The sequence below is a fragment of the Hibiscus syriacus genome, unplaced genomic scaffold, assembly GCF_006381635.1.
Source record: "Hibiscus syriacus cultivar Baekdansim isolate YM2019G1 unplaced genomic scaffold, ASM638163v2 tig00112614_pilon, whole genome shotgun sequence".
In the NCBI taxonomy this organism is placed as follows: domain Eukaryota; kingdom Viridiplantae; phylum Streptophyta; class Magnoliopsida; order Malvales; family Malvaceae; genus Hibiscus; species Hibiscus syriacus.
In genome coordinates, this window is record NW_024063369.1 from 361793 (window position 1) to 502049 (window position 140257).

Genomic DNA, 140257 nt, shown 5'->3' on the forward strand with positions numbered 1-140257 from the left:
GGTACTCGAATTGTTCTTGTTGATGCCCCCTTGGGCTGTCAAACCCTCAATCCTAGTCCACTACAGACTTTAGCGGATCGAGTTCAATTCGAGAGGACACATTTCTCTATGCCTGACACGGAGAATAAATTCTCACGAAGACATAGAGCATATGAACCCCGAAAGTTAGTTGCTAGGTCTAACACGGAGAATAATTTCTCACGAAGACGTCGCTTTCACTCCCACTTAAAAGGGACAAACTCAATTATAGAGCTTTATGTTATGCAAGTGTTGTGTGTGAGGAGAAATGTTCAAACCTCTAACAAACAAATAAAATAATTAATTCTTGAATAAAATAAATAATAAAATAATAAATAATAATATATAAAAATAAAATAATAAAAAATTTGAAATAAAAGAATTAAAAATTAATATATTAATTTTTAATTTCTAACTGATAGAGACAATTTACAATTGATTTTAAAGCTTAACTGGTTCCCAGTGGAGTCGCCAAGCTGTCGTAACCGGTTTTTGTCCGGGCACGAAATATTATACTTGGCGGTAAAAGTGATGTGAATAAATGGTTTTGAAAATAATTTGGGAGTCGCCATCGGCCTTTTGGGTCAGGTAGGTCGAATACCTAAAAATTATTTTTTTAAAAGAGTTCTAAGAAAACATCAGTTAAAAAATGAACTGATCTGCGTTTATAACCAAAAATTCATTCTTTTTAATAATAAAAAGGGATTCGTGGTCGGTTACGTTTAGGGAAGGATTAGCACCCCTACAACGCCCAAAATTGGTACTTTTTAATTATAAATTGTCTCTATTATTAGAAATTTAAAAATTCAAAAATATATTTAATTTATAATTATGTTATTTCAAATTTATTAATATAAGAAAATCTATTAATATATATATATAAGATATTTATTTATTTATAAATATCAGAAAAGGCTTCTAGGTGCTTTAAGACAACTCTTTTCTTAATATAAAATGAATAAATAAATATTAAAACATTTATTTAAAAATAGATATAATTTATAAAAGTAAGATATTTATTTATTTAAGAATATCAGAAAATGACTTCTAGGTGCTTTAAGACAGCCCATTTTCTTTGATATTAAAATAAATAAATATTATTATTTAAACAAATATATATATATATACATATATATATATATTTATAAGACTAAAATAATAAAATAATAATTAAAGTAATAATTAAAATATATTAAAAGTAATAATAAAAATATATACAAATAAATAATGAAATAAAATAATAAAATTAAAACTACAATATAAACACACTTAACGTTATATTAATAATAAAACCATATATAAGCAATCTTTGTAAATGAATAGAATAAATACTAAAAGAAATTTATATTTAATAAATAGTTATAATAAATTCAAATAGTATTAATGTCTATTATAATTAAAATGGAAAGTAAATTTAAAATACCAATTTTAAATAAATGCAAAGAAAATTAAAGCAAGGAAAAATAAAGTCAAAGATACAAACATCAATGTTATAAGTAATTAAGGAAAATGAAACATAAAAGTGAATTAATCTGTTATGAATATTTAATTGACAACAAATTTGGGAAAGTATTAAAATAAAAATAAATTAAAACAATTAAATCATATTCATAAATACATAAAATTCATATTCACGTTAAAAATTAGTGATTAATTTATAAAAGATCAAAATTATGAACATAATTAATAATATCATAAAATATAAATATCAATACTGTAATTTAGTCATAAAAATTAATTCGGGATCAAAAAAAATTTTAACACTACAGTGGCTAAATGTGTTATTTTTCCTAATATATATAAAAGCCTATTGGTGACTAAAGTATAAAGAAAATAAAATTAAGATACCGAATTAAAATGATCGTAAATTGATTTAAATGATCAAAATACGAAATTACAAAACTGGGAGTACTGTGGACGGGGTTTACTCCTGAGGGAAATTACGCCCACACCCCTCCCAAAACGACGTCGTTCGGGGAGGGGTTTAAATACCCATTAACCAATGTGAAAGGCTTAAAGCCTTTCATTTTTTTATTTTTCCGTTCTCTCTAAAAAGAGAGATATAAACTCTCTCTGTCTTCTCCGACGAGGGAAACCGGCTGGCCGCCGCCAACTACGCCGCCGGCCACCGCTTATGGTGGCCGGAACTATACAACATTATGTCACAAGGAAGCGCTAAACACCCCCAATACAGAATCCAACCTTACTTTCCCCTAAAAGGCTCCTAAACGGAGCAGATCTACAATAATACCTTTGTGTTTTGGTGGTTTCAGGCGATGTTTGCTCTCCTCCGTGGTAAGATTTTTTCCTTTTCTTCTGTTTTTTTTTTCTGGTTTTTTTGTTGTTGGTTGCTCTGTTTGTTGTGGTTTCCTTGTTCTTACTCGCCGTTATGTGGTGGTTCTCCTTTCTTCTGTTTTTTGCTGTAGTTGGTGGTTGTTGTTGGATCTCCTTTCTTTTTTCTTCTCTGCAGGAGATGGCCATTTATAGGCCTCGTCGGTGTCTTCTTCAAACCAGTTAAAGGAATGGCCCTCGGTGAGTCACCGAACTATGGTGGTGACTCACCATAGGGTAGCAACGTGGACAAGGCAGCTGGCTTTTGGAAGCTTCAGCGTGGCAGCAGGGCGTTGGATCACCTGGCAGTGCTGGAAGCTGCTGCAACTGATGCGTGGAGGGGCTGCTCGCTGGAAGCTGCTGGAAATGATGTGTGGAGGGGCTGCTGGATGGAGGGGGCTGCTCAGGTAAAAATTTAGTGTCTACAAGTAATAATTCCCATATGGAAGAGCCTATCTCTAGTTGGAAGACGATCAAGTAAAGCCATCCAAGAGATTAAACTAAATTTAGGGATGTGAGAGGGAACCAAATAATTTTTTGCCATGGAACTTGAGGTTTTTTTATCACGCAAAGCTTCCCAAATTTCAGAACTTTTTCCAGTTCCAGCAGTAATAATAGGATAAGCAGTAGCGCGAAGTTTGAAAATTCGCTTAAGTGACAAATTTTTTAATCCCAAGGCCACATTCAAATTTTAAGTGACAAATATGATGCCAACTTACCCTTGCACTGGATGCTGATTTATCAGTCCCTTTCCAGAAGAAGCGCGAACAGAGCTGTTTAACTTTGCTTAATACCGATTGAGGCAGAAAGATTTGCCTGCACCAGTAGTTAGTAACACTGAATAAAACAGTTTTAATGAGTTCAAGACGACCAACATAGCTCAAAGTTTTAGTAGTCTAGTGATTGAGCCTTGCTCTAATATTATCAACGAGGGAATAACAGTATTGAGCCTTGCTATAATATTATCAACGAGGGAAGAACAATCCTTATCAGAGATTTTCCTAGAGACCAACGGGATCCCTAAGTAGCGTACTGGCAAACTGCCAATTTTAAAACCCGTTACCGAATGAATTTCCTCAATAGATGAAGGATGTAAACCAGCAACATAAAAATCACATTTGGAAGCATTAAGCTTTAGGCCAGAGATCTCATAAAATAGATCTAACACACTCGTGACCCCAATGACATAATCAATTGAACCTTTGCAGAAAATTAAGAGGTCATCGGCAAATGAGAGGTGGGTGAGGCCTATTCGCTTGCATTTAGGATGGTATCCAAAGACACCCCTTTCAGTTTCTAGATTGAGGAGTCTAGATAGGACATTCATTTAAAGAATAAATAGTAAAGGAGATAGGGGGTCTCATTGCCTAATTCCTTTGGCTCCTTTGAAAACCCCAATTAAAGTCCCATTGAATGAAATGGAGTATTTGGCTGTAGAGAAGAAAATTTCAATCCAATTGATGAAGATAAGAGGCAGGCCAATATCTTTTAAGATGGCAGAGATGAAATCCCAATTAAGAGTGTCAAATGCTTTATAAAGATCAATCTTAAGGGAGCATCAAGGAGAAATATTTTTTCTATTGTAACCTCTAACCAATTATTGAGCAAGAAGAGTATTGTCCACAATGCTTCTTCCTTTAACAAAAGCCGTTTGGTTTAAGGAGACTAAATCAAGAATGAACTTTTGAAGTCTCCAAACCAGGATTTTGGAGATGGCCTTATAGAATACTGAACAACAAGATATTGGCATGAAATCCTTTACTCTACTTGGGTTAGGGATTTTAGGGACCAATGCTATGATGGTAGCATTAAAAGCTGGAAGGAGAGAAGAATCAATAAAGAAATATTGAACAACAGCGGTGACATCTTCACCTATAATTTGCCAAGCTTTTTTTGAAAAAGAAATGAGTGTACCCATCTGGCCCCGGAGATTTGTCATTACCTTGACAAAAGAAGGCAACCTTTATTTCTTCATTTCTAATTTCCTTAATAAGAGCAGAAGCATTCTCTTCAGTAATAGTGGATTGGAAAATGTCTTTCAATAAAGAAGGATCAATAGTTTTCACCTCATTGTTAATGGTGCCAATCAAGTTAGTGAAGTAGTTGATTACCTCAACTGACATGGAATCAAAAGATTCGAGTCTATTTCCATTGTCATCAACAAGAATTTGGATGGTATCCCTTTTGTGTTTAAGAGCAAGAGCATAATGGAATAGTTTTGAGCATTTTTCACCCTCTTTAAGCCATTGAATCTTTGATTTTTGCTTTAAAAACATAATTCCTGTTGATTCGAGAGATTTTAGATCATTTTGCAGATGAATTTCATTTTCAATAGAATCCTCACCCCTTAAAGTTCTAAGTTATTGATGCTCCAATTCCGATTTCTTTTGAAGAACCCTTAAGGTGATATCACTATAATTAGAATGATTAAGCTCTCTTAACTTGACTTTAAGCCGCTTAAGTTTAGAAAAAAACTTCTGCATAGGGTGTCCTTGAGTAGGAATGATCCAAGAGTGCTCAACAATTGTCAAAAAATTATGGTAAAGAGCCCAGAAATTGAAGAACTTGAAAGGTTTGGGCCTATTGGCTTGAACATCTTTAGAGAGCCAGACTAAAGATAAACAATGATCAGATATACATGGAGAGATAAGAACTTTTGAAGCTGCTCATCTATATAGGGTTAACTAAGACACGATCAACCTTTCTAGCAATAAAAGAGTTTTGTTGCTTGTTGCTCCAAGTGAAGATATGACCAAAATAAGGGTGATATAATAGATCAAGGTCAAAAATAATGTCTTGAAATTCTTTCATATCTGGAGAAAAAATAGGACCTAGAAAAGTAGAGTCAGAACTCTCATTAGGATGAAGGGTGACATTAAAGTCACCTCCAAGAATCCAGGAGGATTGGCCAGCAATGGAATTCAGGAGACGGAGCTGCTGCCAGAGAGATCTTCTCTGTACACCAACATTGTAACCGTAGACAGCAGTAATAGTAAGAGGGTAACCAAGATGAAAGCCTTTGATAGACACACATTGATCAGTGGTATGAATAACAGAAAAATCAAGTCCAGTTTTCCAAAGAAGCCAAATTCTGCCATTAACTGCGAAATCATAATTTATAGCAGCAAACCAGTTTTTAAATCTATTTTGAATAATATTTCCAGCCTTGTCAGTTTTAACTCTAGTTTCCAAAAGACAGAGAACTTCAACTTTATTATGTAAAGCTCTTTTGAGAATTTTTTCTTGTTTTAGAGGATTGTTTAATCCTCTAACGTTTCAAAAAACAACAATCATTGAGAAAGGTTGGCGGTGGCAACCTCATTGCCATCTTCAACATTGGGCTTAGCCTTCACAAGTTTTTATTTCTTCTTAGATTTTAATTCATTAACTAGGGTAGCGACACCTAGTGCATACTTACGGGGTTTACGGTTAGGTACTGCTGCTACAGAGATAGCATCATCGACCCCATTTAGAGCTTCAAATCTATTAGAAGAAGCAGCAAGGAGTGGATTTTGCTTTGGCTTACCCCTACCTTTCTTAGTAATTGCCCGAGAGTTATCACCCTTATCTATAGAATGAGAAGCATTTTGTTCATGATTAAGTGGTATCTCTAATGGTTCCTCCACAGAAAGGTTAGAGACCTTAACCAGATATTTGTTAGCTTATTCAGGGACTTCACTAATAAGGTTTTTGTCTTTAGAATCCAGAATAGAGGGAGGTTTCTTTTATTGAATGAGTTCAATACCCCCAACAGTAGGCTCAATCTCCATATTATGAGGTTGTTGATCTTTTTTTCTCCAAATTTGCGTTTTTACTGGAGCTTGATCTTTAGAATTCTTGCAGCCCTTATCAGTATGACCAAAGATACATCAGGATTTGCATTGAGGTGGAAACCATGGCACCTCGACAGCAATCGAGACAGATTTCCCTTCACTAAGGATCACTTCTATAAAATTAGGGATATCGTCAGTTGCCCCTATCTCTGTTCAAATTTTAGCATATTCAAGGTGCGTTTTAGCTGCTGTAATCGAGTCTATGGAAAGGGGGATTCTAATGGCACTCACAATGTAGCTTAATCCAGTACGATTAAAGAGTTCTAAGGGAATATTGAAGAGATGTACCCAACTAGGTAACCTAGACAGATCAAAGTTTAATTTACTCAAATTCGGTTCCCATTTCTTTAGAATTGTAGGCTTATTAAGGATGTGCCAAGGTCCGTTCTCTAATACCCAATTCCTATCAGATTCAGAGGAAAACGAGAAAACGTAAAGATTGTTACCAGCGTAGCTAACCTTTACTTGATTTCCCGCTAGAGCTTTCTTCCAAATACTCTCCACGATTCGTTGCATAGCCACAAATCTAGGAGTTGCACCAAGAAATTGACCCACGATCGAGTGGTTCCATTCAGAAATTCCATATTGAAGGACCTCTGGAGGAGGATGAACCACAGAAGAGCCATCACGAACAAAAGGAGGAAAGTAGTCCAAGCCTTGACCCACAGAGCACCCAAAAAGATCTATTCAGTTCATTGGGTCTTCGCTCAAAGAGATATTTGAATAGAGAAGGCAGAATATAATAACAGAATACCAGGAGAAGAAACGGAGGCGTTGAAACACAACGGAGATCCTCTGATCCGTTAGGCCGACTAACATGCACCGGAGGAATCTTATCGTGCGCCTCGAGAGTAAAAATTAAAATACATGTTATTCCGTTTAACTAAAAGGCTAAAATGGATTAAATTGAAATAATAATTTTCGGAGGACCTATAAATATGATTCTACCACTATGTCTATCATCAATTGATGGATTAATTAATTAACGTTTTTGTCAAGACATAAAAGAGTTAATATAGAGGCAAATCCAAATAATGTGAAAAGGTTGTATTTGACCGGCCGAGACTCACGAGTCAACTCTCAAGTCCAAGCTCAACTGGCATCAAATAAAATAATCATCAATTAATGCATCAAATAAAATAATCATCAATTAATGCATCAAATAAAATAATACCTCAAAGAGTTTATTAATCCGATCCGATTGGATCTTAAATATTAAGTAGCGAGTAGTTTTGCTACTTCCAGGCGACACTGGACAGTAGCAGTCAAGTGGCTAGCAGTGGTTGAGCCAATATTCATAGTTTCGTGGAGGTTGCGGAGAAGGGTCCTACGCGTCTTTTTCACTATTTCTAAGGCGAAACACCTTCCAGTGGCTCCATTGATTTGACCTTTTTGTCGTCTGTTTCGAGTGATGAAAGAAAGGGGGAATTGGGGACCGAGCAAACGCCACGGCACGTGGAAGCTTCTCAATCGGCGTGCATGTTTACTCGAATCGCTTTACCCGCCGACAACTTCTTTGACCGTTTGGATTTATACCTAGGGACTAGTATAAGTCAGATTGGATCAAATTTTTATTTTTCCTTATTTTATTTTTATTTTTTTTAATTTTTCATTAATCTTAATACATTAGATTTTTTTTTGTTACTCAAAACTAAATAATTAGCGACATTAAAATAAACAGTTATATAGATGTAAAATAACATCGTTTTATTAAAACTCGTTATCTCGACATGACGAGTTTTATGTATTGTAAAAAAATGTGGTCGATCTTAAAATAAAAGTGGATGTACTATTTTTCAATTTTTTTGGGCTGTCCTATTTTTCAAACACACCCTAATTGTAGATTGACAAATATCAGATTGTATATATTCCAAAGGCCCAACTTGCAATTTGCTTATGGTTAACTCTAAAGGCCCAAAATTCGGATGCCAATACTAACCCAAAAGGAACTCATCTATGGGTTTCAAAATTTTAAACCACCGTTTAATCTGAGAGACTAACGTTTGACGTTACCCAAATACCGAGAAAATAATAAATTTATCTTAAAAAAATTATTCATATATATCTATATAAAATTATTCTTCTGCTTATTTAATTCAATTTGACTACGGGTTTTATTATAATTTTACCATTCTAATTTTACTTTGGTGTATTTTACTACATTAATTCTAAAACTTTATATTGTTAAGGTATTATTATTGTTATTATTAGATTATTCTTACTACAACCCTTAATCAATATTTACTACAACTGTCGATTAGCTAAGTGGGGTGGCTTGAAAGTGCCCTGGAATCCGTCTGGGACATCATAGTTAGTTATAAAGTCAGTTGTCGAATTGGCTTTGCGACTGATCAGAAGAAAATTTACCATCCATACTCTAAGATAAAGGCTATCAACTGCACGTACTATAGTGTATGGACTTACGTGGGAAGTTGACATGAGAAGCTTATGAACATCTTTATTGTCAGTTTGAAAAATAATTATTATTATTCGACTTATAAAATTTAGTTTTTTTAATTTATATTATGTCAATAGTAGAAAATAATATTATATTTTTAAATTCATAAAATAATAGTTTTAGTTTTAAAGCTTATACGATTTTCGATTTTGATATATTTTAGAAAATTTATCTCTTTTTTCATTAAAATCAATTATATAAACAAACTATCTCTCTTTATTGATATTGTATTCACATTGGTATAGGTACTTATCCTCTAGAATATTCATTGGTAATATGCCACTATCATTTTTATGCATGTCAATGTGATTGAACCTTCTAGCATTTTCTAAGTATCAGACTAAGGCATATAGTATAAGTAAGCCCAAAACATTGCTCGTAATATATTGGGAAGCTATTTGTACACACGCCTCTACCCTTTCTGTAGTTAGTGACATTTTTCCTCACTAAATCTAGTTAAGGGTGTTGATTGTTCGATTTTAACTCAAATGTATCCGTTTTCACCTGATGATGTTATTGACATGCTGAATGATGATAATGGTTGAGACTAGGTGATGATGTTGGTTTAGCTATTGGGTGTTGGGTGTAATTTGCCTTGCTTGTAAGGTTTGTATATTTTCACACACACACACACAAAAGTGATTTGATGACCAAAAAAGAAATGCTGAAATAATTAAGTACCAAACGGGTAGTTTACCCTGAAAAGAAAAAAAGCGCTAAAAGTTCAAACTAAAATTTTTGGCGGGTTTATGTCCGCTCAATCGCATAAGTAAAGATGCACAATAAAAATGAAAAAGCTCTCATAATTTTCATTTTACTTTCTTCCTTAATTTCCCCCCGATGGATAACCAGTACAAGCCCCAAACGAGGAGAAGCTTGAAGAGGAAATTGGAGCAAGAATTTGAAGAAGATAAGTCAGATCGATGCAAGGCGGCCGTCGTCGAGTCCTGTCGTACTCATCAAGATATCCTCCGCGACGTCCGACTTCACGTCGATGTTCTTAACTACTGCACCTCCTTTTCAGAAGCTGATCGTGCTGGCGCCAAACATTCCGCTCAATTACTTTCTGAATTCGCAAAGAACGGTTCATTTTTAATCCTTTAGCTTTCATGTATTTAACGAAATAGATTCGGTGTTTATTCAGTGTTTGTTATTGTTTCATTGGCGGTTATAGAGGATCTGGTGGATTTGATCGTGGAGTGCGGCGCTGTCCCTGCACTGGTAAAGCATATTCAGTCGCCAACGCTGTTGACAGATTCCGATCAGAAACCATTGGACTATGAAGTAGAGAAAGCAAGTGCGTTCGCGCTTGGGCTTCTCGCGGTCAAGGTAATTGGGATGCCTTTCTTTTAATTGCTTTCAAGTTCAACCGATGCATTATTTTTGTCCACTACTTGAAATTTGTCTTCATTTTTTTCTTATGTTAAATAGCCAGAGCATCAACAACTCGTTGTTGACGCCGGGACACTGCCATATCTCGTGAACTTGTTAAAAATACGTCAGAATGATAGTGATTCTCGCGGAGTGAATGGTGTTTTAAGAAAAACTGCCGATGCTATAACAAATCTTGCTCATGAAAACTCCGCCATTAAAACCCGCATCAGGTTCGCTTGTTTGGATATTCTCCTATATAGTTTCCGTTAGTGTTAACTTTTCACACCCTAATAAACTGTTAATTTTCCCCCTATATCAATAGTAGAACTGAGGGTGGAATCCCACCACTTGTCGAGTTGCTCGAGTATCGTGAGGTGAAGGTGCAGAGGGCAGCTGCTGGGGCCTTAAGGACGCTAGCATTTAAGAACGATGAGAACAAAAAGGAGGTAAGTTTGTTTCTGCACTGTATGGTAGTACCATCTAGTTCTCGTTGTCGGTTTCAATATAGTTTATGAATTTGCAGATCGTTGAATGCAATGCTCTACCCTCCCTTGTATTAATGCTTTCCTCTGAGGATGTTACCATACATTATGAAGCGGTTAGTTTCTGCTAAGTTTTTAATTTTTTTGTCATCTTAATACACTCTTTGGAGAGTTGCTATGCACTTTATAAACTGACATGAGGAATGTTCAGGTTGGCGTGATTGGGAACCTTGTCCATTCTTCTCCAAACATAAAGAAAGAAGTTCTTCTTGCTGGAGCATTGCAGCCTGTGATCGGGTTACTTAGGTAGTGCTGAGTTCCACATTAGGTTTTTGACTTGTTCTTTGGGAAGATTTCAGTTTTAATCATATTGCATGTATGTCTGTCAACAGTTCTAGTTGTTTGGAGACCCAGAGGGAAGCGGCTTTACTCATAGGTCAATTTGCTGCTGCTGATTCAGATTGCAAGGTTGGCGAGATATTAATTCTAATTTGGCACACAAATTTTGTTAACTGCTCAAGCATATGAAATACTATAATATTGTTATGTGTTTATGTAAATATATCTTTCTGTTAAAAGTTATTGAAGATGGAATTCTACAGGTACACATTGTCCAAAGAGGCGCTGTTCCCCCTTTAATAGAAATGCTTACATCTTCAGATGTGCAACTCAAGGAAATGTCTGCATTTGCACTTGGACGGTTGGCCCAGGTTTGTATTTATTTTCAGTCTCTCAGGGTTTAAATTATCTGGATGGTATTTGAAACTAATGTAAGTCTCATGTCTGTGACAGGGCTTAAGGAAGTTAATCAGTTCATAAGTATTTATGCTGAAGTGCTTGTTTTAATTTCTTTCCTAGATGCTTAATGGTTTTTTGGGGTTGTACTTTATCAATTAATGTTTTTTTTTTTATTTTGCAGGACACACACAATCAAGCTGGAATTGTACAAGATGGTGGAATCACGCTACTACTAAATCTTCTTGACTCAAAAAGTGGACCATTGCAACATAATTCTGCATTTTCCCTATATGGCCTTGCTGATAATGAGGTGGAGGCATTGCTTCACTGTATTATTTTAAACTTGAACTGCAGTTTTTATACAGTGAGTCTAGAGGTGTTTACAACTATTCTATTCTTTAGGATAATGTTGTAGATCTTATCAGGACTGGAGTTGTTCAGAAACTCTTGGAAGGAGAGTTCATTTTTCAGGTATGCTTTAGGATTCTGCTTTTACCATGCTGCTGTTTCAAATTAATTTATTTAATTATTTTTGCTTACCCTAAGAATTTATAGTGAGAAGACTTGTGTATTTTCCTAGTTTGATATTCATTAGTATACCTTGTATTACTGCAGCCAACTAAAGATTGTGTAGCAAAGACAATGAAGAGATTGGAGGAAAAAATTCATGGACGAGTGAGTTTATTTTTTTGCTAGCTTTTGGCTCTTTTATATTTTGCATTTGCAGTTAGGTTAAGCCAATAGTTTTATAGTAGCAAAAAGTCTTGAGACTGTATAGACATTATATGTTGTGACATTGTTCTTTGATCCTTCCTGTTAACAGACATTGAATCATCTGTTGTACCTTATGCGGACTGCAGCCAAGGCTGTTCAAAATCAAGTCGCTCTGGCTCTTGCTCATCTTTGTTCTCCAAATGATCGGAAACCTATTTTTGTTGACAACAATGGTAAGACAGTTTTCTATTCCAATTGTTGTTAGCACTTCTATTCATTCACAATGATATCCTTTAGCTGTTTCTATTTTTGGGTTACATTTCCTAATTGCTGGTGCTCAACAATTCCCTCCAGGACTGGAGCTGCTTCTGGGCCTTCTTGAGTCTAAGAGTTTCAAGCAGCAACAAGCTGGTTCAGAGGCCATGTATAAGTTGGCAACAAAGGGTACTTCACTCTCATCTGTGGATGCTGCCCCACTATCACCAACCCCTCAGGTTTGTTCATGTCTCCTGATCTTCGGTGAGAAGATTATTGCATTTGATTGAAATCTTTTAGTAACATAGAAATTATGGATGTGCATGCATATTGTACCAGTTGCTTTTCCCTTGTTGGTGGCATGAACTAATCACTGGCAGTACGGGACTAGTTTTAGTTTTTAAATCAAGTTTTGAAGTCGATCTGGCTGAATTTGTAGTTAGCGACGATCAGTTCTTTATGCAATTGATATCTAGCAGTCTCTGTAATTTGTTGCCTTGGTGGTAACTGGTAAATAGCGATGCATTAAAATTTTTTCCCATTGTGTCAGACTAACAACTATTTCTTTTTCCCCCATCCCCCCCCTCTATAAATGCAGGTGTATTTGGGTGAGCAGTATGTAAATAATCCTACACTTTCTGATGTTACATTTTTGGTTGAAGGTATGGATTTTTTTTTGTTACCGGTGACTGCGTGCTCTTTATTAATCTCGGATCTTTTCTCTTATCAGTGATTGCGCTTGCTCTTTATTAATCTCTCTTTCATTTTAAGTTGAAAAGTTCTTCAGTCTTTCAATTTCCATATTCTTCTCTCAGGTAAAAGATTCTATGCTCACAGAATCTGTCTTCTTGCTTCTTCGGATGCATTTCGTGCCATGTTTGATGGTGGTTACCGGGTAAGATAATTCGAGGATATTTTTCCCATCATCATTTTTTTCCCTTTCTGCTACTTTGCCATCCCTTGGACACTATCTCGAAATTGCGGAGCACATTGCTATATAATATAATAAAATGCTTCAATAGAAGGATGATCGACATGAAAATTGTTTTGCAGGAGAGGGAAGCCAAAGATGTTGAGATTCCAAATATCAGATGGGATGTTTTTGTCCTAATGATGAGGTATATATTTGAATGCTCACTTGTAAATATATAATAAAATTGTGTTGGAAAGTCCTCACTTGTTTGTTGTTATGGTATTATGCTGCCAGGTATATATACACAGGATCAGTGACCGTTGAAATCGATCTTGCTCAAGAACTTCTTAGAGCTGCCGATCAGTATCTTCTTGATGATCTTAAGCGCCTTTGCGAATACACCATTGCTCAGGTGTGTATGTTTTACTGTGATATTTCTTCTACTGATCATATTACGGATTTACATGCTTATCTGTTCTAATTATCTGTTTTGTAAAGGATATTTCTGAGGAGAATGTTTCTCTGATGTATGAACTAGCCGAGGCCTTCAATGCTACCACACTACGTGAAGCTTGCCTACTCTTCATGTTAGAGCAATTTGAAAGAATAAGTGCCAAACCTTGGTATGTGATCCCCAAAACTGTACTTTGTCAAAAAATCAATGTTTCTAAGCCGTTTGATGCTGTGAACATGCAGGCGTAACCGTTTGATTCATCACATCATTCCAGATTTACGGGATTTCTTCATAAGTTCACTTGCAAAATGTCATGACCCTATGAGGGAGCACATGTGAACTTTTAACTGATACCTCGCTGTTGATTAGGTTACACCATTAATTTGTGAGGTCTTTTCTTGTGGATAAAACTAGTAGACTCGGTGTTATGTGTTTGTATAGATAGGAATTGGTAGAACAATGAAAACTCTTTGATCTAATTCTAATATGATGAAAGTTTTACAGCAAAAATTCCAGTCATTTACTTTTTTACGGTATCACATGTGTGGTAGTATAGAAAGTGGGCATTAAAAAGGTGTGTCCTCTCTGATTTTCACCACTTCAACTATATATCATCCTTCAACTCTTTCACTTTTCTTCGTCTTCAATCTCTTGTTCCTTATAGTTTTCTCTCTTACAAGACCTAACCTATTGTCTTTTCTTTGTTGATTCCAAGGTTTCTTTTTCATTATCCCAGAAAATTCCAAGAATAAAAAGGGTTCTCTTTTATTGATTTAAACTCCCCTGTTTTTTTGCCCTGATTTCTCCTTTTATTGTGGAGAAAACAATGTTCTCAAGTGCATATCAAGGTTTGCAATTGTGCCTAGAGGCAGGGGTCGTTGAATCACATTTTCTAAGGCTGAAACTGGCTCCATCTGCAATTATTCTTAAACCGACGGAACTCGAATCTACGTCCTGTGATGAAGAAAAAAGCATCGGCGTTACTGATGACGATGACAACAACAATGGCAGCGATTGTAAACCGATAGTTAATCGACATATTGATATTGGTGGTTGGAGATTTCTTCAATCCCTCGCCAGCCGCAAAGATTCTACGGAGCATAATGAAGTTTACGTGCACCCTCTTGCTAAGAGTTCTGCTTGTAATCTAAGTGAAAAAAGCCTTCACATGTGCACCGAAAGCTTAGGGAGCGAGACCGGAAGTGAAATCAGCGACTGCAGTGATGACATTCTGTTTCTTTCATCGGAAACTGTTGGCCGCCATACACCAAAACCGAGGGAAAATTTTGTGACGAGAAGGATGAGTTGTAGCGGTTCAACTACGGGTCGTGGCAGTAGCTTTCCACCTCCTTTGACGTCCATTAGCGGTTCCGGTTCAACTGTGTATTACAATCCATTGAATACTAGAAGAATGAGTCGTAGTAGCAGCACCTTTCCGCCTCCTTTGACGTCCATTAGCGGTTCAAATGGCGTCCGAGTCACGTCTCACCGTGAAGGCGGCCGCCTCGTACTCCAAGCCGTTAGTGCCCCTACTTGTAATACGTACATGCATGCAGAACGGAGTGAAGGAAGGCTTAGGCTTTGCCTTTTGAAACAAGGTACCCCTAGTACCCCAATTTTCGATGACCAGGACGGTGAAGAGGCGGACAACGGAGAAGAAGGTGAAGTAAATGAAGAACAAAGTGAGGGAAGACTTAGCCTTTTCCATTCGAAAGATACTACCGCTACTACCCCGATTTTCAATGATAAAAACGGCAAGGATGAAGAACAAGAACGAGATGAAGTAGCCAAAGAAGATAAAGTTGTTAATGAAGAAAATGGTACTGTGCAACATGAAGTTGAAGAAGAAAAGTGTCATTGGGCAGATGAGGGTATGGATGTAAAGACTGAGAATATTGGGGGTAAAATTTGGATGGGGAAGCTAGCGAGAGCTAGCAGTTGCAAAGAAAGACCTTGTAGGCACGAAGGATTCCTTACTTGGGAGCCATACTTTGTGGCAGCTTAGTGTGTGTATGTTTTTTAAAATAATTAATTTAAATTTAATATAATTTTATCAATCAATTTAAATTATAAATACATATTATCTTATAATCCTCCGAAATCATTAAAAAAATCATAATTATTACTATTATTTTTTCTTTTCTTTTCAAGACTGGATACTTCAATTGCACGATGAACTAATATTTTCCTTCAAGCAATTATACGGACCGACATTAATGGAGTACAACCACCAACAGTAGAGTTGGATGGTCCCAACCAAGCACGTTCAACCAAGGGGGTTGTCGAATTCAACGATATCATCGCTTTCAAGTTGTTGGACCATCATCACATGTCATTTAAGAAAACGAAACAGGAAGTTTCACATAGAGTGAAACATGCAATTGACCTGCATACGCATTAGCTTCCATGTGCTGCCTTCTCTCATTTTACTGTATCAGGTTCCAATCAGTTGAGAAGATGCTTATGATTCCTTGAGATTCCCTTCCTCTTATTAATGTCACGTGACATTTCACTTTTGAAAATATCCTCATAAATATATATATATATATATATATATATATATATATATATATATATATATATATATATATATATTACTGAAAATCCAATATGTGCTAAAAAATTAAAGATTATGGAGCGAATCAGTTATATATATTGAAAATATCATCACCCTGCAAAAAGTGAAAAGGCTGCCTTACACAATCTTGAGGGAGTGGCCGAGAGTTTTCTGTTGGCATATTTTTTCTTTCCCCCAATTGCTCTCTCGATTTTAAGGTTTCGTCTTAATCAATTTGGACCGACCCACTTTTAGTGGGTGAGTCTACCAACAAAGATTTTCTGCTTACACAAAGACCCGAACTCAAGATCTTGCTTAAGTAATATCAAACTACTTACTACTTGAACTAATCCATGTTGGTTCGATTGGCATCTTTAATATTAGGGTTTAAATTTTGATATTATCTTCAGCCACCACCATTTATATATATGAAACGTTGGAGAGTAATATGTTCCATAAAATGATAGGCACTTGAGGGACTTGAGCAACACTATTATTGAACGTTAGGAGTGTTTTTTTTGGGTTTTATGCCATATTATAATTATATATGTATTAGACTCTTTCATTAACCTAATAATAACAATAATCACGTTAGGCAAATCCCCAATATGGATAATGTCTTTGATTTTGTGGATTGAATTTGACGTGATTTCTCATCAGCACCGACGGGGAAAGGTTTCAGTTCCACGTTTAGCTTTTGGCTTTGGCCTTTTACCCTACGGACGACATACGAACAACCATGGCTGATAGCCCCCACTTGACAACGTACAAGAGAAAAATGGCATCTAATTAAGATAGGGTTGTCGTTGTCCCTGTGCGGATGACAAGGCAACAGGTATGCCTAAAAAAGTTGCACCACATGATAAAACGCTCCACAATATCACACATGGAGGAGGACCAATTGAATTTTTTTATTATTAATCTTTGATTATAAGATAACGTTTATTCAATAAATATCTTAATAATCATTTGACAATAAACACTTTCACAAATAATATATTTAAATCTAAAATCTATATAAATAACGATTATTTTTTTAATTATCAAGATCGTTTCATTTGTGAGCTATTGAAATCCTTAAATATTGTTAGAGTCCTCAATAGATAATATAGTACTATTATTTATTTCCATTGGTGGGCTAGGCCACGCCGTGCCAACGTCAAGACTTTGTGCATGTATATTACCCACTAGTTTTTGTGGTTTTGCGATCATTATCTCCAAAATTTTCCAACGTGTGCAACTTCTTTGCCGTCCACGTGTATTGGATTTTGAAACACGCATTGTTCCTACACAGATGAGAAAGGCCCATATGTTTTACCAATTCATTTCTTTCGAGACTAATTGGGTAAAGCCCATGTGTTAATCGAGGATTTTTGTACCACAATAAAAAATTATGAAGAATTGTTTCGTTATGAGTGTCTTTTTGTATAATTGGTTGCAAAGTTATTGTATCATCTTTAACTTCATTCTCAATAGGATTTTTTAATAACACTAACTATAATTTATTTTAAATTGTGTACCTCTGAACATGTATCATATTCGGGGAATCCAATATAGTGGCAGATGTAGAACCAATCCAATATAGTGGCAGATGTAGCTGGTTCTCAGGGTGGAAATGTGCCCACCCTAAAATCTAAATTTTCGTTGACTAGTTGCTCATTTTATTGATTGCGCCCACCATAAATTATTATTTGTGCTCATCCCATACAAATTTTTCGTATTGTCAGTATATTTGTGCTAGCTCTAAAAAATATTTCTGAATCTATCACTTATCTAATAGATGATTGACATATATTTTGTTACTAAAAGAATGTAATCATCTTAAATCTGAATCGAATTAGATGATTAGATAACAAATAAAGTTTTTAAACCAAATTTGGATTGATTAAATATCTGACCCAACTTAATCATATCCATATTAATATTTATTTGGGATAAGTATAAATGTAATATCTGTTCAAATTTGGGGTAAGTATAAAGGTAATATCTGTTAAAAGATATGACTAGGAATCAATTCATATTTTGTGGTGTTGGTCTTCTGTAGTATATTTAGGAATGGTTGTAAACCTTTCTTGTTCTTTTAGTTCTGGCAACCAGTGTCTAGGATCTATATAGACAATTGTTAACTTATCTTGAAAAAGGAAGAAAGAAAGAAGATGTGTATACTTTTTCTTGTCAAGGGAAAGATACTCCATTGAATCTTGCTTTTGGCCTAAGTTTCTTTTGTTTTATGAATTATTTTATTTTTGGTGCATTCTCATGTGCGTTCTCTTGAATTGATTGAAAACAAGTACTCTGTCATATTGTTCCATCATTAGTGAAGTTGCGGAAGGAGGGATTGGATGGTCACGAGAAGATTAAGAGTTGTACGTGTGTCTAGTTTTTCATCTCAAGCAGTGAGACGAGTCCTTGCTACATGTATAATTCTTGAAAATGTTACTTGGACGTTTACAAAGCATGTTGTTATTCTTTCATTGCAGATGGTGGATTTCACTTGGCTTTGCAATACTAGAAGCTACTATAGGTTCTAGCTATTCTCTTCCTTATTCAATTTATGCAGCCAGTTACAGGTAAGTTAGCAATATAAACACGAAAGCAACAATTTCTGATGCTTTTGTTTCTCACAAGAAATTGGCGGGATATGATGCATATTTAACCTTTTCCTGGAATAAAACTTACACATAATTTTCACATGTTCTCTATTCATTTTCCCCATCTATGCCTTATATTTGAGCTTTTATTTGTAAACTAAAGCCTTGTGGTTTTTGTAGGGTTAAGAATGTGATGGTGACTGCTTTACTTTTGGTTTGTGGAGCAATGACTATGACATGGATCTGTGAGTGACTGACCGAATAAATGTAAAGCTAGCGGTTAATTTCTCTAGAATCTATAATGAGGAAAACTCTGAGAATAGAGCTTTAAGCAACAAAGTTTATTCGATGTGCAAAGACCTTAGTAATTCAATGAAAATTGTACCTGTACACTAGTCCTTTAGTGGTTATTTGCTCAATTGCAACGACCTTGGTTTTCTGTAGATGTGGACATCAACTATTCTCGGTGTTCTGCATTTTTTCAGTGTGCGCTATTATTGGTTTCTTGCATCCACAGGCAGTGCCGTGAGTTGGTGGCCGTACATGTTTGTTGTATTAGGTGTTTTTACTGTTGTCACCATGTGGGCAGTTATTGTAACTGAGGGTTGCAGGAAAATAAAGCTGCAGTACTATGAGTTTAAACTAGCATCTGCTGCAAGGTAAAGTCAGCGCTAATTACCTAGACATTAGATGCATTCGGTGGATGGACATAGGCTTTGGTTTCAATTCTTCTTTGTGCAGCATAGATAGAACAGTTCATGGCTAATCTGAGCAGGGAGCAGTAACTAATTTTATGTGAATTAGGACTATTGTTGAACTCTGTTGACGAAAACGGGTAAAGAAAACAAAAGAACACGAGAATTTTACGAGGTTCGGCAATGTGCTTACGTCCTCGGTGCCTAGGCGGCGCTAGAAGTTTTATTCAATGATATTTTAGGTCTAGGTTACATCTCTATTTATAATAGAAAACCCTGGTACATAATTACAAAATCAACCCTGTACCGTACCGCGGGGCTGCGCCCCCACACCCCCAACCCACATAATTTGTAACCCCACAACGAGACTTTCTTTGTAAGGACAGTTGATGTTCGCTGCGTTCGCTTCGCTCACTCCGCTCCATCTCCTGTCCTCTTTACTGGTATATTTATGAGCCATACCTAACAAATCTCCACCTTGGCGAATATCTTGCCCCTTGGAAACTTCAATGTGGGTTGGGTTACCTTGCTTCTTTAACAACTCGAAACATTCAACAAGTCCAAGCAATGCTTGAACTTGTCTGTCGTAACTGGCTTGGTGAACATATCAGCGGCATTCTCATCAGTATGTACCTTCTGAAACAAAACCTCTCCAGATGCAACCAACTCTCTGATCTTGTGGAACCTTACATCAATATGTTTAGTTCTAGAACGATACACCTGATTCTTAGCCAATTGAATAGCACTTTGATTATCACAAAGCAACTGAACTCCACCTTGTTGAACACCCAACTCCTTCACTAAACCAGTAAGCCATAAAGCTTCTTTTGCAGCTTCAGCCGCTGCCATGTATTCAGCTTCAGTTGTAGATAGTGCCACGACAGATTGAACAGTAGACTTCCAGCAAATAGGCCCTCCACCAAGAGTAAACACATACCCTGTCGTAGATCTTCTATTATCCAAGTCACCTGCATAATCTGAATCCACATATCCTACAACCAAAGGATTATCCCGCTGACTCCCAAAAACAATTCCATGTCCCACAGTACCCTTTAAGTACCGAAAGATCCACTCGACTGCATCCCAATGTTGCTTACCAGGTTTAGACATGTACTTACAAACTTGACTAACAGCATGAGCTAAATCAGGACGAGTACATACCATCGCATACATCAAGCAGCCAACAGCATTAGAATACGGAACCTTTGCCATATTTTCAGCTTCCTTATCTGTCTTAGGGCACTGTTCTGATGAGAGCTTAAAGTGATTCGCCAATGGAGTGCTAACTGGTTTCGCGCTGCTCATCGCAAACCTTTCTAGCATTTTCTCAACATAACCCCGTTGAGATAGCCGCAGTTTCCTTGAGTCTCTGTCCCTGCAAATTTCCATTCCAAGAATTTTCTTTGCAGCACCTAAATCTTTCATATCAAATTCCTGACTCAATAAAGTTTTCAAACCGATAACATCATCCATGTTCTTCGCAACAATCAACATATCATCAACATACAGTAATAGACACAACAATCATACTCACATCGGTTGTAGCCAATCTTGATCATATAGGAGTCAAACCGTTTATACCACTTTCTCGGAGACTGTTTTAACCCGTACAAAGATTTCTTCAATCTGCAAACTAAATGCTCGTTTCCAGGTTGAGTGAAACCTTCAGGTTGCCACATGTAGATCTGCTCCTCTAAATCACCATGCAAAAAAGCAGTTTTAACATCCATCTGCTCTAAATGCAAATCCCAACTAGCCACCAATGCAAGTACTGCTCGGATTGAAGTGTGCCTGACCACAGGAGAAAAGATTTCATCATAATCAACTCCTTTCTACTGTGAAAAACCCTTCGCTACCAAACGAGCCTTGAATTTCTCCCCCTCTTTTTCTGTTACTGCTGGTTTCTTCTTATACACCCATTTGCAACCAATCGGCTTCTTACCCTCAGGAAGGGGAACTAACTCCCATGTGCGATTGTGATTCAAAGACTCCATCTCCTCAACCATGGCTGCCATCCACTTGTCGTTTTCCTGACTAGTAACGGCATCATGAAAAGTAACTGGATCATCACTGCTAACAGTAAGTGCAAAAGATACCAAGTCTTCAAAACCCAATCTGTTCGGAGGCTTTATATTCGTCCGTCTCACCCTGTCTCTGGCGAGACTATAATCCTGCAAATCATCCGTAGTGGAACCACCAGAAGTCGGTTGAGAAGTTTCTGGTTTCTCAACTGGAAACTGCTCGAAATCTACCACTGTCGTGTCTTGCTTCTGCTGCAACATAGACTGTTCATCAAAAACGACATCTCTACTAATCACAACTTTCTTCGCAACTGGATCCCATAACTTGAATCCTTTGACACCTTTCTTGTAACCCAGAAAAATGCACTCCTTCGATTTTGCATCAAGTTTGGATCTCTCATCAGCAGGTACATGTACATAAGCAGGACAACCAAAAATCCGTAAGTTATCAAAACTAACATCATGACCAGTCCATACCTCTTCTGCAACTTTCCCAGCCAGCGATGCCCTTGGCGATCTGTTGATAAGGTAACATGCCATGTTAACAGCCTCAGCCCAGAAGTGTTTGGGAAGCCCCCCATTCAACCGCAAACATCTGGCTCTTTCATTCAACGACCTGTTCATTCGTTCCGCAACACCATTCTGTTGTGGTGTCTTGCGCACTGTAAAATGCCTCTGAATCCCATGCTCCTTACAGAATTGTAGGAACTGTGAATCTGTGTACTCCGTACCATTGTCAGACCGCAAACACTTGATTTTTCGTCCTGTTTGGTTTTCTACCTCAGCTTTCCACAGCTTGAACTTCTCAAAAACTTCAGATTTCTGTTTCAAAAAATACACCAAAACTTTCCTTGAAAAATCATCAATAAAAGTAACATAGTACCTAGATCCACCCAAAGACGATGTCGTGGAAGGCCCCCATACATCAGAATGCACATAATCAAGAATCCCTTGAGTTGTGTGCTTCGCAGTCTTGAAACGGACTTTAGTCTATTTACCAAGAACACAATACTTGCAAAAATCGAGCTTACAGCTTTTGACACCATGCAACAAGTTTCTCTTGTGTAATTCTGCCATACCACGTTCACTAAGATGAGCAAGGCGCATATGCCACAATTTTGTCGTATCATCACAGGACTCAACAGAGTGAACTCCACCTGCAACGATACTCCCTAACAATCTGTAGATATTCCCTGCAGTCATCTTGCCTTTCATCACAGTCAATGCTCCTTTAACAATCCGAATGGTTTCCCTATCCTCGTCAGCCTTAGGGATAAAACCATTCTTGTGCAAAGTGCCCAAGGAAATCAAATTCTTCTTCAAGTCTGGGATATGTCGAACACCACTCAACGTCCGAACGGAGCCATCGTGCATCTTAATTCTGACATCACCAATACCAACAATATTGCAACATCGATCATCACCCAAATAAACCGAACCAGAATTAACCGGCCTGTATGTCGAAAACCATTCCCTATTTGGCGTGATGTGATAAGAACATCCAGAATCAAGAATCCAAGCATCCGTCAATTGTGTCGTTGAAATAGAAAGCATATCACCCTCACTGCAATCAGAAGTATCATCCTCGACCACGTTCACAGACTTGGATGAGCCATCACGCTTCTCATCAGTCTGCTTTTTCAACTTCGGATAGTCTCGCTTCATATGTCCCGCCTCCTTGCACTTGTAACAGTGAATCGTCTTCTTATCCCTGGATTTGGATCTGGAATTCCGCTTCCCGGACCCTGCCTTCTCTGGCTTCCGTCCACGATCTCGATTACCCTTGACATATAAGCTATCGGCTTGAGAGCTTTCCCCTGCATTCTGCTTCCGCTGGTTGTGAGCCAACAAGGCTGCAGTAATCTCCTCAACGTTGATAGTCTCTTTCCCATATGTAAGAGTAGTCACCATGTGTTCGTAAGAGGAAGGCAACGAACACAACAGAATCATCGCTCTGTCTTCATCCTCAATTTTCACATCAAGCCGAGCCAGATCAGAAACGATTTGATTGAAGACATTCACGTGTTGCGCCAAATCGTGATCGTCCTGCATCTTCAGCCCATACAGCCGCTGCTTCAGATACAGTTTTGTCGTTAAGGATTTGGACATAAACTGACTTTCCAACTTCCTCCAAATTTCGTCTGGAGACGATAGATGCATGACGTGATACATGACCTCGTCCGCCAAGCATAATCGTATGGTTCCTGCCGCTCGCTGCTGCAATTCTTCCCAATCTTCCTCATCCATCGACGCCGGCTTTGTAGGTCGCAAAGCCTTCAAGATCCCTTGCTGCGCCAATAGATCCTTCACCCTCGTTTGCCATAATCCGAAGTTACCCTGACCATCGAATTTCGCGACTTCGAATTTTGCTCCTGACATCTGATACCAATTGTTGACGAAAACGGGTAAAGAAAACAAAAGAACACGAGAATTTTACGAGGTTCGGCAATGTGCTTACGTCCTCGGTGCCTAGGCGGCGCTAGAAGTTTTATTCAATGATATTTTAGGTCTAGGTTACATCTCTATTTATAATAGAAAACCCTGGTACATAATTACAAAATCAACCCTGTACCGTACCGTGGGGGCTGCGCCCCCACACCCCCAACCCACATAATTTGTAACCCCACAACGAGACTTTCTTTGTAATGACAGTTGATGTTCACTGCGTTCGCTTCGCTCACTCCGCTCCATCTCCTGTCCTCTTTACTGGTATATTTATGAGCCATACCTAACAAACTCATTTAAGAATATTTGTAACTTCCAGTGTTTGTTTATTAACCTATAATAATGGTTATATGATCTTTCTCATTGTCATATTTTCTTTGTTGTGTTGGTCAGGGAAGATTCCCCGATCACTGAAGTAGAACCTTATATTCCTTTTAATATTAATCCATCAGGAATGCAGCCTCTTCTCACTGCCACTTATTTATTGGCTTTTCCAAGTATTGTTGCAAGGTAATTGTTCCCTGAAGTGATTAAAAAACTTATTTTGAATCATCTATTCTATTTGTATTTTGGGGGCAATACTCGTTTGATGCATTACATAGCTTGGGTTTGTTGTTTGTCTTATCTTGCGGGTTTACCTTAAAGCTATCTTTTATTGATTGCCCATAAATGATCTTAACACATTGCATTCTTGGCAGTATCCTTGGTTCACCATTTTGGGAGCATGTTAAGGAGATATTGAACCCTACAACATTTGTTGGCGCAGAGCCATGGGTTTACTATTCAATATATGTGTTTTTTGTTTTTATGTTTAATATATTTTGATATTGCAAGTACTTTTGAACCTCTGTGATTCTAAGTTTCTGATGATTACATGCTTATTGTGTGCTATTGCGATCTAAATTTCTTCTGTTCCAATGATTTATATCTTCTGGCTATTGCTTACTGGGTATTGGTAGGGGTGAGCGTTTGATCGATTCGAGTCGAGTTAAAAAATTTCGAGTTATTCGAGTTGATGAGTCCTATTTTACAACTCATATTTGATTTGAATTTTTTTCGAGTCGAGTTGAATCGATTTTTCGAGTTTCAATTTAAATTTAATTGTAAATATTTATAATATTATAAATATTATTTGATTCCAATTTAAGTGACTTTCTATAACCATATATACAATACAAATATATTTCTTCATATTTTTTTCATATGTGATATACATATATTATACAAAGCCAAGGACTCAAGCCAAACTTGAAAATAAATCGACTAGTTACTAAAAATTTCGAGTTATTCGAGTTGCATTTTACAACTCGATTTGAATTTGAAAATTTTCCGAGTCGAGTCTAGTTTATGAAATTGCAATTCGATCTCAATTCGAGTCGAGTTTTTTCGAGTCGAAAAATTTGGTTTTTCGAATCGAGTCGAGTTTTGCTCGCCCCTAGGTATTGGCGCCAATGGATAGTAGTGTGTGATTATTTTTTTGCTATTATGCTAGTTTTGATCTATTTTGTTTAAAAAAAATAAATAAAAATCTTAAAGATGGAATGCTGCACTTTCAATGAGAAATTTTGGGTACTCCGAGCTATGTACAGAAATGATTACCGCTAACGGGCATTAGGCTTTATGCGATCCGTTTTCCTATTTGTATACATTGGTCTATTCTCTCAAACCTAATAATCAATCCTTGAATTTGTTTATACGATGTGTTTGTTTGAAGAATTCTGCAATTCTGGCTCCTATTAGTTTATCCACTACTCATTGCTTCTTTCTGTTTGCTATTTGTGTGGAAACTCCTGTGCAGGCCAACATGCGGAGGGAAATTGCAGATTACCTGAATAAGATGGGTGCCAGGATACCAAATATAAAGCCAGGGAAGGCTACTATTGAATATCTCTCAAGGGTTCAGGCATCAACACGTTTTTGGGGTACGTATCTGTCTGAAAAAAAAAATTACATTCTGTACTTGGATTGTTGGAAGCTTATGCACTACTGCGTGTTGAACCTACTTCTGATTTCTTGTGGGATTATTGGCTGTATTTTGTCATCACATCTGCAGGAGGGCTACTTTTAAGTATTTTGGCAACTACATCAACCATACTTGATCATTACTTGAGACGTATCAATGAGGGATTTGCAATCGGATTTACCTCAATTTTAATAATTGTAAGTACAATTCTAATGGCTTGTTTGTCAGTGCACTGATGCTCAGTTTTTTTATAAACTGGCTTATAGGACTTGATCAGAAATCAACTCGAATGAGCAATTGGAGTAAATATCTATGGAACACTGCTATCTTTAGGTAGGATTATCACACGGTTCTGCATTTTCATGGAATGCGTTCCTCCATTTTGGTTTAGGTGGGTTCCATAATCGAGCTAAGAAGATCATACCAAGCATACAATGTCATGCCAAGTTTAAGCAAAGCACTGAGGCTGACCACTTTCAACAAGATAACATTAATAAACTTTGTCGTAATTACAAACACCACCCATTTGGAAATGGAATAATGATTTACATGTTCTTTCCTGATTGTTTCATGCAAGTTCCTCTACTACTACTTGATATTTCATACGTTTTTGTTAAATAACGATGAATATTATTGACATATTAAATGATACCAAATTAAAGGTGATTTGGTTGCAGCATTTGCGTTTTCAATGTTTAATGGAACATCAGCTAGACAGTTGGAGAGTGAGATTAATGGCTATCGACAAACAATTCGACCGTGTAAAAGCGACGCCGATTGCTGAGATATTTTGTGTGCTGGACAAGGCGGTGTACCTGCGCTTTGCGTCGTCGGCGTTTGTGACTGCGGCTAACCGGAAAACAAATATTCCGGTGACTTTGATTTCAAAGAGTTGTGTCCATGACTGTGTTATTCAATAAATACAAATAAAGACTTCTAAAATTATTCGAGTGTCTTCTTAAAAACCTTGGAAAGCTATAACTAATGCATGGCATCCATATGAACCAACCATTTCAACCTTTTGTCGCGGGTTAGATTTTACGACGAAATCAAGTTGAATCGAATTTAAATTCGTGTTAATAGAAAAGAAATACGATGTTCGGACCTAATCGTACAATAACATTGGAGTGGAGTGAGCAGACACACGCCTGAGAAAAAGTGTATAGAGAAGCTCATTCCACGAATCGGGCACTTCGGGCAAGCACCAATGGCTACAATCTTCACCGGGGGGTTCCGTTTCGTTCCCTCGCCCGAAATGATACAAAGATGTATGCCCATCTTGCCTTGTAAATGTCATGGGAGTCACATTCATCGTTTCAATCACCCGCGGATGCTTCTTCGACAGTACATGACTCAGTATCTCGACATGTTCTTCGGTTTAATCAGGATACGAACCGAAATCGGGCAATTTTATATGGTGACAATGTCCACCGTTGCTCCAGCTACCACCTCTGTCACATGAAACCAATTAATCGGTGGTGAGTTAGATCCTCTCATCATATGGTAAGTTCGATGCAGAATGATTCAAACCTGAAATGTTGAGGAGCATAGGTTCGGAAATAAACTTGGGTCTTGCTGGTATTTACTTGACCATGAATAAAGTCGAGTAAAGTTTCGATTGATTTCCGAAATGCGGCTGTGATGTCCATGTTTAAATTCATCTCCATTCCTTGTTGGAAATAGCAGCCGCTGCAACAACGATTCGAAAGATGAGGCCATGAGGGGGCATCCGTTGATGTTTGTGGTATAAACCAAGACCATGGGTGATGATTACCGGTTCGTGGTCTTGTCATGGCTCCACCAGTGACCAGTGTTGAAAACCAGCACGTCTGCATCAACCCATCGACGCCAAGTCCGGTCCATAAGGTCCAGTCTCAGAGTCATCTTAACGGCCTTTGGAGCTCCTCTTGGGGCACTTCCTTGAGCCACTAGAAATGGGGCTCTGTAATATTCAACCGTGAAGTTGTAATCCGCAAACCTGAAGACCAAGAAGCCTTTGTGCTTTGTGATGGGGCTTCCGTTAACCTCGTGCATTGAATCCTTGTTGGGAATTGCAGAGCTAAGCATGCAGAGCATGGACTCCCATTGGTTCCTCCCGATTGAGTCACCTACAAATGCAATGCGCCGGTTCCTTAGCTTTTCCAGCATCTTCGTTGCATTAAATCTGTACCCCAAACAAATAGAAAAACCAGACCTTAGAAGAAAGAAAGATCTAATTTTGATTTTAGTCCATCTATTGTACTAAAATTTTAGTCCATAAATAAACCAAAAAGAAGTTTAACTAATGGAGGACAGGAGGTCATGGAAACCACTATAGGCAACCGACATTATTATATTAACTACAATGAATCTTTTCTTTTGTCTCTTTTGACTGCTAAAAGAAAGCTAGTGCGATGAACATAAAAGGAAGATGAAAAAGACCTGGGCAAATTGCAAGCTTTGGGTTGCCAACGCCACTTAGTGTAGAAACTATCAGGTCTACCGTTCTTCGAACAACGGAAACCGTTGTCAATGAAAGGGCAATGCTCACTATGATAAGGTGGATAGTTATCGTCCCAACCCCATCTCCCATCATAAACATCACACTCGAGGCGTTGATCTACATCTGATGCCGGTGATGATGCAGCAGAGCTAAGTTTAAACCAAGGGAAGAAGAGAGCCTGGTGGTTTAAGTAAACGAAGCAGGCAATTAAGAGACAAGAAGCCAGAGTGAAGGGTTCAACAAGGTTGGATTTCTTGGAGAAATCTGAGTCTTGTTTAGTTGCGTTCTTTGTCATCCTTAAGAACGTTAAAAAGCAAAAGAAAAGAAAAAATCAAAGCTTCTGGAGAGAGATCTCAAGGTTTGGTTTTAGAGAAGAAAGTTAGATTGCAGGCTGAAGATGCCATGTGAGGATCGGAACTGATTAGCGGCAGTTTTTGGACCTCATGTTGGTACGGTCGTGGGTAGAAGAAAACGTTGGGGGAAAAGTGAAAAGGAACCCCGAACCGACACAGTAGTGCTTTGCTATTTTAAGGGTAGGGGAATTCCAAGATCTGCAATAACAAGATATGCTTTTCCAATTATGAAGATATATTTGAATATTTCATTTACGTCAACTTCATATTCGTGGGACAAACAAGCCTTCTTTGTTATCAACTAAATTGGGTCAGGTTTTTTTTTTAAAAAAAATTGAGTTCGGGTTGGATTTTATATTAAAATATTTGGATTTGGGTCGGAATCGTGTTTAGGATTAAAATAATCTTACCCGACTTAGATTTATAATGGACTAAAAATACGACTCATGTCCATCCCTATATAAATATATATATATATATATATATATATTCATATTTTTTTTCATATGTGATATACATATATCTTACAAATTTGAGATAATCAACTCAAACTTAAAAATTTATCCACTAATTATTAAAAATTTAGAGTTATTCGAGTTACTATTCAAGTTATTCAAATTATATTTTATAACTCGATCTAAACTTGAAAACTTTTTTGAGTCGAATTAAATTTACGAAATTACAATTGAAAATTAATTTAAGTTGAGTTTTCTCGAGTCTAGCAAAAAATCGATTTTTCAAATCAAATTAAATTTTTTTACCCCTGGTTGCAATAATTCGGCATTGCACTATACTACTTGACATCGATACACGCCTTTGGCAGGAACAGACCCAATTTGTAACAGTTCAATAAACTAAATGATCCGTTTGTAATTTTTTAAAATTCAATGGCCAAAATAATCGTTTAACAATGATTCACCTATCTATGGTGAACTTTACCCATAAAGTAACAATTGACCAATCAATGCTGAGAAAATACAAGCAAGCTTAACTAATATTCTCGTATATGGCTATTTGATAACTCAAATATATAATAACATCAATCATCTTTTAAGTACCAGGCTCAACATTCGACATTAACATGATCTTCATCTCACACTCACAGTCCAAGATTGCAAGATCGCTTCCTATTTTTTACCGCCTCTCGTTCTAAAAGCAACAGATGGGAAAAGAAATAGACTACATGCTCACCTACAGCATGCGATATCGGGAACCTCAGGATTCATGATTAAACAATCCAAACCCAGGCCATTAATCATACAAGACGGTAAAATCAATCCTAGAACAAAGCTGTCTACACATCAGACTGACACAAATATTTGGAAGCAAAGGAACAAAGTTAACGGCCTCGACCGCGTCCCCGTCCACGGCCACGACCACGACCACGTCCCAAAGGCTTCCCTGATTTTGAAAATGCATTAGGAAGACCAACAATACTCAAAGAAAGAAAGAATAAAAGCTTACACAAGAAGGAAACTTTCAGATAGGGGAAAATGGAGCCAGAAAGAAATAGCAATACCAGCTGTCGGCTTCTTGGGTTTCACCCTAGGTGTCTCTTCAACCAGCAATGTCTCAAGATTTAAGCTGTCAGGTAGAATATAGTAGCGAATGTTGTTACCCCTCACGCTAAGGTGATCTAAACTCACTGGGTTTTTCCCCTTCAGTGTAAGTTTCACTGTTTTCAGATGGGTGTTCATACTGACATCCACACCTAAAACAAGCACATCAAATCAAATATTCAGAAAACTTGCATGCTAAAATGTTATGTTCAACAAGGAAATCCCTATGGTATAACCAATTTTAAAATTCAATACTCATGGTAAAAGCAGATTCTATCCAAATTAGAAACATAATCATCGGTTTCATACGAACTCCCACAATTCAATAAGCCGAAGAAGAGAATATGACAAACTAAACAAATATAATCATGTTACAAGAAGCCATCCAATAAACAACATGAAAAGAAAGTGTGCATATAGTAATAGTCTCAGCACATACATCAAAGTATGCAAATGAGACAATTCCATCTTATACACATAACCAACTAATAACAAGACACCGTATGTGCGAATCAATCTGAATGCTAAATAATTTATCGAATATAAGCTGCCTCTCTAAAACGTTCGATAGACGTAAGCATACCAAGTCCAAAACCAGTTCAACTCACAAGGTGATAACAAGTGCTATCGTCCATGAACACCTAATCTATCACATATTTTAAAGTTTGTTATACCAAAACGAAAGGTGCAGATTTCACAATTGAGAAGGGAATTACATTATTACGGTGAGCATTACTCATTGTAAGAAGAAAAAAAATGGAAAACAGTCAACCCTAAAAATTTATGGTCGACAGAGAAAAATATTTAGCAAATAATCTTCCGAATTTACGACTTCGCTAAAACGAAGGATTAGGGTTTAGCTAAACCCTGACGAGGATTAGAAAAGTGGAAGGGAATCAAAAGGAACCTGTAATGGTGCCGTGAACAACGGTTCCATTCTTGAGCTCAATCGAAACCGTTTCATTGTTCAACTTCATCAAAAACCTGCTCAATTTGTTTATTTTGAAATCAGGTCCATTATATTAACCATCAAAAAATAAAATCTCCACATGAATTCGTACAAACAAAGAAAATGCAAAAAAAAAAGTATAAAAAATAGTGATAATCAACAAAATAACCTGACGAGCTTCATGTTAGGGGAGAGTTAGGGCTTGAGGCAAAGGCGAGAGAGGCTATGGAACTGTGCGAGTAAGCGGAATAATTTAAGGCTTGGGCCAGTACTGATATATTGAGTTTATTAAAACTAAAACGACGTCGAAGCAATAATAGCTGCCTTGGGCCAGACTTCTATTAGGTATGTGCCCAAAATTCTGCTGCAGACTTCTATTGTAGAATAAATTTTAGGTTGAAATTTGATTATGGTCCCTTTAACTTGCTTATGTTTGTGTTAGGTCTATGAATTTAATTTTCATATATTTTATTTTGTATAACCATCTAAATCCAATTTATCGATTAATTATTCCGATCAGGTATTGCATTGACCCATTACGGAGCCAACCCTCTTAATTCCTAACAATTCTTAAAGATTACAGTAATTTACCTACTAAATCAACTGGCTCTCTCGACTTTAAGATGATGTTTTATTAAGTCTCATAACTATTAAAAGTTATAAAATGATTATTTTATTATAGAATGTTGATTTGTTGAGCCCATTGACTATTAAAAGTTATAAAATGGTCATCTGACTATTTATTATGTTTTAAACTCGTTTTTTTTCATTAACAAATTAATTGTCGTTTGATCTGAACGTTAATATGATGACTGAGATATAATATTTGTTTGAGAATCTGAGATCGAATTTTATTATATCACAATCAACTTTTTTAAACGGAAAAGGACGAGTTTGAAACATAATAAATAGTCAGATGACCATTTTGTAACTTTTAAAAGTCGGGAGACTAAATAAAGAATCACCCTATAGTCGGGAACCATTTCTATACTTTACCCTTTAATCATCTACTTTTATAATATTGTTATTTAATCTAATAATTAATATTTTTCAAAATGAATACATAACCCATACACAATTAAGATAAACTTTTATTTGGAATTCAAGAAAAGTACTGCATCATACAAATATATACATACACCATGCTGCTGAATGCAGATTAATCTTTCATAGCTTATTACTCACAGATTGCAGACATCAATCAATTCTGAAAGGTAAAAAGAAGAAGTTTGAAAAGCAGTGTATGTAATGAACCAGGGCCATGGCCGTATAATCTAAGCATTAGACGTGAAGTTGAAGTTGGAGCAAGTAGTTCGCCTGCCCAAGAGTGTAGCACTGAAACCCAGCCTTGAAGTTGCCAAATCAAACTGCAGAAGAGTGTTCTCCAATTGGTGCCCTCCAATAACAATGGAAGTCCTTGGGTTCGATCCGCCATTAACAAATCCAAGGCACAACACATCCGTGCTGACCTCAACCATGGAGTTCGCACCAAAAATCCTCCAAAACACGTCCTGGTTCTGCAACACGAGATCGATTGATGGCACAGCTGGTCCTAAGCGCGTGCTTAAGATGTTGCTCGAGCTGAAGCACACTTCAAATGGCGCAATGCCGGGGACCCTCGTGATGTTCATGGCAGCGGCTTCGTTAATGAATACCTCGGTGGCGACTTTGAAGATCGAAGCCTCGAGGACGGTGTAGGGATCTACTGTGCTGATTTTTGTGCCCCCGACACCTTGATTGTCTATGGATAATAACGTTGTGTTCAACGAGACGGTTTTTTTCATTCACTTTGATGGACTTTACGCCGATGAAATATTCGGCGGAGGGTTCGCCCATGGGGAAAGCGGAGGCAGTGCTGATGGGGTTGATGAAAAGTGGTGTGAAAGTAAGCGATTGTGATGCATCGATTCCAGGGAGGAACACGTATGGACCATCTCCGAAGAAAATGACACCAGTTGCCAAGGTTGAAGACGACAGGCAAACGGCGAAATTCCTATGGAAACTAAAGGCGGCAACGAATTGTGAAGGGAGCCCAATTCTAGTCCTCCCCAGCCCAGCCATGCCGGCGACACCGTTAGCCAGATCTTGAAGCAAGAAAGTGGGTGCACAAGCGAAAAGGAACCTGGGTACACTGACCACCCTACCGGGATTCCTCCCATCGGTTGATTGAAGAGACACGACATCTTGGGCAACCTCACCGGAGGTAGCTGTGTGGGTCACCGAGTTATCAGGGGTGACGCCACATGTGTTGTTGTTGCATCCCGGCCTTGATGCCGAGAAGCAATCTCGGCAGCCATTGGCTCCGGCCAACGAGCATTGCGCTGAACGGCACCTGGCGGGACGGTACGTCGAAGAAACGTAATCCCGTTCGCAATCAACCCACATAAACCTGCCACCGAGATCGACAACGAGGTCGACGGGCTCAAGGGGTTTCCTTTGGTCAATGGTGGTGAGGTATGGAAGTGTAGAAGCATCTTTAGCGACGGGGATCACCAGTGCCTTGGGGCGGAAAGACTGCTGAGCTAAAGATGGAGAAGAAATGTAAAGTAACAGACAAGTGAAGAAGAAACACCGAAGGGAAGCCATGGGTGTGTACAAATCTCGATATGATGAAAGGGAGATGAGTGCTGAAAATCAACGTTGAAATCAAGCTATATTTATAGCTGAGCTGATTGCTGAAGACACGCTTCCCACCGCCTGAAGGTCAAAGCAAGCTGCTACAAGCAAATGCTAGCCAGCCAGGTGCGGTGGACGTGACGGCATAGATTAGAGAAATCTGGACTTTTGACCATATTATCTTAATCCATTTGCACTTGAACTATTAATCAACTTTAAATTTTGTATAATTTATATTTTTTTATTTATTAGATTTTATTATCATGATATTATTCATTACTATTTTTAATTAATTATTTGTAATTGATTTATTAATCAATTAATCTATATCGGTTTTTGTAGAGACTTGTTATAAAAATGATCTTCTTAACCCAAATTATTTTATATACAAACATAAGATTCGAACACTTAATTTTATTTAAATAATTTAATACCTCGTCCTACATACGATATTTCAAAGTGTTATGCTTTTTATTATATCAATAAGATATTATCTTGTAATAATTGATTATCATAGCTGACAAAATTGTTTTAAATAATTCAATTTTTTATTCCAAATAAATAAATTGTTTATCAATGTTATTTTTCTTTCATAATTCAATCTATTTCAGTATTAAATTCAATATTTTTATTAAAATTATATTGTTCATTCATTTTTAGTTTTTTTTATGATTCTTTTTAGTTATTAGTGATAGTTTTATTCTTGAATTTGTTAGAGAATTTAGTCCTTAAACTCTTTGTCTCTTTTAACTTTTAATTTTTTTATCCAATTTAATATTTTAAAGAAAAAAAGTAATAAATCTATTAAATTAATGTCGATTATTTTTTTATTAATTCCAACGAATTATTTTTCTTTCCACATGTAAGATGGAACAAAAGTTTTAGAAGGTTTATATTTAGGAACGATCATTATATTTTGTCACTCATTATTAGATTCAATTTGAATTTAAAAAATTATCTGATCTGAAAATTGAATTATTTTTAAGATATATATTTAAATTTGATTCAATTCAACACATAAATATATAATTCTTATTTTTATTTAATAAAATAAAGATATAATTAAAAGTATATATATAAAAAGAGAAATATCATTATAATTATCATTAAATATAGGAGAGATAATTGTATTACCGTACGAGGTCTAAGATCTTTTAGTCTCATCATAAACTCAAATATTTGATCTTATAAGATTTGATTAGGTCAAAATCCGTCTCGTCCGAATAACATTTATATCCCTAATTTTAGAAGATTTGCATTAATAATTTTAGATTTTAAGGAGGTTATGAGTACAAATTTGAATAAAAATCTCATAACTTGGTAGCAAGTAGCTATAGATGTATATATGTTCCGCATACGAAAGCTGGAAAAAGCAACCGAAAAAGATGAGCTAACGAGCGTCGGGTGCATCATAATCGCCATCGACCTTGGCATGAGTAGGTGACGCTGCATTTTTCGTCGACAACGACGGTATACTTATGATTAGGCCTCCAAAGGAAAGGCGGCAAATGAACCAGAATCTCTCACACACACACAGAATCAATCTGCTTCAGCCATTCACAACAGTAGCATTGTTCCGGTGTCTCGTGAACCCCATGCTTATGCTTGTGCCTGTGCCTGTGCCTGTGCGATCCACTACCCTCATCTCCATCTTCCGACGTCGGGGGAGGGGGAGGCGGCGGCGGCATCGGAAGTATAGGCACCATCGCACACGCGAAGTTCACCAGCTCGATTTGGGACCTGCAGAGTGGATGGCCGAAGGTTATTTGCTCGGGATTTAGGGTCAGATTATTTGACAGTGCGGCGAAGAAGATGGAGAAGAGAGAGAATATAGTAATCCCGAGCTTGGCTGCCATCGTGGAGAGCTTTTTATCTTCAATATTGGGTAATTTTTGGACCTAAAAAAGAGGGGATTTGATGCCTCAGCATTGGTGTCCATTTCAATTTATACTCCATGAACTTGTTGAATAAGAATATAGAAACAGGGGATGACCAAGAGAATGAGGTGATGGTTTGGAAGAGTTCGGGTTCTCAACGGGTTTATCTGTTCATTCATTTATAATGCATTCCTATCATATGAAGATTTTGTTAGGTGAAAATTGTGTTAATAACATACATGCATGCACTAAAATGAAATATTATTACTAGGGTAAGATACACAAATAGTTCCGAATTAGATATCATTATTTGTTGAATCTCCGACTATTAAAAGTTATAAAATGATATCCGACTATAGTGTGTTGCTTTATTGAGTCACCGACTATAAAAGTTTTGAAATGGTCACCCGAATATGTTCCAAACTTGTAATTTTCTATCAAAAATTGACGATTGCCAGAGCTGGATGTTTACTTGTTGACTAATATATGATAAAATATGATCCCATAATTATTTGAATTATATTTTATAGATCGACTATCCGTTTACATTATGTCGCCAAGCCAGTGTTTGAAAATAACGACGGTGCTAATAAACATCATAAAAATATTATTTTATCATATCTGAGTCATCAGGTTAACGTCAAGTTCAAACAACCTTTAATTTTTTAAAGAAAAATGACGAGTTTGGAACATATGAATAGTCATGTGACCATTTTATAACTTTTAATAATCAAAGACTCAACAAGATAATACCATATAATCGAAGGATTATTGTATAATTTTTAATAATTGAGATTCTCAATAAAGTAGTGTCTAGGTATCATTTATATACTTTACCCTTATTATTGCTATTAAAAGTCAACTTGGTAAATATCAAATTTTAATCTTTATCTTAATCAAATATATTATTTGTTTTAACTTTCTAGTGTTCTAATTTAAAAGAAAATACTCCAATATTAGTAAATTAAGGGAATCTCAAAATTTAGTTTTGATGAGATTTTATTTTTATTTTTATATGTATTGAAAATAAATAAATGATATTAAATATTTAATGATTAGGAAATCAAAATGAATAAAATTAAAAGATTTAGTGATAAAATTCAATTATTTTAAGTTATGTGACTAAATAGAAACATATTAAAAGTTGAGTGAGGAAAAAATAGGAGTTTACCCATAAAATAATTATAAAATACTAGTAGCCACTCTTCTTCTCCAAAACTCTCTCCTCGTCCTCTTATATTTTTCCGATCATTCTCCCCTTATTGTTTGAAAAGAGAGGTTATTTCTCTTCTTTTTTTCGTCGTTGATTTGTGCTTCTAACTTTCCTGGAAAAAAACTATTTTCTTTTTCCTTTCTTACGGTGAAATTCTGTCTTTTTTTTCCTCTGCAGCCAAACAGAGCATTGTTTCTCAAGTTGTCTTTCCTTCGTTTGATGTTTGGATTGCTTTCTAATTACTGTTGTTCTCTTTTCTAAATTAATAAATCTAATAAGGAAATTATTAATTTTAAACGAAAAATTGGTCTTGTATCTTTTTAATCTCCAACCATGGCACTAGGGTTTCTGTTTTTGGTTTATCTGATTCTATAATACTTGTATTTTATATTAATCCTATTTTCTTCCTTTGTTTTTCTCCATTATGCTGGAAGAAATTTGATCACTTGAAGGTCACTTCACATGTAAATTGTAAAACATGTTATTTTATTGTTTCTTCGATTCTGTTTGAAATAAACTATTGGTAGTTTTACATTTGCTTAACACGATTACAATTATGGTTCTCATCGTGCATACTTTATAAATATTGTGTAAATTTTGTTACTTTATCTGCAGGTAGCTTTCCAGAATGGGATTTCAAAAGGTTTATAAATGCTTGATGCAAATATTCCCGCAGGTACTTCTTTTAACTCATTTAACCCAATACTGTCATTGATTTATAAATGTGCGTGCGTGTGTGTATATATACACCTTGATGTGTGTGTGTGAAGCACAAAGTAGTAATTTGGAAAAAGAAATGTAGCAAATATGCAGTAAAAATATTTTTCTTACACCCTTCTGCACAGGTTGATTCGCGTATTCTAAAAGCTGTTGCTATTGAGAACTCTAAGGATGTGGATGCAGCTGCAGAGATTGTTATATCTGAGATTCTGCCTTACATGTCTAGAAAAACGGTGGCTGCTAGTTCTTCCTCACGGAAACCTAATCCTCGCCTGCCTCCAAGTAGAGGTATTCTTTTTCATGATTTGGTTCTCGAATTGTTTTATTCTAAATAATGCTCAGTACTGTGGATGCAGTGTTGTTGTAGAATTAGTTGTTTACCTGTATGTTCAGTACTGTGGATTAGAGGGTAACTGCCATTTTGTCCATTTCTGTCTAGTAGTAGTCTATTGGGACTTATTCATTCATTTCACCTTTTTACTGTCATATTTTTTTTTGGTTGAACTTGAAGCTTTTGATGAGGAAGAAGGCAATCAATTGAGGCAGCAAAAGGTATTGTTGGTGAACACAGCATGTTCTCCTACAGATCCATTGTCGGAATCAAATGAAGTTCTCGGAGCCATTGGTCTTGCAGGTGCCACTACCGGTGTGGGTTCTGTTGAGGCATCAAGTGCAGCGAGTACTTCAAAAATCCATGAGAACAACAATAATGAGCCTGCTGATGTTGAAACCGATGAATTGATTTTGTTGGGGACCACAGAAAAATGTGCTGAAATTGGGAAAGCTAAATCTATTGTCAGCCTGAGTGCTTTAGGGATTGATAATCTTCTGCCTTATGTGAATCTTGAAATTAAGGGGTCTGGGTCTAAAGACCAAACCGTAGCCATTGAAGATGGGATTGTGAGGACTCCTCATGCTTCACCAGACACAGCTGATAATTCCACCTCACTTCTGGAGAATACTGATAGCAGTGGCAGCTATAATGATATTTTAAATTTATATGGGCCTGTAGATCTGAATGCTGTTTCATGCAGAAACAGTTCATTCAATGGAATCTTGATAGGGGAAGAAAATGCCGAGGCTCTTCTTGTTCCATCATCTTCTCTAGAACAAATGGCAGAAGCCCTGGGAGCTGGCCTTCATTCTGAAATCAATGATCACTCTACTGGTTCTGAGAAACTAGGAGGAGGTTCTATAGAACTGAAATCCCAGCAGGATCCCATCAGTGATATGGGCAATATTGAGGATGATACCATCAATCCTGTTGTTAGTAGGTCTAGTCAAACATGCAGAATTGATCTACGTGAAGAGGTCATTGAAGATGCTAAAAATAGCGAGGTACTCTTTGCTCCAAACCTTTAACTCTCTTTTGTTAAATTTTGATGCTAAATGGGTATGAGAATGAATCCTCTGCCATGATAACTGTGTCAGTTGTGGCATGATGTACCTATTAGGTTTTGAATTCCGATGCTATTGCTTATATAAGAAGCTATTCATTATGAAAAGTTAGTTCATTTTTTCTTTTGTTTTATTTCGGGAGGGCATATCCTTAGCTTACCATATTTTGGCGTAGAAAAACTTGTTTCAGGCCATGCAGTCGATATTGGATTTGATGAGAGAAGTTGTACTTCAAGAGGAAGCTGCAGAACTAGCAAAAGAAGAATGTACCAAGGGTGGTTTAGATATTCTCGTCAAGGTGGAGGAACTTAGACAGATGCTGGCACATGTAAAGCATGCAAATGACATGGTCGTGCACTTGTTAACAGTCACATTTTTTTAATTACTGTTAAGAGTATAAGATTATGTAGCTCTATGATTCTTTATAGAGTATGAAAGCTCAGTTAATGTTATCTCTTTTTCAGCATGCTGGACAAGTATTTGGGGAGAAGGCAATTCTAGTCGCTGAAGGAAGGGAGCTTCAAAGTCGCTTGTTCAGCTTATCAGAGGAAAGAGATAAATCTCTTTCTATTCTCGATGAGGTATTGTAGGAACAAATTAAATCATCCGGTAGATATTTAGTAGAAATATTGCCTTGATATGATTTGCTTTGGTATGGTTCATTTGTTTGTTATCTGTATGCCATAAATTATCTTTATATTGATTGTTCAATATGTTTATCCATGCATGAGGCATTGGAGAAGTTGGACAAATTTTATGACATATATCATCTTGTGCAATGAACTAATGTTCGGTTGACTTTCTTGTCCTGTGATAAATCAACCATTTCTTGAAACAGATTCATCACAGAACAAGTTTCTTTAGAGATTTGTACCGTAGATCATCCTGGGGATTTATGGTGTATTTAACCAGGAACATGATATGGGCAAGACATTGAGCTAGTTATACTCATTCTTTTACCTGTATGCTTCTATCCGCAGATGCGTCAAACCCTTGAAGCTCGGGTAGCTGCTGCAAAGGAGTTGATGAAAGTAGCGGAGCAGGAGAAGCTGGAAAAAGAAGAATCAGCCCTTGGTGCTCTTGCCAAGCAAGAAGCTATTATGTCAAAAGTGGTTCAAGAGTCCAAGATTTTACAGCAGGAGGCAGAAGAAAATTCCAAGGTAGCTTTCATTTCTATGTAGTCTGTATTACCTCTTACTAGTCTTAAAAGTTTGAAATAGATTACTTATTCGAACTTACTATTTTCTATGTTACGCTCTACTGCAGTTACGAGAGTTTCTTATGGACCATGGTCAGATTGTTGACTCGTTACAGTAGGTTTTCTTGTCCGGTTATTTACTTTTATCAATCAGCATGAAACATTTTCCTCATACCATTCCTGATTTATGAGTTTGTTATAAAACTGTTGACTGGTGGAAGTTTTGAATTTGCAGTTAATTTGATCTGTTATTGGTAGTAACAAGAACGTAAATTTGCAGTGGGGCAGATATATGAATCACAGTATATATGATAGTGTTCGTCTGGTATTTAGGATCCATCGGCACCAAAAATATTCAATTCCTTGTGATAGACTGGGTCGATACATGAATCATATTTATTATTTTGTGGATATATTTCAAACTATCTTTGTGTTTTTAACATAACAGCTCCGATTTTCTGTTCATCCTTTCTTCAGGGGAGAAATATCTGTTATTTGTCAGGATGTGAGATTGCTTAAAGAGAAGTTTGATCAGTGTATCTCGTCGAGCAAATCCATATCCTCAAGCCGAATCGGCTGCATCCTGGCTTCCCCCAGTTCATCTCTGGAAAGCACGGCCGGATATCTTGGTACCGAGCAGGGAGAGACAGCTAAAACCCTAGAGAAGAGAAGCCTAACACCACCCGTCGATGTGCAATCACCGAAAAGTAGATCATCGGACGAATGGTTCAAAGCTGATGACAAGGACCTAATCGAATGGTACAAAGCTGATGACAAGGAGCTAATCGATGAAGAGTGGGAATTTTTCGATGATGCCGAATTCAATATAGCAGCACAGTGAAGCTATCTTAATCGTTGATGAAACATAATCAAGTCCCATCCCTCGGCTATAAATGGCTTTTACAAGTTCGCAGTTTGATGTTATAACAATGTGCATGCATGTAATATATATATATATATATATGATGATAATTTAAAAGATACCGGAACAAAAACGATATGTAATATATATATGATGATAATTGCAATGTGAACTATCACACCTCAATTTCGCTAATTAAATTAACGGTTTAGTTAATAATTTTATTTAAAAAGTAGTATGAAATCAGATTTAATTATTTTCACCGTGTTGGGGGCTGAATTTACCTCTAGAAAAAACCAAGAAACAAAAATATTTTACTTTAAATAATAATCTGCCATCCAATCATTCATGAATGGATATGATAGAAACAAGTACGGATGTTGTTTGATAATTTAATGTGAACTAACACAAATATCTGGGAATTTTATGCAGATTTCGGTATATAATAAATGTCAATTTGATGTAAAGCAAAAAGATTTTGTTGTTTCAATATCCCACGCATTATGTTGTGAAGCTGACTCGTGGCTTCCTCTCAATGACTTTCAACCCAATTCAAGTCATAAAGAAAAATATTTAGTTTTAATTTTGTTCGTATCTGATTTACAATTCTTATCATGTTTACTTATTTAAAATTTAGGATAAATTACACGTTTTAGTACTTAAATTATCAATTTTAATCAATATTAATACCTAAACTTCTGATTTTTTAAAATTATATTTAATATTTAGTTTTTGTTCATTCAAAATATCCGACATTAAAAATTTAACGGATGGACTCGTCGATCATCGCGTTTATAGTTGATGGTCATCACATATGTTGATCGATGAAGCCTAAAATTTTCAGTTCACACCTTTTTCAACCATCTGAACGTGATTTCGGCCTTCGTTCCACCGTCAAATGTCTCAATCTCCTCGAATCGATAATGGAGTATTCGGCTTCGGTCTTTGTAGTCAACTATCCGATAGACCTGAAACTAAACTATATTGATCGACTCATTATTCTCTCCCGGTCCACCGTTTAAATTGGTCGTCCGTTCACTAAAACTTTATCCCGTTAATTCGTATATTAAGTTTTTAACGATTAGTATTAAAATAAAATAAAAATTAAACGTTAAATATAATTTTAAAAAAATTAAAAATTAAAATATTAAAACAGATCAAAAGTTATAATTTAAATATTTCATACCATACACTTCGGACCCAAGTGCTCATACGTCAAAGATCCTCTTTTTCATAATGGCACTTGTTATCTCCATATGCTTCCACTTGTATGAGCATCACTCGTGCTTAGCTGAGTTAAATTTTTATTCCTTTAAAAAAATAAAGGCGCACTCGCCTCCCATCCAACACGTGGTTCCCTCAAGATATTTTGGAGCCCCGAAAAAGATATATCGTATTTCGCGATATCCGCGACGCGTAACGTCTGACGTTAGATTCTCCACCACGGCATTCCACGCAACGCCCTTTCAACACGCGTCTACCTTGCTCAATCGTCACCCACCACGTGTTGAGAGTACTCAGAGAAGTAATCATCCATTTGGAACACGACACGTGTACCTTCGTTTTACTGAGTTTTAGACCTCTGATATTTAGCCTTTTAGGCTCGTTTTAGTACCATCGCTGTCTGGTTATTCAGTGTTCTGTTCTGCGCTTCTTCAAGAAAATGAGTGCCACCCAAAGGCGCAGGCTTAATGATGAATCCGAGTTTGATGGCTCGGGGATACTGAACGAGCGAATTCTTCTACTCGTCTTCGAGTCTGTCAAATGGGACTTACAGGTCCTATGTTTAGTTTCTTCTGTGAACCAAAAGCTTCGAGCTATAGCCAAGAGGATTCTATGGCGAAAGCTCTGCGTGTATCGAGCACAGCGGATGGTTCCAGCATTGGCAAACGGTGCCCCCAATGGAAGAATTGGTGGCGGGTGGGATGCGCTCGCGAAGCTCATGTTTTTCTGCAGCGGCTGTGAGTCAACTCGTCATTTCAACGTGAGTCGGCCTACTCCGGGTCATTTCGCCCGATCTTCTCGGTTTTCCAAGACGTCGGGTCGGAGCTTCTTGGCGAAAAGGTGCCGGAGTGATCTGTTGTTCGTAAGTGATCCCTGCGAGCATCCGGTGGGGGGTAACGAAGACCATCTGGGGATATACCGAGGGGTATTTCGGGGATTCATGAGATCCAAGACCAGAGCTTGCTTAGTCAGACGGCAAGTAGCGTTCGAAGAGAGCGTGAGGTGTCCTTATTGCGGGACCCGAATCTGGAGCATGACGGCGGCTCGGCTCGTCCCGAAGAGCGCGGCTGGACGGCTCGGTTCCGGAGACGGACGGCTGGAGTATTTCGTTTGTGTAAACGGGCACTTGCACGGCGCTTGCTGGCTCATACCACTGTCGTCCGATGAAGAGGTCTGCGACGATGGAAGCGAAGAAGATCTGGACGGTGATTATGAGATCGACGGGGACGCGTGTAGCCATCAGACGGTGACAGACGGAAGCTCGAGCTCGTTAGGGGAAGATGTTTTAGGAGGTGGACCCATCGATTGATTGCTAGTTCTAGTTGCTAAACTTATAAGTAGAGAAATTTTTTGCGAGTATTTTAGGGGGGGGGGGGGGGGAGAGAGAGTAGCGGATCACATCGTCCATTGTTTCGTTGGTCTATATCATTTTCTCTTTCCTCTTATTTGATGTAAAATATGACGTGTCGATGATGGATTGGGTCCCATGATTGTGCATCTTCTTACTAAATAGAGACTGATTTTATTGGGATTGAAAATTGAGATTCATGTATTTATTGATCGATGGATATGGAGGTCTTTCTTATTGTATCATTTATGTGCCCAATCTAATAATAAAGGTCATCTATCTATCTAAATTTTTTTATTAGTACAAATGATAGTAGCAACTACATAGTTCTTAATAAGGTCTCTCGATCAGCCTGGAAAAGTTCCCTTACTGCATCAAGAGGGGAGTAGAATGAATGGAAGTGGAAAGGTAATGACCAAGCAGCTTTCGGCAATTCGTCGGCAAGCATGTTACAACCTCGGAGGTGAAGATCAAGACAGTATTCCAAGGACGTTCAATGATCTCACAGGTGCGCATCACCAATGGGGAGCTAAAACCAAATTCTGCCCCGGAGCAATTGCCGAAAGCGCCTGTTTGCTGTCCGATTCTACAACCAACTCTTGAATTCGCAAATCCTGGGCTAGACTCAGTCCCACAAAGATTCCCCATAACTCAGCATCCAAAGTTGAGCAAATACCAACGGGTTTGGAAAACCCAACCCAGCTACCAATTGAATCACGAAGGACTCCACCACACGTACTAAGTCCCGAATTCGATCGCCTGGAGCCATCAGTGTTTAGTTTGAGCCAACTCTGTTGTGGAGGTTGCTAATTCGGTGGTCGTTCTTGATTCCTTCTCGTCGACAGGTGGACGAGTCGGGCTCGGAGAAGCTCTTGGTGCATTCGTAAGCTTCTATGGAGCACATTCTCTGATTCCATAAACCCCGCATCGAAAATCAATCTATTCCTTCGAGTTCAGAGATTCCATAGAATCAAACCAAAGAGCAGGTCCCAATCTACTGGATTAATCGGAAACAGACACTGAGTCGAAAGATTACCTTCAACCCAATTTAGCAACTGATAAAATTCAGCTTGGTGATCAAGTTTAATTAATCTATTCCAAACATTCCTGGACTGGCTGACAAACAATCCCGGAAGATGTGCATGGCTGAATCAATTGCGGCGCCGCATTCCAAGCATCCCGCATCCGAAGACATATGCTGCCTCACACGTTCTTCGTTCGAAAGAAGGCTACCCCTGAACACAATCCAAGGGAAATTTTTAACCCGAGGGAAACTAGTATACCCAGCAATGGTCTTCCAAATCTATCTATTATCTAATTTATGTTTTAGTAATATAATAATTATTTTTTAAAATTATATTTAAATTTTATTTTAATTCTTTGTTATTAAAACATCAAGAGAAAAGTATACAAATGGTCCTTCGATTATGGGATATTATTTTATTTAGTCCCTCAACTATTAAAAGTTACAAAATGGTCATCATACTATTTATTATGTTTTAAACAAGTCATTTTCTGTAAAAAAAAAATCTGATGGTATTATGAGTTGAAATGTTAATCCGTTAACTTTGATATGATATAACTTAATTCCATAATCTGAAACGACTTCATATTCTGATAATCATGTTAACGTCCAGTTTAAACAATCGTCAATTTTTTAAAGAAAAATGCCAAGTTTGGAACATAATGAATAGTTACGTGATCATTTTATGATTTTTAATGGTTGAAGTACTTAACAAAGCAACATTATATAATCAAAGGACTGTTTTGTATCTTTTAATAGTTGAGGGACTTAATAAAATAATATCCTATAGTCGGGGATCGTTTATGTACTTTGTCCAAAAATTTGTGATTATATTCATATGTTTTTACAAGAACAAACTACTTGAAAAACACTAGATATGAGAAATCAATAATCATATTCAACATCAGCTCGTTTTATTTTTATGCAGCAAGCATTAACATTGTATCATCAAGAAACGAATGAAAAAGCATAGTTGCCGTTTGGTGGTTCCTTCTCAGAGAAACCATAATGATAAAGAGCGGCTGCTTTGTTTTTTGGTGTGATGGCGACCAATTTGAATAAACTGGTGGCTATCATTATCCATTTCTCAATGAAATATGATCACGGCGGTAGTGACGGTGGCTGTGCCGGTGCCGGCCGCAGCCTCACGTATTTTCCTAACCGCAGTCCTCCGAACTCGCTAAACATTCTCGGCGGTTCAACATTACTCTTCTTGTCGAACCGACGACCAAACCCGTGTTTATTCTTTCTCACGCCATGCTGCGGGTCCTTAACATCACCATAGGCATTTGTTTCATCAGTGAAACGACATTTTCGGTTGTTTTGCCGGTGGTTACGAGGAGAACGACGACCACGGTCGTCCGGCAACTGACTTTGAATGTCGGGATTCTTGTCATGGGAGTAAAGCTCTGCTTTTTTGCCAACCTTTTCTGATATTGTCTGAATGAGCACCGAGGGTTGCACCGTACCCCGAACGGACACCAGCCCATTTTTGGAATCTATGTCGATTTCGTACAAGTCTAGATCACAAAAATCAAACAACAACAACAACAGTAAGAAATGTTTTTGAAAAAAGTGTTGGTCATTTTAGGAAAAATACCATTGATTTTCTGCAACTTTTTCTTCACTTTCTCGGGTCATGTTGAACAACACTGGATATTCACTTTCAGAACACACGTCTGAAAAAAAAACATAAAAACATGAAAAAGAAACAATGGGTATTAAACACACACACACACATATATATATAAAGAGCAGATTAATACGGGGATATTCGGACCATCTGCCATTGGAACTTAGAGAGCCGAAGCAAAACAGAGAAAAATGAGAGTGGCTTGAAGTGTGTTGTAGCCGGCTATTTTTAAAGTAAAAATGGATGATTTTCACCCTTTTGGGTTAGAAAATATTGATTCTTCAGTCTTTCAAATGGAAAAATAATTATTGATTTCCATAAACAGTAGAAATTTAATGTGTTTAAAACGTACTTGAAGAAGATAACGCAACTGACATTCCATTCAAATCAAGGTTTGACTGTGTGTAAGTGCACAATTTCCGGAACTGAAATGGGTGATATTTGGTAAGAATTTTTGTTTTCTTTTGAAAATAACTAAAATATTTCATTCGTATGGACAAACGTCGTGCCAATGACCACTGAACAAATACAGTCGAAACTGATTATCGATGTATTCAACTAGTTATTTATGTACTTAGCGAGAGAGATGAAATCAATTGTTCGTAGAAACATGATAAAGAATTTGTGTTTATGTATGAAATTTAGTTAACATGCTAATCAATTTTTTGTTTCACCTCGATGAGAGTTTGTATATTTGGAACTCCGAATATCGCCGCGATGAATTATTATGAAAGGTGATTTTATGGTTGGGATAAAAACGAGTTGAAGAGCTACTTAACACATCTATGGCAGTCTTTGCAGAATGCTTATACTTGCCATGTTTTGGTCACAGACGCTTACCTGGATACAGAACTGCTTGGCTTTGGGATAGCTGAAAAGTGCACGAGACATGAAAAAATCCTGAAGCTTCTCGTGTCTGGATCAAATGAATTAGAGAAACGGGAACTTGATTTATCTTTTCTATCTGATTTGACGAGACTTCAACCAGAGATGTTTGGCATACATCAACAGCCTTATGATTCTTATCTAATTCATCTAAGTATCAAAATTGATTCCCGATGCCTCTACCGGACTTTTTTGGAGAAATGATGCACAATTCGAAAGTTGCCGTTAACCCAGATGGTCAAGTGGTGCTTACAGCTTGTGGGACTGAGATGAAAGACGTCCTTTCAATCGTTGCTGACTCAACTAAGTGGAGAAAGCAATCATCCCTGGTCCCGTACTTTGATCGGTATGGCAACTGACACCTAGTTCATTTATATTACATGAAATCCGAGTACAAACAAACAGGGCTTGAGATTAACTAAATGTGCTGCTCAGGTTTAATCTTGTTTTAATGTAAAACTATAAGTTGATTTCAATGTCTGAAAGGCATCTGGTGCTTGAAACATTAACTAAACAGGAAACGGATCATGAAAGCACGTGCTGATACTAACCTGTCTTCTCCACAGTTTGAAGTTGAGAGTATCGCACCTCTGAAAAGGTATGTGATTGATCATCTGTTTCAAGAATGTTTGATTTCGTCCTACCTATGTTCGACATAATATTTTTTTTCTATAAATTATAGTGGAAACTTTCTAGTTTAAATCATTGGAATTTATCTTGGTTGGAGAGATCTTGAAAGCTATGCATGCAATTGCTACGAGGCGATAATGACTAGCGAGTTACTATTCTTCATTTATATTAACTGCATTTCAGACCATTGCTATGGGATGAATACTGGAAATATGTATCAACAGAAATAGAAATTAAAACGGAGTGCTGAACAAAAATATGTACATAGGAATTAAAATGATAAACGGAATATGGGTCCTAAAAAGCGATTTGATCTTATACATTGTGGAAATGTAGAACTTTCTACAAAAACCACAGTGTTGGTACTTTCTATGAAAATCTTTTGTTCAGAATGTTTTTCTATTTCTCGTGTTCTCTTGCATCACCTCTTTTTCGACAGTCCTGAGAAAATCAAGCTGAAGCCATCACCAAAGAAGGGTGCAGGGAGAGAGATCTCTACAAGAACTATTTCCATGCATGTGAGTGCCTTATTTCCTTGATGGTTGATATAAGAGACGGCAAGGCAGAACGGCAGTTCTTTTCCTTAGGAAATCCGGCCCCGAACTTCCTCAGCTCTTGACCCAATTCTCTGCTAGCATTGCTGGGGCTGGTCTTGCTGTTCTTTTCACTATTATTTTTGAGGTTGCTTGTGGGAGGGTTCCATTTGGTACATCTAAACTATTTAGCACTGGCCTCGCCTTTGGATTAGTTTGGCTCTCGCGGGCAGTCGACCGACTGAGGGACACGGTCGTACATATCAGCAAGAATATTAGCAAGTTGGATCTGGTGGAAGAGGAGATGATTAAGAGAGTGGGGAGAAGCTTAAATCAAATCTATTTCAGAGCTGCGACCTTGATGGCTGTAGCAGTGCTGAGGTTTGTATGAACCTTCTTGAGCTGCAACATTGATCTTGGATGTGGATATCCAAAGAACAGAGGGGGTTGGAGGGACAATGGAACTTTGACTTATATGCTGCCCAATGGGGGTCTTATGATGACCTTGAGCACATATGTAGACCTGATCTCTGCAGCTTGTGTATGTACAACTATCATTATGCTGTAAATGGAGAGGTGAGAGCCAAGGAGTTTTACCGGTACTAATGCCTGCCTTGGGGGTAAAAAAGAACCATACCTTCTATGTTATGATGTTAATATAACTACCATTGTCTTTGTACTTGAAACTATGTATCCTTGATTGTAACTTGTATTTTGCATAGTTCGCCGGTAGAACCATCGAAATGCCTCCGAGTAAGTCCACCGTTGCGGTTACATCAGTAGTCCTCAGAAAAACATGGGGCCTCAAAAGTGGTCCGAGGGTTATAATATATCCACCATTCAGCTAGTGTGAGGGACATACACCACTGCCTCGAATCAGTCGTACGACTTCAAAGGTTCCAGGTTTTGCAATCGCCTATGCAGTTGGAAGAAATCAGATGCTTCAGCTCCACTAGTTTACCATCTACCTAAAGCTAATTGTTGATGTTTTTGGCTCTGTGAACCGCCTAGCCGCTCCCAGCAGGGCCAGGACATCAACAATTACAGTGGATGTAAAGAACTGAAGTGGATGTAAAGAAACTCAGAAGCTTTGTTACAAACATAAAACTTATGTCAATTAAATCCAAAACAACGAACAGGCAAGAATGGCTCAAAAAGGCTACCTACCACGAATCTCCTTTTCGACGATCTCCAACCGCAATGGTCCAACGGATAGTGTACGGCATCAACTTTATTCAGAAAACACACAAGAGAGGAAACACCAACCTGCAGAAAAAACACTTTTTTTTCTATGTAAATAAAGGCAAACATCCTCCGGTCGAACCTGAGCACAGCTACTAGTATTACATCCACCGGTTTGGCAACTCGAATCTGTACTTTAGTCTATTCCATGGACCCATCAAGAGTGGACACGACCAGAATACCAGTCAATCTGGACACCGACGATCATATTCTGCAGAACATGTTACAATCAAGCCATTACTTATAATAGTGCTAATGTTAACGTCAACGGCTTTAACATGATCAAGATGTCCATGGCAGTCTACATGTACATGGTGACGTTCAAGTGTCTCGTTTCGTACTCCACACGAGCCTGCAAAATCGAAAGTGCGATATCATTGCAGCAGGAACGAATTCTGAACAGCAAACAAAAAAAGTTACCAATCAGTGCAATTTCAGTTCCTCCTATGGCCTAAGCAGGGGGATTGTTAATTTCGTCATACGCAACAGCCGTATAAATAATTTATAGTACTTTATATATATCTTATAATATTCTCTTATGTAATTATCGTTTTCATACACATTTTAATGAATTTGAATCGAAGAATATAAATATAAACCATGTTTGAAATTAAAATAATGACACTTACAATCAATGGGTTGATTCAAATGGTAAGCAACTTGATATTGCTTAAGGTTTCAGGTTCGAGTTCTTGTGTATATAGAAAATTACCGCTGAAAGACTCATCTACCAAATCAGATGTGTAACTTGAGTCGGTCCAAAATAATTAAGACAAAATGACAAAAAATAATAATGACACTTGCAAAATGTTATTATAAATAATATATGTTCATGCAATGTTACCACAATCGTCTCTTTTTGTAATATTATATTATATTATATTTCAATAATTATTTGATAATGATTAAACATTATAATAATGCTATCATATCATTATTGTTATACGATTTCTCGTATTAAAAATATTTCAATATTTTCTTTATGCAAACTAAATTACTTTAGCGATTAATAAAATTATTGTTATTTTTTTAAATATTACGGGTTTAAGCATCAATAATTATAAAGATGATTGAACATTTATTATCAAATACTTTAAAATATTTAGAACATACATCACTTTCACTTTTGTCACCTTCTTGTCTCTATCATAATTATTATTAAAATCTTACAAAACTACTGTTTATTTATCAATTTAACAACAATGACGTAACAAGTTAATTGTATTATATAATTTTATATTTTAGTCTTGAATTATAACCAAAATATCAGCAGAATACCAATTGGATTGATTAAGCGATAAGCAGTTGATACCGCTTAAATAAGATTTCAGATTCGAATCCTTGTATATTTATAAAATCTCCGCTGAAAAACTCATCCGTCAAAATTAAATATGCGATGCAAGTAGATCTAGATTAACTAGAACAAAGCCTTGAAACCGAGACCATAACAAAAGTAATATCAGTAGAATGTTTTCAAAAAAATTTAATGGTAATTCAAAAAATAAAAAGAATATATAAAAATAATCTAAAAATCATGAACTACTAAGCTTTTCTTTTATTTTTTAACTTTTATATTATTATTATTATTATTAATATATTATATATATTTATAGCATCTTTTATTTTCAACCCTCATGTGACTGGTTTCCCGCAGAAACACCTTCCTCGGCACTGATACAAAGCTTAAACTCGTGTACTTGTAGGAAAACTTGTTCAAAGAAAAATGATTGATTATGACGTGCAAAATACCAAGTTTACATGGCATTGTACCATTGTTCAACATGACTATTATTTTCAATGACATTAAAAAGCTGTTCAATGGATTTTTTTGGGTGGAAATTGGAGCAAAACATTCTGACTGCTTACAAACCACCGGAAATTGAACAAAAAAAATTCAGTAACACCCCTTTCTCATATCACTGGCAATCATCCAAACTGGAATGGCAACTTCTTAGCTCACTACTTTGGATACCACACCAGCACCAACAGTTCTACCTCCTTCCCTCAAGGCAAATCTTTGTCCTGTTACGCATTCATGACAAGCACCATGTTAAGATGGGTCTTCTTTTCTAACATAATTTTCAGAGCTCAATAACAAGAGAAAAACATCATTCTTGGCTCAGGAGAAAAAAAAAAAGAAAAGGAATGATGTACCTGCTTCAAGGGGCACAGGTGAGATGAGCTCGAAAGTTGCAGTAACGTTGTCCCCTGGCAGAACCATCTTAACACTTTCAGGTAATTCCACTTTTCCAGTTACATCTGCCGTCCTCAGATAAAACTGGGGCCTGTAATTTGATTCAAACGCTGTATGACGTCCACCTTCATCTTTTGTGAGAACGTATATCTCTGCCTCAAACCTTTTGTATGTCTTCAAGCTTCCAGGCTTGGCAATTACCTAAACAATACAAATTTACCATCAATATATATAGATAAATATGTATATTCTTTCAACAGCTAATAATGAACATTACTGAAAAACTCTTCTATCTTGTTCAACATAAAAGATTCCTCATCATGAAAGCTTCACAAGGATTAACATGAAAACGGAAAATGTGACTTCAGAAAGCATATATATTATGGATATATTAGAGTCGCTACAAGAAGCTCTATTTGTTGAAGAACTAAGGGGATGCAAATAAAAGTCAAGTAGGTGCCATTTACCATTCCACGCTGCACATCCTCTCGTTTTAGTCCACGAAGAAGAAGTCCCACATTGTCTCCAGCCTAGTAGAAAACACGTGTAAACATACAGTTCAACACCAAATGTAAACGAGTCTTAACATGACCAAGTCTCTACAAAAGTTCATTTACCTGTCCTTGATCCAATATTTTCTTGAACATCTCAACCCCAGTAACTGTAGTTTTTAGAGGGCCACCCTGCATAAGAAAGCTCAGTTTTAGAACTGACGGTTAAAGGCATTTTAATAAAATAGATCAACAAAACCATTCATCAAACAACCCTTGTCAAGCAGACTTATTCAGAATAACGAGTTTCAGAACATTACTCAGTCCAGCAAACCTGTCTGAAGAAAATAAATACCGAGTTAAGAAAATGAAAAAATACCAACATACAAATATACCTGCGTTAACCCCAAAATTTCTACTTCTTCACCAACTTTAATGGTCCCTGCTTCAACACGACCAGTTGCAACAGTTCCACGTCCCTTCAGAAAACAAGTCAAAATGATACTCCAAAATTCAGTTTCTGTAATGCAATAGTAACAATATTCTATGACATTTACTCAAAAAATTTGCTCAGACACGCAACAGAATGGAATTTTACTCAAATACAGAAGGGGAACAGATATGATTGCAATTCCATCAAAGAAAATGTGCAAGTAACATTATCATATTTTTTAATAAAAAGCTAACATTTCCAAGAATTAAGGCCCCCCATGTCTTCATCCTAGCATGAGATAGAGAACTAATATTATAGTCACAACTTAGTTACTTGACATCTAATACAATCCTGAAGGAGTTTAGATGGCTAAAAAGCGGAAAAAAGACATAGACAGATATTAACCAAATCCACAAAGAGAGCTTCTACAACAACCGATTCAGCAAAGGCGAAAGAAATAACTAGCAGTAAGGAAAGAAAATGCATGGCACGCTACCTGAATTGAGAAAACATCTTCAATTGGCATCAGGAAAGGTTTGTCAAGTTGGCGCACAGGGTCAGGAATGTACTGATCTACGGCCTCCATTAGTTTCAAAATTGCATTTTTGCCTATTTCCTCATTTGTACCCTGTAAAGCAGACAATGCGGATCCCCGAATGATAGGAATTTCATCCCCAGGAAACTTGTAGAAGCTAAGAAGCTCTGTTGCAAATATAAACTTATGTGAACTAGTTCCAAGAAGCCAAATCAATGAACACACAAGAATAACTCAAAAGGCTACTTACCACGAAGCTCCATCTCCACAAGCTCCAACAGCTCTGGATCATCAACAGCATCAACTTTATTCAGAAAACACACAAGAGAAGGCACACCAACCTGTAGAAGAAAACATTTTATATGCAAATAATTTATCTCTCATCTGAAACCACATGCAAACATCCAAGATAAATAATTCAAGCAACTAATAGTAGTGTATCCACCTGTCTGGCAAGTAGAATATGTTCCTTAGTCTGTGGCATGGGTCCATCAGGTGCAGAAACAACCAGGATACCACCATCCATTTGAGCTGCACCAGTGATCATATTCTGCAGAATATTTTATGGTTAGGCCACTTCTCTTAAGAGGTTTGACAGTTAGAATAGTGCTGTGCATTAATAAAATAAAATATGAAACAACAATTCAAGATGATTAGTATCGGTGCCTAAGTTTGTGAAGATGGATAAACTAGCAGTAGAAGTAATATTGAAGTTGTAATAAGAGAACAGATTTTTTTTTTGTGTAACATCTCCAGCAAGGTTTCGCAGCAAAAGATTCTAGAAACATACTTTTATTTGCAATATTAAGTTAAGGGCTTACTTTAACGTAATCAGCATGACCAGGGCAGTCTACATGAGCATAGTGACGCTTCACTGTCTCGTACTCCACATGAGCCTGTAAAATCAATTCAAGTGTGATAACACTGCAAGGAGAAAAAAATTCAAGAGAGCAATTGCATAAGACTTATTCAAGAGAAGACAAAAATTACCAACCGTTGCAATTGTAATTCCTCTCTTCTTCTCCTCAGGGGCCTTGTCAATTTCATCAAACGCAATAGCCTTGGCTTTTCCTTCGTCTGCCAGCACCTATTCACAAAATTCCAGTACCTATCATCAGATCATTATGTAACGCTAATAACGGCTTCATAACTATTCAAAAGTGAAATATTTTTTGTGGAGAGAAAACGGAATACTAAGCATATCCATAAGCCAACCTTTGTTATTGCGGCAGTCAGTGTGGTCTTCCCATGATCAACATGCCCAATTGTTCCTACATTAACATGAGGTTTTCTGGAAAAGAAAACGATATCAAACGTTAAAACTAAAACCCATTTCCCACCTCTGTTCTTGTCATTGTTTGTATATCATGTTTCAAAAGTTAAAGAAAGTGCCTTTTTTTCAAAGCACAAATTTTCACCAACTAAACCCCCTAAAAGAACTAATATACCCCACACCCCCCTCCCCGGAAAAGGTTTGAGAGTTGAAAGTAACAAAGAGAACGATATTTAATTTATTCAGAAAAAGGAAATGGAGAGAACTAACGTGCGAGTGAAAGTAGCCATGGATCTCCACCAAGGGTTAGCGTTGTCTGGAACCGCCGCCCCATTTCCAGAGAAGAAATTGGAGACTGAGAAGCGGGAAGAAGAGATGGAGACAAGAGAGGACCAGTAAAACGGGGAAGAGAATGAGAAAAGGCGCCTCGAATTAGAGTTTCGAAGGGCGAGAGCAGCCATTTGATTATGCTTTAGACTTTGATCTGTTGTTAGAAAAATGGGAAATGGGGGGATTTTACTGCTGGTTTCGGGGAAGGGTTTTAGTATTCAATCGTGTTATTTTGTGTTGAGGGTTTTAGAGTGGAAGGAGAAACAAAAAAGGGGCTCCCAGCCCAATTATCTTTGTTTTTGGCGGCCCCAACACCAATCACTCATTTATTTAAATTCAAGGGTAAAGTACAAAGAGGTCCCTGAACTTTGATCCAATGCTTAATAAACTTTTAAAAGTTACAAAATTATCGTAATAATTATGAAACTGTTACAAAATTGTCATTACAATGTTATAATAATCGATTTTGATAAATTTAATGAATACTGTATAATATTTTGATCAAATATAGTGACCATCTTGTAATAGTTTGATAATTTTAATAATTATTTTATAATAATTCAATAAATTTAGTGACGATTTCGTAATGTTGCATAAATATTTTATAATAATTAATAAATTTAATGATTATTTCGTAAATTTTCAAAATATAATGATCAAAACAACAATTTGATCTTATTTTAATAACCTTTAGTGTAATTTACCCTAACTCGCTGAATTTATGGTATTTTAGCTTGATCATTTATTTTCACAATACCATTAGTGAGTTCAAGTAGCTACCAGTAACTATTTTGATAAAAATGCTAACAGTATGTACATAACATAGGTGGGAACCATAATGACTATTAATGGCTAGGTTGCACTGGCTATGATGATGCCGAAATTGGGAGGTCCTCCATGGTCCGGTTGTCATGACAGTAGCGAGCTCCGGAAAATACCACCACAGGGTTGCTCTTGCCATGTACCGGGGGATCCAAGAAACCTACTAATCACCTTCCAGAAGAAAGCTTGCATCACCTTCACCTGTTGAAAGTTGAAACACATGTTCCGGAATCTACTACTGAACCAGGCATCAACATTTAAAAAACCAGGGTTCATGATCATATCAATATGTCAATCAATATCAAGGTTAGTAAAATGGCCGCAGGTAAAGCAGTTTTAGTATGTACACAGATGCTTCAATTTCATTTCAATCAATCGTCTTAAAACTACACCAATCATAGAAGATATTTGCATTTCAAATGAAGAGGGAAAGGAATACAAGGAAGAAGGAACAACAGAATGCAATAAATTCTGAGCAACAAACGTCAAATTATCGTTTTCCATCAAGATTTAACCGGTTTGTCGTCATCTTCAATATCCCAGCTCAAATCCTCATCTTCTTCTGCAGTACTTAGTCGCTTTCTCAGCTCAGCCCGATCGGAGGAGCTCGGGTTCCTGCTATGAGTTTCTTTCTTATCATCGATGCTGCTGAGATCCTCAATTTCATCCCAACCGAGACCCTCCTCCTCCTCGGCCATGGATGGATGGCTTGACATAACCGAAAAATCACTGTCTTTACCACTGCCACTACTTGGCTTCAGCTCCTCATTCTTGCCTTTCCCTTCAGAAGCCACTTTCTCGACCGATTTCGCCACTGAGTCATCCTTGCAAGCTTCTTCATTCTTCTCCAAATTAACTTTCTCAGTAACCACATTACCACCACTTGATTCAACATAATTTCCCTTCCATTCCACTCGTGGTTGCTTGACAGGATTCATTTCCTTTACCTTCTCAACAACTTGATCCTCACTCTCCAAAACTATATCTTTTTCAGCTTTCTCTTCCACGGTTACATCTTTTTCCTTCTCCGCATCTTCTTGATTCTTTAAAGTCGCTTTCGGCATTACATTTCTCTCATCCACCTCTTCTTCATCCTCATCAACATCCCAACTCAACTCCTCCTCTTCTTCCCTAGAAATCGCTCTCTTAACAAGCTTAATCCTCGCATCCTCAGCTTGCTTAAGCTTATAAACCTTATAAAAATACCTACACCAAAACGTCTCACGATCAATCCCATTCGAAACACCAACAACCCTTTTATAAACACCATCCATCTCCCCATTCTCTTCCATCAATCTCTCAATCTCTTCTTCCTTCTCTCCCAAATTAAACCTAGATTTCCACTTCTTATAATACTCCAAATCCTCCGGTTCTTCAGTGTAAGTATTAATATCACCTTGAATTGCCCTTATTTGAGCATCGAACCGACTGTACCGATTCGAGTTCAAGCTCCGTTGAGCAATCTGACTTTTGTCCTTGCTCTCGGAGGAAGGGGAATAGGATTCGTTATCGGCAGCTAATATTGCTTCCTTGCCTTGATTAATGATCTGAGTCGTTCCCTTTATGACCGTGTTCCCGAACTCATCAATGACTTGCCCTACGTTCCCTAACGAGCCCTGAGCTACCTCGATTTCCTTTTTGAGACCCACCCCGAATTCTTCGAGATCACGACGGTAGGTTTCAATCACGGATTCGGATCTAGTTGCTATCGTTTTGAACAGACCGCCGAAGCTCCATCCGCTAGGGTTAGGATCGGGATCGGACAGTTTGGGGGAAGAATCGGTGCTGGAGTATTCGGCTCTAGGGGTATCGGATTCCGGCTGGAGTTGCGATTTAGGAGGATCTGGATCGTCGGCGAAAACTGATTTGAAGAAATCCATGATAAAAATCTAGGGTTCTCTGCTTTAAGAATTGACTGAGATTATTCTCAATTTCTGATACGATAATGAAACAAAGGGTGTACGGTCTACTTCTTGTTGTTCTAGACCGTGAACCAGACCGGTTCTTCTTGTCCACTTGTTCGTTTATAATAAAAGGTCTAATTCTGGTTTTCGTCCCTTTACTATGTTATTTGTAAATTTACTGATGAAACCAAATGAATTGCGACGATTATTAATGATTTATCTTTTATGGTACCTTTGACGGAGCGTAACAAAATTCATAACAATTTTTAATAGTATGAGGGTGATCATAAAATAATATTTATTTAGAATCTTTCTTAACGATCGATAATACACACTCTGCAAACACAACTGCTCAATCTCAAGTTTTCAAAAGACGACAACATTATCATTTACTCTTTCGTCTAAATGACGACATCGAATATAATTTAGTACCTTGAACATTTAACTAACATATACTCCTATATATTTATTATAGGTTAAATATTACGAGTTTTCAAGCGACTATGTATAATCGAATAATGGTAAGAAATATACTCGATGTCATTACTTTAACGAAAATAACTAATACGGTTATCAAATTGGACTTGCTAATAACATCTTAAAAATAAAAGGACCAAGGCAGTGTTTATGAAGCTCTTCGAAAACTAAAGCTCGTCATGCTGAGGTTCTTGGAAGCACTGCTCATCCCAAACGAAGGGGAACTTCAACTTTGCTGCAGTGTGAGGCATGGACCAATCTTCATATATGAACCTAAGTGCAAATTTGAAACAAAATCAACAGCGTTCATGGAAAATAGAAAATGTATGTTCAATGCGTACAAGGAAATTTGTCGGAACGACACAGCTTTCAACTTAAACGACGAACTATCTTACCCAGAAATGTGTGCTACATTCTATTTAGCATATGGTAACTTAAGCAACATCTTCTTTTATGCAGGAGACATCATCGGATGGAACTGCTATCATGATGATTCTATGCTAATATAGCCTTTCACTCTTTAAGTTCTTAAACAACCAATGATGCACACGACGGGAGAACGAAATGCGGGTCGTGTTTTTAAGCTTCCCAACAGTTCCTGCCACTTCTCCCTTCCTCTTAAACGAGTAAATGATAGTTAAGCTGCAAGCAAATTTGTCTTGATGTGCTCTATTGTATCAGCTTGAATTACCAAAAGATCAAGGCAAAGCCCTTCTAGAATAGGTGCTTTCGGTTCATTTATTTTAAAGGTTCGGAAGATGCGATTAGAAACTAGCATGCACTAGCCACGAAACGATTCGATGCAATAGAGTCAACCAACAAACATTTGGAAGGTTGAGGCCAAAGATGGCATTTAAGGCTTTCACCTGGACAATGGAAACATAACAAGACACCCATCCAACTAATGGCAAAAATATTGAAGCAAAAGGACTGAACAAAAACTACATACACTTTGACAGGAGGCCGAGATATTATCACAAGCACTTGCAAATCCTCGTGTTCATTCGAATTACAGACCTACAATGACGATGACAAACAATTGAAAACCGAGGAATGCCTGTGAAATACCAAAATTCATCAAAATGTATGCAAAATAACCGGATCATCTTATTACATGCTAACCCCAAGAGAAAATCATCTCTGTTCTCAGATTTCTATGTTCACCAGTACCATCATATTCAATATTGGGAGAATAGTTTTACCTGGTGAACATCATTGACAGGGATATGAAATGTGCTGTTCAAAGATATAAAGTGCTCCTCTGGTTTTCCAGGGGACTTGTGTGAACTCGAGGCAAGATATAGAGTGCCACTCCCTTTGAGAACAACAAAAACTTCTTCACAAGAGTGCCTATGGATCGGTGTGCGTGACCCCGGTGCAAATGTTTGAAGCCAAACCTCAACCTACAAAAAAAATCCAAAAACTTATCATACCGATGATCTGGCCATAGAACGAGATTCAACATCTTTTATTCGCCTACTACAAGAATGAGATTCAACATCCTTCATTCACCTACCACATGATCAAGATTCAACATCCTTTATTCGCCTACTACATGATCAAGGTTCAACATCTTTTATTCACCTACTACATGAAATCAAAACTTACAGCTATTTGTGAAAATTTCTAAAAAAGTAGGTCAATTTACAAAAGTCAATATCATACATATAGATGAACATCAAAAACTAAAGTGTAAGCAATCTACATACTTCTTTCAATCCATGCAAGAGTGAACCGGCAACAGTCATATGAGATAAACCTCCTATTCCATAACTGTCCTGAGGAAGTTCAGCAATGTTCCTTACCAGAGGTAACCCTGTATATGAAAACAAAATAACATAATTTCAAACAAAATCAGCCATTAGAGAAGCATGGATCAAGTATAACCCATAAACAAAAGACCAGCAAAACTAGTGCAACCTCCATTGTTATTTCCCAGTCAATATGGAAAACAGTCCGTATCGAAAACTAGGGAAAGATGGAATTATTAAAACATACCCAGAAAGGAAAAGGAATGAAAGAGGTTACCATTGATGGGGCAGTGAGAAGCTTCTAGGGTTTGAAAGAACGGAAGCAAGTTTAAGAAGAGGAAGGAAATGAAGCAAGGTCCAACCATCTTGTTTACTTTCTGGATTAAGCCTGGAATTGGTTGCAAATGGATAAGGTGTTATATTATAGTTGTTCCTAGACGTTCGTCTATAATATTTCGAAAAATATTTTTTTTTAATTTTCCTATAATTGATAGTTGTAATTGATTTTACTAAAAATATTTTTTAGTGTTTGATAATTGTAATTAATTTTTTCAATGTACTTTATTTTTTTAGTTCTTTTGTATTTTCTGTAAATTATTTTACCATCTGATTTTCTGTAAAATATTTTCTTAATTTTTCATTTCAGAGTATAAACACTTAAAAAAAATATTATTTTATACATTTAATATTAAATTAATATTTTAATATCATTTTAATAATATTATATTTTTAATATTATATTAATATATATATATATATACTCAGAGATATTATAATAATAATGATATTATATTTTTAAAGAATTTATTAATATTTATCTATTATATTTATAAGATAACATTATTAAATTATTAATAATGAGTAATGTTAATTTATATATTTAATATTAATATACTAATTTAGTATTATGTTAATAAAATACTAATAATTAAAATCAAGGGTTTCCAAATGGTTAATTCAACTATCGAATTGAATTATCATTAACAGAATAAACCAAACTTTTTTTCTTTTATCGTTAATCGAATCAATTTTTTTAAAAAATATTAACCGTACCGAACTTTATTCATTTTATGCAAATCATTTTCTATAAAATTAGTCATAGTGTATCAAACAATTAGTGAAAGTGATATACACAATATCATCGAAACACTGTAAAATAGTTTTAGGAAACTAATTCTTAGAAAATGTAATTCATTTTACGTAAAACAGTTTTAGGCAATTTATGTTACGTAAAACAGTTCATGTAATTCATTTTACGTAAAACAGTTTTCAAGTAATCCATTTTACGTAAATTATTTTTCAGAAAATCAATTACAATCTATCAAACGAACGAATATGAACATATATGTATTTCGTTCATTTGTGTTCACGAACAAACTCATTTATCAAATCATTTATAAACTCATTTATTGACTCGTTTATAAACTCATTTACGCGGATCCTTTTTTCCTTTTATTCTTTTAGACTTTATGTAACACTCTCAACTTATATAAATCCATGTATATGAGATAAAAATGTCACATCAATCGAATAAAATATTTACCTATATGTCACATCAACTCATATAGTGTTTTGTTTCCTTTAAATTCAACATTAAAAATATTTAATTGCATTTAAATCTATAATGTGAAATATATAAAATACTATTCATTTATCATATGATCAAAAAGAGTTCAAACATATTTGAATCAAAATCTTAAAATATAAATATGTACATGCCAACTAAAGAACATCAAAAACATCGAAAAGATATCATGCTAATTTTGCTGTCATAATTGGTCTTCAAAATATGTAAGATGTCCTGCTTGGCTCCTCACTCGATTGACTTCTCTTTACCTACATGTGAACCAATCACACTCTATTTTTTCCACTTAGTGAGATAACATAAAAATAATTAACATATACAGTAAATCGTTTCATATATAAACATCATCAAAATAATATATATATATATATAGTTTACATCTAATAAAATATTTGAAATAGAACATGTAACATCCCAAACTATGGGTTAGTGACTAAATTGTAAAGTTTCAGAATTTGGTGATTAAAGAAGAAGAAAGAATTAATTCAATGATTTATCTGGAAATAAATCCTAAAAGTTATTAGTAATTATCAAATGAAGTAGAGGGCAAAATGGTCATTTGACTATTAAATGAATTAAAAATAGATATGATAAGGATTAATATGTTAGAGGGGATAAGGATGAAGAGATATTCTCTTCATCTTTCTTCTTCTTCATGTACGAGAGAAAGAAAGAGTCAAGCTTGCAAAGGTAAGATTCCTTGTTAGCTGATTATTTGTTAATTTTAAGAGTGGGTTTTGATCATTAGGTAATACTTAAGCTTATGGATAGTTTAAGTTGTCCTAAAATCAAAAGATAAAGAAGTTATGAAAGATTAAAGAAAATGAGTTTTAAAGGAAATTCTGGAAAAGGGGTAGTAAGAGAATTTTGAGAAGAAATTTGACTTGTCATCAATCTAATTAAGGAAGATGGAGTGTTAGAATTAAAGTTAAAACATGGTAAAAATCTGGTATGATTCTTGAAACTAATAAAGAGGAGAGGATATTAAGGTTAAAGACGAGATAATTGTTTATAAATGAGTTTAACATGTATATGAAAGTTAGGAATATGAAAGGAGGTGAAATATGAAGCATTTGAGTGAAGAGTTGATGATTTTCGGGTTCAAAAAGAGGATTCTGGGCAGAGTGCATCGATGCACATTCATATTGCATCGATGCATCAAGGTTAAAACCCAGAAATTGTTTGAATGTGCATCGATGCATTGGTAGTGCATCGATGCACTCTTTTAAAAGAAGAACATCGAATGCCTTTGATGCATCGATGCATAGATAATGCATCGATGCATCCTTTTGAAATAATAACATCGAATGCATTTAATGCACCGATGCACAAGTAGTGCATCGATGCATACTTTCATTAAAAGAGGAAATTGGCTTTTCTCTTAGCCTAAGAAGTGACAGTTTAGAATATATCAATTGGAATATTGATATGAATCTGTGTATTGTTATGTAGAGAAAGAACGTGATCCGTTTTGGGACAATTGAGGAATTAGAATCGAATCAAAGCTAAACTAAGGTGAGTGCAATTTAATTGTACTTATGTTATTGATCAAACATTGGCTTGCGATGAGCCAGTGACAGAGTTACTATGGTAAGAAGTGACTCTTGATATGTTATGTGATTAACATTGTATGCATTAGTATCTAGAAATAGATGGATGATATGTTACATGATTTACATGCTTACGTGAAAATAAAACCGATGATATATGTTACTTGACATGACATGCATGATTACATGAAATGATCTACGTGAATACATGTATATGTAATACATGTGATATGATATGAGATATATGGTTACACATACATGTGGTATGTGACAAGAGAAAGAACAAGTGATATGAAATGTATAAATAATGCCCATAGTATACGATATGAGAACTATAGGTGTAGTTGGCATGCCAAGAGTCGAGGGTTTACCTATGTTGAAAGGAACATATGGATAGTTACCGGGGTTCTTTGTAACCTCTGGACAGGTCCTTCGGGACGAATATTGAACGAATGTTCGGTGCCCCATGAGGGAATTTATACGAGCTGTGGTGACAGCATTAGTGCACAACCTCAATGTACTCACATACCTCTATTCTCAATAATATACATGGGCAATGAAATTGAAAGACAAATGTAAGTGAAAGTGATACAAGAAGGTAAGTTGCATGTGTGCATGACCTGATTGTATATTGTTATCATACAATAGATCCATGCATATTGATATGTCATGATTCAATGATATAAATGCATTTACATGAATTATACGATGTTATGTGTGTTTCTGGGTATTGTGATATATGTGTTATATGATGAGTATATGGTAAGTGGAAAGGATTATTGATAGTGTTTGCATATGTATGTCTTTTATTTATATGAAATGATACATGGTTATATTATATGTTTTATATGCCTCACTAAGTCTATGACTTAGCGTGTAAGTGATTTACACGTAGGTACTAAGAAACGAGAAGGGAAAGAATAGAGGTGGCAAAGATAGTATCACTACTAAAAGATCATATCATAAGTATTTGACAAAGTATGTATTTGGTCATGTATAAAGTGTTGGTATGTAATAAGTCATTAAGTACGAGCACTCTGATAAAGTCTGTATTTTGTTTTAAATAAAGTTTTTAAATTTCCCGGGATTTTTCTTAAGAGTCAAGATTTGAAAAGTCAATGTGACACGTCGGACTCGTAACCGGGTCGGGTACGGGTTGGGGGTGTTACAGAACAATATTATAAAAATTCGATAAGTCACTGTACTGAGTCATTTTAAATTGTACTTTTCTTTCAGATCATAACATTTTCATATTTTATTCAAACCAGACCTTTTACTTTGCCCACTGTATTTTTCATGAGAATATATGATACACTAGTCAGATGATGAGTGAGCGCGTTATATACAAATTCATTGTCAAAACAGATTGCACCGAGTCACTCTACCTCGTGTATCACTAAGGTACACCGAGTCAGAGCACGAGTGACCCATCTTGGTGCCACATCATATATGTATAGTGTCAAACAATTGCACCGAACCACTTCACCTCGTGCACCATTAAGGTACGCCGAGTCAAAGCACGAGTGATCCATTTGGTGCCAGATCTGAAATAGATATAAATTCACTCCACCTCAGGCATGCCATTATACCACTAACCCTCATTATCATACAATGAGATTCATTTAAATTCAATACTAATTTGCATAAAAAAAAATTCAGATAATTGAATATAAAACTGTTCTCATAAAAATTAGATTTTTGGGTAGTATGTATCAAAAAAATAATCAAATGCTATGAAATAAAATAAAAATGTATGTATTTAAAATACGATTTTAAAAAAATTATTTTCATATCGGTTAAGGTTAACTCATCGCAAGTCGTCTTCAAATTATTTTTGATAAAAAGTTAGTTGCACTCACATGTTGCCTCACTTCACTTTAATTACTATATTCCTTGCACCCTCGAACTTAATCCTTTTTTTATTGGATTTGTTTTTGTTTTCGATCACGATCTCCATATCATCAATTTCCTAATATAAACATTTTCGAATTCAAATTAGTACTTTAACTAATAATATAATATTCATTTATATTCAAACAACTTTCTAAAAAAATAATCGACACATATTCAAAGCTAATTTCTCTCTCTTAATCTTGCGAAACTTTTCACCTTAATCCAAATTCAATATTCCCATATTTTAACTAAAATTTCCAGCATTGCATCCAAAAATTCCAAAGCTTTCATCTAAGTCTTTTAAATTTTCTAAACTTTGTAAAATGTCCCTAACAACTTCACTATCTCACCACCAAATTTCTTTCAACTTACAATTAAGTTCCTAACTTGTAAACTCCCTCAAATCAGTCCAATTTGACATTCTAACACTAAATTTCAGCATAGGACCGTAATTTTTCCACAATTTCACATTAACCCTTTAAATTATCAAAGCTTGTAAAAATGTCCTCAAAGCCTAACAAAGTTCCAAATTTGGTCCCAAACATCACTTAAAGCACCTAGAATTATTCTTACATTCAATCTAATTTTTCCAAAATTTTCCCTTTATTTCCTCCCTTAGGTCGAAATTTTGCAATATTTCACCTATTGTTCTTCAATTTGATTTCAAGCTTAAATCATTCTTCAACATTCATTTCTAATCAATCTCAGCCATTTTAATATCAAACACATCAAATTCAACCATTGTTCATAAAATTTCCATAAGGTTGAATTCCCTATATAGTCCATCTAATAATTTATATTCAACTTCCATGCTTGGTTCTAACTCCACGACACCTTAATCCAACCTTATTTCATTGAATTCATATCTTTCCTTCATCCATCAAATTCACAAACTCCCAAATACAAGCACGAAACCACGAAATTTTATTATCAAATGAAAGAGAATTTAAAAGAGATTATTTTTATTTTTCACACTTTAGTCCAAATCCTAATTAAAATATACCAAAAATTGAAAAAGAATAAACAAAACCACCTTTGATTATGGAGGTTCGACAAGTTGCTGGAGATGAAGATAAAATCTCCCGAAATTTCTAAGAAAAAATCCCCCAATTTTGACTTTTTAAACCCATAAAATAATTTTTTTATTCATTTTGAGCCAAAAACCCAAATTGCCTTAATGAATCCTCTAAATTACAACCAAGCCACTCCATTATCTCTAATTTAATATTATTAAATAGCTGTAAAAACCTCAGCTCCCAAATTTTCTTTTTCCCTCCAATTTTTTAAATTTTCATTTTAGTCACTAAATTGCACTATTTCACTTTATAGTGCAATTCTCACCAAATTCCACCTATTCAGCTTAAATTTCACTAATTAAAAATGTCCACATAATTTTTCAACCCAAATATACCTTCCTTCAAATTTTTTGTAGACTTTCGATTCGATTCGGTTATCCGAATAATATATTGAACTTTGTCCTTTAATCAACCTTTGTACAAAATCCAAATTAAAATTATAAAACTCACTAAAATAATTGTGTTTGACTAAATTAATGATTTAAAAACACAAATTTAACTTTTAAAAAATTACATTTTTAGTCCCTATACTTTTACAACTTTATACTTTGATCTCTAAACTTTCAAATTTTACATTCCGGTCACTAATCCAAATTTCTGGATATTACACTTTAAATATTGGTGAAGATAGAGAATAATTAAACATAAGATGAACTTTGGAATTCAAAGTATAAAATCTAAGAAACTTAAGGATTAGTGGTATAATTTTACCATTTAACTTTGACTTACAAACAAAACAGTAAAAGGTATTGGTCGTCAAACATTAGACGAATATTAAGCAGATATGAATATAGTACTGAAAATTTAAATGAAGATGAACAAAATATAAACACTTTTAAGAATAAACAAATATAAACACTTTTAAAAATAAATAAACAAACACATACATAACTTTATTCATTCAATCTCGATTTATTTACAGTCTTAATTATGTATGTGTCTGTTTATTTATTTTTAAAAGTGTTTATATTTGTTTTCATTCAAACTAGGGTTTATTTTTATATATAAAAAATTCATTAATTTTATTTGTTTTCATTCTAATTAGGAATGAGTGACAAAAATAATATTTTTTTTAAAATTCTGAAGTATTCAAATTAAATTAACCGAGTCAATTTCAATTTTAATTCTAATGTTTGAGTTCGAAAAAAATCAGGTTTGATTATTTTACTATTTAATTTTTAGTTTCCTTATTTATTCAATTTATCTTTCATTTTAAATTTATTTTTAATTAAATTTGAACCACACACTTCTAAATTGTTGTAGAATACTTATACAGCTTCAATTTCTGTTTTTGATAACCATTTTTTTTCAATTTAATCTCTTAATTTAGTACGGTTTCATTATTTATTCAATTGTTCATTCGATTTAACTCTATTTTTTTATTAAATTTAAATCACATGCTCCACTAGCACTATAAAATACCTATTTAACTTTAATTTCTAATGTTAATAAAAAAATTTATTCATTTTATAATTTAATCCTATTTTATTCAATTTAATCCTTTGATCGATGTTTTTTTTAATTCTTCTCATTAATTCATTTGAATCCTTTATACTCTCAATGATTTCTATTCAAAGATCTCTTATTTAAAAATAACATTATAAATATATTTTAAAATTTTAAATGTTATTTAATTTATTAAATAAGGGTTATGATACACTTACACTGTGTAAAACTCTTTTAGTTTTACACTTTTTTTAGAACCATTGGATCGAGGGAAATCAAAGATTGAGATCAACTCCTTATTTTTTTCAGTGAATATCTTCTCATTTTCTATTGTTAATATCAGCCTTTCAAATTTCTCTGATCCAATAGTCCTAAAAAAGGTATAAAACTAAAGTTTTACACAATGTCATTGGATTCTGCCCCAGTAAATAATATTACAAATCTCACTTACACACGTGAAAAAGAATATGAAATAATACATATGTATATTTAGAGAAAACCGGTTAAATTAAAACTAATATGTATTATAATGTTATAAAAAATTACAATTAAATTCAAAGGGAATTTCGAACAACTCGACTCACTCGAATTTCATAAACTCGATTTCAACTTTAAAAAATAAATAAAATTGAATAATAAAATAAAATTCATCAAACCGGTTAACTTTAAAAAAAATATTCGACTCGATCGATACTGATCATCCTTTCATTTTAATATTTAAAGTTATCAAAATTGAATGTATTGTTGAATATTTCCAAATTCTTGAATAATACATTAATCATTTACTTTGTTGGAAAAGCTAAAAATGGTAATAAAATCAGGGGGGGTGGGATTTATAAACGTTGTCATCCATAGCCATAGGTTATACAAATCAACTTTCCCATTCCAATGTAACGCACCAAAAGAGAAAAAAGATGTCTCTATCAACCCCATTACAAGGTATGGGAAAATCTCTCATCTTGCTGTTTTTCTTCTTCTTCTTCTTGGTGTTGTTCTTCAATATTGAGAAATTTTCTATTATTTTCGAAAATAAAATTTAGATTTTTCTAGTTCGTGTGATGTTTGATAAAAATGATAAAAGAATTGTTGTTACTGTTTAAGGTTCGGGTTCGAGCACAAAAAATATCAATGGTGTGAATGTTCAACGTCAAATGATTGAGCTCTAAACATGTAGTTCTTATACTTATCACATATTAATAAAGAAAGCGATTTTTTTCTTATTTTTCTTATTTTTCAATTATATTGTTATAGATGTATAGAGTTAATTAGAATAAAAAAACAATCAGATTTGAGAAACGAAAATTAAAATATAAATTTTCAGTGTGTTTAGTCAAAATAAAAAATATTTTCAGAATATAAAATGTATTTTATAATCAATATATACTCAATTTAATTAAATAAATATTAAAAACATAACTTTTAATTAAAATAGTTATTTTTATATATATTTAATTTTTTAATAATTAACTATTTAAAAATATTCATATTTTTTTGTATAAATTGTCATACCCAAATTAATATTTGTTTCTTCCGTCCCATAAAAATGTCCCTTATTGACTTTTTAAAATTTAAAAATTTTAAACTTTAATCATAATTTTTTTAATATTTTAAATAATCAAATTTTATAAAACATATATTTAAAAATAACTTGATTGGAGGTTTTTAAAATATATTTTTATCAATAATAAACTTTAAATAATAATTAATAAAAGTTTTTGAAAAATTGACTCAAAAAATCAATAATAGACATTTCATGGGACGGAGGAAGTATTACATAATTATTATTTATTTTTTATGATTTAAAGTTATTTATAATATCTAAAATTTTAAAATATAAATTGTTAGCCCAAAATAATTTGAAATATCTATAGAAAATAATGATATTCTAAATAATTGATGACATTTTAATTTGTCTGTTTATAGGTTAAAATAATTTATTCACATTTTTTATTTACTTTTTAATTTTTCCTAAACGGTGCGTATAGTACTTCGAATAAATTCCATGAAATTTATTTTATTTCTTCAGCTTTTCTCACTGTTCTCACTGTGTACGGTCACTGCTCGCCGGCCGCCGGTATATATTTCACTCCAAAAATATCATCTTTAAACTCTCACTGGCCCCCTTTTTCACGCCAGCAGATTTGGTTTTCAAAAAAATCTCTAAAAAGCTTAGATCTACGACCAAATTCGCTGCTTCCACCACCCAAAAAGTTTCATTTCCGCCGCTCCAAACGAAATCCTCTTATAGTATGTTGTTTTTCATCGTTTAATCTCCTTTTGCATGTAATGTGAGCCCAGAAATAGCTTAACATTGCTTGGGACCGATTCTCTCGCATTTTTTTGGGTATTTCAACCTCTTTTCAGTGGATATTTTGGTATAATGTCTTTATCTGTTTTGTGTTTCACGGTATGAGTATAAAGTTCGTTTCTTTTTATTTGAATCTCATTGTGAACTATATAATTTCTTGCTGTTGATGGTTGTTCATTGGAGCATTGAATGATTTAATTTGCATTGGAGTTCCACTGTGTTATCAGTCTGTTGTTCATTTCCTTTACCTTTAGCGGCCTTTTTCTTTTCGAGTTCAAATTTTTATGTTTACTATTTTCATACAGGGTTTGTTGCGAGAGAGTCAACTTGAGAGGACATAGCATTCTTTCTTATAGTTGTTCATAAGATGAATGAAAAGAATGATAGTGGTGGTGCATGCAAAGTTCAGGACAAAGGAAGTAAGAACAAGAGAAAACTAGATGGTCCTTCTTTAGAGGCTCCGGTTATTCTTCCTTTGTCCATGAGTGAATTCCTTCCTTATGAATTGACTCCGGAGATATTTCGAGGCCCTATGGTCGGGCCATTGGAGGTAGGATCACCTATGGGGCCTCTTAGCGAAGATTTTGTACCTGCCGATTGGGATGATCCGATTGCTTGTCAACTTGAGGAGTTACTGTTATCTAATTTGCACATGATTTTCTGGAATGCGAGTAAAAAGATTGTAGAGTGTGGGTTTAAGGAGGATGTTGCGGAAAAGGCAATTTCGAGGCACCCCCTGTACCAAGGGGGTAAAGATCTTGTGTCAAATGTTGTGAATGATGCTTTGGCTTCCTTGAAGGAAGGGATAGAAGGTGATATTTCGAGTTATTTATTCAAGGATTTGCAGCAGCTTGTGGTGTATACGATGCTAGAGATGATTAGTGTGCTTAGAGAGGTTAAACCATGTCTATCTATTGCAGAAGCAATGTGGTGGTTGTTGATGTTTGACCTAAACATTTTGGTGGCATGTGAAGTGGAAGGAGATTTATTGCATAGTTTAGGTTTTATGGAAGTCTCGGGAGAGAGCTCCTCTGATTCTAACTCCAAGTCAAGATCGGACACTCAAAATCCGGAAACCGTTATTTCTATCTCAAATGAGCCCAATGTTTCAAAAAAACCTTCATTCTCCTCACAGAATTACCAGTCTGAAGCACTCAAATTTGGAAGTTTCCCTAACTTACCTAAACCCAAAATTTCTCATGTTTCTGAAGGGCTGTCACCAGAGAAAGAGATTTTGGTCTCTATGAGTGCTTCTAGAGACAATGTCTCGGTTACATCTATCTCTAAAGAAAAAGCAGTGAATAGTAGAAAGGGGCGTTCCAAAAAGGAATTAGCTGCACTACGAACAAAGTCCTTTAGCATGGAAATTAACAGGACGGCTTATTGTAAAGGTTTTAGAGCTGCGAAACTATCTGCCTCTTGCAGTGTTGTTGAAAAGAGATTGAAGTCTCCATCTGAATTATCAGCTGTGCATATGAAAAATTCTTCAACAAAAATAGTTATGGAGGCTGGAGCTTTAGCTGATGGAAGTCATCATGTTTCAACTAATTCTTCACCTAGTGACTCGTCAACTTTGCTGACAAAGGGTACTAAATCTGCAGTTCCAACAATAAATATTGGACGTGCACCATCATCATCTTCGGAAAATAAACCTGTTTCAAATTCTGAAGGAGGAACCTCAAAATCTACTAAGACACCTGAACACGGTGTAGATAAGAAACCTGCTTCAAAGGCTGAAGGCAGCTCTTCTACGTCTCCTAAGCTAATTGATTACTGTGCTGGAATTCCGTACAATGAATCTCTAGGAAAATACATCCCACGAGACGATAAGTATGATATGATCTTGAAGCTTGTTCCAAGGATCCAGGAATTGCAGAATGAATTAGATAGTTGGACTCAGTGGACCAACCAGAAGGTCATGCAAGCAGCCCGCAGGCTTAGCAAGGACCAAGCTGAACTTAAATCACTGAGGCAAGAGAAGGAAGAAACAGAGAAGCTCAAAAGGGAAAGACAAATCATGGAGGAGAACACCATGAAGAGGTTGTCTGAGATGGAGTTTGCCTTGAACAACGCAACTAGTCAGGTTGAGGATGCTAACTCTACTGTTCAGAAGCTTAAGGTGGAACATTCCAGGTTGAAGATGGAGATGGAGGCTGCTAAATCACAGGCTACAGCATCAGCTGCAAGTTGTCGAGAAGCGTTGGAGAGAGAACAGAAGGCCCTTAAGGATGCTCAGTCATGGGAAGGACAGAGAAGCTTGCTTCAGGAGGAGCTTGCCTTGGAGAAGCAGAAGGCAGCAGAGCTGCAAAGGAAAGTAGGCAAGGCTAAAAATATATACAGCCAAACTGAGGTTCGATTCTCCCTGAACAAAATACTCATTGACTTGTTAAATAAACCTTAATCAACATATAGTTTACTTTTTGCCTTGTTAAGCCAGCATATGAATTTTACCTAAACTAAACAGACTAGGAAGGTCATAGAATCTCAAGATCGAGAGGATAGATTATTGAATAAAATGCCACTAAGAAAAAGCTATGTTATTATAAATAGAACTCTTTAAGAGACCATAAGAATTTTGCAAAAATGTGTTTGTGTACCCATCTCTAATCTTATTAGCAAATTACCACGAAACTAGTCAAAGGAGTGGTCAAACGGTTGCATTCAAATTATTCAATCATATACCATGAATGGTCAAATGTCTTATTCTTGTCAACTTCTCATTCTAAATGTTCCATCTTCATTTATGGCTTGATGCATGAAGAGGCCTAGAGAAGTGCACTTAGCTGTTTATAGTTATACCCTTAAATATGATAAATTCTATTTACTTGTATTTTCTCATGAGAGATGGTGAAAAGTAGCAGATGAGATGGAAAGAGGAGAGGATGGCAAAGGAGAAAGTCCTTGCACAAGCTGCCTACATAAGGAAGGAAAGAGAACGTCTTGAAGCTGCAGCCAAAGTGGAGGAGGATAAGATTAAACTGAAAGCAGAAAAAGATATGCAGAAATACGGGGAGGAGATAAAAACACTCGAGAACAAGTTATCTGAGTTGAAGACGAAGCTGGATTCATCAAAAATAGCTGCACTTCGGGGAGGCATTGGCGGTGGCAATGGCCAGTGCTCTTCTGTCAATGAGGTGAATCATGTTCAAAATTTCCCTAAAGGGGTGGTTAACATCGAGCATTATTCTGGGAGCAGAGGTCTGAAACAGGAGCGTGAGTGCGTCATGTGCTTATCAGAAGAGAAGATGGTGGTATTCCTTCCATGTTCACATCAGGTCCTATGTGCCAAATGCAACGAGCTCCATGAGAAACAATGGATGAAGGACTGCCCTTCTTGTAGGACCCTGATTGATTACCGCATATATGCACGTTTTGCTAAGCCACAGGCTATAGATCTCTGAACCATTTTGCTTGACTAAGACCAGTGAGTAATGGTGGATAGGTGAAACGGAGCTCTGAGAAATCCCTTCAAACTTATGCTTTTTGTTTTGTTTTGGGGTCTTTCAAATAGTGTATACCAGTAGCTCAAAAGCATGGAAAAGATTAAGAGAACATTTATAGCTCACAGTCCTCTAATATAGTTTGTTCTTTTCAATATAATGATATAATATATAGTTTAGTTTTACATTACAGCTTCAAGTGTTGTTAACTTTTGTCTTTGAAAACTTCAATCATGATCTCCTCTTTTTCTAGGGTCAGCCAATTTCGACAAAATTTTCAAACTCCTTCACGAGTATACATTTAAAGCTGAAACCCAGAATTCGAAACCCAGAATTCAAAATCCAGATTAGGATACTATTAAAATCAAACACCAATAATAAGTACAAAGAAAATACTAAAAAAATTAACATTTCAAGTGTTAAATGACTTCTCATTAGCAATTCATCTTAAGAAAATGCTAACAGTTCATCTCGTTGGCAGTTCATCTTATAGAGATGCTGCCTATTTATTTATATCTCCTCCATTGTTTGATAAAATCACAGTTCCAATATAAAAATTAAATTTTACTACCCCAAATGTAACATCCATTTTCGTTTGATTTTGAAAGCATCTTGAATCTCTCAAAAACAATCTACTTCATTTCCTTGATTCTCTATGCATTAATGGTTGCTAGTATTTGTTCCAAGGTTTAACCTTTTGTTTCAGGTACCAATTTGACTGCAAACAATATAGCCGTCGCATTGACCACAGCATAAAGAATGAAGGTACCTGCAATGAATCCACAAGAGTTGCTGGTAAATTCACACACACACACATATATACTTCTTACAGGCAAATTTTTTTCATTCTATTTACCATGGGAGCTTCAGCTCATAAGGAATTTGAAAGTGTAAGAAACTGCCCATGCACCAAACCAGTTCACCAGCGTCGCGAGGCTTCCGGCTACTCATTTGATATTTATAGGGAATATCTGCAACCAAATGACATGGTTAGAGGAGTTGAAGCCTGAAGGATTAGTTCATCAATTAGAATAATGTTAAAGTTTGCAGACATTTCTTTTCTGTTACCTCAGATGAAAAGGCACTTACGAATACCTGATACCAATTAAGATCCATGTCAGAAATAATGTAGAAGAATTAGTAATCCATAGTTTGATAATGAACAAATCGAACGAGTATTCGATAAAGTTTCCAATATGCCTGTTACAGCAAGAACAGGAACTGCATCAAGTGCCGAATTATGATCCTGGTTGGTAAAGATGTTTGAAATGTTAGTAATTACAACAATACAGGGAAGCATATAGCCAGAGATGATAGTTTGGCATTTTAACCTTAAGGTAGAATGAAATCCCAGATAGTACACAACCGAGGACCAATCCTGTTGAAGAAACCTAGAATGAAAGAAACATTTGAGATTCATCCTCTATCCATGAAAGCAAAAGCAATTCGGCTTAGCAATTTAAGGACCTTGTGACTGATAAATTGTTCTTATACTTACCAGTAATAGTGGCTTTCTTCCAGATCTATCGATCATGGGTGTGATAAGGCTAGTGATGACAACCTGCAGAAATGATTGTCTTAAGTTTGCTTGTTAGGGAAAAGTACATGGATTTCAAAGAAAGGGAGATATTGTCCCAACAGTAGCAGAAAATCCTGAGACATTTGAAGTATAAAACCAGCAATGTTAATAACAGATAAGACTTAATTGTGTCAGGGTGCAACTCGAAGGTTTCATTTCCTGCCGACTCGAAAATATTGCTGGTATAAAAGCAAATACCATTGATCCCTCCAAATTGTTGAAAGAATATTAATCCAACTCCTATCTGATCAAAGATAAAGCACGGTAAAGAAACATTAAATAAGATGCAAGAGTGAAATGTTGTTGCTGCTAATTGTTTGATGAAGAGTGATCTGGTTGTACAATCGGTTTAGAAAGAGTGACATTTACAATGACAGAGCGTAAATGTCTTTGCTGAAACAAATCCAGCATTTTGGTTTTCAGAAGCTGTTTGAGAGTCTCTATATAGTCCTGTCGAGCAATAAAATAAGTTCAACATTTTCTCTTTAATGCTCCAAGTCTAACTCAATTCCATTGTCTGTTAAGATGACAGGTTTAGATTAAGAACCCGAATCTCAGCCGCCTCCTTCGATATATCAGCATCCTTGCCACGAAGATCTTGTAGTGCAGCTTCGAATTCTTTTTCTCTTCCAATCTTTGCCTGCAAAAGTTCGAAGGTTTTTAATCCTGTTACTATAATTCAGGGTTAAAAGGACCAAGGATTCCAATTCCCCCATCTTTTCGGTGTCTATTTCATACCAGCCATCTGGGAGACTCTGGAATGAAAAAGAGTCCAAAGAACAGAATTGCACAAGGAATAAGTCCTGCAATCATTCTACTTGTGAGTCTTAGCTTGGGTTATGTAGCGTTAAAAGCACCCTCAAACTTGAGCATGGTTTTGCAGAAGAATGTTGGCTAACACTTTTACCTGTTAGTGCTAAAGTCCTTCATTTTAGAACTGTCCCTATTATGAAGGAAACAGACACTCCAGTGCAGATCATAAGCTGTAGAATTAAGGTTCGAGATAATCAGATAAAACCGAGAGCATAAGTATTTCATTTTTCTTAATCTTTCTTACACGTTTCCATTGCAGATTCAGGCAACTGGCGATGTTCTGATGCTGACATTCTTGAATTCATTTAGTGATGTTGGTTTTGAATGCTGTACCTGATTTACTGTTGTCAGTGCTCCTCGAAAGATTCTTCGGTGTGAATTCAGCAATAAATACCGGTACCTTGTCATGCACTCAACGAAGGCATCACGGTCGTTAGGAACACATAGTTGTACGAGTACCTGATATTGAAGAGATAGGAACTCACCACATATGAGAAGACTCCTATATCCCATATCCTGTTTCCAGTCTTCCAACGTCCAAAACCAAAGGTTCCTTTTGTTTTCAATTAAGAGCCAAAGAAGATTATCGAGTCATATTGTTCTCTCTGGGCAAGAGAGGTGCACTTACCCCTTTGATGGCCATTGTCACCTTCAGCTCTGTACTTAACTTTGTGTATATCGATACTAACGGAAAAGAGAATAAGCCTGAAACAATATATGTTCACTAGGCTTATACGCATACATCATCTATGTCATTTACATTTTTGTTAACACGTGTTTTTGATCATGTTCAAAAACATGTTTTGCAGTTTGTCTCTTTGGTTATCGCTTAGACCTACCAAGACAGATGCTTTCAGCATTTGAAGTAGTTCTTTCTTGTTCACTGTCTTCACTCTTTTTTACTTCAACATTACAATGAAACCATCTCTCTCCAATTATGGAGGTTTTGTTAGGACAAGTCTAATTATGATTCTAGTCCTTCAACTTTATCTCTATAATTTGATCATCATATATTTAATTGGCCTTCTATTTTTAACGTGTCCCATACCTGTATTATACATGTAAGTTGAGGAGTTTAATCCTAAATTTTGGTATAGTATATATAGGGACTAAAACCGGGAATACCCAAAGAAAGCTGCAAAACACCAAATTAGTCACCCTTTTCTTGGAACTGGATCTGATCCGAGAATGAAAAGGTTTCAAGATTTTCTTTTGGGAAAAATCACGTGCTTCATCACTCTTGCATGCGGTGAACATTGCTTAAAGTAGAGATGGGTCATTGCTTAAACTTATCAGGTATAAATCCAGGTCAGGCCATCAAGGAATTGCACAATCATCAGCCACCTTTCTAGCTTTGATTAGTCAACTTTCAAGATTTTAGGATAAAAGTACGAATTTTATATTGAAAATTTAGATAACGTAAAATTATAAAATTTTAAGAATATAATGGTTTCATAGTATTGTTGGTCAAGCTAAGAAAAGTCAAAAACTACCCTTTGGCCGTCTTATGAGATTCTGGCACATCAAATTCACATTCGGTATCAACGCGGTTAATTCAAGAGGTAAGTAGCTTGATATCTTTAATTAGATATTGAGTTTGAATCTTTGTGCATACACAAAATTTACTCCGAAAAATTCACCCACTAAAATTAGATATACGACGCATGTCGATCCGGATTAATCAAGACAAAATCTTAAAAACCGAGGGAATAAAATAAAAAATCACATTCGGTCAACAATGTTCAGTAATTGTTAAACTATGGCTGCTGGAACCGCAATGATATTTATGCATAGCGCCGCCCCAGTTCTACAATATGTGCATACATATTCTAATATTGCAGCTATTAATTATGCAGAAGCAACAGCACATGCAGAAGGCTGCAAATCAGGCAATATGGTCTAGAAATCACGTTCTTGCATTAAACAACACTCAAATTCTTGCAATTACCTTGTATTCATCAGGCCAAAACTCCATGCCACAGGTTGGCTAAAAACATGACATGTATACATATATGTATATATATATGAGGAATTTCCAGAAAAAGAAAACAATGAAGCATTATTTGTTGAACAAATCAATTTGATCTTCTTTACAAATGTGGGATGCAATTCTGTGGCCCATATTGAATTCAAATGAATCTAGCTTGAACTTGGCCCTTCCTCCTTACGGCCTGAATGATGACTACTTTCGTAAGCAAACATCTGATAGCCTGAACCCGAGAATTGACCCGAGCCTTTACTGCTTACTGATCTCTCGATGTCGTCGATATGAGCCACTAGAGGGATTGGCCGCTCGGGGATCATTGGAACTGAAGTGTCTGTTTCCAACATTTTCACGACCTGGTCCATCGTCGGCCGGCATTGTAACTCGGGGTGCGAGCAAAGGACCGCGACCAACACGTATTTCTCAAGAACCTCCGGCGGCCCCAACTCTGGCATGCCGTCTTCGATAACATCCAAAGCTCTCTCGGCCTTCACCAATGACCATGCCCAATCAGCCAGCAAAGAAGGCTGGTTATCATCATCCGTTACGAGCGCCTTCTTTCCACTCAACAGCTCAAGAAGCACTACACCAAAGCTGTACACATCGCTTCTCTCTGTCAATTGACCATACAATGCATACTCAGGGGCAACATATCCCATCGTTCCAGCTACCCTGGTGCTCAAATGAGTCATCCCCTCCGGTGTGAACTTTGCGAGTCCGAAATCGGCTACCTTCGCCTCGAATTTGTCATCCAAAAGTATATTACTCGCTTTGATATCCCTATGAATGATTGAAGGCTGTGCTCCGTAATGCAAATAAGCCAGTCCCCTAGCTGTACCGAGTGCAATCTTGAGTCGAACAGGCCAACTGAGTTTCTTTTCCATGGAACCAAACAGATGATCATACAAGCTCCCGTTCTTCATTAAATCACAAACGATTATCCTCTGGTGACCCTCTAACGTGGTGGTGGCCGTACAATATCCTCTCAAAGCAACGAGGTTGACATGCCGAACACTGGCGATTACCTCGACTTCATGCGTGAAATTGGCATCGCCGGCAGCGGAACAGTTCTTGAACCTTTTTAAGGCAACCTCGGAGCCATCGGACAAGTAACCTTTGTAGACATTACCATAGCCTCCTCTTCCAACGATGTTGTCTCTCGAGAAATTCTTAGTAGCTTCTTTGATTTCATCGAAGGAAAAGTGGATCAAGTTGGTACTTTCACTGATTGAACCCAATCCAGAGCCACCCAAGCTACCCATCTCGAGGCTCCTGATTCTGTCTCTTCCTTTCTTTCTCTTGGAAGCCTGGTGTTTTCTATATGCAAACCAAGACCCACCAATCAAAGCAGCTAAACCAACGCCTACACCAATCAAAACACCCAAAATCAAACCTATTCGGTTAGTCCTATGATTACTGTTGTTGCCGGGCCCGACCGAGAACAAACAGGAGGCACTGTCTTCATCCGTTGGTCCGGGGAAATTAGCAAAAGCAGCGGCGTAAATAGTCGGGTAGGCCGTGCAGTCCGACACGTTCGCGGTCGAATTGTCGGCCAAGTTAGCTTGTACATTGGCCAAGCTTCGAGTACAGGAAGCACAAGCCGAACCCCGCAACGACTGGTTACAATTCAAGACGACGTCGGATAAGGTGGCGTTGGGGATCAGAGCTTCGAAGCTGGATTTGGTGGTTAAGTTCAAACAACCTTGGGAGATCCAAGCGGTCTGGAAACCGCAAGAGGAACGCATGTCGAAGTTCGGGTTGAGGGTTTGGTACGCTTGCCAGCAGGACTCGGCGGTGTCCAAGGGAGGGAAGAAGGAAGAGGTGCGTCTAAGGTAGTCGGAGAGGACGAGGCGTAGGCCCTGGCGGACGTAGTGGCACTCCATGGAGGTGTTGAGGCGGGGCCTGGGGTTGGGGAGGAGAGGGTTTAGGATAGTGAAGTTCAAAGGACATGACTGAGCGATGCATAGTGGGAAGAAAGTTGAGACGAAGAAGATGAAGAAGAACAACAAAAGGGACATTGGATGAGGAAAGGGAAACTTTTGCTATAGCTAGAAATTCATTGATTTAGAAATGAAAATGGATAGATAGGAAGAGAAGAAGAGAGGAGGAAGGAGAGTTTTGAAAATGAAGATGGGAAAGGCCGCCTGTTTGACTATTTATCGTGTTACTGAGTTGACTCACCTGATTTACCATGCGTGAAAAACAGTGGTAACAGTACAGATTAGGGAAGTGCGGATCGAAGAGAACTGAAAGACAGAGAAAACGAGCTGGCAAGTGGAACTTGATCCCTTTTTGTCGTGTAATATAATAGTATTTCGTGATGATGTGGTTGTTTTTGTTTTAATTTGATTGCTTTTGTTTCGATCTGCTCCAACTTGGGTTTCTATTTTTTATTTGTAAATTCTTTTACAGGTTTAAAAATTTTAAAAAATTCACATCTAATTAAACTTTATAATTAAAATTTTAATCAATCAGATTCTTTTTGCTAACGTTCGTATAATGATATGATTAAAAGGGATCATACTAATATGCGTTATTCATTACGATTGAATTGATTATTCTTCTTTGATATTAATAATTTAATTAATTATACTCTTTGGTATTGATGACAATCGGGTGGGGTAGGTGCAGATATCTTTTTTTTCATCTCCATATTCACTTAATATTTTTAATATCTATCATCTACCCATTATCTACGATGGGTAAAATTTTTAAATTCATACCCGCCCATGCGGATACATTCTCAAAATTCATTCTCACTATCCAACTGGATACCACCACCCATCTCATATTTGTCAGTACCCGCCCATACCCGTCTATACCCATCAATTTGAGAAAAGAGAAACGATGGTCTTCAATTCTAAAAATGTTTATATCCTAACATTAGATTAAATTACAAGTCATGTCTTATAAAATCTTAAGATATACAGAATAATCTCTAAAATTATATCTAAATTCATAATGATAAAAAATTTATATAGTGAGTAGTTAGTGGCTGGGCGGATGTGGAGCGAGTGGATGTTGGACGGGTAATGTCTTAAATCCATCACCTACCCACTACCTATAACGGGTATGACTTTTTACATTTACATCTACCCACTACCCACTAAACTAATACCCACGTGAAATTTAATATTCAATGCTTTAAAATGTTGATTATCCTAAAAAACACTTAAAATTAGATATCAAAATTCAATTTAACTAAAATTCAAGTTAATAAAGATTTAGAATGTTTTTGGATAAAAAGAAAATACGAGGCGAGCCCCACCCATATGATCCGTCCCTGACCAAATACCCTAAAAACTCATTACCAATCATCGCAAAATTATTTACGTCGTTTGCTTAGCCTAGCGTTTGAGGCATGGTTTTCAGAATCAGACCGGTTAGCGAACTGATCATGCTATCGGTTCATTAGTTCAACCGGTCGAACCGGTTCGATCGGTCAGAAGAACCGGACGACGTCATAATTATTTAAAAATTAAATAAAAATATCAAAAATATTTAATAAAAATAATTTTTTATATCATAAGTCATAACATATATAAGTTAAAAAATATAAAATAAAGTGAAACAAAATGATTCAAATTAACTACAACATAATATTTAAGGTAAAACATATTAAAAAATAAATATAATTATATAACTATAATTAAAAAAATTGGGGTTAAAAAATCATAACAAAATGATATTGTTTGGTTTAATTTAAAAAAAAACAATCTCGCATGGCTAAGAAACATAGAAGAGCATCCCAAAAGTCTAAAAAGTAAAAATATTAGAACAAAACAATCTCACATTGCTAAGAAACATAGAAGCGCATCACAACTAATTTCTATAAATAATAGAGGTAATTTGACATTCAAAATCATGGAGCCTTTTGGTGAGCATTGAGTGAACTATTCTTTCACTTCAATCAAGCTCGAATTTTAGGCTTCAATCGAGCTTCTAATTTTTTTTTGAGTTTAAGCCTTTTTGAGTTCAAGTTTCAATATTATATTTCGAGTTTGAGTTGAACTTGATAATTTTTAGCTTGTGAGTTTGAGTTGAGTTGAACTTACCTTTAAAGTTTTCAAGTTCGAGTCGAGCTCAACAATACTCGAGTTCGACTTGGCTCGTTTAACAAACGACGTTGTTTGGTTTAATTTTTTTTTAAAAAAAACAAAAATCCCGGTTTTTTTCGGTTTTCAGCCGGTCCGGTTCGAACGGTTCAGCGGTTCTGGCCGGTTCACTAATAGCGGTTCAACCGGTTTATATTGAACCAGATTAAGCAATGGTTCCCGATTGAACCAGCCGGTCCGATCCGGTTTTCAAAACAGAGGTTTGAGGGGATGCAAGGGTTTTGGCCCATTGAGAGATAATGATTTAAAAATATAATTAAAAAATTTAAAATTTTGAAGATTCAAATAAATTATTATTAATAATAAAGAATAGATATAATTATCAATATTGAGATAAAATATTGTTTATAATTTTTATAATTTTATATTAATATAACTTAAGGATTACAATTACCCCTATAGTAGGCAAAATTTAAAAATTTCACTCATATCATATTTTCTCATCAATTTCTCCCTTGTTATTAAACTTTTCAAAATCAAAATTCCCCTTTATTCTAAACAAGAACAGCCTGCTTAAATTTCCCAGCTTCCATGGCTACTATTTTCGGTTAACTGAATTTCCTAATTTGGGTAGATTTTATTTTCCACAAAAGATCATGACTAAGGATTGAAATTAATTGAGGGTATTTTTTGTTTTTTGGAATCTTTGAGTGGGAGAAAGATGGATGAAGGAAAAAGAAATGATCACATGGATCATGCAATGCCCCGGATCTCGGGTTAGGAGTTTTGGGCTAACTCGAAATGGACCTTAGATTAAATCTCTAGCTTGTAAGAGGCTTTGACCCAATTTGAGATGGATTTGGGCTGGAGTTAAGCCCAATAGAGAGTAAAAGGGGTATTTTCAGTTGCAACTAAAATCAGGAGGACCCATAGTGTAATTAGACTATTATTCAAAATAAAGGTTGAACACCATTAATCACTTCTATGCATATCCCTCTTTCTATCCACAACTCTTGTCTTGTTCTCTTCTCTTCTCTCCAGCTTATCTTTCTTTAATGCCAAGCTTAAAGGTAGAACCTTTATAGATTTCTTTTGTTACCAAGAGAAAATAAGGTAAGAATCATCTTCCTCTCACCTTCAACTTCAATTCAAGGTTCCATTTGTAAGTTTTGGTAAAGAAAAATCAAAATGGGTTTAGTGGGAGTTTTTAGAAACCCAAGTGATTCCAGTTTATTTTGGGGAGATTTAGGCTTCTTAGAGTGTTTTAAATACTCTTCTAATCATCATAGCAACGTTAGTGGGAGAAGTTGGGGAAAGCTTTCAAACAAGGGGAAAGAAAATATTAACTTAGGTTGAGCCTTGAGCATTTCCTGTCGCCTAGACAGGTTAGATCTACCTGAGCGAGGGGACCAAACCGGGATGGGGAGGTTCTAACCAGTCTTAGAAATATGGAGAGGGTTTTATTCAACTAAAAGGGATAATACTTACTCAATAGGCTAGTGTTGCAATTCACGCTGAGAGGTATTGTTGTAACTTTAGTCTTATCATGTTTCTTGATTGAGAGAGTTTAGGAGCATTTTCAGAAAATCATGTCAGGCATCATACTCATAAGAGCGAAAACCATTCGTAGCACATAATATAATTTCCATAGAAAATCCATGCCAATTACCTCTATAGAAGCTTGGTTGTGTGAGGTTGTCAAGTCTTATCTCATTTTCCAAAGTTCAATTTATTTTACTACTTTAGCATACCTTTGCTTTTACTTAAATTCTTGCTACAACATTCCATCGCCTTATACATATCATTTTGCCACATCTTTTATTTCTCATTTGTTCATACCGCACTAACTTTACTTAGATAATTTAGAATAGTGCATAAACTTTACTCTAGGTCACTCCAATCCCTGTGGAGACGACAGTCACTCACTACTATATTACTTGCATTGATTGTGTATACTTGTACAGAATTATGTGCCACAACACAATATATTTACATGGGATCAGAGCACAAGATAATTTTGCTGATTTATTTTGGGTCCCGAACAGTGGTCGGTGACGACTGATGCGGTGGTCACTGACGATCAAAGGTGTCTCGTGACTGACTGATGAAGCAACCATACCTTAGAGTGGAGAGCACAGGTGAAAGGATTAGAGAAGAAAATAAATAAAGTAAAAAAATATGGGGAAGAAACTTAAACTGATGATATATATTTGTTTCCAAAACTACGTAGTTTTGGGTGGTAGAAGAAAGAAATGAGAAATCACGATTTTAGTCCTCTGACGTGGAAACGAAATCACAATTTTAGTCATATGACGTGGAAACAGTTGGCGTCCACGTAAGCATAAATTAGCGGTTTTGTTAGTCAAAACGGTTAACGATACAATTTAATACAATTAAACAACTTCGAAGGCAAAACTGATGCGAAAATACGATATAGACGAAATTGATAAATTTAATCTACTACAGGAGCAACCGTTACCCTTAACCCTATTAATATACCTAAATTTATAATTTTTATTACCCATTTAAAAGTCACAAGTTAAGGCACAAACACCTGGCTTCTTTAGAAAGCTCAAGTGTAAGCGACAAGCTGCTCCTTTTGCATTGCATGCATGATTTTGCGTCTCTATACGACTTAAAAACGTCCTTTGAGTTGATTTTATTTGTATTTTTAGTACGTCGGTTTCTCTGTCCATTTTCCCAATAAAAACAAAATCAAACGCCATTTTTGAAAGAACATCTAATTTTTTTTTTCAAATTAAATCTCACATTTTAAACACTTTGAAATATAATTTCAACTATAAATGAAAACCCACATATATTAAATCAATTTTTTGAACGGAATATAAAAATGGCTAAAGAGAAAGTAATCGGAAAGCTGATGCGCCTAACCGCCCTATTATAATATTTCAACTTGCAATCTAAAACAATCAGCATTCTTGTCATATATGAATCTGGTGTCACTTTTTTTTAAAAAACTGTTATTGTTAATTTAAAATAGGGTAAATTACACGTTTAATGTATAAATTATAAGTTTCGATATGTTTTAGTACAATTTTTTTTTAATTTTTTAAAGGGTAAACTATGTTGATAGTCTCTTATATTTTCGGTCTGACTGACTTTGGTCATCGGAAAAAATTAAGGGGAAATTGTCACTAACGCCATCAGTCCATCCGATTTCAGTCCCTAATGTTATCGGTCCGTTCGATTTTAATCTCTCAGCCATGTTAGTGACTTCAACAAAAGAGACTTAAAATAAAAGGGGGTTAAACAAAATTAATAGCATAGAGACTTAAACCGGATGGACCGATAACATAAGATACCATTTCCCCTTAATTTCTTTTCGGTGACCAAAGTCGATCAAGCCGATAACAAAAATGGACTATCGGCATAGTTTACCCTTTTTTTAAATTATACCTAAAGTTTAGGGTTTGTTTTATTTTAATATATCATCTTTAAAAGCTTTAGTCTTTGTTTCATTTTAGTTTCCCATTCAAAATCTAATTTTAAGTTTTAAAAAAGTTAAAAATTTAGGTACTAAAACATATCAAAACTGATAGTTTAAGAACTAATTGTTTTAATTTTTTAATGACAGGTACTACAATGAAATAAAAACTAAATTTATGTATGATTTTAAAAAAATTAAAAATTTAGATACTAAAACGAATCAAACTGATAGTTTATATACTAAATATGCAGTTTATCCTTTAAAATAAGTGCAACTTTATAATAATTGGGCAATGCAAGGAAGGTACTCCCCACAAGTTATCGTCGTCTCATTACACTTATCAATCATCGCACTATCTTCATATTATATTATTTATTCATTTTGATATGGGTAAATTATAAATTTGATAATTGAACATTATTCTTTCTTATATTTCACTCACGGTACTTTAAACATTTTTAATTTTCTCACTGAACTTAATACATTGAGTTTTTTTGGTCACTCAACCGTTAATTAGTTAACAACGTTAAAATAGACATTTTGTTGAGTTAATCGATTGACGGAATTGGCCAAGATGGAGTGAATTGGCAATTAAAAATTTGGTGAAAGATTTTGCAGAAAATTGAAAGTAATTGCACAGCGATTTAGAGTTGTTCGACTTTCTCAATCAAAGTCTACGTCCACTACCTTAGCTATCCACACTAAGGATTTTCCAACAAATTCACTAATTTGTTCTTTCTTTTGAGGCCAAAGAGATAACCTTACAACACCCTCAAGAATATACCCCAATTCTTGAGAACACTCTTTCCCAAAGAGAAGATTACAAATTTGCAAACTTACAAGGAAAACCTCACAAGGTAAGATGTTTGCACAATTCTAGAACAAGAAAAGAACACTCACAAATAATTACAAATGAGCACAAATGGTGTTCTTTGAAAGCAAAATGAATATTGAAAGGAAAATTGGCTTGATTTGCACAAACTTGGTGTTTGATGCTTTCTTTCTTGTTTCTCTATGATTTCTTATTGCTTGATGTTTCTTAATCTTGATCAATGGCTTCTAAGCTTGCTTAAATATACCTTGAATCACTTCTGAACGTTGGGGATAATTAGAGAAAATAATATAGCCGTTTTAGTGTGAAAACAATTAATAAAACAGTTTGGAGCGTGGGGGGAATCGGTACCCCCTATGGGGAATCGGTTCCTTAAATATAAAATTCAAATATTTTGACCGTTATACAAGGGGGAATCGATACCCCCTGGGGGGAATCGGTTCCCTCCGAGCATACTGGAATTCTGGGAGTCAAACCATTCAGAGGGGAATCGGTACCCCCTTAGGGGGGAATCGGTTCCCTCTGAGCAATCTGGAATTTTTAGCTTTGAAATGGTTCGAAATACTTTGTAAAATTATTTTGAAATTGTTTTAAGATTAAAACTTAATTTTACACTTTGAGTAAGGATTAAAAATGATCTTTGAAAGATTTGGAGTAATGTTTTGATATTCGAATAATTCTATCGAATATACTTAGAAAATCATTTGGAAAATCTTAAAATTCATTTAACTTAATTTGTTATATCGAAATATCAAAATGTTTTCAACAATCTCCCCCTTTTTGATATAACAAAACATTTTAGTAATTTTAAGATTTTGAAATCAAGTTTTGAAATTACTCCCCCTTACTTTAACACTTCTCCCATTTATCATTTAAAAATACTTTTAACACTTCTCCCCCTTTTTGTTAAATCAAAAAGACATTTTAAAGAATTTAAACAAGGTTTTGAAATCATTTAGCCAATTGATTATATACAATATAAGCTGCTAAGATCACAAGCAAGAGAAACGTTAGCCATTAGTTTCATAATCAATATTCATAATTAATGTGAAATGGAAAAATTGGTCATATATCTAATCATGAAGTAAATGATGCAATAATGAATAAATTTAATCACACCAAATAGATAATTTCTAACCATTCATAAATCCAAACAAATTCAAAGTCAATCAATCCATAAATTCAAACATTCCAAAATATTCAAAATGTTAAAACAACAAGTTTGGAGTTCAAAGCAAAACATTGAATCACATATCCGGATCAGGAGGAGGAAAACGAGCTCGCATAGCGGCCATTTCGTTAGTGAGGTCATTAATACGCGCGTTGGTTGCTTCATTGTTTGCACGCATCTCCCGAAGAATTTCTAATTGTTGAGCTCCCATTGTAGATAAGTGGGACTCTATAGAAGAAAAGCGTGAATCCATGGTAGCGTATCGAAAATCGAATGTCTCCATAAAGAATTGGAAATATGGAGGCATTTGATGCGTTTGTTGTGCTTGCTCTTCGGGCTGCTCCTCGGGCTGCTCAGGCTCATCTTCGGCTTCATCGATGTCTCGCATTAATTGCTCAAGCTCGAGATCTTCGTCAGCTTCGGGTGGAGCTTGTGAAGAACTAGCTCCCGGAGTATTTGCAGAAGATCGAACCCATTCACCGGTTTCCTTATCCTTAATCCATCCCACTCTCGTTAAGGAAAGAAGGTTAATTTGTTTCTTAAGGGGAAAAACGGCATCTAGACCGACTCTAAGCCTAGCTTTGGAAAACAGATTACTCAAAATGCAACCGTAAACAAGAGATGAACAGAGTTTTTTGTTAGGAACAAGATTTACGGTTTCAACAATTTCAGCAAAAATAATCTGAGGTAGGTTGATTTTAATATTGTTTTCGAAACAATGTAACCACCAAAGATCTAAGGCTCTAAGAGTAGAATAACGACCTCCGGATGGTCGAAACCACCAAGAAATTATTAGATGAAGAAAACGTTCATGAAGGTCTAAGACACTTACACTATCCCTTCTTTTATAACGAGATCCTAAAACCTATTTTTCATTTGAAATACCATCATTATCTAATCCGAATGTATTGGCTATGTAATCCGAGTAAATATATAAGAATTGTCCTAGAAGGTAGGAACGAATTCCTATGGTTTCGGTTTCAGTTTGGTTTTTAACACAAACAACATTAGAATAGAAAATATGCACAAGTTGATGGTAAACGATGGGTTCAAGGTCAAAGAGTTTATCAAATATCCACTCTTGTAAAAGCGGAAGATATTTAAAATTGATAGCTAAAATAGCTTGACGAGAAGGAATACGTTCTTCTCGGATTTTGTAAGAGTCAAAATATTGATAATACCAAAAACGATGATTTCTAGGACCAGAATGATTGAAACACGAATTTTGGATAGTAAAGTTAGGATCAATGGGATTAAGATTAGAAATTGGAATAGGAGGAGGATTTGGAGGTGGATTTGGTTGACGGTGTGAATGACTAGATGATGACCTAGCACGTTTAGGATTGGACATGGTTTAGGAAATCGGAACATAATTGATAACCTGTAATTTAGAAAACACATGTATGCAATTCAATCAATCCCAAAACTCAATTGAGTCCTCAATATTTCAAGGTTCTCTAAATCAATCCTAATGGGCAAATTTTTGAAAAACTTTTGAAAAATATGGTTTTGAGAAACAATATATGTATAGTTTTCATAACAACATAATTTAATCAAAACACAATAATTTGAAAATTAATTAATTTTTTATTTCGAAAATTTAGAAAATTTAGGAAAAATCTTGTGTTTTTGATGAAATTAGTTGTAATATATAGTTTCTAATCACTAAATAATCAATGCCCGATCAAAAATTCAACCTAGAACTAATTAAAACTAGTTCTATGTTCATAAATTGATAAAAAAAGTTTTGGAAAAATACCTTGAATGATTTCGGATTTGAGTGAGATTAGATGAAGTTTGCACGTTTTTGATGATTCCAACAGGTTTAGAGGATGATATTTAAAGTGAATTCCAATTCAAAACGTTGATTTGAAGCAAAAATGGAGATTTGAGTGCTTAGAAGGAGAGAAACGGCGGAAGGAAGCAGGGTTTTGAACAAAATAAGGGTTCTGCCCGTGTTTAACCAGAACCCCAGGGGGGTATCGATTCCCCTGTGGGGGGAATCGGTTCCCCTTCAAAGGGGGAATCGGTTCCCTCAAGGGGGGATCGATTCCCTCTGCACCAAAATACTAAAATCCGATTTTAAACACCCAAAATGCTAAATTAATTTCCTCTAGTGGTATTGGCAACTCATATATTGAAAATTAATCATGTTCAAACAATTCAATTAATCTTTAAACGATATTTGAATATAAAATTAATTTTTCATCACGAATCATAAACTCCCCCTAACTAATAGCAATGAATGCAATCAAAGATTGCTATTATAAGCATTTTTCATTTATTATTAAAAGTTCTAAAATTATTTTAAATACTCAGTGAAGATAGATTGGTCAAACCTAATTCTCTCCTAAGTGTCCAAAATCGTTCCTTGTCTAAAGGTTTTGTAAAGATATCCGCTAATTGGTGCAAAGTATCAACAAATTCTAGAACTACATCTTCCTTAGTGACATGGTCTCTAATGAAGTGATGTCTTATTTCAATGTGCTTAGTTCTAGAGTGTTGGATGGGATTTTTAGTGAGACAAATAGCACTAGTATTGTCACATTTGATAGAAATGGTACCTACTTCAATTCCATAATCAAAAAGTTGTTGTTTCATCCATAAAACTTGTGCACAACAACTACCAGCTGAAATGTATTCGGCTTCAGTGGTAGATAATGCAACACAATTTTGTTTATTTGAAAACCAAGAAATTAGCATATTTCCAAGGAATTGGCAAGTACCGGAGGTGCTTTTCCTATCTAATTTGCATCCTCCATAATCCGCATCAGAAAAAGCATGCAAGCTAAAGCTAGAGTCTCTAGGATACCAATGTCCTAGACTAGGAGTGTCTTTAAGGTATCTAAAGATTCTCTTAACAGCTAGTAAATGTGATTCCTTAGGACATGATTGAAATCTAGCACATAAGCAAACACTAAACATAATATCCGGTCTACTTGCAGTTAGATAAAGTAGAGATCCAATCATTGACCTATATAATTTAACATCTACACATTTACCTCCTTCATCTAAGTCAAGCTTTGTTGAAGAGCTCATTGGAGTGTCATGAGGTTTCCCATTTTCCAGTCCAAACTTCTTGAGCATATCTTTGACGTAGTTAGCTTGATTGATGAAGATGCCATCTTTTCTTTGCTTGATTTGGAGTCCCAAGAAAAATGAGAGCTCCCCCATCATGCTCATCTCAAACTCACTTTGCATTAGCTTAGAAAATTCTTGGCAAAGAACATCATTAGTAGAACCAAATATTATATCATCAACATAAATTTGAACTACTAATAAATCTTTACCTTTATGCTTTAAAAACAATGTAATGTCAACCTTCCCTTTTGAAAAACCTTTTTCAATTAAAAAATTTGACAATCTTTCATACCAAGCTTTAGGAGCTTGCTTTAAACCATAAAGAGCTTTTGTCAATTTTAAAACATGATCCGGAAAATTTGAATCTTCAAAACCTGGAGGTTGTTCCACATACACTTCTTCTTTTATAAAACCATTTAAAAATGCACTTTTAACATCCATTTGATATAATTTAAATTCATTGAAACATGCAAATGCTAATAACATTCTAATTGCTTCCATCCTAGCTACGGGAGCGTATGTTTCATCATAGTCTATGCCCTCTTCTTGAGTATACCCTTGAGCAACAAGTCTAACATTGTTTCTCACTATATTACCACTCTCATCAAGCTTATTCCTAAATACCCATCTAGTACCTACAGTAGATTTATTACTAGGCCTTTCAACTAATGTTCATACTTTACTTCTCTCAAATTGATTTAACTCTTCTTGCATAGCCATAATCCAATGTTCATCATTTAATGCTTCTTTAATATTCTTAGGCTCTATGCATGAGATAAATGCAACATAATTACAAAAATTTCTAAGAGAAGATCGAGTTGTTACCCCTTTGGATGGATCACCTATAATTTCACCATCCTTGACATAGTTGTACTCTCTTGGATAAGATACTTCCCTTTTTTTCAATGGTTGGATTCTCAAGAGGATCATGAGTTTCCTTATTTTTCGTTTCTTCCTTTGATGATGGTTTTCCAACGTCATGTCTAACGTCATTTGTATTTATAACACCTACATCATCATTCACACAAGAATCCTTCCTCGGAAGGGGATTATCATCGAAAACAACATGTATAGACTCTTCTACAACTAAAGTTCTTTTATTAAATACACGATAGGCTTTAGAATTTAAGGAATAACCCAGAACAATTCCTTCATCACTTTTAGCATCAAATTTGCTAAGGTTCTCTTTACCGTTGTTTAAAACAAAACATTTACATCCAAAAGGATGAAAATAACTAATGTTAGGCTTTTTATTTTTGAAAATTTCATATGGAGTTTTCTTTAAAATTGGCCTAATTATTACTCGATTTACAACATAACAAGCGGTATTTGTGGCTTCCGCCCAAAAATATTTTGGCAAATTATTTTCACAAAGCATGGTTCTAGCCATTTCTTCTAAAGTTCGATTTTTCCTCTCAACAACTCCATTTTGTTGAGGGGTTCTAGGTGCTGAAAAATTATGGCTAATACCATTAGAATTACAAAATTCAATAAATCCAAGATTTTCAAATTCAGTTCCATGATCACTTCTAACACTAGTGATAGAGTAACCTTTTTCGTTTTGGATAATTTTTGAAAATGTGATGAAATGTTCTAATGCTTCATCTTTTGTACTTAAGAATAGAACCCAAGTATATCTAGAATAGTCATCTACCAAGACAAATGTATATTGTTTTCCACCCAAGCTAGTAGTTCTAGTTGGCCCAAAAAGATCTAAATGGATCAATTGTAAAACTCTACTAGTTGATACATCATTAATGGATTTAAAAGAAACTCGCTTTTGTTTTCCTTTAGCACAAGCATTACAGATTTTATCATTATCAAATTTAAGCTTAGGCAACCCTCGAACTAAATCACCTTGAATTAGCCGTTGCAAAATACTCATACTAGCATGTCCAAGTCTCCTATGCCATAACAAATCATCATGCTCATCCCTAGCAACTAGGCACAAAATAGTCATATAAAATCTAAATGCATCATGTATATATATATATCCCTATTTTATGACCAACAAGCATAATCGAAAATAGATGCAATGTTACTCAATTTTGCAATCATTTAAAATAAATCATTGTATCTTTTATCAAATTTATTTTTTCAAAAGATTATGCTTTTAACCCATTCACATATAAAACATTATGCAATGTTGATTATAGAGATTAAGAGAACATGCATAAAGTTTTTGAAAATGTTATGCATTAAAACTTTATAATATTTAAACAAAAAATCTATGCATAAATATTAAAAAAAATTAGGTCAAAATTTTGCAAAACCAAAGTTCTTGAAAAATCGATATCAATTGTTAAAGAGATATCAAATACTTTTTAAAAACAATTTTAACCAAAAATTAATATGATGAACTAGAATTTATAAAACATTACCAAAATTTACCATGTTCATCATACAATATTTTTCAACATACATGAGATAAAACATAATTCAACATTTTAAAATCTCATGCATGCATAAACTAAATGAGCAACCAAATAATAAAACATTAAGTTTAGAGGTTACCCATTCCCTTTTTATGTGTGGCTTAGAGCATCTTGAATATCATCATCTTTATCACAATTGCTCTCACATACCTACAAGAGACATTTAAGTAGATTTTGGTATCCAAATTGATTTGGATCCTTGAACATTAGTTTCAATGCCTCTTGTTCCTTTTGGAACCCATACTTGTCTAATTTTAAATCGTTTTCCTTTCTTTAAAGGACAAGTATGTTCCTTATGACCATGATAATGACAATGTGAGCATATTGTCATTATTGAACTAGATGAATTATTTAGAATGATCTCTTTTTCTCTTGTTAAACATTCAAGCTTATCTTTCAAATTGAAATTTTCTTTTTCAATACTTTCAAATTTCATTTTTGAGAGTTCTAAATCCTTCTTCAAGATTTCATTTTGATTTTCAAAATCCATTTTCATTTCTAGAAGAAGTTTGTTTAATTTGAAAATTTCTTTTTCAAAGTTTTCAGATTTTATTTTTGAAAGCTCTAACTCCTTTCTCAACATTTCATTTTGATTTTCCAAGTCTGTTTTAGCTTTCAAAAGAAGATCATTTTTAGCAATAAATTTAGAAATCAATTTATTATATTTGGAGTTCATGGTCTCAAACTCCGAAAATAATTTATCATAAGCATCTTGTAACTCATTAAAAGATTTTGAATTTGATATATTTGAGTTAGAAGATACCTTTGGCTCTGTGAGAGCTAATAGAGACATCACTTTTATTGGTTCTTCTTCTTCCTTGTCTCTATAGATCTCCTCAAGCTTATCCCACATTTCCTAGGCACTTGAACAAGAGGAAACTCCTTTATATACATTAGGATCAATTGCACAACACAACATGTGCATAGCCTTTGAGTTTTGTTGAGCTTCCTTCCGTTCTTGAACACTCAACTTCTTTGTCTTCTTAGTAGGAGAGGAATATCCTTTCTTGATTATCATCCAAGCTTCCATATCAAATGCTTTGATGAATATCATCATACACCTCTTCCAATGACGATAATTTGTTCCATTGAAGTGTGGAGGTACGTCAATAGGTCTGGATTCTTCTATGGAGAATGAACCGAAAGTAGACGTCATCTTTATATATTTAACTCTTCCCGGATCGACTCAAGAGGCGATTAAACATTCAAATGAGTGAGGCTATGATACCAATTATTGAGTTAATCGATTGACGGAATTGGCCAAGAGGGGGGTGAATTGGCAATTAAAAATTTGGTGAAAGCTTTTGCAGAAAATTGAAAGTAATTGCACAGCGATTTAGAGTGGTTCGACTTTCTCAATCAAAGTCTACGTCCACTACCTTAGCTATCCACACTAAGGATTTTCCAACAAATTCACTAATTTGTTCTTTCTTTTGAGGCCAAAGAGATAACCTTACAACACCCTCAAGAATATACCCCAATTCTTGAGAACACTCTTTCCCAAAGAGAATATTACAAATTTGCAAACTTACAAGGAAAACCTCACAAGGTAAGATGTTTGCACAATTCTAGAACAAGAAAAGAACACTCACAAATAATTACAAATGAGCACAAATGGTGTTCTTTGAAAGCAAAATGAATATTGAAAGGAAAATTGGCTTGATTTGCACAAACTTGGTGTTTGATGCTTTCTTTCTTGTTTCTCTATGATTTCTTATTGCTTGATGTTTCTTATTCTTGATCAATGGCTTCTAAGCTTGCTTAAATACACCTTGAATCACTTCTGAACGTTGGGGATAATTAGAGAAAATAATATAGTCGTTTTAGTGTGAAAACAATTAATAAAACAGTTTGGAGCGTGGGGGGAATCGGTTCCCTCCGAGCATACTGGAATTCTCGGAGCCAAACCATTCAGGGGGGAATCGGTACCCCCTTAGGGGGGAATCGGTTCCCTCTGAGCAATCTGGATTTTTTAGCTTTGAAATGGTTCGAAATACTTTGTAAAATTATTTTGAAATTGTTTTAAGATTAAAACTTAATTTTACACTTTGAGTAAGGATTAAAAATGATCTTTGAAAGATTTGGAGTAATGTTTTGATATTCGAATAATTCTATCGAATATACTTAGAAAATCATTTGGAAAATCTTAAAATTCATTTAACTTAATTTGTTATATCAAAATATCAAAATGTTTTCAACACATTTACATAGTTACAAAACGTCGCTTTGGTGAAAACTTTGTTTTTTTAAAAAAGGCGTCGATTTTAACATTGTTAACTAGTTAATGACAGAGTGATCAAAATATGAGAGAGAGTATAGTTTAGTAACTAAAAAATCCAATGTATTAAGTCCAGTGAGGAAATTAAAAACTTTTAAAGATCAGTGAGAAAAATATGAGAGAGTAAAATTCAGTTATGAACCATTTTGATATTTATAAAAACAAAAGGATACCGACACAAGTATATTATAATAATAATAATAATAATAATAATAATAATAATAATAATAATAATATTGTGGAGGTTTATCTATCAAATTAAATCCACTTGTGAAATTAAAAATATATTAAATATTTGTATTATTATGATTAATTTATAATTATTGGTTGCTGAGGGCAAAAGATTAAGCAGTAATCGACAAAGCAAAATCTGATAGTATTATTACTTATCAAATCAGCACTATAACGTAAGGCTCAAATGAGCCACCAACCACAATGGAGAAGAACAATAAAAGCACCACATTGTTTTGTCAATACTCTTAGGCTTGCATCTCAATCAAAATCTACTTTTAAAAGTGACTTCTGATTCACATGTATCTAATTTAATGTAATTTTACTCTTATCTTTCCAACTATAGTTTTTTTAAAACTACTAATTTTATTTAAAATAAAAAGTATTTCAATTATAATAAATATTTATAATTATTAAATAAAAAGTATTTCAATTATAATAAATATTTATAATTATTAAATAAAAATATTTCAATTATAATAAATATTTATAATTATGTATTATAAGTTAAACATATAATTAAAATATTTTCCTATAAAAATTGAAACAAAACTAACAACTAAGGATCACATAAGGACCATACAATGAAAGATTAAAACCTAACCAAGAAACTCGAACAAAGACAGACATGTATCATTGTATCAACAACACAAACATGTATCATTGTATCGACAAACGAACTGTAAAAGAGGATTAAGATACCTAAATATCACCGACAAATTGTAATTCAGACTCGAACTATTTGATCTTTTTCTTGATAAATTATTTAACATATTATAAATTAAAATATTATAGATGAGATAACAAAATAGATTATATATATATTTTTAATATTTTCATTGTGGATTTACATTTTATGGACTTGTAAACATTGACTATTATTTATTATCATTACACCTAAATAATTCATTGGAAGTGACATTCATTTGGTTTAACTAACTCGAGGGACGACGTGTGATTAAAAATGATTTCTAGGGTGAAACTTGTGGACTACGTATCAATGAGGGAATAATAATTTATAATTACATACTATATTAACTTAAATTTTATGGTCAATTACATAAATGATCCCTCAATTATAGAGAATTACTTTTTAAGTCTCTCGACTATTAAAAGTTATAAAATGATCATCTGATTACATAGTGTTGCTTTGTTGAGTCCATTGACTACTAAAAGTTACAAAATGGTCATGCGACTATTCATTATGTACCAAACTCGTCATTTTCTGTTAAAAAATTGACAGTATTCCGAGCTAAACGTTAATATGCTGACGATGATTTAATAAAATATGATTACAATATCTCAAACGACTATTATATCTCAGTCATTATGTTAACGTCTAAATTAGAGAACCATAAATTTTTTAACGAAAAAGAATGAGTTTGGAACTTAATGAATAGTCGGATGACAATTTTTGTAACTTCTAATAGTCGAGAAACTTAATAAAACAATATTATATAGTCAGATGATCATTTTATAATTTTTAATAGTCAAGAGACTTAATAAATCAATATTTTATAATGGAGGGACCATTTGTGCACACATATATGGTTGGTTCAAGCATTAAGCAGCTTGATATCGCTTAAGCAAGTCTCGAGTTCAAGTCATTGTCTATGCAGAAAATCCTCACTGGGAGACTCACCAAAAAAAAGCCAAGTGTGCTATCTGGATCGATCCGGATTTATTAAGGCGAAACCAACCAATAAAATTTGAGTGATTTAGGATTTTAACTTAGCAACATGACACGTTCACAACGCAGTCCATCTGTCCAAAAACCCTAAACTAAACTGATTCTTGTTTAGATTTTTAATTCACTTATCTAGATTTTAGTAGAAAGATTCAAAATATTATTATTACCTTTATGAATAATTAAATATCTCACTTTGCCCCTTTTTATTTAATTTCATAAATCCATGAGCCATTGAAACGGGACGGAGTTCTAACATGTCACGGCGGAGTCAACGCTAAAAATCCACGTGTTTAAGCTGAAGTATTATTTACTTCCGAAGTAAATAATAGTATTATTATTTTAGGGTAAAATACACTAAGCATCACTGAATTTTATCTTGTCTCTTATTTCACTCATTGTACTTTAAATTCGTTTAATTTTCTCACTAGATTTAATACAATTAGCATTTTTTGTCACTATCCGTTTTCTTACTAAACGACATTATAAATGAGCTGTTATATAGATGCAAAATGATATTGTATTGGTGCAAATTTTTTTTCTGAAATAACGTCGTTAAATATTTAACGGTTGAGTGATAAAAAAGTTAATTGTATTAATTTCAATGAGTGAAATAGGAGATATAATAAAGTTAAGTAATGATTGGTGCAATTTACCCATTATTTTATCAAGAAGAAATCATTATAAACAACATTGTGGAGGAAGCAAGAGATGATAAAATCTTAAACTGCAAAAATTTATGTGCACCCCCCCCCCTCTTCTTTCTCTAACAATAAGAAATATCTATCTCCAAAGAGTTTATGGTATACGCATTGCCTTGGCTTCTTCGTTTTTACTCGTATTTTCTGGGTTTTCTCACCTCTCTTGTCTTTTTTTTCCCTTTTTTTTTTTTTGCAGAGGAACCAAAACGATTTTGCAAGTTAAACGGTCGGGGTGAAGACAAGACGAGAAAAACAGATTACCCTGTTCTTTTCCCCCTGTCTGTGTTCATCTCGATGAACTTTAGAGATGGAGAAGAAGGTTGATTCATGTTCTCCCACTGGTGTTCTCGAGGATTTCTTCAAGAGTGAAGAATTCGAAAGGAGCCGTTCTTGTAAAGAACCTAATATAGACTCAGAAAGCGAGCGAAACTCGAAGCAGGTTTCTCGATGGCGAGGGTTGGCGCAATTATTTAGGACTAAATCGAAGAAATCATTACCCAATCTGCAGTCTTTCGGGTCGTTTAGGCTGTCGTTGAGGAGTAGTAGCATGCGGGAAAACGTCGCCGTCGCACCGGATTTTCTCGCCAACGGCAACTCATTTAACGATAGGTCTTCGAGGAAAGTTTTCAGTCTTTCCGAGCTTAAGACCGCCACCAGAAACTTCAGCACCGGTCGGTAATTTAATGCTCTGTTCTGCTTGAAATGCGACCAAATATGTTGGTTTTTATGATTTGTTTTTTCGTGCAGAGAATCTTGTCGGAAAGGGTGGTTACGCTGAAGTTTACCAGGGGAGCTTACCAAATGGGCAGCTTGTTGCGATTAAAAGGCTAACAAAAGGCACGGCCGATGAGATTATAGGGGATTTCTTGTCCGAGCTTGGGATTGTGGCTCATGTTAACCATCCCAATACTGCTAAACTAATCGGCTATGGAATTGAAGGTGGTATGCATCTTGTCCTTGACTTGTCTCCCAATGGGAGCTTAGCCTCTCTTCTTTACGGTGAGTTCATGATATCGAAAATTGCTGATTATGAACACCGAACGGATCGATCCGAATATGAATGTCGTTTATGTATCGATTTCGTACAGGTTCCAAGGAAAAACTGACATGGGATATTAGGTTTAAGATTGCACTAGGGACAGCTGAAGGTTTAAGGTATCTTCATGAAGGTTGTAAGAGGAGAATCATCCATAGAGACATCAAGGCTGCAAATATTTTGCTTACAAAGGACTTTGATCCTCAGGTACCCTTCAAATAAAACCCTGAAATGCGAACATTTTGCTACGGTTTTTATATTATTAGGACCGAATTCGGTGACAGATTTGTGATTTCGGGCTCGCGAAATGGCTACCGGAACAATGGACTCACCACACCGTTTCCAAGTTCGAAGGCACATTCGGGTTCTAAATTTGTATACCTAAAACTATACTTCTTTGCAGTCATCAGTTGGGGGATCTACAATTAAACTGATTCCCTTTTTTGCTTTCTTTTTGCAGCTACCTGGCTCCTGAGTACTTGATGCACGGCATAGTCGACGAGAAAACCGATGTTTTCGCCTTTGGAGTATTGCTGCTGGAACTCGTCACCGGTCGCAGAGCTTTGGATTACTCTCGGCAGAGCCTTGTATTATGGGTACGCCACTGGGAACACATCATCATCCGACTCAAGGACTCTTTATGCATCCATATGTAGTTTATGCTTTTTATCGGCAGGCAAAGCCTTTGCTGAAGAAGAACGACATCAGAGAGCTGATCGATCCTGCTCTCGGAGAAGATTACAATGTCCGACAAGCAAACATCGTCCTCTTGGCAGCATCGATGTGCATACATCAGTCTTCGATACGGCGACCGCAAATGAGTCAGGCATGATATAGTGTCCCGACCCGATTCGACTCGTTGGACCATAACTTCAATAAAAAAAAAAGTTAACAAATTGATTCTTAATACGTAATGCAGGTTATACAGCTCCTTAATGGCAACCCCAACAGCTTAAAGAGCAAGAGAAAACGTCGGGTCCCGTTCTTCACAAAAGCTTTCCATGAAGAGATTTAGAAACAAACAAGCCGCATGAATAAGATGAAGTTCAAGGGGGACAAAAGTGAAGAATGACAGTGTCTTTGGGACATAGTAGACATGTACAGAAGGAAAGCGGAACAAAAGTAGAGGATATCCCATGGTTTAGTAAATTTTGGTCGGATAGATACATGAAAGAGCCAATGTCTTTTTCTTTTATAATTTATTTTTTGGAGCAAGTTATGATAAAGGATCCCGAATCAATTTGAGTCGGTTTAGCTTCTGTTTGAGATCATTGGCCGGGCTTAAATTTTACTAATTTGTGTAATATATATAGTCAATGAGGCTGCATATTAAATTATCACGTGTTTGTTTATTATGGATCCCCTGGCGGCGCGTAACTCCTCTGACCAACGTGATCCTACTTACCTTTCCTCGTCATCCTTGTCTTCGTTAAATAAAATAGTGATATCACATAATTTATCCTTAAGAATTCAATTATTTTAATAATTAAAAGGGTAATTGTTATCTTTAAAAGTCTAAGATTTAAGTATTAATCTTTACAAACATAGATGTTTGAACGTATTTATCATCTAATGATTTAAAACTTTTAGAATATATACTGTCTTGTAATTATTTTATTTTGTGATTAATATGGATAAGTATAAATAAGTATTTATTTAAAATTGAACTTTTAATCTTTTGACATATACTTTTAGTATTTATGATATTTGAACCCGAATCTTTAAAAAATAATAACAATTATTTTATCATAAAGTTAAAAAAATTGCATTTTAGAAATCACTCATATCCAACCCAACAGAGCCTAAAACTAGATGAGAGCAGACATTTATCCAACAAGACCAATGTAAAGACAGAGTTTACTGAAGCCAGCAGCAAATAAAAACAGCCCGACTACTGACATCACGGCGACAGACAACAGTCACTGTGTTCGTTGTGATCCAAAAGGCAAAAACCACACCGCCAAGTCCACATCAGCGAAACTAAAATTTAACATCTAATTTCACATCTCAGGCATAAGATTATGATTATGTAGAAGTGAAAAGAAATTGATTGGATAAATAGAGTTTATAGAGAGGAAAGAAGCTTTGTTTTCGTTGGAGTCAAATCACAAGCAAGCCGTCGGCTGAAGTAGTCTTGGTTCCGTTGAGAGGATTTTATATCGGATGTTATATCCGATCGTCGGCGACCGGAGATGCTACTTACCGTTGGTGAATGTGGAGGTAGGCCGTTGTGATGCTGGTGTTGGTGGTGAAGGTGGCGGAGGAGGAGAAAAACCGGTGGCGCTGGTGCTTATAGTTGGAGGATGAGAAAAGGGAGAGGAAGGAACAATGACTTGCTTCCGAATTCGTTAAGGATTATATCTACTTGTTTGAAGACTGTTTTCACGAATGCTTGTAACTTCGCTTCCACGGTTCGCTCCGCCGGTGCTTCCGTCGCTGCATCCATTTCCACTTCTTCTGAAGATCATAAAGATCAGGTTTCACTTTCCATTTCAGAATCCATCGTTTACATTTGTTTCTCTGATTGCTTTCTTTCATCTTTTGAATTTTTAGTTTGCCTGCTACTTGAAAACTTTTAGTTTACTCAGTAGAGTTGTCCAGTATATGTAATGAGTTGATGGTGATTTAAAGCTTAATTGCATTCACCACTCGCTATCATTACTCGTCGATAACCATTTAGCTCAGTGTTGTCTGGGGTGCAAGGTGCCCTTTAGGTGGTGTTTTGATGGGGGAACGTGGGAATGGAATCCACTTCCCCGGGAATGGAATCCACATTTCCCGTTTGGTTAGTCCGGGAATTCCATTCCCGGGAATGTAAATTTTGGTTCAGTTTCATAATTCTCTTGGATTTTTTGAGGTGTTTAAAATGCTTCTGTTATTTTACATGAACAGGTGACATGGGCTGGCTTTGAAAGGTTGGAACTTGGTCCTTCTCGCATCAAGCATGTCCTCTTACTTGGTTACCAGAATGGATTTCAAGTCTTTGATGTGGAGGATGCCTCTAATTACAGTGAACTAGTTTCAAAGAGCGATGGTCCAGTTTCATTCTTACAGATGCAGCCTTGTCCTAAGTTCAGATGGACAAGAAGGATTCAGGGCTTCTCATCCTATGCTATTGGTCGTTTCTGGCTATGACACCAATAGTTCAAGCTTGTGTCAGAACGCTGGCCAAGATTGCCGTATGGAGTCACAGTTAGGGAACTCTGTCAACTCGCCTACAGAAGTTCGATTTTACTCTCTTCGGTCTCACTGTTATGTGCATGTGCTGAGATTTATATCATCCGTTTGCATGATTAGATGCAGTTCCCGGATTGTAGCTGTAGGTCTTGCAACACAGTTAAGTGCTAGCTGATATAAACAGTACATTAGTTTGAGAAAATATGAATTCATTTTGCATGTTGGGGGTTTCAAGGTGCAGATTAAAGTATTCAGTGTTGTTGGTTCTTTATTTTATGATAAAGACTTGTCAGTAGCGTAGGTTTTTCTTCTAACCTATCTCTTTTCTTTCCAAATTTTGTTGTTGTTGCTTGCCAGGGATCTCAGTATGTAAGTTCTCTTAGTTTCTTGTATTGCACTATTGCTCTAACTAGTGCTGCAAGTAATCTGTCAGTCCAAAAGCCGTAGGTTGATCAACTCTCCTGATATACACCAATCAAAGGCAATGCATTTTTACAAAGATTGTGCACTCCCCTTTTTCTAGTTTATTTCTTTGCGCTGCAAATATCATAACCAACTCTTCTTGCATGGTTGCAGATATATTGTTTTGATGTCCTCGCTCTTGAGAATAAATTCAGTGTCCTCACCTATCCTGTTCCCCAGTTGGCAGGACCAGGGGCTGTTGGGGTTAATGTCGGTTTTGGTCCAATGGCTGTGGGACCAAGGTGGTTAGCATATGCTTCCAATAGTCCACTGTTGTCTAACACTGGCCGGTTAAGCCCACAAAACCTTACCCCTTCTCCTGGTGTGAGTCCATCAACATCCCCAGGTGGCAATAGTTTGGTTGCTCGCTATGCAATGGAATCTAGTAAGCATTTGGCAACAGGCATAATCAATGTGGGAGATATGGGACACGAGACTTTATCCAACTGTTGTCAAGAGCTACTTCCTGTTTGTTTACTAATAGGTTGTCATTGGAATCTCCTAAGAACCTATCTTGGTTGTTCCATGTAGGTGTTTTTCTGTTGGGAAATATTCTCTGGCCTCGTCTCCTGATATCAAGGTGAATATAAAGCCTCACAAGAGATTATTATTTGTCATTCAAAGCCGTCGTCGCTTAGCTCGACTGAAAGTTCCGGAGGTAAAGCCTATGTGATTTCTCAAAAGCAATATCTGTTTTGCTACCAGAATGCCCTTGCCTATAAAATGACATCATTTGATGATCGCAATTCTCGTCAGGTTCATCAAGGAGACTGGATAATCTACTTGATATTGATCAGATTAACTGTGACAAGCCTTATCCACCCACTTACCGGGGTCTGAACGGCTTCATTAGCCGTTGGTACTGACTGAATCAGGAGTCTTTGACTGTCGAATCTTCCACTTCAGAGAGTAAGTTGCCTCCGCTAAGAAGAAAGGCCGATGGAATGTCGTCTTCAGTGCCTCGATACCGCATGTAGACCATTATGATGTACCTGTAAACAATCCGGTGGATGCGTCGGCGTTTTCTGCAAAACAGATTCCGGTTGATTTCAAAAGCCAAGTGTCTTGTTCAAATTCATTGGTTTTATCCGTGCATTTGAAGAAAACTGTCGAGTGATGTTATCGCATCTCTTATATTAAATTCATTGGGCTCTTCTCTTTCTCCTCTTCTTTTATTATCATTTATTTATTTACACCTACTTGTCCTTATTTTTGTATAATTTAAAAAAGAAATCATGCAAACGACACATTATAAGTGAGATGTGATAGTCTTTTGAAATTCTGGGATCCGATTTTATCATATCACGATCAGTAAGTTAACATTCAACTCGGAATATAGTCAATTTTTTAACGGAAAATGACGACTTTATAACATAATGAATAGTCATGTGACCATTTTGTAACTTTTGATAGTCGAGGGACTCAACAAAGCAACACTATATAACTAAAGGATCATTTTATGACTTTTAATAGTCGAGAGACTTAATAAAGTAGTTCTCTATCATCTTCTTTACCCTTATTATTAATTCACAATAATTTTAGTACCACAGGGTATAATTAAATAATACTAATACAATCATGTGCAATGAGCACCTACCAAAAGAAAAAAAAATTAATAGTTTATTCAAATATTCCAAATAAAAATTGTATTTTTCTCGTCTTCTCATTGGAAACTAGTGGTAATGTCACAAGAAAGGCACATCAGCGACTTCCAAATAAAAATTAGTTTTTTTTATCTGTCGTTCAAAATTTAATTTTATTTAATATTTAAACTATTAGTTTTATTTCGTTCTTGTTAGGAGTGTTCAAATAATTGAACTAATTCGATTAACCAACCGAATCGAATTAATTCGGTTAATTCGGTTCGGTTACCGAATTAATTCGGTCGGTTAACGATTAAGAAAATTTTTAGAATTCGGTTAACGGTTAATTAACCGAATTAACCTATATTAAAATTTAAATATTAAATATATTATATATAATAACATATGGGCTTAGCCCAAACCATTTAAAACCCAATTAATAATTTAAGATCCAATAACTTTTAAACATAAATCAATATTAATTAATTAAAAAAATTATATAAAATTTTTATTTTATAATTATATATTATTTAAATTAATTGTGAACTGTTTTTTTTATTTAAAAAATATTAAATATATTATATATAACATATGGGCTAAGCCCAAACCATTTAAAACCCAATTAATAATTTAAGATTCAATAACTTTTAAACCTAAATCAATATTAATTAATTAAAAAAATTATCTGAAAATTTTATTTTATAATTATATATTATTTAAATTAATTATAATTTTTTTGAATTAAAAAACATTTAATTTTTATATAAATTAGAAAATTTTAAAAAAAAATTGCTTAATTCGAAAATTAACCGAAATTTATTCGGTTTGGTTAATATGTTCGAAAAAAAGTTAGGTTTGGTTAACGATTAAAGAAAAAAAAAGTTTAGTTAATTCGGTTCGGTTCGATTCGGTTTTAACCGAATGAACAGCCCTAGTTTTTGTTCCTAAACTCTCAATTTCTTTTTAAAATAATTTGAACATGAGTATTAAAATGAAACAAAAACTAAACTTTAAGTATGATTTTTAAAATAATAAAAATTTAGGTATTAAAACGGATCAAAACTTATAGTTTAGGTAATAAACGAATAATTCATCTCAATATTTATATGTGATTCGTTTAATAGGTTTTTATGATTTTTTGTCTCTAATTAAAATCTTTCCACTTCAACTATGGTACAATCAACAAAAACATAAATAGTTAATAGTTAAATTTAACGGTCAATTATTAAAATAAAATAAAAATGCAACACTAAGTTTGATTTTGAAGTTAAAAATTAAATAACTAAAATAGAAACACAATAACATGAGGCATCAAATAGACCAATTAAATTAGCTGACTCTATTCCCGTATGTAATGGGATAAAGGAAAGGTAGGGTAGTAGGCTGCCCCCAACGCCAGATTGAGAGCAACTTCCGTGAAAGACCTCCGTTATGAATTGCCCTCAATAGGACTCGGTCGTACGACCACAAGATTAATTATGCAATAAGTTATTGTATTTTTTAAAACCTTCGATGTTTGGGCCCATTAATGTTTAGTATTGGTTCAGTCTCTACAACCGTATCCATTGCTTACCCAAGTTACGTATTTTGGTAGGAATGGTATTCGATGATAACAAATCAAGGGATAAAGCTAATATATAATCATTAAATTATGTTAGATTTTTTTATATAATAAGTATTATATCGTTAATTATTATTAAAAATAATATGATATACTAAAAATAAATTTTATATTAATTTATCATTACTTATTGTTAAACAAATGACATAATATCATTACTAATAGGGTTGTTCATTCAGTAGCCGACCGAAGTAAATTACCATTAACATAATTTTTTTCTTTAACCGTTAATCGAACCGAGTTTTTTTTCGAAAATATTAACCGAACCAAATAAATTTCGGTTAATTTTTGAATTAATCAAAATTTTTTAAAATTTTCTAATTTATATAAAAATTAAATATTTTTAATTCAAAAAAACACTTTATAATTAATTTAAATAATATATAATTATAAAATAAAACTTTTATATAATTTTTTTAATTAATATTGATTTAGGTTTAAAAGTTATTTGATCTTAAATTATTAATTGAGTTTTAAATGGTTTGGGCTGAGCCCATATGTTATATATAATATATTTAATATTTTTTAATTAAAAAACAGTTTATAATTAATTTAAATAATATATAATTATAAAATTAAACTTTTATATAAACTTTTTAATTAATTAATATTGATTTGGTTTAAAAGTTATTAGATCTTAAATTATTAATTGGGTTTTAAATAATTTAGGGTGAGCCCATATGTTATTCGGTTAATTAACCGATTTCGAACGGAATTAACCGTTAACCGAATTCTAAAAATTTTCTTAACCGTTAACCGACAGAATTAATTCGGTGGTCGACCGAATTAACCGAATTAATTCGGTTCGGTCGGTTAACTGAATTAGTTCGAAAATTTGAACACCCCTAATTACTAATCTTGGGTATAATCTAACCTTAAATTGGAGGAACTATATCTAACTTAATTTTTTTTATATAAAAAAAGAATGACATGATATATTAAAATAATAAATTTTATTGTTTACGCTATCGTAATGTATCTATTCTATAATAAAATAACAAAATTTAATGATTAATATTTTCTTTTTGTTACCACAACAAACACGTTCGTGTCCCCTTCAAAGTTTTAATGAAACATGTAGTGATTTTAAAGCATATATTTTATTTAATCTTATAACTATACGTGAACAAGTGGCAGTGATTTGTCCCTTTGCGTGGCCAAGAGGTTCAAGCACTGGATAGAACCGGCACGAGTAATAAAAATGATGAAAGGGGACAAGGGGTTGAGGGCCCACAACACTTCAAGCAGCCAATGGATTTAGATTAGGGGCGATCATTTTATAGAATAGAGTTAAAAAATTTCGAATTATTCGAGTAGACAAGTATTATTTTATAATTCAAGGTTGATTTGAAATTTTTTCGAGTTGAATCAAATTTTTGAGTTTATGTTTAAATTTAATTGTAAATATACATAATATTATAATATTATTTGATTCAAATTTAAATGATTTTTCATAACCATATACAATACATATATATATTTATTCATATTTTTTTCATATGTGATATACATAAATAGTCAAGGGTCTCAACTCAAACTTGAAAATCAATCTACTAATTACTAAAAATTTTGAGTTATTCGATTTGTATTTTACAGCTTGATTTAAACTTGAAATTTTTTTGAGTCGAGTTTATGAAATTACAACTCGAAGTTAATTTGAGTCTAGTTGAATCGGTTTTTCGAATCGAATCGAGTGTTACTCACCCCTAATTTAGATCACTCGTACTCAAATCTGAATAAAACGAATGCAATTTGTTTGCATCTATCTGTACGAAGTCTTGCATAAGAAACGAGAAGAATAGTCGAGAATTACTTACAGGTGAAACAAGAAGAATAATGTTGCTGCAAGCACCGAGCACCCGAAGGAACATTGGCACTGCGGCACGACAAAGATGAGAGACACCGGGCATATTACCCCCCACCCCCCAAAAAAAAAGAAAGATCATCATAACGCGGTCATGAAGAAACATGAAAATAAGCAAGCATAAAATCAAAGGAGATTAAAAAAAGGAGTAACGTCACCATGCATGTCAGAAACATATATTGAATGAGGCTTGTCGAAGTTAGCGAGTTCCGAGAGCTCTGTGCTAAGTACTTCCAATTTTAATCAAAGTGATGTCACAATGACGGTTCTCATAAATTGATTATTCTCATATAGGACATAGATGGTACGTTAAATTTTGCTAATGCTTCATGATCCCAGCAGAAAGAATACTCAACATACAAGCAACTGATACCTGAGATGTAGGGTCCTGGTTACCCTGCAATTTCTACGATAGTACTTTATTGTGACCGTAATGCATCTGCAACACCTTCACCCAAGTTACTAAACAAATATGGGCACAATAGATGTCATGTTCCAAATTAGAAAAGAATCCTATCCATTTCAACTACAAGCAACAAATGTAGAGGCTAAATTCAGTTGAGGGGAAACAATTACCTAAACGATAAATCATAGTTCCAGAACAAATCAGCATGGGACAGCAACGGAGAGATTATATGGCCAGATGACAAAGGAAATATCATGTACAAACCAATAAGATAGACCTTTGTGCGTAATGATGTTATAACACCTGAATGTCATGGGTCTGAGTGCATCTCTCCAAAAGGAATATGGATCATCACTTCAGGTACCTTGAAAATCAATACACCCCCTACAACATCCATTCTTTTATAGGATAATATGAATCTTTAAAAGCATCAAGAAGTAGATGTTGCACCAAGGAACAAAAGAGAAGTGCTGAGTACAATGCACTAGTGAGAACACAGAGAATTCGAATAAACTCTAAGAATGTATCTTGCTGAAGAAAAAAAATCAGAATTGAAGAGACTAAGTTATTGAATGTGGAAACAAATAGATTAGGGGAACGTTCTATCATGGTTGTCCCCACAACATTATACTAACAACAGATGTTATCGAGGAAAAATCAATAAATTAATATTTAGTATCTAAATCAAATTCAATGATGCACAGAATACAAATTGCATAGACATGCAATGCACCATAAATTACTAGTGTCTGGGAATTTGATCCCATGAAGCAATTAAATGGATAGAGTGAAACATGTGACCACAGATTATCCACATCCACCCAAAAGGCTGATACCGCAGCCAGTCGAATATGTCCCCGGAACAATTTCTGCTTCCTTCCAAGACTAATATCTCAATCAATAAGGTTTGTTTTGTTTGTTGTCTTTCTTAAGCTGAACCTTGAGTTTCTTACCACCTAACTGGCATCCGTTCATCATGTTTATTGCATTTTGTGCAGCTGCTGGAGAGTCATAACTAACAAATCCTGCAAAGAAAGAGATTCTTGAGAGGGAGAACTCCTTAACAATCATATCAGATTAAGAGGTGAAAGAAAAGGCATTTACCGAAACATTTACTAACTCCTGTAGCTTTGTCAACAAAAACCTTTGCACTTAAGACCCTACCAAATCCTTGAAAAGCATTAGCCAACTCTTGATCGCCGAATTCTTGAGGTATGTGATAAATAAATAGATTTGCACCAGGTGGACCTAAGTAAGAGCATACACTAATTAATAACTTGCCACCACCAGCAATATACTTTCAAAAGGCAACAGAAACCAAGAGGATCACTGATAGCAAACCTTCAATCTGGCCTCCTGAATTTGCACCAACGGGGGAAGATGATGAAGAATCACTGCTTGCATTTGCTTGTGGTGCCGAACCAGGTGAATCAGTCAACGGATGATGGCCCATGATTCCCCCAGGATATCCCATGGGGTACTGATGACCTGGCACAGCAGGGTAAGCTGAGCCCACATAACTTGTCGGAGGCACAGCATAATTTCTAGGAGAAATATTGGATGCAAGGTCAGGTGTAATTCCTCGCAATGAACTTCCCTGATGAATCATATTGTTGAACGCAGGTTGATTCTGCATTGGTGGCAAGCGGTACTGCATAAGTCCGTAACTTCCTGGAGCCTAAATAAATAATGAGGTGATAAATAATTCATAGATATTAAATGTTTAGTCAAATCATCATGACATAAGTATTAGACAATCCCCATAGCTCAGTTAATAGGAGGAAACAGAATCACTGATGACTACCAGAATTTCTTTCAGAATTTACAATCCAGACCAAAGAAACGGGTAAAACTACCTGGTAACCATATCCATTATATGGGGGAACATAACCCATTGGCAAGGCTCCAAAAAACGAAGGATGTGGTGAATCAGCATTTGGTATGTTTGAAGCTTGAGATTGAGCTTTCTGGACCCTCCGAGCTTGTCTTTCCTTTTCTGTATCCGCCCATTTGACAACGAGAGGGACACTTGAATCCTAAAACAGTAGAATATTAAGAACAGAATATTGTACGCACTTTTTATTAGAACTAACTCGCTACCATACATGATAAAGAAAAGATGATATTTAAGGCAAATGACAATGACATACTTAACTCAGATTTCGAAGCCAAAGATAAAGATATGCCTTTGATTAAAGACTGATTATATGGTAGAAGAACAAAGTCTAGTGAATGCAATAACTTTAAATTGTATATGTGCATTTTCCAAGCCTCTAGAGTCTAGAGCTAAGAAGCAAATTTCAGACATAACCCAAGTGTAGCTTCGTGAAGATACAAGATATGGGCTTCCAAAGAGAGCCCATTTTTTATAAAGAGAGACCACTAGCTTGGCAATTTTGATTCTAGATGCAATATGCAATTATTTAAAACGGTGAGTTCTCTTTTGTGGCTTGCAATACATTATAGGGATATCAAATCACAAAAATAATACTTTGGTGCATGTGCAAACAATTCCACGTTAGTATTGGAATCTTTAGTGACTTGAGCTCTTACAAGCTAAGCATCATGAAATAAGTTTAATTTTGATGCCATTAATTTCTATGAAAAAACGACTGTGTAAGATAGCTGATCGGCACATAACCTTTAAATACCGCATAAAGCAGGAAAAGTTACTCGGACAATCTTGAATGTAATCTTTTGATTTCCAACAGCAGAAACGTGTAAAAAATACTAACCTCCATTTTATGCTTTCCATTAATGGCCTCCAGGGCTTCCAGGGCTTGTTCTTTTGTCTCATACTTCAAAAAGGCACAACCTGCCATAAAGAAACCAGCACAACCACAATTCACATATCGACTGTTTAGGTTTGATTGTTTATACAATCCAGTGGTCAATATGTTTTCTTAAGAGGAAAAAAGAAAACATTACAGAAAAGAAATACAAGATCAAAGAACAAGTACCTTTACTTGTTTGTTGAGAACCTCTTAGAATCTGTAGGTCCTTTATGGTTCCATATTTAGAAAATAAAGCAGAAACCTCATCTTCGGAGACATACTTTGGCAGCATGCCAACAAAGAGTTTGTGCTCTAAATCCATCAGGCAGTAAAAAGAAGATGACTATTCAGAATTTATTCAGGGATTTGATAGAAAGAGCATTACCAAGTAATGAATGAGAACCAATTCTTCCAACCACATAGCAAGCAGAGTTATAAGCAATTAATGTACAAAATTTATGCGTACCTAATCTTTCCAACTCACCATCTGCATACTTCACTTGCAATGGACTAGATGCCTGAATCAGACAAAAGAACAGATAGATGAGTTCTAATCAGGGAGGTAATAAGATTGACAGGGTAAAAGGAATTCCATGCACAAGTCTGATAGCAGGCATGGGAGATAGCAATAAAGGAATTTATTGTTTGCTTTATTATTTGAAATTCCTACAAATTCATGGTTGGACTTGGAATCATTAAACTGGTCAGTTTCTCATCCAAATATTGTTATACTAAAATGATACCTAATATAGAAAGCCCTAGCCTTAACTGTTTACATACTAGTAAAATTTTTCAAAATATCATTTCATCAGAAAGCAACCACGTGTCTCACTGGCTTCACATTAATGAGAGCTGTTGGTAATGCGATTTTAATGATTTTCGAAGACAATGCTTCATTGAGAAGTGTAAATAACGACAAATCAAAGATTCTCGCAGAGTGGTTCTCCATAGTCGAAGCTTGGTCAGAGAGTTTGGTAATGGAGTGTCGTCGAGTTTGGCTAGTTTGCGAGGGTGTTCTTTTTCACGCATGGAATTGGAATACTTTCAAGAACATTGCTGATAAGTGGGGTCTTTTATTGGCTATCGACGAAAGTTGTCAATCTCCATCATCCTTTGATCGGGCTAAAATTCAAGTCCTAACAAAGGCTGATGCGAGAATTGATTCGATGATTGAATTGAAGGTTGGTGACAATTTCTTCAAGGTCATGGTGCATGAGATAGAACCTTCATTCAAACCAAACTCTTGGGCTCCTGAAGAATACAAGTCTCATTAGATCTCGTCTCTTCATTTGTGGTTTTATTTTAGTCTATATGGTTGTAGGTGTTGCTTTTATTTTGTATTATGTTTTGTCGCGTTGTTTTATTACTACTGTTGGTGGTGTAATTAGTAGTAAGGTGATTTGACTGTGGCTTTGGAAGAGGTTTTATGAGGTTAAGGTTTTTGTTGTAATGGTGTACATCACTATGAGAGGATATTCCGTGGTGTCTTTTGTATCGGGTATTATATTAATAAAATCTGAGGTACTCTTTTCTTCCTTCCAATGTTCGTTAACATACTTTTAGTATGTGAACGAATACGAAGGGAGTTTTTAATGAGACCTCCAACTTCTATCAAAAAAAAAAATAAGCTTACAGCATGCAGGCTTTCATTATCTGCTTGTACCCTAATCAGAACAATGAAGCAGTACAGAACTTCTACCAAGTTTGTTACAATGCCAAGTAACACATGTTCAAGGTTTGGATACTTCAGAAACAATTTCACACGATGACAGCTTTCAGTATCTAAAACAGTATATAGCAAGATTCATGCCACTACCACAATGTCCAAAATGCAGTAACAATTTTGAATGCCTCAGATCAATAGGGAAACGGAGTGGACAGATGTGGAAGTTAAGAGCTACTTTTGAAGGTCAGCTGCTGAATAAGCTAGATGTGTCAAGTTAATTATGAATTTAGAAAACGATGAGATCTGTAGAGCAAACGGCGTAGAGTATCAGGTAGATTTTGACTACAATGTGAAAATAAATCACTAAGAAGAAAGGAAAAACAACGGAACAGAAATTCAAAATTTGAACTAACCCCTGGTAAAGTCTTCTTATTATGACAGGCATTGACCGCCTTATCAGCCTCTTCTCTTGAAGGACATATAACAAAGCAACACCCTTAATCAACATAAAAAAACACGATAAAATACTTCGAAATTAGGCTTCCAAACGCCACAAACCCCACGAAACAATGCAAATCTAGCTTCAAACTAAACGAAACAAACAAATCGCTGAAGAGGACAAACGCTAAAGAAGAACGAAGAATGCGAGAGATTTGAAACTTCAAAAAAGCGGAGAATAATAAGCTCAAAACAACACAAACAGAAAGCTGAACCTCTAGAGACGCGAGTAGCCTTGTCTTTGATGATGTTGACTTCGTCAACCAAAGCAAACTCTTCGAACATTGCGAGGACTTGAGCTTCCGTCATGTGCTTCGGAACTTGACCAACGAACAGCTTCACGCTCTCTTCGTTCGTAGCTTTCTTCTCCTCTTTTACTTCCGCCATTGATGCCTGCTCTTCTTCCTCAATTTTTTTTCTCTTTTGACTTTCTTTCTCTAGCTGAGAGTGTTTATTCGTTTTTTTTTGGGGGGGAGTCGTCGGAGTGGAAAAAAATGGAGGCGTTTTCTGGATGGCAAAGTTGGATCTCCAATGGAATTTATCTTCTTGCAATTAATTTTGCTGCAAAGTGGGGCTACCGTTATGGTCTATTTACGATGATGCCCTTACAGCTGTGCAAGTTCTAAGCCATGAGATGGATGTAGTTGGTACAGTTGTGAGCTGGAACGAGGATCTGTGACTAACGAGTTCGATGTTGAATGACTATTTATGCGTTTCATTTTCTTTGTCTTATTTGGTCATTTTTAATGGGCTGAATTTACGAGATAATAAATGGATGTTCTTTTTTTTCATATGTATGGGATAAGGGGAAGGTAAGATAGTAGACTACTCTCAATACTAGGTTGAGAGCAGCTTCCGTAAGAGACCTCCGAATTATGAAATGCCCTCCGTGAGACCCGATCCCACGACCTTAAGGTTAAGAACCTTGTGCTCTACCAACTGAGTTGGATGATCATTTTTGAATTTACGAGATAATGTTGTGAGAAAAAAAAAACTCACGAGATAACGCGTTCCAACAATTAATTGTTGAGATAGGGTGTTTGTTACAGTTCGAATATAGATCGCCAGGTGATCATGGCGACCAATGAAGGTCGCCAGGTGGTCTGGGCGACCAATGAAGGTCGCCATGTATGCTGGGCGTCATGCATTTGGGTTTGGGTTGTTTCACAAACAAAATGTAGTGTTCTCATCTTAGTCAAACACTTGTTGTTTGGGTTAAATGTAAATTTGGTCCTCACAACTTTACACTCTCATATGCGTGTTTTAATATTTAGGGGATAATAGCATTTTCGGTCCCCTATGCTTTGTAATCTATTTGTTTAATCATTTAGTGACATTTTTAATGTTTTGTTTCAGGCATGTATATTTTAATAATTATATTTTAGTCACTAGTTGTTTATTCTGTCAAGTTTGTGTATGCTTCATTTTGATCATAATATTTTTAGTTATTTCATTTTAATCACTGATTTCATGTGTTTTATATATTTTCCTTAATTTTCGAAATTGGCCATGAAATTTGTAAACATGTTATTTTAGCCACTGTTTAGTATTTATGTTTAATTATAATTTAGTCATACATGTTTATTGTTTATCCTATTTTAGTATGTATTTATTTCTCCCTACCAACGATATTATTTCTCAAATTTTTTCAATATAAAATAAAACTAAAAAATAGTGAAAATACTCGAAATAAATAAACGTAGAACAAATAAAAACTATTGAATACAAAACAAGATATCCCAATAATCAATTTTAAAATAAATACATACTAAATACAAAACAAGATATCCCAATAATAAATTTTAAAATAAATACATACTAAAATAGGATAAACAAGAAACATGTATGACTAAATTATAATTGTGACTAAAATAAATACATGTATGAGAGTGCAAAGTTATGAGGACCAATTTTGCATTTAACCCAAACAATTATTGTTTGACTAGGAAGAGATAACACTACATTTTGTTTCTCCCAAACTCAAACGGCATGGCGTCCAGACCACCTGGCGACCTTCATTGGTCGCCCAGACCACCTGGCTACCTTCATTGGTCGCCCAGACCACCTGACGATCTATATTCGACCTGTAGCAAACACCCTATCTCAACAATTAATTGTTGGAAAGCGTTACCTCGTGAATTTTTTTCTCACAAAATTATCTCGTAAATTCAGCCATTTTTTTAATGTATTATTTTTATTTGATTTAAGGGTGACTTTTGTACTTATAGTAAATTTAATTTATCAATTTCGACCCCTATTATTTTTTTATCAGTTAGCTTTTGAAGTTCGCTTTGACAAACAAAATCATTAATCTTCTGCGTTTATTAACACCAACAATTTTCATATTAGCTAATATTATTGATGTGGCTTGGTGATAGCATTACATGTATTGAAAATAAATAATAAAATATTTAAAATATTCACTAAATACAACAGTTAAAAAAAACTCAAATTTTGACATAGTACTTTAATCTCACTAAAATAAATAAGGTAAAAGGGTAATTTTTGCACTTGTAGTAGACTAAATTTATTACTTTTACCCCTATTGTTTAATTGCATCATTTTATACCTTGCACTAACTTAAAACCTTATTTTATAAACCTTAAACCCTAAATCATATAACATTACCTCTAAATCCTAAATACTAATTTATGATTTGTAACTTAGGGTTTAAGTTAGGGGAAGGGTATAGAATGAAGTAATTAAACAATTTTGAAGGCTAAATTTATGCGAAAATATGATAGGAGCGAAAATGATAAATTAGGTCAACTACAGGAGCAAACGTGATCATTAAGCTAGTAAATAATAAAATTTTAAAAATTTGTTATAATCATTGTGTTTAATAAATATTTTAACATAATTTCTGAATACATTGACGTAAAAGACTCACGGTTTTGTTAGTCAAAACGATTAACTGGCTTCAAAGGCTAGAATAAATAGCATAAACAACTTCGAAGACTGACTTGATAAAAAAATAAAGATAAAATTGATAAATTGAGTTTATTATAAGGGCAAAAATAACTCTTAAGCTTTTTTTAGTAGTATTTTTTATTTAAACATATAATGTGGAAAAATGAGAAGTAAGAGAAATGTGTTACAGAGGTTGAAAATTATATTTAAAATTATATTAAATATTAAGTTAAGTTAATTTCATTTGATATTGATTTTAGTTAAAATCATTATGTGATAAAGAGTTTGAAGGTTATAATCCATAATAATGAAGTAGTGATAAAAAACTGAACATAATCACATTTTAATAATATATATAATTTTATTTTATACTGCTTTTATTTTATTTTTATCAAAAAATAATTTTAAAATATTAAATATATTGTTTTCATCATTTATGAAATACATTGTATTTCTGGGTGAGTTCAAATTTATCAAATTTTAAAACTAAAAAAAATAGTAAATAAAAAATAGACAAACCACATCGAAATCCGTTGCTTCAGTTACTGCCCAATTTAAAACTGAACCTATTGTCGTACAAATAATTGCTTTTCCCTCTCTTTTCTATTTGAAATAATAATAATAATAATAATAATAATAATAATAATAATTACTTTTTCACGTAATATAATAATAATAATTTTTGATTCTTTTTTGGTCACAAATTTAATAAATCGAATTAGTCTGGTCAGATAGTCTAATTAATCATTAAATATATTAACCAATTTATAGCAAATACTTGCTTAAATTATGTATTTCAACTAATTTATATCATTACTTTTAGATGAATCTTTTAAACTGTTCTACTCTGACTTCAGTAACTGTTTTATGAAAAGGGAAATTAAAAGGTAAAATATAAAAAGAGGCAAAATAGGGTAGGAAATGGGTTGACCAAATCCAATCGTGTGCGGTAATGTCTATTTTTGGCATAAAAAGAGTACCGCTATTATGGGCATTTTTACCGAAAAGGTACCAAAACAATCAATAAATTACCTGTGAGGCATCCATTGATCAAAATTTAGGGTGTCATTCATATGGCAACGTCGCACGGAAGTTTCCCAAAATTTAGGGTACCAAAATTTACAGTCATCTCTTATAACCCGTCGGAAATGCCCGTCCAGCTCAGTTGGTAGAGCACAAGGCTCTTAATCTTGTGGTCATGGGATTGAGTCCCAGGGAGGATATTTCATAATTCAGAGGTTTCCCACGAAAACTGCTCTTAATCTGGCATTGGGGGCAGCCTACTATCATACCCCCCTTATCCCATTACATATGGGAAAAATGATCAGCTAATTTTTTCTTATAAACCGTCGCTTGAACTAATCATTATGCTAAATATTATCTTTCATCTTTGACTATCATTCTGTTTCTGATTTGTGATTCACACCTAGTAGTTAAGGATGAGTATCGAAGTTACATGACATTTTCTACAAAAATAAAATAAACAAATAAAGCTATTCACTGCATTCCAGGCTTCCCTTGCCTTGGTGTATTGCTAATGAAGTTGGAGAATCCAGCACTACGTGTGTGCTTACAAGTACAGTCTAACGAGGTACTTATGCTACAATTGACTCAGCATAGCAAGCAAATGCACAAGCTAACTTCTGCACATATTTCCAATGCTATTTTAAACTTGGTGGTGTCAAGTCAATTGAGCAGCTCATTTCCATAGATGTTTCCAATGTAAAGGTTGACTTCCACAGGGTGTGCTTGTTCGAAAAGTGGAACCTACTTCGGATGCAAATAATGTTCTAAAGCAGGTATGTTGGCAATGATCACAAGTATGAAGCATGTTGCACCTTTAATTCTATTGTATATTTCATCTCAGTTTTCTGTTCTCGCACACGTCTTATTTATTTCTAGTGGTTGTCATGGGAGACCAATTTCCTCACAAATGATAACAGAACCTTAATGTCAAGGATTTATTTTGCTTGTTTTCAGACATTGTGTATACCTGTAATTAAAGATAATCCTTATTTTACATTTACCTTTTCAGGGTGATGTGATTGTCAGTTTTGATGATGTTCATGTAGGTTATGAAGGAACAGTTCCATTCAGATCTAACGAGCGCATTGCATTCCGCTATCTCATAAGTCAAAAGTAATTGGCCCTTACAGTTCCTGTCGTTCTTCAAGCATTTGTTCCATATTCCTGTAATATAAGCTAGTCTATGTATCCAATTTAAGCTCCCTTACAGATTTGCAGGGGACGTAGCAGAGCTTGGTATTATTAGAGCAGGAAAATTCATGAAAGTGAAAGTAGTATTAAACTCAAGAGTACACTTGGTATGCAGTTAAAGTTTTGGCCTTCAACTAAAACATACAGCTCCAAAAATATCGGTTAGATTTGCTTTCATTTACTGCGAATAATGATTTAGTTCCTTCTGTGTGTGGTATTCCAGGTTCCCTATCATATTGATGGAGACCAACCTTCATATCTAATTATTGCTGGTTTGGTTTTTACTCCACTTTCAGAACCATTAATTGAGTAGTATGGAATAAGTTATACAGTCCATTCAATTCTTTTGATGAATGGATTTAACAATGTAAGGATATTAATGCTGGTCGTGAATTTCATGTCTAATTTTCAGGGAGGAATGCGAAGAATCAACAGGAGTAAGTTGGGAAACTCTTGAAGCATGATATTCTACTGATATTTGTATTTTGATCTCAGTGTTTTTGAGGTTTGACATTTAATCGTGCGTTATTCTTCTTCGTTGAAACTGGTGGCTAAGGCACGGTATTCTTTGGCGAGGTTCAAAGGGGAACAGATTGTAATCCTATCACAGGTACGATGCTTATGATATTTTGTACCTTGATAGCCAAGGCAAACTCTCACTTAATATGCTTTTGCATTAATGTCATCATAATCTGTTGGGGTTTGCGAGATGAAACATGATTATCTCTTGTCATAACCATTCTTCAAAACTATGACCATCGTATTGTCGAGCATGGTTTTCCTTCACAGGAATCTTGAAAACAGTATTTCGGTGCATGAGATTTCACTTTTTTTTTTGTCTTCAATAGGTATTGGCAAATGAAGTGAACATTGGATACGAGGATATGGGTAACCAGCAGGTTGGTTTTCTATATCCTCCTGATTCGCCTCTTCCAGTTTATTCGGATGTGTTAAAACATAGAAGTTTCAGGTATTGAAGTTCAATGGAACTCGAATAAAGAACATCCATCACCTGGCACACCTTGTTGCTTGTAGGTCCTAACACCATCGTCGTCATTCATCTTATTGTTAAGTAGTTCTCATGCCAGCCTCTATTCTGGTCAGGTTGTCAAGACATATATATGGTTTTTGAATTTGAAGACAATTACCTAGCTGTCTTGGAGAGGGAAGTAGCTGTGGCCGCCTCACCTCGCATTCTAAAAGATTATGGCATTTCATCCGAAAGATCTGATGATCTTTTAGAACCATACGTTGAATCACTTGAAGACAACCAAGCGAACAAGCATGACTTTGGAGATAGGCTTTGATGGTCTCCTTTGGGCTTAATTTATTAACGGTTGCAAATTAAGTTCGATCATAGCTTGGCTAGCAAAGGTCAGACGATAAAAGAAAATCGTTGATCGGAAACCTACGACTGGTTTTGAGAGCGGCGTCAATTAGCCTTAGCCAAGTCAAAGTTTCAGAGGCTTATTATGCTGATTTCCATGAAGCTCGTATCACAATAACAATGTCATATCTTCCTTTAACCCTCATATGTGGGGTTATCTTCCTCATTTTTTTGATTTAAATAATTTGGCTGTAACAGTTTGCCAAGGTTTTTGGATTTGATAAAAGGGGGCATAGGATGACAGTGTTGCATGCATAAAATGGGAACTGGGTGGGGTTTTTTTTTCCAAATTTGATTAATATCGTAGATTTGAAAAATGACACCCCCATCCTTCTTTCTAAAATATAACGCTTACCACATTCTTTTCAGATGTTTACAAACGGTAAAAGAATTTGTTGGTAACATCAAATTTTATGTGTATTGAAGTTTATTCACGTTTTACGTTCGAGATCGAACGGACTAAAATTATCTGTCATTGATGTGTTGTTCGAATGATATCAGAAACAAACTTTAATGCAAAACATTTTTCCTATTATCTTTGGGTTTTAAAAGAATTGCCCGTCGAGCTCAGTTGGTAGAGCGCAAGACTCTTAACTTTGTGGTCGTGGGATCGAGTCTCATGGTAGGCAATTCATATTTGGAGGTCTTTCACGGAAGCTGCTCTCAACCTAGCGTTGGAGGCAGCCTACTACCTTACCTCTCCTTACCCCATATTGAGAGCAACTTACTACCCTACCTCCTCTTACCCCATTACATATGGGAATATGGTAAGCCAATTTGGGTTTTAAAAGAACGATCGGCTCCAGAATGGCTTGCAAGTCCGGAGGCTTCAGGGCTTTTTGGCTTTATCTTAGCATATTCCGATCAAGTTTCAAGGTGTTATCTCATAAAGCTTCCCTACCTACTCCTAAATCGTGAGCCACTACGAATTTACAATAATTTCAGTGTATCTGATTTCCACCTAATATTTACACAAGCAATGTGAATACTATATATATATATAATATCGCACACTAGGCAGATCCTTAAATCCAACTATCTTTTCCTGGTGCAAAATTCAGTGAAGAAGTGGTTCTAAAGGTGAGCCAGGAATAACTGGCGCAAAACCTCTCCCACCAAACATGGGACGCATGACGCTGTCATCAAACTTCCGCCAGAAGTAGTGGACAGTATTAGCCGGGGTAGCTAGGAGCATACGCAGGCTGGTTGGACGGGGAATGTTGTCGTTACCCTCCTCGAGGCTGATTGGACGGGGAATGTTATTACCCGCCTCATCATCTGCAATTTGCCCGTTGGCAATAAGTGGCAGATCTGCCATTGGCTTTGGAGGAAAAGGATCAAGAGAGTCAGAGGATGCAGTGTTGCTAAGGTTCTTGCTCGGCAGCAGCAACCTTATTAGGGGCTTCGTCAATAATCCAAACACCTGAAACAGAGACAATCAAACTTACATGATATGGCACAATATATCACATTTGATGCACGCAAAATTTTTGCTGCGCTTTCTTTTGACAAGTAGCATTCTTTGCTTCTTAGTTCCTTGTTCTACCATTACTGAGAAACAGTTCTAACTTTAGGTTGAGTCCTTACCACAGTACTGAAAAGAACAACAGTGATGGTGCTTGTTATCATAATGGCATTTCCTCGCAATTGAGTGTGCCCCGATCGAGTAAACTGCATGCATTCAATAAATTACAATTTCGGTGGCAACCAAAGCAAAACAACAATTATAGTTTCTTTACAGTTAACGCAGAAAGAAGAACGTCTATATAACATGCCAAAAGCAAATGCACCGAACATAACTGCAGTAAATGGATGGTGGTCGCCCAAGAATTCACAATTTTTTGGTACACGTTTCTTTTTTATATATATATATATAAGAATTGGAGGTCCCGTTAAAACTCCCCTTCATAATTGCTAAAATTTGGTACACGTTTCTCAATCTATAGAAAAGCATGACGAAGTATTCGTCTTACCATACATCATTATCTGATCAGGCACTCAAATGCCAAATTTATACCATTTTCACTGCAAAAAATTATCTCCTCTAACGAGGCAAACAATTCAGAACGCCAGCAAATTCATGCTGAGAACATAAAGTTCTATGCCTTGCTATTATTATCTTATATTGATGTCAAAGACAATATTGAAATGATTATTGAGCAAATTCATGCCGAGTACATAAAGTTCTATATCTTACTACTATTATCTAATATTGATGTCAAAGACAATGTTGAAATCAATGAAATGGTTATTGATTTATGTTTGTTCAGCTTTTGTGAAATAAATCAATCACAATGCAGAAATCTCGAGATCATACATCCTATCACCTAATTTACCTGATTATAAGCAAGCGCCACAGATACAGAACCTCGCATGAGCCCTGCCCACCATATAGTAACCTGTTTGACTTGAACAATTCAGTACATCAAGAATGTCAGAGGGAAGAAAATCTAAAATATAACTCAAAATGCCGACCTGTTGCTTCAAAGTAAATTTGTCCCTCTCAGTCCTTTTGAATAAATTGGATATAAAAGATAGAGGGAATACAGAAGCTGCCCTTCCAACTAGAACTAGGCCAAGAAGTATAGAGCTAACCCCCACAGATGTTCCGGGACTACAAAAACACACAATATATCCAACTGAACAGTCAATTGATATTGAGAGACATCGCTTTGATATTCAAGTTAGATAACATTTGAAGAAAATAAAAAGCACACAATGATAACTGATAAACATACAATATTGACCATCTATTACTTGACATTACGTAATCAATTTCTTGATCTGGTTAAAGATGGAGAAAAAAAAAGAAAAAATGTCTAAAATTATCCATGCAACACGGCAAGACGATATAAATGAAACTGTACTTAGCCAAAAATATAGGAATCACCTTTTGCTAACAACATTCCACTTCTCTATATCCAAAGCATCCATACCAACATATAGGAAGATGAAAATCTCTGATATGAACGATAATGTTGCAAAAGCATGCCTACAATGATCAATAATCAGCACAAGAATGTAAAAACATGTCTATTTGGGTTTGATAAAGAATGCCTTAAAAAAAGAAAGAGAGAGATGACAATTACAAACAGAAAAGCTTTTCAACATGTGGGGACTAAATTCCAAATTAACGTACTTGGTGGTGATTCTTGAACTTTCAGTCACATTATGCCAGGTGTAGTGTGACATAACAATGCCACAAAAGAACACTGTAAGAATACTGCTCAAACTGAACAACTGAAAAACAAAATCATTATCAGAGAAAACAAGGACATGATGAGCAATGCGAAAACAGCACCTGAATATTAGAAAGATCTTTAGGCACACAGTCATAAAAAAGAATACTTACTTCAGCCATCATATATGAGAGGTAAGCCATGAGAATCATGAGAGCAACTTCACGATCAGTAGAGTGCCTGAAATTTGGAGAAGCTTAGCTACTTAGTCAAACATGAAAAGGAAATTTTATTTGTAAAGAACTATAGGATTCTCATGTCATGCTGGAAGATAAGATTTCAACAGCAAGCCGTTTACAGAGGAGAAACAAATTCTAACGAGTCCTTAGAGCTACCATTGTGTAAGAATTCTTAGTTAATCCATGACTATCATGTGAATCTAGGTTGGTGATAAGTGTGTCAATTAATCCAGTTCTAGACGATTTCTGACGTCAATAAACTCGTGAACATTTGAAAATCATCAATCAATATTAGGTATTGTTAAAGCCCTAAAGAGAAATGCCTAACAACACTGCCACGGAACTTTAGTCCACACATTGAAACAGTCGATTCACAAACACTTGACAGTCAACAATATTAGATCTTGTTAAAGCTCAGAACAGAACTAACAACAAAGTTGTTGAACTCCAATTGGCACAATGAAACTCAGAAGACATTTAATGCTACCTAGTAAAAGGTTCATGCATTTTCATTTTAACACAAAGAAGGATGGACAAAGAAGCTGGGATAATTAACTGTATTTTGCATCATGAAAGAGGAAACAAGAAAAGACGATCATTTTCCCTTAACAAACCTGCCCATGTACAATTTCTTTATGATGTATGCACTTATTAGTCCAACCTGCAAGTGAAATTGCTGTTGTGTTAGACAACTACATAAAATAAATGCATGCCGTTAATCTCAGATAGCCAAAAACCCTTGAAAAAGGGCATACTAAATACGCAAAGTCAGTAATAATTGAATGAGAATGAACAATAACAAACACCAGGTTTGATGACAGAACAAATTGCTTTGAGGCAAAAGCATACTCAATTAATTATCAATGCGCAATTTCTCTTGGGAAAAAGAGAGAGGTTACGGCCTCTTTATTGTTCAAGTCAACGTCAAGCTAAAAAGCCTAGAGTTTCTAAAAATAACTTAAAACCAAATAGCTAGTTCTTTAATAATCAAAGAATAAAGTGCTTATTGAACAATTATCTGTTGTCATAATTTATAGGAGTAAACCCAATTATCTGTTGTCATAAGCTAACAATGATTAGGAACGAAAAAAAAGAATCCTATCTTCTGTCAGTCTAGATAGTATTGAACACTGATTTAATCATCTCTTTAGGTCTTCCTTCGAAAAGACTAGAAGTTCAAACAAGAAATCCCCTTGATACTATGGCTTTGAATCCCATGCAATAAATGTAATTTAGAGATGTTCACTGCATATGTAATGAAAACTGAACGTAAAGAGTGATTTTTACAAAGACTATAATGTCAAATGATGAAACAAATTTTGCAACCATAATGAAAAGGTAGATAAACACATTGAAAGGTGAAAAAATAAGAAAGAAAAGGCTCACCCCTACTCCTAGCAATGTGCTCGTAATAAAAAGGTATAAGAAGTTCCCCATGAATTTCATAAAAATGCCCGGGGTGATGTGAGAGAGGTCAAACTTCTGAATTGCATTAAAAAGTACAATTGATGTGGCATCATTTACCACACCTTCACCAAAGACTACACTGTACAGAAGAGGTGTCTCATCCTGATTAAGCACCTGCACAGGAAATCAATATTTATACTACAATGTATGTTCAACTCTTCTTTTCACTATAATAAAATAAATATCTATACCTGCAAAGTGCATACAGAATCTGTGGCCGAAAAGATAGTTCCAAGTGCTAAAAGAAGAAAGCAGTCGTAAGAGCCAAGATAGGCAAAAGACCTGATTCTATGAAAAGCATATGCATATGCATCTATATTGTACACATGTGGCTGTTAATGCATGATTATATGCATGTATTTTCAATAAAATACATAATCTAAAATGAGATGAAAAAGTCCATGCAGTCACTACTAATAATTCAGAATAAAAGGAATTGAGAATAATCTGTTCATAGTTTTCATAATGCAAGGACGAATAATCCGGTCAAATTTTTAAATGGTATTTTGCTACGCACAACAGCATATCAGTTGAAAGCAAGCATTTAAACTAAGAAACATCAGCAACTATTAAACGAAGACAAAGATATTACCAAGATAATCTCCGATGTCCAGGAAACCAATATCTAACTTCTTAAACAACTGCATGGTACCTGAGACAAGAGATAATTGTAAAGGTTGCACCACAATTAGCCTCAAATATACTCTCCCAGGTACAAATGGGGAAAAGATGAATATACAGGTAGAATTTACAACGCAAAGCAACTTGCAATTGCTAAAGTCAATCTTAGTTTTGAAGTATCCCTTGTTTTAACAAACAGTGTGTATCATACTGGATTTTTCAAGGAAGAGTAAACCTCATCTAAATGAATGTTATCTATGAACACTGCAAAAGCATTGAACATGTTAAATTCCTTCGGAAATCCTGACAATATAATTATAATGCAGGTCTGAGAATGTGTATAAAAATGGCAGATAAGTTCTAATCCTCAACTTCAATTGGAAGGTTATTATACATGTATGCTTTCAGGGTGTAAAGAGAGAAGAAAATAACTTCTAAAATGTTCATTAAAAATCATGAAGGTAATCATTCTCAAAAAATATATATTTAGGCATCAAATAGTAAGGCTCCACGCCACTTTATAGTAGTAGTAGGTTAAACCATCTTTAGGAAATTTTCTTTGTCTAGTAAAAATTTGGAGAATAAAGCATTAAAGGTTGCCTAGTATCATGCATAAGCAGTATAAAAGATAAATTCCAATAAATGCAACAAGAAAAGCAGTCTACCTGAATATAGCAATTGCCTTTATATATGCATGCAACTGAACAATAGTAAAGAGATTTTCTTGAAGACAACAAAGGTTGAAGAAATTTGAATATACCTATGGACACAATAACAAATGATATCAAAGTACCAACAGCACCAAACAGTATTATCATCGCAAAGTTACGGAAAAATTGCTTCTTTTTGACCTGGAATCTGGTGAATAGAAAAATGTCCGATTATCAAACACATAACACCAATAAAAAAAGATAAAAAAATGGCACGAGTAGTTTCAGTTTTGAAGAAATATCAAAGATAATGCATCATCTTCAAATGACAATTTTAATATTGATGATCAAAACATAAAGCAACAAAAAACAAAGATTTGACTGTTTAGCATAAGTCAGAGACTTACCCTGCATTGAATATGATAGGAGGAAGAAGATAAATAAAGAAAAGCTCCTCATCAAATACTAGAATGCGTGAACTCCTTCCTTCAGTGGTAAACAGAATAACAATTCCGGTACAAAGACCCTTCAAACGCACCCAAAATCATCAGCAAATATGAACAAAAATTATATCCCGGTTACAAAACAACAACCAAAACGAGACCAATTCAATCCTAACTTAATAACAAGGTTAATGGGTTAAGGAATGATTGAACAACTCACAATAGCAAGTGCAGTTATTGACTCATTAAACCATCGATTTTTCTCCAGAAGGTGACCAATCACAATGCAGGAGCTAAGGAGTGCGACAAATAGGGTAATAGAGTCAATCGAAGCTTGATCCGGCTCCAGTGCCATCCCTAAATACTTGGTAAGAACAAGCCCCTCAAATCCAGTACCCCAATGAAGCTGCCTCGGTCAAAATAATTCCACTGCTCGAACCATAAATATCCAGCTCAGGCCTTCAGTTATTAAGATTGATCGTATATGTCAGAAGTAACAAATTCATATATAAAAAACAACTTCATGAAAACCTGAAGACGATTATTAGTAACTTGATAATCATTTATGTGCTTTGAATCAGTATGATAACTCACCAAGTAAAGCCTAAAAGAACTATCCAATCTATCAGAAGTAAATAACACGATTTTAGATATGCTACTTTAACATTGCACTTTATTCATTAATTCAAGAAGGTAAAAAAAAAGCGAAAGGAATAGAAATCAAAACAGGAATAGAAATCAAAACAGACTTAACGGCTAAGTATCCCTTCGGCCATTCACATCATTTTTCTCGGCATCCAAACAAAACAGAACAAAACAAAAACAATAAATTACCGTGAAATCACTCAGCAACTTCGAAGAAACGAGAAATCAAAGATTCATTCGCAGATTCTCTCTGTTGTATCGCTCGCATGTAATGCTAGAATAGGGCGTAGAATAAGTGGGAAAATCACAGCATAAATTAAGCGTAAAATGAAAGGAACGGCTAGCTTTTTCTGTAGCGGTAAACTTTGAACTCCAGAGCATTCTTAAAAAAGTCTAGAGTCAATGAAACTATTTGCTCTAAAACGGAGTTCTTGTATAGTATAACACGTTAACACAAAATAATATTAAATATTTAAATATTATTTTCCGCTGCTTTCTCATAAACCAAACAAGTAAATTAATCAGTACGGTAACTCACCAAGTAAAGCCTAAAAGAACTATCCAATCTATCATAAGTAAATAACACGATTTTAGATATGCTACTTTCACATTGCACTTTATTCATTAATTCAAGAAGGAAAAAAAAGCGAAGGGAATAGATATCAAAACAGACTTAACGGCTAAGTATCCCTTCGGCCATTCACATCATTTTTCTCGGCACCCAAACAAAACAGAACAAAACAAAAACAATAAATTACCGCGAAATCACTCAGCAACTTCGAAGAAACGAGAAATCAAAGATTCATTCGCAGATTCTCTCTGTTGTATCGCTCGCATTTAATCTAGAATAGGGCGGAGAATAAGTGGGAAAATCACGTGAGGGGAGGAGACCGAACGTGAGGAGTAGGAAACGTTGCAATTGCAAAGACCGCGAGGGATATAAATATGTATGGGGTTCTGTAACGTGTAGTAGCGGACACGCGACACGCAGGTGTTCCGTTGAGTTTATACCGTAGGATCCATGAAATTAACCTTATGATTAAACGATGATGATGATGATGATGTTATCGTGTAGAGTGCGAGGCTTTTTCTGTGGGACCGTTGGGAGCATCTTAGTGTGGACTCTACGCCAACTTGTGACATTCGATAAAGGAAATTACTTAGGGGAGGTAAAAAGAAAATGATAAACTACACCATTCATTGTTAAATTCTACTATCTCTCTTATTTTACTCAACGTACTTTCAATTTTTTGAATTTAATCACTAAATTTTTGAATTGTTCTTGTTTTTGTCTCTCTGAATTATTTTATTATTATTTAATATAAAACTGGTTTAAAATATAAAATTAAATCTAAATAGTGGTCGATGACGACGAGAAGGACAGTGAATATTTTAAATTATTTTAAATTTAATAATAATAAATATTATTTTATTATTTATTTTAAATTATTTTTATATTTAATAATATATAAAAATACCATTCCATAGAATAATAATAATAAAAGAAAATAATTTAAAATGACCAAAATGAGAACAATTCAAAAATTTAGTGAGTAAATTAAAAAAAAATTAAAAGTATAATGAGTGAAATAAGAATGATATAGTTTACCCAAAAGAAAATGGGATAAAGTATACATTTCATTAAATTATAATTATTTCATAATAATTTAATAAAATTTAATAATTATCTTATAATTCGTTTTAAAAGTTATAATTATCATTTTTAGTTTTAATAATATAAAATAATTTTATGATAATTTTGGTAAATCGTTTGATAACCGTTTATAGAGAGAGACCAGTCAGGTGGCAATTGGCGCACATTGGGCGTTTTTACTTTGCCTCCTTTTCCGCTTCGCTATTATATTTTTTCTTCTTGTTCTTTTCGAAATATAAATTCCATTTATATGTGAAATGCATATAAAAGCAAAAGTCCAAAGTAATAAACTATTTATAGAGAATAAAAAACGATATCAACGTGTTACTGAAAGTCGCGTCATTTTAAAAATTATGTATATCCAAAACCCACTAGGTCACCACTACTCCAAACAAAATCATTAATAAGAACACGAATATCTTGAAAGAAACGCTTGGACTTTAATTATTAAGTTCAGGCTTATCTAGAGAAGAAAACAAAATTTAAAAATAATCGTATTAAAAATAATTTAAGAAATTAGATAAAGAATAGTAATTACGAAGTTATTCTCGACTGTGAATAATTTAGTTAAATTTAGTATCAAATTCTTTTTTATTATTTTGAAGGAAAAAAAGTTAACTCGATTGTGAATAATTTAGTTACATTTAGTATCAATTTTTTTTATTGTTTTGAAAAAAAGGATTAACTTTTAGATTACATGCCGTTAGTGTAGTAGTAATATTTATTCAGAATATTTTTAATATCGATAACATATATTTTATGGAAGTAAAATTCGTTTGTTCCAATATATATGAAGACAAGCAACAGCTAAGAATATATCATGCGACTTCTTACGGTCCTTATCATTACTCTGGCCCTAATGGTTATTCGCATCCCACCACCACCTCGGCGAGCTATAGTCGTCGCCAGGCTTGTAGCCTGAGGTCCTAGATCATTTTGTCTCGTCAGTGATTTACTTGCTTCCCAAGGTAGCTGTGGGAACCTGTGTTCTTGAATGTTGGCACAACTCAGCCTATAAAAAGCTTTAGTTATGTTTAGGTTATGATAGTGATATAAATTTATCAGGAGGTTTCTTGAGGATGACCCATGGAGGACTATACAAAATTGTATGGCCGAATCTTTGGCGGTAGCTCACACTACATGAAAATATTGATCATTCGGTACAATGACAGATTCAGGATTCTTATGCAAGTGCACGACAGTATATATATATATTACAACCTTGTTGAAAGCGTGGTCTACCTCTTCCTCCAATGTGGCTAGTCACTGAATATACCATAATAGTTTCACTGTGACAACCAACTTGATTCAGCAGCATCACAGGTAGCCACAAAGGCAGTCCGGACTTCCAAAGACGGCAATCGTTCTCGCCATTCCTAGACCCAAAGACGGCAATCGTTCTCGCCATTCCTAGACACCACCATAAAGATATTACTGTTCACCGCTAATGGGGCAGCAATCGCTGTTGGGATGCCAATATGGTAACTCGCATGAGCATTGGATGAAGGTTTGCTATTTTTTTGGCAGCAATTGTCAACGAATGTCGGCTTCAAAAATCACGCATTGGTGGGGGGGGGGGTTTCTTTTGGCTTGCGGCACTTGCCATTCTCAATCTTCAGAAGATATCGAGGTAGATGGGAGTTGAGGAGGAGATGGAGTCATAAATATTAGCATCCCAAACAGAAAGGACTGCTGGTTGGTGGGTCTCATTACAGTGTCAAAATGAAATATTATGAATACAGGACGCATAAGTTTCACCAACCATTGTTTTATTTGCATTAACATTATAAAAAGTTCCCAAGATTCCAAGTAGTATTTGACAATCTGTAATGTAGAAAGAAAGGTCAGAATACAAGTCTAAAACTTCCAAAATTTGAAGTTCAAGGTGCCTTTTCTCAGGACTTTCTGCACAAACTATGACCTTCAAAGTTAAAAAAATGGTGATCGGATCGGAATGCCCAACCCTACACGAAACACGAAAAAAAACTAGAATTTTCTAACAAAAAGAGAGGAAAAAAAGGAATAAACCAAGAAGCTTTATCTAATTTTCAGGCATGGATCAGATATGGTATTACAAATCAATATAATGGGTATAAAAGCTAAAAATTAATTGCATAAATCATATTTTACAATAAATCTTTATCTTACTATGATTTAGCTTCTAAAGAACAAAGAATACAAATCAATTCCAGTCTCAAAGTTGTATGTTTACCAGTGTCTCATCGCTCTATCTTTGCGAAAAGTCTCTTAATTCTTGTACTGCTTCAGCTCTAACCTTCCTTGATTCATACCTGATGTGCTTGTCAAACCTGTCATCATTCAAAGAAACATTTCTGAACAAAATGCAGACGAAAGAACAAGGTGATCTACTAAAAGGTTAAAGCAGATTAGAATTTCGACAGTTAGATTATACAGGCATGTGTTTTACTGCAGTGGCGGAATGCTTCATCAACTTCATGAAAACCGTGGAATGGGTTGTTTGGGTTAACAATATAGATTGAAGATGTTGAATACGAGACAAAGTGAAGCAATACCTCCTTGTTTTCCTTTTCTCCTTGTAACGTGAGATTGCAGACCCTCTCTCCTGGCTATTTAACTCGTGGACAGCAACCTTTGGAAGAGCTGAGGTGATTCCAGAATCGTTTTGATGTTGTAGTTGGTTCTCAAGACCATCACTCAAAGGTGTTGTCTTGCTAGAACCTGGATGTTTATCAGGAACCACAGCAGTTTCCTCAGTATGGTCTCTTAGTTGGGAAAGAGGCACAAATACTTGATTGGTCGTCTCGACACTGTCATTGAAGCGCCGTCGTGCACTCGACTGCATGAAGGGAAAAACGATCAGTACCCTATTTCAGGTAAACAAGCCAAAAGTTCATATTTTAAGATGCTCCCTAAATACCAAACATATCCATTGGAAGCCAGGTAGTCAAAACATATCAAATGCTGAGATCTATCATCAACATAGAGTGTTAGCTATATTATTTTCTCCATAGCCAATCTGCACCTTCAGTTTCCAGAATTACATCAAACATCTAGAAACAGAAAAAGTGGTTCATCTATCAATCGATATCCCATACAAAACCCAATGCTCTATATCGGGAACGTTACATATTGAGAAAAGGATTGCAATCAAGGATATACAAAATCTCTTGGAGATAACTACAAAAGGAAATGCATACCTCATAAGCAGGAAATGAAATTGGATCTGTATAGTTTTTGCAACTTGTATGCACGATTCCTGGCTGCAAATTATCAGCATCAGGCATCCGTGGCTTGAACCCACCAATGGCTTCGACAACAGTCTTTCCAAAGCCGAGGGTAGGTTCCTTCCGACTTCGCCAGTTCACAGAGCTGATGAATTACCTCCACCTTGTGTTGCCCACAAGAAGCATTACGATTCTGATTCAAAAACAGTACATTGATCCATGTTATATGTTAGAAGACAATAGCGAATTCAATCAAATACATAACACCATGAACTTGAAGCCTCAATTCCCCAGAACAATAAGTGTAAGCAAAGGCTAAGAAATTTGCAGCTAAAGGCAAACAGTTCATCTCAAACTTCTTTGCTGTAATTACCCTACAACCATAGCAGTAAAACCTCAGTTCCAACTTGATACCTACCTTGGGCAAAGGAAGAATATTGTCGGCTTAAACCCATGATCAAAATCACTCGAAACAAGCAAATCGTCGAAGCTAGAAATCACCGGAATTTCCCAGCTCAACAAATCCAACCACCCATCGTCCTCACCATTGCCACCATCCCTTTCACTCAAAATCGGAGCTTTATCGCCCAATTCCTCAATTCCAACGAAACTCACCAACTCAGTCACCGAAGGACACCCAGTAAACCCTTCTATGGGTCTCCCCTTGTGCAACGAAGACGAGGGAAACTTGTGGCTTTCCCTTTCCCAATCGCAATTCGAGCAGAAAACAGATTGCTCCGTCTCGCAAAAGATGGAAGCAGGGGAATCATCACAGGCGTCACAGAACTGTGACCGAGTGTGCCTGGTGAATAGTTGGTTGGCTGAGTGAACTTCCCTGTCGCACGAAAAACATAGCTTGACCGAGTCAGCTCTGCAATATAAAAGAGCCGTGGATTCATTGCGATAATCACAGTCTCCTCCGTTTCTGATTAATTTCCTTATCAGTCATGTGTAACTGATAGACCAGTCCTTTTTAATTTGTTTGTTTTTCCCTGGGATTCTATGAAAGGGAGGAATTTGTTTGTGAGGAAAGTGAATAATATAGAATTGAGAGACGGCGCCAAGTTCTGGGTGGTTGCTTTGAGTGAAGAAATGAAATGGGGGAACGGAGAGGGATTCTAAATATCGTTTTTCTTGGTGCCCTAGTTGTGCTTAAACGAGTTAGTTGAGCGACGACGCCAATATGAAGTTATTTTATTAAGTCTTAGACTATTAAAATTTATAAAAAGAATCACTAATTATTTATTATATTTTAAACTTTTTTTTTTGTTAAAAAATTAACATGTATTTGAGTTAGACGTTAGCATACTGACTGAGATACGACAGTCGTTTGAGATTACAGTATCATATTTTATCATTTATCAGTTAACATATTAACGTATAACTCCGACTACCATCAATTTTTTAACGAAAAATGATGAGTTCGGAACATAATAAATAGTCGAATGACCGTTTTGTAACTTTTAATAGTCAATGGACTAAAAAAGCAACTCTATATAGTCGGGGAACTATTTTATAACTTTTAATAGTTGATGGACCTAATAAAACAATATTTTATAGTCAAATGACCATTTATATACTTTTACCTATTTTTAAAGCTGTAATGAATCGGAGAAAATGTCAATTAAGTCCACCATACAATCCACAGTTTTCTCTTCAACTGTTTTAAATTGACTGTTTTGTATAGAGACCTGTCTGCTATTTTAAAAAAAGTTCAAGGACCAAAATGTATTCCATCAACGGACGATGCATCAGAATTTACCACGTTCTTGTGCAGCATCCGAGGTGAAGTTATCTACCATTGATATCGACTAACAACTTTTTCTTTTTCACCGTCGGAGAAGGAAAAAGGAATCTAATTACAGCAAGTTAAAGAATAAAAAGAATCAACATAAGAGTTTTATTCAACAAAAAAAAACCCCTTTCGGTTCATGTCAACAAAGCTACGTGGCTCATTGACAAAATAACTTTTGTTAAAATAAAGTCTAGAATGACATTTGATTTTAGGTTTGATCCTTCACCAATTCATTTCTTTTCCCTTGGAATTATATCTCGATTGTATTATTTAGATTTTTTCTTAAAGTATTCTATTCTAAATTTTATTGGTATGAATCTAGAGCAAAATATAAAATAATAAAATAATATCAACATAAAATAAGACTTGTACAAGAGACAAGGTTTAATGTGGTTCAGTCTTGCTTACCTCTATAATCGAGATAAATAATAATTCACTATAAACGTACAGAATACGAACATTACAAATACATGAAATTACATATATCCCAAAACCTTATATATCTAAAAACATTCTTCTAACATCCCTACAAAAATAAATACGTAACGTATACCCAAAAGTTATAAAGATCTCAAAAATAGAATATATATCTCCAAAATAATTCTCTCACATATTCTAAAGGTTATATTTATAAAGTTAAATACTTGATCACTAAGAATTTTTACCTAAAATAAATATTTATTTATTTATTTTGGTTGACCTCCCGGTTTCAAGTAGAGATGGGCATGGGACCTGAACCCGACCTAATCCGATCGGGTCAGTTTTTTTTTTAAAAAATTTCGGGTTCAGATCGGGTTTTTTTAAAGGTGATGTTTGGGTCGGGTCGGGTTTAGGGTGAAAATACCCGACCCGAAAAAAATATAATTTTACCTTATATATTTAGGAATAATTATAATAATACCCCTCTATATATTATTTTGTCAATTAAATAATTGCTTTTATTGAATGAAAATAATATTTTATTATTATTTCAGGTCGGGTCGGGTGGAGGGTATATATTTTTCGGGTCGGGTCGGGTGGAGGATATAAAATTTTCGGGTCGGGTTGGGTTGGCTGACACCCGACCCATCCCCATCCCTAGTTTTAAGGTTTCGCCTTGACTAATCCAGACCGACCCGCATCGCACACCTAAAATTTAATTACTAGGTAATTTTCAATCATTAAAATTACGATAAAATCTAATTTAATTATTAATTATAATTTAAGTTAAAATATAACAATTATGTTTGATATATACTCGAACATGAGTATTAATTGCGCAAGGTATGATCTTCCAAATATATAAAATGCATATAGATTCTATTGAAGGCTAAAAAGTAAGTGTGACCAAAACTTACTCGACTCGACTCAAAAAAATTTAAGTTCATTTCGAATTGTAAACTGCAACTCGAATAGTAACTTGAATAACTCAAAATTTTTAGTAATTAATGGATTGATTTTTAAATTTGAGTCGAGTTCTCAACTATATATGATATATGTATATCACATATGAAAAAAATATGAATAAATATATATGTATTGTATATAGTTATAAAATCATTTAAATTGGAATAAAATAATATCATAATATTATAAATATTTATAATTAATTTTAAACAGAAACTCAAAAATTTGACTCGACTCGATTAAAAAAAAATTTAAAGTCAACTTCAAGCTATAAAATAGGACTTGTCAACTTATATAACTCATAATTTTTTTACTCGACTCGATTGAGCGTTCACCCCTACTAAAAAGATATAAAATGAAAGTATATTAAGTTTACTTCATTAAGAAATAGAAACTGATTACATGGTAGAGAACTGTTCCAAAGATAAAAGGCACATCAGACATACAAAGGCCTACAATACAGACTACACAACACACAGCTCATGACTAGAGATCAGTACTACTATTGAACCAATTTTATTCTTTCAATTTGATATTTGAAGTCATACTTAAAAGGGTTCCTTTAACACAAAGTCTGATAAGGTTTCAGCATAGGCATCAGCCCTCTACTTAGATGGAGAGACATGATTTCATTGGTGGAACCCACCAGCACTCCACCAATGAATATGGCTGGAACAGGACCATTACACCCCAACCTCATCAGGGCTTTCTCCATTTCCCAGCCTTCGGGGTCTTGGTCCAGCTCATGAACCGTAGGGCTCACCCCAAGCTCTTGGAACAGGATCTTGACTGCATAACACATGCAGCATGTGCTCTTGCTGAATAGCACCACCCCATTCTCTGAGGCCAATCTTGTCACCTTGTCCATGTTGAAAATCCTTGTTCACTAGTCCCTTGGTTACCAGCAGATTTCACTTAAAGGCCGACGAGCGTCGGACCGAACCGTAGTGGAAGTTTGGACCTTTAGAAGGTGAAGTAGGAAAAGGAGAGAAAAGGGTTCAAAGCTTAAGGTTGTTGGAACTTAAGCTTCCGTGCTAGAGTATTTATAGAGACAAGCTCACAAGCAACAAGAAGGAAATGTATATTAGCTAGAGATTCTACTTTGGCTGAACGAGTGGGCTAAAACAAGTTTCTGCTAAATATTACTCAAAACGTATTCAAGTTTCTGATATAATCACTGATTTAACTAGACGGTTCAATAAAACACAGAGGATAATAAAGTAGCAAGATTCATGTTAACTTGATTCATCGGCCTACGTGTTTGGCCCGCTAACCATACGCATTCCCACCTTTTTGGTAGATTCTATGGAGACGAGTGCTTTATAAGTTCTATCAAAATGTAACGAAAGAAGAAGATTCTGAGCCCGGCATGTCAATTTACACTAGATCCTCGAAATCGCCTCCTTTGAATCCTTCTGCTGCGAAAAAGATTTCGAACGAGATCGCGAATGTGACGTCTTTCCGTGGCTGCAAAATTCTTACTAATGTGTCCTCCAACTTGCATGATTCTTCACACATGTGAGCGTTCATAAAGCGTCTGATCACTTCATGGCACAGGGATGCTGTTCTCAGAGATGGCAGCCATCAACATGTGCGAGTGAGCCGCCTGCGAACAACGCCAACGGTCATAAGTGCAGTGACAACGACTCTTCCTTCCTCGATGGTGGGGCAGGATTCTCCATTGTCATGCTATCTCACTGTAAAGAATAAAGTAATCGGCTTTACAGGAAGTGCTCATCCTATAAGACTATCCTTGAGGGTATGTACAGTAAAGATTACACCTTTGCAACACACGGAAATTATAAATGATGTTTTATGTCTAGAAGAAGCAGCTCTTTGTCTCACAGATAAGGCCATATAGACATAAATTTATACACAAATCATTAACTAAACATTCTAATCGATACTGTTAGTGTTATCAACCAACCAATTCGACCACTTTCAGTACTAATTAACACCTTAAAAAGAAAATGCCCTGTGAACCTGCAATATCCTTAAGAATATCATCAGCTTGATGTTGCTTTGTGCCATATTCTTTTATAGTTTAGCTTTGTACAGGAGGGAAGTTTTTAAAATATTCTTCAGTGGGAACTCCATGAACACAGTTTGAACCTAAATTTGATTTAAAGGACGCGCATTTGTGCCTGTTTCTGATACTAAAGAATCCTGCAAAGCGAAGTGCTTCGTTTACACCCATAAATCTGCTTCATTATATTATCATATACATGATAATGGAAGCATTATCCAGCCGAGCAGTAAAGTATTTTGTTTTCATCCGTCTTTTAATGTTTTCAATCATATCAAACATTTAATTTTTGTTTAATTTTAGTCTTAATTCCTAAATAAGTGCCCAAACTATCCCTTTTGTGTCAAATAAGTGCCTACGGATTTTTTGTCCGTCCAGGTGCCTAACATTACAAACGTTACCTTTTTAGGTGCTCATGTCGTCAACGCCGTTAGTTTTCTCTATTAAGTGACACGTGTCAACACCTGGTAATGTTAAAATTTTATATAAAATTTTAAAAAATAAAATTATATATTTTTAAAAAAGAAAAAAAACATAAATTTTGAAATAAACCCTGAACTTTAAAAACTTTCATTTCAACTCCTAAAGACAAGTCGATCGCCGCCCTTTACCATCGAAGAAGCTCCACCCGGCCTCCCCTCCCCCCAAAAACCATAACCCATATGAAATCGTGATCGGTTGACAATCAATAGACCACAAATCGACATTTTAAATCTCACAAACCCTAGGATGAAATCGTGATCACACGCGATTTCAACAATGAATCGGCGACAACTATGACGACATATAACTAGGATGATGTCAAGGACTACGTCGGTGATCGGAGAAGGTGCCAACGACATATTAAGGTTACGATTTAGTATTTTGGGGTTATTTTATAATGTAAGAAAAGTTAGAGTTTTTTTATAAACTTAATAATATTTTTAATATTTTTTTATAAAAAATAAATTTCAAAATTGCCAGGTGGACACTTAGCACTTAATGGAAAAAACTAACGGCATTGATGACCTAGACACCTAAAAGGGTAACTTTTTCAGATGAGTAAAAAAAACCCGTAGGCATTTATTTGGCAAAAAGGGCATAGTTTGGGCACTTATTTGGGCATTAAGGCTACATTTTAATACCCGTTAAAAATTTAACATTAAGTTTTGAAACTTTTTTTAAGATTTAAGTACTAAAACATACTCAAATTGACAGTTTAAATACTAAACACGTTAAGTTTTTAACTAAAATGAAATAAAAAACTAAACATTAAGTATGGTTTTAAAAAATTTAAAAGTTTATGTACTAAAAATATAAAATAGACCAAATTGGTAGTTCAGGGACTAAAGGCATAGTTTAGCCTAAAATTTTATGCAGTGCCTGTGGGGTAGTCTTCAATGAATTTACCTTTACAGGCTTCAAATTGTATGATGTATTGAACTAAAGAAACTGGAGTCTTAGTCCAACTCTTAAATGCCCATTTAAGCCCCATATGCACTTCTGTTACTGTTTTATTTTTCTTGTTTTAATTTTTATATTATAATCTAGTTATATATATATATATATATATATATATGAGGTGAATACAGAGTAATATATATTTAAAGATAACTTTCAATGTTATAATTCAACTATTTTTAATCTTTATATTCTTATATATTTAACTTTCATTGATCCATGTATAAAAAAACAAGGTTAAATTATGTGTTTAGTACCTAAACTATCAGTTTTGGTCTATTTTAGTATTTAAAATTTTAATTTTTTTCAAAATCATACATAAAGTTTAGTTTTTGTTTCATTTTAATACTCTATTCCAAAATTTAACGTTAAATTTTGATTTTTTTTAAAGTTTAGGTACTAAAACGGACCAAAACTGATAGTTTAGGTACTAAACGCGTTAATTTTTTAACGACGGGTACTAAAATGAAATAAAAATTAAAAGTTATGTATAGTTTCGAAAAAATTAAAAGTTTAAATACTAAAACAAATTTAAACTAATAATTTTGCTACTAAATGCGTAGTTTACCCAAAAATAAAACGGATAAAAATGGAATCAAATTCATAATTATCTTTATTTTATTGAATTGATCAAATACACTCAGATCTGCAATGCGAAACTGTTTGGTCCTTAATAATTTCATTTTATTTTTAGTCTCCGTCAATTTCCACGTCGAATCAAGGGCAGATACAATATTATATTAGGAGGACGAATTTATATTACTTAGTAGAACTCATTAAATTTGTCTTTTTTGTGTTTTAAAATTGTCCCATTTAAATTGTCCCTTTGAATAAATCGATAACTTTTACTAGACACATTTCACTTTCTATCTTTCTTTTAATTTGTCAACAAAGTAAAATTTAACTTTTTTAAGATAAAATTGTCATTTTATTATTTTTACGATACATCTTTTATACACACTGTTTCTTCTTATAACTACGTGAAAAAATCAACCATAGACGATATAAATGAGATAGGAGTAATTTTTAAAAATCAAATACGTATTATTGATATAAGCATAGAAAACATGTAAACAATATATGAATTTAAAATATTCAAGTATAACTGTTCTCGACTGCCCCTTTGATCAATCCTTGCGTTGAGCATGAAAACAAGAAATATGGAACAGTGAGCACACGTTGTATTACTTTGAGTGGTGAGAAATTAAATACCATTAATATTAGGGGTACACATGCAGTGGTTCAAGAATGTTAATCAAATCCCTGTTGCCCTGTGATTCCTGGAGCCGACTTGGCCGCATTGTTTTGTTTTGTTTTAGTGACTCGAGTACGACCATATGTAGAGACGAATTCCACCAAGTTTTTTTTTATTAAGCTAAGTTGATTATAAAGAAAAGTAGATTCTATATAGCTGTGAGATTTGTCCAAATTGGTGGTGGAATGAAAGTGTTCCAGGGAAGGGATAAATTGTCCCGTTGTTGTGACATGAGAATATATTCTGATCTAATTACATTCTTTCCAATTGAAGGAATATCTTCTTCTTCTTGCTACTGTGTACGGCCATTACGTTTGTGTTTTTTCCCAACTTGTTTTTCCACTTTCAGCTGAGAGATGGTGCAAGAAGATAGAGATGGAATAGGAAGTTCTAGGATGGAAAAAAGATGATCAGAACAGGAAGACGATATATATGAATACACGAAATCTCAATGCATCTCATGGCTCATGGCCTCATGCATGGAAGATCTTCTGGATGTGAATACGAATGTCTTTATCGGTTTAATCATCAAGGGGAATATGAAGGAAGATCTTTTGGATGATTTTATTCCTTCTCAACACTGTTCATTTGACAGTATAAATAGGTGTCCAAGGTGGTTACTTCTTCATCAAGCCTGGGCAGTTTTAAAGTTTCATACAGCTCTCAAATTAGTTACCAAAAACGCTTCTCTGCTGCATATAGCGATGGATGTGGTCGCAAGTATGGTTGCAGACAGGCCAGTGGTAATCTTCAGCGGGACCACTTGTTGCATGAGCCACACCATCAAGACTCTCATCGGTGGCTTCGGGGCTAACCCGACAGTTTACGAGCTCGACGACATTCCGAACGGACAACAAGTCGAGAAGGCACTGCAACAGATGGGGTGCAATCCCAGTGTACCAGCTGTTTTCATAGGCCAGCAGCTCATTGGAGGAGCTAACCAAGTCATGACCCTCCAACTCAGGAACCAGCTTGCCCCATTGCTCAAAAGGGCTGGAGCTATATGGATTTGAGTAACAGATTCCCATTAACTCAAATAAAGTGATAAATTAATGGTTTCATACATCTGTGTTTCCCTTCTGGGTTCTGTACGTGTCTACATGTTTTTGCGGAGAATCCTTGTACCCCATTTTTGGGATTGACCAGGGTTATATATTATGGTATTTTCATTGTACTAACGTGTCTATGCTTAAATAAAGGTGCATTTGCTTTAACCTTGGCTTGCATTGTAGTTTCACTATGACCTGGGAACACTTGGC

The 140257-nt window shown here is 35.2% G+C and overlaps 21 protein-coding genes and 3 pseudogenes across 31 annotated transcripts; 12 read left to right on the top strand and 12 right to left on the bottom strand.

The window, feature by feature from the left end:
- Window positions 1-9450: 9450 nt before the first annotated feature.
- LOC120182075 (ARM REPEAT PROTEIN INTERACTING WITH ABF2-like) lies at window positions 9451-14008 on the top strand. Its single transcript, XM_039187100.1, has 19 exons — window positions 9451-9724; window positions 9815-9969; window positions 10072-10244; window positions 10340-10460; window positions 10538-10612; window positions 10708-10802; window positions 10889-10964; window positions 11099-11206; window positions 11416-11544; window positions 11637-11705; window positions 11850-11909; window positions 12058-12181; window positions 12303-12442; window positions 12802-12865; window positions 13019-13098; window positions 13257-13321; window positions 13411-13528; window positions 13615-13739; window positions 13813-14008. Exons 1-19 carry the CDS (start codon window positions 9481-9483, stop codon window positions 13907-13909), a joined length of 2118 nt encoding a protein of 705 aa, XP_039043031.1. The 5' UTR covers window positions 9451-9480; the 3' UTR covers window positions 13910-14008.
- A 211-nt stretch (window positions 14009-14219) lies between these two features.
- LOC120181984 (protein FANTASTIC FOUR 1-like) lies at window positions 14220-15575 on the top strand. Its single transcript, XM_039187012.1, has one exon. It carries the CDS (start codon window positions 14397-14399, stop codon window positions 15573-15575), a length of 1179 nt encoding a protein of 392 aa, XP_039042943.1. The 5' UTR covers window positions 14220-14396.
- A 2708-nt stretch (window positions 15576-18283) lies between these two features.
- On the top strand, window positions 18284-26762 carry LOC120181985 (preprotein translocase subunit SCY2, chloroplastic-like). The gene is made up of 11 exons (XM_039187013.1): window positions 18284-18287; window positions 18419-18497; window positions 18608-18697; window positions 18899-18963; window positions 19236-19377; window positions 24273-24389; window positions 24578-24653; window positions 25678-25801; window positions 25933-26039; window positions 26234-26347; window positions 26553-26762. The coding sequence occupies exons 1-11, from the start codon at window positions 18284-18286 to the stop codon at window positions 26760-26762; spliced, it is 1128 nt and encodes a 375-aa protein (XP_039042944.1).
- A 209-nt stretch (window positions 26763-26971) lies between these two features.
- LOC120182068 (protein trichome birefringence-like 10) lies at window positions 26972-28761 on the bottom strand. Its single transcript, XM_039187096.1, has 4 exons — window positions 28264-28761; window positions 27617-28006; window positions 27373-27531; window positions 26972-27293 (listed from the first exon to the last, which is right to left on the bottom strand). Exons 1-4 carry the CDS (start codon window positions 28617-28619, stop codon window positions 27221-27223), a joined length of 978 nt encoding a protein of 325 aa, XP_039043027.1. The 5' UTR covers window positions 28620-28761; the 3' UTR covers window positions 26972-27220.
- A 1015-nt stretch (window positions 28762-29776) lies between these two features.
- LOC120182071 (small nuclear ribonucleoprotein SmD1a-like) lies at window positions 29777-31429 on the bottom strand. The gene is made up of 4 exons (XM_039187099.1): window positions 31355-31429; window positions 31144-31220; window positions 30197-30388; window positions 29777-30078 (listed from the first exon to the last, which is right to left on the bottom strand). Exons 1-4 carry the CDS (start codon window positions 31366-31368, stop codon window positions 30017-30019), a joined length of 345 nt encoding a protein of 114 aa, XP_039043030.1. The 5' UTR covers window positions 31369-31429; the 3' UTR covers window positions 29777-30016.
- Window positions 31430-32422: 993 nt separating this feature from the next.
- LOC120182067 lies at window positions 32423-47742 on the bottom strand (annotated as a pseudogene).
- On the top strand, window positions 36882-41131 carry LOC120182063. The gene is made up of 10 exons (XM_039187092.1): window positions 36882-36956; window positions 37507-37567; window positions 37737-37899; window positions 38123-38949; window positions 39185-39358; window positions 39474-39590; window positions 39990-40169; window positions 40276-40322; window positions 40685-40763; window positions 40806-41131. The coding sequence occupies exons 2-10, from the start codon at window positions 37520-37522 to the stop codon at window positions 41046-41048; spliced, it is 1878 nt and encodes a 625-aa protein (XP_039043023.1). The 5' UTR covers window positions 36882-36956; window positions 37507-37519; the 3' UTR covers window positions 41049-41131.
- On the top strand, window positions 42702-43657 carry LOC120182069 (EID1-like F-box protein 3). Its single transcript, XM_039187097.1, has one exon. It carries the CDS (start codon window positions 42733-42735, stop codon window positions 43600-43602), a length of 870 nt encoding a protein of 289 aa, XP_039043028.1. The 5' UTR covers window positions 42702-42732; the 3' UTR covers window positions 43603-43657.
- LOC120181986 lies at window positions 47342-48952 on the top strand. The gene is made up of 5 exons (XM_039187015.1): window positions 47342-47529; window positions 47701-47781; window positions 48253-48331; window positions 48366-48727; window positions 48883-48952. The coding sequence occupies exons 1-5, from the start codon at window positions 47357-47359 to the stop codon at window positions 48950-48952; spliced, it is 765 nt and encodes a 254-aa protein (XP_039042946.1). The 5' UTR covers window positions 47342-47356.
- Window positions 48953-51304: 2352 nt separating this feature from the next.
- Window positions 51305-55030, bottom strand: LOC120182066 (elongation factor Tu, mitochondrial-like). The gene is made up of 12 exons (XM_039187095.1): window positions 54785-55030; window positions 54457-54532; window positions 54236-54328; window positions 54063-54137; window positions 53687-53791; window positions 53492-53582; window positions 53203-53408; window positions 52669-52752; window positions 52400-52465; window positions 52250-52312; window positions 51743-51983; window positions 51305-51610 (listed from the first exon to the last, which is right to left on the bottom strand). Exons 1-12 carry the CDS (start codon window positions 54973-54975, stop codon window positions 51540-51542), a joined length of 1362 nt encoding a protein of 453 aa, XP_039043026.1. The 5' UTR covers window positions 54976-55030; the 3' UTR covers window positions 51305-51539.
- Window positions 55031-55990: 960 nt separating this feature from the next.
- On the bottom strand, window positions 55991-57606 carry LOC120182064 (BSD domain-containing protein 1-like). Of its 2 annotated transcripts, XM_039187094.1 has the most exons (2): window positions 56559-57606; window positions 55991-56522 (listed from the first exon to the last, which is right to left on the bottom strand). In XM_039187094.1, exons 1-2 carry the CDS (start codon window positions 57544-57546, stop codon window positions 56170-56172), a joined length of 1341 nt encoding a protein of 446 aa, XP_039043025.1. In that variant the 5' UTR covers window positions 57547-57606; the 3' UTR covers window positions 55991-56169. The 2 variants fall into 2 exon arrangements, with proteins under 2 accessions (XP_039043025.1, XP_039043024.1); XM_039187093.1 differs by having other exon boundaries at window positions 55991-57606.
- A 533-nt stretch (window positions 57607-58139) lies between these two features.
- On the bottom strand, window positions 58140-60179 carry LOC120182070 (auxin-binding protein T85-like). The gene is made up of 5 exons (XM_039187098.1): window positions 60076-60179; window positions 59757-59863; window positions 59250-59450; window positions 58997-59064; window positions 58140-58320 (listed from the first exon to the last, which is right to left on the bottom strand). Exons 1-5 carry the CDS (start codon window positions 60161-60163, stop codon window positions 58215-58217), a joined length of 570 nt encoding a protein of 189 aa, XP_039043029.1. The 5' UTR covers window positions 60164-60179; the 3' UTR covers window positions 58140-58214.
- Window positions 60180-69432: 9253 nt separating this feature from the next.
- Window positions 69433-73100, top strand: LOC120182062 (putative E3 ubiquitin-protein ligase RF298). The gene is made up of 3 exons (XM_039187091.1): window positions 69433-69595; window positions 69962-72006; window positions 72518-73100. Exons 2-3 carry the CDS (start codon window positions 70024-70026, stop codon window positions 73055-73057), a joined length of 2523 nt encoding a protein of 840 aa, XP_039043022.1. The 5' UTR covers window positions 69433-69595; window positions 69962-70023; the 3' UTR covers window positions 73058-73100.
- Window positions 73101-73749: 649 nt separating this feature from the next.
- LOC120181987 lies at window positions 73750-76131 on the bottom strand (annotated as a pseudogene).
- A 1394-nt stretch (window positions 76132-77525) lies between these two features.
- On the bottom strand, window positions 77526-79575 carry LOC120181972 (probable LRR receptor-like serine/threonine-protein kinase RKF3). Its single transcript, XM_039187000.1, has one exon. The coding sequence runs from the start codon at window positions 79488-79490 to the stop codon at window positions 77628-77630; it is 1863 nt and encodes a 620-aa protein (XP_039042931.1). The 5' UTR covers window positions 79491-79575; the 3' UTR covers window positions 77526-77627.
- Window positions 79576-97587: 18012 nt separating this feature from the next.
- LOC120182061 (receptor-like cytosolic serine/threonine-protein kinase RBK2) lies at window positions 97588-99442 on the top strand. The gene is made up of 7 exons (XM_039187090.1): window positions 97588-98062; window positions 98139-98390; window positions 98480-98634; window positions 98712-98791; window positions 98888-99023; window positions 99104-99253; window positions 99347-99442. The coding sequence occupies exons 1-7, from the start codon at window positions 97699-97701 to the stop codon at window positions 99440-99442; spliced, it is 1233 nt and encodes a 410-aa protein (XP_039043021.1). The 5' UTR covers window positions 97588-97698.
- Window positions 99443-100730: 1288 nt separating this feature from the next.
- LOC120181988 (autophagy-related protein 18g-like) lies at window positions 100731-102639 on the top strand. Its single transcript, XM_039187016.1, is given in 5 exon segments — window positions 100731-100904; window positions 101320-101495; window positions 101497-101770; window positions 102181-102534; window positions 102598-102639. Coding segments are annotated over 5 exon segments (1020 nt in total).
- A 5549-nt stretch (window positions 102640-108188) lies between these two features.
- Window positions 108189-112946, bottom strand: LOC120182060 (RNA-binding protein BRN1-like). Of its 2 annotated transcripts, none has more exons than XM_039187088.1 (9): window positions 112694-112946; window positions 112394-112476; window positions 110781-110832; window positions 110501-110626; window positions 110276-110358; window positions 109397-109576; window positions 108882-109218; window positions 108645-108788; window positions 108189-108565 (listed from the first exon to the last, which is right to left on the bottom strand). In XM_039187088.1, exons 1-9 carry the CDS (start codon window positions 112863-112865, stop codon window positions 108438-108440), a joined length of 1305 nt encoding a protein of 434 aa, XP_039043019.1. In that variant the 5' UTR covers window positions 112866-112946; the 3' UTR covers window positions 108189-108437. The 2 variants fall into 2 exon arrangements, with proteins under 2 accessions (XP_039043019.1, XP_039043020.1); XM_039187089.1 differs by having other exon boundaries at window positions 110276-110355; window positions 112694-112943.
- Window positions 112947-116902: 3956 nt separating this feature from the next.
- Window positions 116903-118069, top strand: LOC120181990 (protease Do-like 2, chloroplastic). Its single transcript, XM_039187017.1, has 6 exons — window positions 116903-116979; window positions 117131-117187; window positions 117424-117527; window positions 117625-117712; window positions 117829-117914; window positions 118018-118069. The coding sequence occupies exons 1-6, from the start codon at window positions 116926-116928 to the stop codon at window positions 118067-118069; spliced, it is 441 nt and encodes a 146-aa protein (XP_039042948.1). The 5' UTR covers window positions 116903-116925.
- A 79-nt stretch (window positions 118070-118148) lies between these two features.
- Window positions 118149-118912, top strand: LOC120181991 (protease Do-like 2, chloroplastic). Its single transcript, XM_039187018.1, has 4 exons — window positions 118149-118215; window positions 118454-118504; window positions 118576-118636; window positions 118710-118912. Exons 2-4 carry the CDS (start codon window positions 118490-118492, stop codon window positions 118910-118912), a joined length of 279 nt encoding a protein of 92 aa, XP_039042949.1. The 5' UTR covers window positions 118149-118215; window positions 118454-118489.
- A 1020-nt stretch (window positions 118913-119932) lies between these two features.
- On the bottom strand, window positions 119933-127129 carry LOC120182058 (sodium/hydrogen exchanger 2-like). 9 transcript variants are annotated; one of them, XM_039187087.1, is made up of 16 exons: window positions 126995-127129; window positions 125812-126020; window positions 125556-125674; window positions 125259-125356; window positions 124470-124529; window positions 124074-124115; window positions 123797-123996; window positions 123025-123071; window positions 122345-122411; window positions 122132-122232; window positions 121883-121984; window positions 121468-121606; window positions 121329-121391; window positions 120580-120663; window positions 120263-120415; window positions 119933-120226 (listed from the first exon to the last, which is right to left on the bottom strand). In XM_039187087.1, exons 2-16 carry the CDS (start codon window positions 125944-125946, stop codon window positions 120050-120052), a joined length of 1587 nt encoding a protein of 528 aa, XP_039043018.1. In that variant the 5' UTR covers window positions 125947-126020; window positions 126995-127129; the 3' UTR covers window positions 119933-120049. The 9 variants fall into 9 exon arrangements, with proteins under 9 accessions (XP_039043018.1, XP_039043015.1, XP_039043016.1 ...); XM_039187085.1 differs by having other exon boundaries at window positions 120050-120226; window positions 123797-123991; window positions 124069-124115; window positions 126995-127128; XM_039187084.1 differs by having other exon boundaries at window positions 119942-120415; window positions 123797-123991; window positions 124069-124115.
- A 2980-nt stretch (window positions 127130-130109) lies between these two features.
- LOC120181992 lies at window positions 130110-132232 on the bottom strand (annotated as a pseudogene).
- Window positions 132233-134693: 2461 nt separating this feature from the next.
- LOC120182046 (monothiol glutaredoxin-S9-like) lies at window positions 134694-135291 on the bottom strand. The gene has a single exon (XM_039187068.1). The coding sequence runs from the start codon at window positions 135143-135145 to the stop codon at window positions 134840-134842; it is 306 nt and encodes a 101-aa protein (XP_039042999.1). The 5' UTR covers window positions 135146-135291; the 3' UTR covers window positions 134694-134839.
- Window positions 135292-139641: 4350 nt separating this feature from the next.
- Window positions 139642-140176, top strand: LOC120182035 (monothiol glutaredoxin-S6-like). Its single transcript, XM_039187063.1, has one exon. It carries the CDS (start codon window positions 139703-139705, stop codon window positions 140009-140011), a length of 309 nt encoding a protein of 102 aa, XP_039042994.1. The 5' UTR covers window positions 139642-139702; the 3' UTR covers window positions 140012-140176.
- Window positions 140177-140257: the final 81 nt, after the last annotated feature.

Coding starts and splice junctions, on each gene's coding strand:
- LOC120182071 (XM_039187099.1), bottom strand. Junction 30,389..31,143: donor TGTTCACGGCACCATTACAG/GTTCCTTTTGAT, acceptor TGCTTGTTTTAG/GTGTGGATGTCAGTATGAAC. Junction 30,079..30,196: donor ACCCAAGAAGCCGACAGCTG/GTATTGCTATTT, acceptor TTTCAAAATCAG/GGAAGCCTTTGGGACGTGGT.
- LOC120181991 (XM_039187018.1), top strand. Junction 118,637..118,709: donor CCTGGCACACCTTGTTGCTT/GTAGGTCCTAAC, acceptor TATTCTGGTCAG/GTTGTCAAGACATATATATG.
- LOC120181986 (XM_039187015.1), top strand. CDS start 47,357: ATGCCTCTACCGGACTTTTTTGGAGAAATGATGCACAATTCGAAAGTT. Junction 47,782..48,252: donor AGTATCGCACCTCTGAAAAG/GTATGTGATTGA, acceptor CTTTTTCGACAG/TCCTGAGAAAATCAAGCTGA. Junction 48,728..48,882: donor ATGGCTGTAGCAGTGCTGAG/GTTTGTATGAAC, acceptor TGATCTCTGCAG/CTTGTGTATGTACAACTATC.
- LOC120182068 (XM_039187096.1), bottom strand. CDS start 28,619: ATGACAAAGAACGCAACTAAACAAGACTCAGATTTCTCCAAGAAATCC. Junction 28,007..28,263: donor AAAGCTTGCAATTTGCCCAG/GTCTTTTTCATC, acceptor TTTGGGGTACAG/ATTTAATGCAACGAAGATGC. Junction 27,532..27,616: donor CATGACAAGACCACGAACCG/GTAATCATCACC, acceptor TCGTTGTTGCAG/CGGCTGCTATTTCCAACAAG.
- LOC120182069 (XM_039187097.1), top strand. CDS start 42,733: ATGAGTGCCACCCAAAGGCGCAGGCTTAATGATGAATCCGAGTTTGAT.
- LOC120182061 (XM_039187090.1), top strand. CDS start 97,699: ATGGAGAAGAAGGTTGATTCATGTTCTCCCACTGGTGTTCTCGAGGAT. Junction 98,635..98,711: donor CAAAGGACTTTGATCCTCAG/GTACCCTTCAAA, acceptor ATTCGGTGACAG/ATTTGTGATTTCGGGCTCGC. Junction 98,792..98,887: donor AAGTTCGAAGGCACATTCGG/GTTCTAAATTTG, acceptor TTCTTTTTGCAG/CTACCTGGCTCCTGAGTACT.
- LOC120182075 (XM_039187100.1), top strand. CDS start 9,481: ATGGATAACCAGTACAAGCCCCAAACGAGGAGAAGCTTGAAGAGGAAA. Junction 9,970..10,071: donor TTGGGCTTCTCGCGGTCAAG/GTAATTGGGATG, acceptor TATGTTAAATAG/CCAGAGCATCAACAACTCGT. Junction 13,099..13,256: donor TGTTTGATGGTGGTTACCGG/GTAAGATAATTC, acceptor ATTGTTTTGCAG/GAGAGGGAAGCCAAAGATGT.
- LOC120181990 (XM_039187017.1), top strand. CDS start 116,926: ATGAAGTTGGAGAATCCAGCACTACGTGTGTGCTTACAAGTACAGTCT. Junction 116,980..117,130: donor TACAAGTACAGTCTAACGAG/GTACTTATGCTA, acceptor TGACTTCCACAG/GGTGTGCTTGTTCGAAAAGT. Junction 117,528..117,624: donor CGCTATCTCATAAGTCAAAA/GTAATTGGCCCT, acceptor GCTCCCTTACAG/ATTTGCAGGGGACGTAGCAG.
- LOC120182035 (XM_039187063.1), top strand. CDS start 139,703: ATGGATGTGGTCGCAAGTATGGTTGCAGACAGGCCAGTGGTAATCTTC.
- LOC120181985 (XM_039187013.1), top strand. Junction 18,964..19,235: donor AATGACTATGACATGGATCT/GTGAGTGACTGA, acceptor TTGCATCCACAG/GCAGTGCCGTGAGTTGGTGG. Junction 26,040..26,233: donor TTACCTCAATTTTAATAATT/GTAAGTACAATT, acceptor ATTTTGGTTTAG/GTGGGTTCCATAATCGAGCT.
- LOC120182058 (XM_039187084.1), bottom strand. CDS start 125,946: ATGGCACTGGAGCCGGATCAAGCTTCGATTGACTCTATTACCCTATTT. Junction 124,530..125,258: donor ATTTGTTATTGTGTCCATAG/GTATATTCAAAT, acceptor CTCTTGTCTCAG/GTACCATGCAGTTGTTTAAG. Junction 122,412..123,024: donor AAGAAATTGTACATGGGCAG/GTTTGTTAAGGG, acceptor TCCAAATTTCAG/GCACTCTACTGATCGTGAAG.
- LOC120182046 (XM_039187068.1), bottom strand. CDS start 135,145: ATGGACAAGGTGACAAGATTGGCCTCAGAGAATGGGGTGGTGCTATTC.
- LOC120182062 (XM_039187091.1), top strand. CDS start 70,024: ATGAATGAAAAGAATGATAGTGGTGGTGCATGCAAAGTTCAGGACAAA. Junction 72,007..72,517: donor ATATATACAGCCAAACTGAG/GTTCGATTCTCC, acceptor GAAAAGTAGCAG/ATGAGATGGAAAGAGGAGAG.
- LOC120182066 (XM_039187095.1), bottom strand. CDS start 54,975: ATGGCTGCTCTCGCCCTTCGAAACTCTAATTCGAGGCGCCTTTTCTCA. Junction 53,583..53,686: donor ATATTCTACTTGCCAGACAG/GTGGATACACTA, acceptor TTTCTTCTACAG/GTTGGTGTGCCTTCTCTTGT. Junction 52,466..52,668: donor AAATTTTGGGGTTAACGCAG/GTATATTTGTAT, acceptor TTTCTTATGCAG/GGTGGCCCTCTAAAAACTAC.
- LOC120182064 (XM_039187093.1), bottom strand. CDS start 57,546: ATGGATTTCTTCAAATCAGTTTTCGCCGACGATCCAGATCCTCCTAAA.
- LOC120182060 (XM_039187088.1), bottom strand. CDS start 112,865: ATGGCGGAAGTAAAAGAGGAGAAGAAAGCTACGAACGAAGAGAGCGTG. Junction 112,477..112,693: donor GGCTACTCGCGTCTCTAGAG/GTTCAGCTTTCT, acceptor ATGTTGATTAAG/GGTGTTGCTTTGTTATATGT. Junction 109,219..109,396: donor ATAATGGATATGGTTACCAG/GTAGTTTTACCC, acceptor TTATTTATTTAG/GCTCCAGGAAGTTACGGACT.
- LOC120181984 (XM_039187012.1), top strand. CDS start 14,397: ATGTTCTCAAGTGCATATCAAGGTTTGCAATTGTGCCTAGAGGCAGGG.
- LOC120182063 (XM_039187092.1), top strand. CDS start 37,520: ATGGGATTTCAAAAGGTTTATAAATGCTTGATGCAAATATTCCCGCAG. Junction 37,900..38,122: donor TCGCCTGCCTCCAAGTAGAG/GTATTCTTTTTC, acceptor TTGAACTTGAAG/CTTTTGATGAGGAAGAAGGC. Junction 39,591..39,989: donor CTCTTTCTATTCTCGATGAG/GTATTGTAGGAA, acceptor TTCTATCCGCAG/ATGCGTCAAACCCTTGAAGC.
- LOC120182070 (XM_039187098.1), bottom strand. CDS start 60,163: ATGGTTGGACCTTGCTTCATTTCCTTCCTCTTCTTAAACTTGCTTCCG. Junction 59,065..59,249: donor CTGTCAATGATGTTCACCAG/GTAAAACTATTC, acceptor TCGTCATTGTAG/GTCTGTAATTCGAATGAACA. Junction 58,321..58,996: donor TCTCGGCCTCCTGTCAAAGT/GTATGTAGTTTT, acceptor ATTTGCACTTAG/GTTCATATATGAAGATTGGT.
- LOC120181972 (XM_039187000.1), bottom strand. CDS start 79,490: ATGTCCCTTTTGTTGTTCTTCTTCATCTTCTTCGTCTCAACTTTCTTC.